General features: G+C 40.0%; 2 protein-coding genes across 18 annotated transcripts; one reads left to right on the forward strand and one right to left on the reverse strand.

Moving 5' to 3' along the window:
• Positions 1-13,844: 13,844 nt before the first annotated feature.
• LOC135308724 (uncharacterized) lies at positions 13,845-90,706 on the reverse strand. 17 transcript variants are annotated; one of them, XR_010369132.1, is made up of 9 exons: positions 90,565-90,699; positions 76,305-77,495; positions 72,000-72,095; positions 71,037-71,173; positions 67,919-68,076; positions 63,257-63,369; positions 44,100-44,211; positions 20,482-20,736; positions 13,845-16,894 (listed from the first exon to the last, which is right to left on the reverse strand). XR_010369132.1 is itself a non-coding variant. In XM_064434070.1 (9 exons), the coding sequence occupies exons 3-9, from the start codon at positions 79,195-79,197 to the stop codon at positions 58,327-58,329; spliced, it is 2,088 nt and encodes a 695-aa protein (XP_064290140.1). In that variant the 5' UTR covers positions 79,198-79,220; positions 84,885-85,033; positions 90,565-90,698; the 3' UTR covers positions 55,345-58,326. The 17 variants fall into 17 exon arrangements, 9 of the variants coding, with proteins under 9 accessions (XP_064290191.1, XP_064290171.1, XP_064290167.1 ...); XR_010369131.1 differs by having other exon boundaries at positions 13,845-16,897; XR_010369130.1 differs by having other exon boundaries at positions 13,845-17,030.
• On the forward strand, positions 38,307-42,782 carry TMEM200C (transmembrane protein 200C). The gene is made up of 2 exons (XM_064434156.1): positions 38,307-38,443; positions 40,410-42,782. Exon 2 carries the CDS (start codon positions 40,452-40,454, stop codon positions 42,090-42,092), a length of 1,641 nt encoding a protein of 546 aa, XP_064290226.1. The 5' UTR covers positions 38,307-38,443; positions 40,410-40,451; the 3' UTR covers positions 42,093-42,782.
• Positions 90,707-107,206: the final 16,500 nt, after the last annotated feature.

A 107,206-nucleotide genomic window follows, 5' to 3' on the forward strand; every position in this document is an offset into this window, starting at 1 on the left:
CAGGTTGATGTTTTTATTCAGACATAAACTAAAAATATTCTAATCTTATTTTATACTATTTCAGTGCCAGTATAGGTCTACAGTGGGTTCACGGTAATTGTATCATAATATGGCAAGTACTATGTTCCAATGTGGCTTGAGCCAAGAGAACTGCAGTGTAGACAACTGAAAAGATGTCTACACTGCAGATACTTGAAATTGTGCAGACATAACCAAGTTGCCTTTAAACTAGCTTGTTTGGGTAGTCAGCTCACCTTAAAATTTCTTAAAAGCATTACCAGCATTGATTCTCTTATCTCATGAAGAGCCCTCTGTGCTGGGCTCTTCAGACATAAAGAGAGAAGAGTAAAGGGGAAGTGTTCTGTGCTCAGCAGTAAAATTGCCTCTCCTGCTGCTAACAAGAGGGTGAAAAATTTGGTACAAGGACCTGTATTTCTGCTGTAATGCCAAAACCCTGAGTAACAGCACCAGGGGCTGCCTGACCTGACAGACATTCCCACCATTAGTTTTTCCATGGATCATGGGGATTTCAATTTACTTACCTTTGCTGCTATGAAGTGTTTTGGCGCCTGAATGTTATTAGGTCGGTGCCTTGTGTCCCAGTGTTATCAGCTCATTGAAGAGTCTGTACCTGCATTAGCACTTGACTAAAAATCTGACACAGACTTTTAGACAGGGAAAATCATCACACTCTGAGAACTGGAGGAAAGTAGACTGAACTCTTTTCCTGCTTTCTCTTGAACTTCTCTTGACCCATCCCTCACAGTGCTACTTTCTTGCTCATTAGATTTTGGAAAAAACAATGTAAGCTGTAAATTCTAGCCTTGGTGATTTACTCTTTAATTCTTCATTCGTTCTGTGAAGGATCAATGAATTCACCTGCTGTGATCTTGTCCTTGATGGCAAATGCATGTTGTGAAGCCCTCCCTTTGCCAAACAATATGCAACATGTTGCAAATATTAAGATTATATTCTGCAAGTCCATGTACAGAAGTGTAAAGAAGATACACTTGAAATGGTACAAATACCACCACTCTTCCCAATATAACTCATGCACATGCACACACCTTATAAAGATATCCTATCAATGCACATTAGGCTTAAGTATTTGGGATAAACCTGACTCAAGTGTGACTATCTACAAAAGCAAATTGAGAGGAGGAATACAAATCACATAAAACTATGTCAGTGAGGGAAGCAAGTGTTGATTTTGGCCTAAGCATGTAATATACCCAGTACTTGCACATGTAAAAAAGGCATGTAGCAAAACCTTTTGCAAGAAACTCATCAGGGAAGCATATGCTGATAATTAAAATCTGTGGCTGATCCAACTCAGAGATTTGCACTGTCACCAGAACAAAGGTATTTAGTACAAATTGTAGTTATCTGAGGAAGCCCATTAAGAATCACTGCCCTCTTCAGATTATATGTTCTGTGACAAATACATCAGGGTTTCTCTTTGATGCATATAGACCTTTACAATGCCAAGTTTTGAATCATCTCAGTTATAACCTGAACATGGTGGTTTGTCAAGGCCTGGGCCAAGGCTGGGATGTTATGCAGGACGTCAAACTCTACCCTCTGCCTCTAGCAAGTGAGATGTTCACCACTTTGCCTTGCAATGAGCCTTCAGTGCACTGACACTTGTTCAGAGTGCCTACATCTGCCACAGGCCTGCTGGTACTGCCGGGGTGCAGGGGCGCCACAGGACATGGCACACATTTGATAGATGAAGGACTGGCATGCCAACTGTTTCTCATTAGCACCTTCTCCTCCAGACCTCACTCCTGCAAAGGCACCAGGAACAACATTGCACACTGCTCCTGCTCCTGTCCCCAGGATCCTTCCACACAAATTGCTTTTCCATATTTGATTCTGCTCCCATCTATCAGTGGCTTATCCTACTACTGCTAAAATGCTTTATCAACCATATCATGAACTAGCCACTTCTAAATCCTAAACATTAAACCAGAATTTGGCCCTAAACAAATGAAATGTTTAAAGTTAAAACAACTTAGAGTGACAATGACTGCCTCTCTCTCAAACTTCAGTTCCGTAACACTTATCTTGAGGTAACACATTTATTCAAACTAGACCTTCCCTCCTACCTAAGTTTTCTATAGGCACAAGGAAAGGTCATCCAGGTGTGACAAATGTAACAGCTTAAAGGGGGCTGAAGGTCCACTGTTGGCTGACAGTAACTGGAATGAAACTTAGGAATACAATCCTGAATTGTTTTTCTATTAATGAATGAACTACACTCACATGCCTATAATAATCTGGTCAGGTTGGCCTTTTAGTATCCTTAATTTTCCCTGGGCAAGGTTTAGATGCAGTGACTGTAATAGCCAAGACAAAATACAGTTGTTTTTAATGACAAATCACCTGACCATGCCTCTGCTTTAGCCATCTGTGCATATTTCACTTAATCCCACTTCCCGAATTAAACTATTTAGAGACACTGTAAGCCATAGGAGAGTGCATCAAAAAGCAATAGAATTCAAAACACATAGAAGGAGAGAGAAGAGGCATCTTTAGCTCTTTGGCAAGTGTTTAGAGTTTGAAAAATACTAATGCAGAATCTTATAGCAGAAAAAAATTCTTCATTCTTCTTGGGCTCCAGGCCAAAACAATCATGTGTGTTTAGTGTGAAAGTACTACATTTACCATTTTAAGTTCTATTCCCACCTTTATTCAAAACCACTTATGAAAAAATAAATTTTATCAGTGAAGATATAAAAACCATAATAACCTACTTAGAAAATAAAATAGGTGTTAGAAGAAACATTCACTATGTACTTTGATAGATTAGCCCCATTGGTTCCCCTCAGCTTTTCCAATTATAAAGATGTTAACACGAAATTTACTCTTGAAGACTCCTGAGGACCTGCACAAGACACTTGTGTGAGTTGAAATGGTGGGGGACTATGCTAATTTACAGCAAATACCAGTATATAGAAGTTCATTCAGTGGTGAAGTGAGGCAAATCGAAGTGAACCATTTGGAAAGTCCTATTAGTCATACAATTATACCAACAAACAGCTAATACAATTTTTGTGGAACTGAAGAATTTCTTAAAAGACCAGTTCTACTAGCCAAATCTGTAGAGATTTTTTTAATCCAGCTTTCACCAAAACATACCTATACACCTGAAAATATACAACCCACTTGTCTGTAAGCTTGACTACCTTTCCCAGCTGTAACAAGTGATGTTCTCTCCCACTCCTCCCTAGAAGTCAATGTGGAATAATATCATCAGATTATTATGGCTGTAGCACTTCTCATCTTGAACCAACTAAACAGTGTTTAAGTATTGCAGTTCAGTGGGAATGCCCATTGATCTAGAGTATGTTTAGTCTGTAAAGAGTGGAGAGACCTCTGAAGACTTCTGCCTGCACTCACCCTTGCTCTGGGAGGTCCCATGAGCACTGTGTAGAAACCTCTGCTTCCCCTGGGTCTCAACAGCATCGAGCTGGGGCTGTATGGCAGCACACACAAGCCACTACACCCTGCACAACCACAGCTCGTTCAGTGTTCTCAGCCCCTTGGGAAACAGAGACGTGTGTGTAGCATGCACTGACTGCTGTGCCACCTCAGCAGGACCCCACAGAGCAGGGTCACTACTACCTTCAGTCAGCTCATGTGCTGTCTACACATGTATTCCACTGTTGTGGTTCGACACTGGCCCAACATCAGGCACACACGAGAGTCGCTTGCTCACACACCTCCCCCCTGGACCTGCTACAACTGGGCACAGCAGGGGAAAAGGGGAAAAAAAAATAACAGAAGCTTCAAGAGTGAGATAAGGACTGGGAGAAATATTTCAAAGGCAAAGCAGGCTCACCTGAAGGCTGCAAAGTGAAATGTATTATTAACAGAATTAGAAGAGGATAATGGGAAGTAAAATAAGTCCTTAAAACACCTTTTCCCCTCCCTTCCCTCCCTCCTTCCCACCAACAGCATAGGGAGACAGGGTATGGGGGTTTGGTCAGTTCATCACAGAGATTTTCTTCTGCTGCTCTGGGAGAGGAGTCCTTCCCCTGTGAGGCTGTGGTGTTCCCCTGTGTCCCGAAGTTCTCTGCGAACTTCTCCAGCGTGGGTCCACTCTCACGAGCAGCAGCCATACCACACCTGCTGCAATGTGAACTCCCCCCACGAGCAGACAGTCCCCCCAAAACTGCTGTGGTGTGGCTCTCTTCCCTCGGGATGCAGTCCTCCAAGGACAGGCTGCTCCAGCCTGGAAGCAGGGGCCTTCTCTCTCCACCGGGTCTTCCATGGATCACAGCCTCCTCCAGGCATCCACCTGCTCCAGCATGGGTACCTCCCCCACGGGCTGTGGGTGGATCTCTGCATCCCCCATGGATCCCATGGGCTGTGGATGGATCTCTGCATCCCCCGTGGATCCCCACAGGCTGTGGGTGGATCTCTGCATCCCCTGTGGATCCCATGGGCTGTGGGTGGATCTCTGCATCCCCTGTGGATCCCATGGGCTGTGAGTGGATCTCTGCATCCCCTGTGGATCCCCACGGGCTGTGTGTGGATCTTTGCATCCCCTGTGGATCCCCATGGGCTGTGGGTGGATCTCTGCATTCCCTGTGGATCCCGATGGCTGCAGGGACACAGCAGCTTTACCATGGTCTCACCATGGCCTGCAGAGGAATATTGGCTCCGGTGCCTGGAGCAGCTCCTGCCCTCCTTCTCCACTGACCTGGGTGTCTCCATGTTGTTTCCCTCACATGTTCTTACTCCCTCCTCTTTTGTGACTAGAAGGGAAAATCTGTGACTGTTTTTATTTTCTTCTTAAATATGTCAACACAGAGGCATCACCAATCTCTCTCATTGGCCCAGTTTTGGCCAGCAGCATGTCCGTCTTCAGAGCTGGCAAAGATTGTGTCTGCTGAATGTGGTGGGAAGCTTCCAGCAGCTTCCCACAGGAGCCATCTTGTAGCCCTCCTCCTACCAAAAACCAGGCTGTGCCAAACCAATACATGCATTTGTAGCTATATGCTAAAACATGATATCACTCTACTACAGGTCAGAGTAGGTATTCATGAAAGAATAAGAATAGACATTCTTATAAGTGAATTTCAGCCTTGATCTTCTACAACCTGCTCCTCAGGCCTCCAATCTATACTTGTTTAGTAGCTTTCCTCGCAATCCAGTACACTGTATTTTTGTGGTGATTTTCCTTTGCAGAAATAAAAAAAAAAACAACCCTCACAGACCATTTTCCATGTGTGAAAAAAAGGTAGGCACAATTTTTCCACTGTTAATATAAACACTATCCTTTTGTAAATTCAGCCTTAGAGTATTTTGATAGGCAGATAAATAAGGACTTTTACTACAGTCTCTGATTCCCAGGTGGGTGGTATTTTCTGTAGTGTTATTACCACCTGTATAAATAGCAGCACTACTGCTGGTGTAATTTGGACTGCTGTGGATGTATGCACTCAAAGCACAATTAGATAGTTCTAGTTGTTCTCCTATAAAATGATAACTGCAGTCACCTGGCATTTGGTAAATATATTCAGCAACCTCAGCGCTCCAGAACATCTCCCTAATTTACCACAAACAAAGAACACTGCATAAAGCCAGGCATCCCTTGTGAAGCATCCTGTAATTGCTAGCAGAAGGGGGAATACAGCACATTCAGACTCCAAGGTACTTCAGCTCCAAATATCCACTAACAATTTTATTACGTAAGCTTTTAGGCTTGAACAAGAGCACTCCTACACCACTGTGTTTCTCTGATGTAATTAGGGAGGAATGTACCCTAGCAAATATACTGATCCAGAATGAAAATATATTTGCAGTGCTGTAGCACTCTATATCCACTGTCTGAATATCCACTAGGAAATGTAAAATTAGGTTTGGCTTGGTTTGGTTGGTGTCCATTGTTACATAATTAAAGGTCTGTGCCCTTTTGTCAATATTTGTAAAGGAATTAATTCAAGAATAACTAAGCTTGTAGTCCATAAACATGAGCACTGAAGACTATTATGGGAAACATGTATTCTTACCCAGAGGTATATTCTTAAAAGACCTCTGTGATGTTCCACAAAGGTCCAGAAAAAAAATAAGGTATGTCCTTAAACCTCTGAAGAAGCAACACTGCATCACTAATAAATTATGATGCATCATCACAGTAGTCTTTAGCTATCTTGTGTCATTAGGAAGGAAATTCTTGATTTTCTATTTTTTCCCTTGCATCCCTTAAAGGGTAGCATAACCTTCCCATCATAAAAGCATTAGGAGCAGCTAGAGCATTTAAAGCAGCTAAATTTCAGTGCTTCGTTTGGAGTACCCAATCCAGTAATGTTATGGGATGTATTTACATTATATATCAACTCTCAACTTCTATTTCTCCCTCCTCTTTCAAGTTTATTGATTTATCACTGCAGAATATGATAATTTCATCTGAGGCTTTGCTTTCCCTGATGGCTCTTTTCTTAACCAACTAAAGTGGAATATGTGGGATGCAATTCCAGTGTGCTGTTGAAAAGAGTAATTTGGTTCTGAGATTCAAATAATATTGCCTCCTTTGAATGAGCAAAATACATTAATTTTTCAGAGTTATATCCAGTAAGAAAATTCCCCCAAAAGCGACATTTTAAGTGATTACAATCCTATAGCCTTGATTCCACAGTGGATATTAATACTTAAAATTAACAATCTTGATTGCCATCTCTTCATCATACTTACAAGTTTACTGAACTAATTAAAAATATATTAAAATTAATGAATCTTTGAAAGTGATTAAAGTGGTTTCTCACCAGGAGAAAGACACTTGAAACATCAATTCTGCCTGTGTGTTTACATCTACCATGATTGAGAGTGTTTATAATTCAGCATTTTCATTAAGGAGCAACAATTCATTTTCTCCTTTTAGAAATGAAACCCTTAAATATACAGTATTTTCTTTTCTCTTCTCATTGTAAGTATAAATTTGGTTTAGATTTGGTTTAGATTTAGATTGAATTTCACTGTAAGACACTAGCAGGTAGGAGTAAAAAAATAAAAGACAAAACAGTATTTTTTTTCTTTTAGCTAGCCCTAGGAAGGTGACATACGAATAGCATTACAATATTTACAATATTCTAAGTACCTACTGTGACTCCTACTTTGACATTGTTTATAAATGTTATAGTTGGCATAGAAATTATTTCATGCATGTAACAAATTTAGTTTGATTCTCTTCTTAAGCAATCTGGAAATAGAATTTATTGAACAGATAATTTAAGTGAGGGAATTCCTTTTCCCCCCACTGTCTAGTTACACTGGTCATTATCTCACATTGTTACTTTCCAATGGAACTGATTTCTAAAGTAATTACTTAGAGAAATATTTGTAATATTGTCAGGGAAAGAAGTTTCCACGAGTAACATGTTTTAGCTGACTTGCCCTAATCTAAATATAGTTTCTTTTTCATAGGTAGCAAACCCTCTCTTTTCATAAGAAACAGGACATTTCTGTATCAATACCAAAATTCTTCAAATGGAATTCTAAACTCATTATTGTATCACCTGCATTTCTATGTATAAATATTTTAGAAGTTTAATTTCTAGGAATTTTCCTCTTCTGCATCTACATGACTGCTGTTGTCATGCTGTATAGAATTACAGAATCATAGAGTGATTTGGGTTGGAAGGGTCCTTAAAGATCATCTCGTTCCAAGCCCATGCCATGGGCAGAGACACCTTTCACTACACCAGGCTGCTCAGACCCCTGCCCAACCAGCCATGTAACAAGGGGGATGTTGATAATGGAATATTGTAGGAAAATGAAATTCAGACCAAAAGAGGAAACCCCCTTTTTACAAAGCCAGAAACACTTTCTTTAAATTCAAAGCAAGAATCAAACACATACATGCAGTAATCCCTGAGTGTATTTGGAGAATCCTTGCTTAATCCAGTGTCAGTGTCAGGCAAGACTTTCAGAAGCAAAGAAGCAATTAGAGAGGAGGGAGTGAGACGCAGGACATGAGAGACTGGCATGCAGTAAAGAACATGGGTTTGTTTCAGTGTGATGCCCTGGGGTGATGCTTGAGAGAATACTTGTTACCTTTTTTGAAATTTCATTTTGACTGGATTTTGTTTACACTCCATTTTGCAAAAATAAATACCTTTGAAATGCCTAAATTCTAAATATGTAAAGCTGCCAATTATTTATGTGAACACAGGCAGGGATTGGGAATTTTTAGAAGAGAATCATAAAGGTATTTATTAGTCTGATCTCCTACAGGAAGACCTAGCTTAAATAAAATAGATATAATTCAAGAAACCCAAGCTAATGAAAGTTTTGGTTTACAGTCTAGTCCATTTTAATAATTCAGTATGGACTAGCCCAACATTATGTAAAATGTAGTTTGAAGCTCTTTTAGCCATGAAAGCCAGCTCTTGCTGCATTGAATTCTCTGTCTGGTTTCTAAAAAGTGTCTTATGCACATCTATTAATTATAATATAGTTTTTGCAACACACTGTATCTACTAAAGGGTTCTTTGCTCTTTTTCTGCCAAGTGTATTGCTACTTGTATACCTTTACACAGAAATTAATGGAAAATTTTCCTTCATTGTAAATCATTAAGATCACCCTATTTTAATATAATTTATCAGTAGGTTAATGGGAAAATATCCTACCTGTTGGCTTAAACATATCATAAAGATATCGATATTAGTATTCATTAAAACTATTTAGTTCATCACAGAGACATTACACCAGGATAAAGAACAAAAATGCACTAAGCAGAAGGGAAATCTCTCCAAGACATATATTACTATCACTAGCACATATTAAAAACTGAGAATGGTGTGTTGACAAATATTCAAGCTGACTCAAGAATCACAGCAGGAGAAAGAGTGCCTTCTTTCACCTTGCAGTTTTTGAATTGGCACAAGCTGGGCAATGAAAAGGATGGCTGAGGGGAATATTGAAAATAGCTTCACAGTTTGCTTGGATAGAAAGCCTCACTGGTAGAACCTGATTATATACTGTGATAACGGAGTCAAGCAAGTATTTACTAAATCACTTTATCTGGGCATTTGGCCACCATCAGTAAACAGATATGAAGAGCATATTGGATGCTCTATTGGCATATGAAGAACCCTATTGGATAATGAAGACAACAAGATCCTAAAAAGGAGAAAGAAAAGCAGCTCGTGCTTAAAAGAGTGTAATAAAACCGATATAAATTTAAATAGGTATCAAACAAGCATATGTGGATTTGATCTCTAGACTACTACAGGAAAGGTGTTTGAAATCACCTAGTACTATATTCAGAAAAATCAAACTTGTCACCATGATATTTTATGAAAAATCCCTTCACCAGGATTTTTTCTCCTGAGAAGCTGAGAAGCCAAAGAAAAGAAATGTAAACAATAATTATCTGATTGCTTGGGAATGTGGTCTGGAGAGCATTTACCAACAGGTGCATCTTTGATTGGTTCCATGTAAATTGTGCTGATTTAATGACCAATAGCAGTCCAGCTGTGTCAGGACTCTGGCCTGTCACTAGTTTTTATTATCATACTTGTCTAGCTTCCTGATGTATCTTTTTCTCTATTCTTTTAGTATAGTTTTAGTATATAATTTCTTTTAATATAATATCATAATAATATAATAAGTCAGCCTTCTGAACATGGAGTCAGATTAATCTCTTCCTGGGACCCTCACAACCACAACACAAACCTAAAGAAGACTTGCCATCACATTTAAAAATCAAGTGAATAAAGGAAATAAAAAGGGTCTGAGTTGACAATCAGGTGTGGAAGATAAAATATCAGAAAATATTAGGAGGAGCATTTAGCCTGAGTCTCTAGTCATCTAAAAATAAGTGCTGACTAAGTTAAGTTAGGTGTCCAAGGTCCAATAGTCAGTGAAATGTATTCAGCTTTAAATCTGAGTCAGCTGCTGAAAGCCCCTGAACTAAGATTATGTATTTTACTAGGTGTGTAGTTGGAGAACTCTGAAATTAGATTGTCTATGTTACAAGATTTGTTGTGGAAGAACAGACATGTAGGTGTATTTGTTGCTTAAATCTCTCATATTAATCTTTCTGAGATCTTTTGGGAAAAGCCTTGTATACACTACAAGGTAGATATGCACTGGGAATAATTATGGTTCAGCACATGGTCCAGTGGAGTGATGAAATAAGATGTGCTCAATTGATCCAGCACTTAAACAAAACCCTAACATAAGTTTTATACACGAGTATCAGGCTTGCAAATATTTGCATGTGTTTGTATATACAGTTTGGCAATCCTCTGAACTTGAGGAATATGTCAAATTTTGTCCTTCAGGTTGGGTCACATACATCAACTAAGCAAAAATTTTGTACTTTTAAGGGGTTCTGATGAATATGAGCTAAAAACAGTATAGGCCCACAAATGCAAATGCTTGTGTTCTTTCATAAACACTTTTAAGCTTTGAAGCATTGTTGTGAAAGCAGTGCTCAACCGGAAAATTATTTCAAATGTTTGTGAGAAAAATCCTCATCTTGATAGTAAAAGTAGTATTCATAAATATGTTTTAAATGTTTTTATCAGCAAAACAGAGCAATACTCAGATGTTTTTTCCATCTGGACTGTGAGGAGTTTTCACTTATATCTGTAAAAGACAGGATAACTCAGCACTTTAAAAATAATCAAAGTGAGAATTGTGTGTGCTTAAAAAAGTGTGAATTTTTTTTTATTTTTATTCCGTATGTAATAAATAAAGCACATTTCCTCATGGTTTCATAATTCCCCTTTTCCTTTATACTTGTTACCATTTTTGCTACACATCAACTACCCAACCTGAAAGTTAGATGGAAACTCTGACACCTTCAAACATGTAACCATGTAGATATTTTTCACTGAAGACTGAGACTCACACAGGAGCATTTGCACAAAGCAGGTGCATTCAGATTACACTGAACAAACTGTTGGCATGTGGAAGCATATGTTCTCTGAATTTTTTAGTATTTTAGTGTAGAATTTTGGAGATACGAGGTAGCTCCCCAAGAACATCAAAGGCTTGTGACTGCAAGCACAAACATAATTTTAAATTACCTCCTTTTTTCTCATTATCCCTTAAAAAACCCCTTCTTATCCAAAAGCATTCATTACATGACAGACCCAAGCACTGTCTTTTGCGCCTTTTAATTTACAGTTGTCTCTGTTAGATTCCTCACATCCCACCCCTATGTCCCTCCAAACAGCTTACTCCTTCAAGCTACTCCTGGGATGTCCTGAGAGAAATCCAACTGAAATAGCTACAACAGGTACAACAACATAATGGAGATCATGATCTACATCCACAGATAGTCCAAATGATTCTTACCTAAGAGATGCCCTTTTGAAGGAGTTTCATGTCACATCCCTACACATCACACCCCCATCCAGAAATACATACCTCATGCAGGTCTCAACAGCTCAAGCATCCCCTGCGCTCCCTTTTAACAACAGACCAAAGGAAGAGGCTGCCCCAAAGGAAGCTTCCCATGTTCACATGGTAGATCTTATTTAGGTTTAGCAGAAGTGTTTGAATATCAGCACCTGTGTACATTTTGTTTGTTTGCTTATTTGGGTTTTTTTTTTCCCTCAGAGTCCTGCTTGTTCTTCTCATGATTTTTTTAAATGACCCATCTGTTTAATCACACAGAGAGATTTCTGTCAGCTCTCAGGAGGGGCCACACCAACACAAGCTTCCATCACAAAGAACAGTGCTTGCTACCATCCACTGTCATAGCAGCAACTCTGAGAAGTGGTAAGCAGTCATGCAGAAGCCTTTCACCAGCATTTCAAAGGAAGCTACACATCAGGATTTGTCAAGAGACACTGTCCAGCAGATGGGCTCTTTTCCTCACAGGTCTTATGTAACCATCCAAGGTTACCAGTAGCTATGGCTCTCTCCTTCTTAAGTAATTCTACCTCTCACTTTTGATCCATGCTCCTCCACTCGTCTATTGGTTCTCAATGAGCACCTTTTGCTTATAGTGTTTGAGTTTTGCCTGTACACATTCTTTCCCTAAGGGCATGTCCAGGCTGTGAGAGAAATCTCAGCTGGTATCATCCAGAAAGATTTAGAAAAAATCTAGGTGGTCCCTCCAAGGAACAGGCAGCCTGTGTGTGAGCTCTCTGGAGTAGGCCTGTGCCTGTGTCCTTGCTCTGGTACATGTACATGAAAATATATGGAGTGTGATTAATATTCAGCATCCACAATAAGGCAGCTTATTTTTCATGAAAATATTTATTCTTGGTTTTCAGTCTTCTAATGACGAAAACAATACCCTAAGGTTAAATCTGGTAGGTATTTGGAAGGCATAGGAGAAACTATACCCTGTGAGTCAGACAAAGGTACAGCTGATTTGTGCTTTTATCTCCACATACCACACCAATGTACCTTCAAATAGAAAGAGGTCTTTCCCGTTTAATGGCAGAGGCCAAACCTAGAAATACCATAGAGCTGCTTGCAGTTTAATGGAGTTAGAACAGTTTCCTGCAGGCTCTGAGGTGTTTTAACTTGATGATGTTTTTCTGTGCTAGTATGAAAACAATCTCACCAGCAGCCCCTATGACTTTCCCTGAAAGGACACTCAGTGTTTACTAAAGAAATTGAGAACTGACAGAAGTCCTCATCAATTTGAGGTACTGAGGCACCATGCTAGTAGTTAACAATTTAAGATGCAGGCAGGTAGGTGCCTTGTCACTGTGGAAGTTGATATTCTGTGGGGCAAACCAGAGGCTGCTGCAACAAGGTGCATGCACGCACACACACACACACACACACACACACAGACAGAGCACTATGGACATTGTGGATGCTTATGAGGGTAAATCAGCTGGACAACACCTCACAGACCTTCACAACAAATGTATTGGTAGATTTGACATGACAGCTCCCCATGAGATTGCTGTGGCCAGCTTCCAAGAGCTGATGCGTGCTCATGCTTGAGCTATTGTTGAGAACAGGAAATGGGAACCTAGCTAAAATAATTGCCTGTCAAAAATGAGTCACTTAGAGAAGCACAGCATCAGCCATGTTAGGGGGGGAAAGGATTCATCAGAGACATGTTATCCACTGATTGTGCCTCACTTGGGAATAGTCAGCATGGCTTCTTTAAGGTGCAAGAGGGTTAAGTAGGTAACTGAAAGTTATCTACTTGATGCAACTGGATTTTTAAGAGGCTTCTTAAAACTCTTTTATCAAAGAAGAAGAAAATAAGCATGTGCAGAAAATAAAACTGCATACAAAAATCAAAAGAGAAAATAGGATTAATTGTCATTTCTCCATGCAATAACTAGTCAAATTCTGCATGGAATTGTGCTGAAACTCACTGTTGGAGATACTCAAATTTTATCACCTTGAGAAGAGGATGAGTGAGAAGATAACAAAATTTGCAGGTAATACACAAATATCCAAGGCACTAAGAACAAGAACATCCATGATGACTTTGACTTTTTCTTTAAGGGGTGAAGCAGCTGCACAATAAATTGATAGATTAAATTCAGTGTAGATAAATGCAAAATTATGTACATAAGGAAAACTCAATCTTCACACAAAAATTATGAGCTCTGAACTGACTATTACCACTTGGGAACAAGACCTTCATGCTACAATATATAGGTCCACAAAAAGCACGTTTTTGTTACTGTTCTATACCTGTTAAAAGAGCAAAACTACAAATGTTTGGAATTATTAAGAAGATAATAGAGAACAAAGCAAAAATCATCATGCTGCAGAATAAATCCATGTTTTGCCCATGCCTTGAATATTGTCTTCAGTTCTGCTCTCCTCGTCTGCAAAAGGACATATATGGTTTTAGAAGACCCAAAAGGATCAATAAAAGAAGGAAAAGCTTGACGAAGAGTCTGGAACTCTTTATTATAGAAAAGAGGAATCTTAGGTGTTTAGAGTAAAGGTCCAAGAAAGCCTTAGCTACACAAAGAAAGTGGGCAGAGACCAGTCACTTCCTGTCACTTCCAATGCCAGAACTAAGGCCAAAAAGCAAGAGCTGAATTCAAAACCAGCAAAAGGAGCTAGTTCTTCACACACATGGATAGTATATGTGGAATTCCTTCCTATTGTGGCTATAAAAAACCACATATGGGTGTAAAAAGAAGCCAGGCAAGTACTGCATGAATAGGTAAATGACAGACAGACCCTATACAACACCACAACAAACTGGAAAGCCTCAAAAAAGAACCTACAATGACCTGAGCAGTTGCACATAGAAGATGAAGTATCCTGTTCATGGTCTGAACAATATAACATTCCTTTTGCTCTTATGCTCTGCCTTTAGCTCTCACAGAAAGCCACCGACAGCTGCCTTTCTAGCTTGAAATAAGTGGTCTGTTGTTGATTATTCTGAGCTATGGGGGAGAAGAAAGTGATACTAGTGATGTCCACATGCCAGAGACTGCTCCCAACTCCATCCAGGGCACTGTGACTCCTGAGTTGATCAGATGCTTAGCAATTCAGCATGAGCAGCTGCATCTCTATTTTTTGGCCTTCTCTGAAAAAAGTTTAATATTAAAGTCCATATTTTCTCACATACAAGTGTATGTTTGTATATTGGTTCATTAGTAGGTTAAATAAAGCACCATGAAAAAGCCAACCACTGCTCATACCAGTTCTGTGAGATAAGGTCATTGTTGCCTACTCTAAGCAAAAGGGGCGGCTGAGGTACTTCAGGAATACCAATATGGTAACATTTCTTTTGCCATGCAGTCAGTATATTTTTTTCTGGTCTCCTTCTTCTGCTCTTTCTTTTAAGCCCTTTGCTAGTGGATAGATCCCTACCGGTGTAGGAATGAGGCATCAACTTCCCTCTGTGATCTTCATGTTCTCTTTATTGTTTTGGACTCCTTACCTCTGCTTTCTGTATGCTAGATTTAATTGGCATTGGATCAGAATCAGACATAGGCTCAGTGTGGCAGATGGCAGGATATGTCTTTGCTAGAATTGGACATCATGCTGCATCCCCAAAAAGGCTTTTCTAAGTATAGATAAGAGCTATATCTTCTCATTTTTAAGACATTAAATATTGGCACTAAGCCCAAAGAAATTCTGGTAGTTTGGGGTATCATCTATACCTACTATCACTCAAGGATGATAAAAGAATGTCTTGGGAGCAGCACAGCAAGTGATTCATTTTTAGATCTATCTAATGCACCAAGTGATACTAGTCCAGAAAGTGTGCCATGCAAGTTCTGGTCTCTGATTACTGACAGGCTAGGTAGGAGAAAACAACCCAGTGAGCAAGCACGTCATATACAATACACATTACTGCTTGTCTAGTATGCAATAATCATTCTCCCCACACCAAAGAGAGGAGCAGGTCCAGACCCATTTCTCAGCCACAAAATCCCAGTGTCCTGTGTGGAGGGCCTCGCATAAGGGGCTGGCATAATTCTGTGCAGTATATGAGCAGTAGCTCATGTATCAGCCTCCAGATGACATACGTTTAGTAGGAGCCTTTAGACTTGGCAAGCTGTGCCTGGAGATTCTGGAGCTTTTAGCTTCAGATTTAGCCCAGCAGATTTGCCACCAAGAATAAGAAACTGTTTTTACCTCCCAAATTCTAGTACAGCAGAGACCAGTATCTAAAGGAGTAGTTATTGCTATCAAAGCTTAGTTGTTTACATCAGAAATACCATTTTATTCTCACCCCATTTCAACTGCTCTTTGGATATAGTTAATGCTTTTAAAAAGGAGCCAAAAGGGAGTCCTTTCTCTACTTGAACAAAAATCACTGCTTTTAGCTTGTGTTTTATTTCTGTTGTGTCTGCATTTCAGAAGAAGTCCAACACTTTAAATAGCAATTTGGAATCAGTGTTTCCTGCTGTATTTCTCTTTCAGTCAGGGCTGATGTATGTACATTCTGAAAGGACAATCCTCTTTTTTCTCTCCAGCTGAACATTAAACACTGCCAGAGCAGCAGAGCAGAGGGCCGCTGGGAGGTGAGCAGAGACTGCCAGCTAGGAAATCTGGAGAAAGTGTGATGCAATCCTCTTCTCAGATACACTGCCCATTTATTGACAACTGGAAAATACTTCCTTACAGAAACTGTTTGTGGCATTCAGCCATATATCATGTATACCCTTCTGGAAAGTAATGGACAAATAATACAGTATAAAGATACTTTTAAAATTATAAAAGTTCATCTCAATCACTAAAAAATATTGCATTTTTCTATTCTGAATCTTTCCACTATTCAGAGCAAATGCTTGACCACAGACCCATATTTTACTCATATATCAAGTATTTCTTTTTTCCCTCATCTATATATACACATACAACATAGAAATACAGGAGAACAGATACATATATACTTAAACCCACAAACATCTTGTAGAGAACACAGCATATTTTGTCCTAGTATGTTTTGGAAAGACATTCCCAAGTTTTATACATACAAAACCCAATGCCAACCAACAGTATCCTTCCAGATATACACAGTAAAGCCAAGGTTGCAGCAACACAGTAATGGGATCCCAGCTCAATCTGCCTGGTTCCAGTACAGGTCCCTCTCCCCAGTGCAAGGCCAGCTCCCCCACCTCTTGAGTGATGAGGTAGCAGGCCTTGATTTTTCTTAATTTCAAATGCCTTATTACTGCTCTGCGCTTCAGCCTCTCCCATTCTCAAAAGCACATTTCTCACTGCCTTCCTTCCCCCACAAATGGTTTATGGGCATCATTGACACTGGAAAGGCTCTGCTCCCTTCCCACACCCCACAGAGCTCTCACCTTTATCCTTGTTGGTCCCACTGGGGTAAAGACTTTTTCATACTCACAGCCAGATGTTTCTCTGCTGAGATCAGGCTCCTCTATTGATGCACGTGGCCTTCCTGCTGCATGTTGAATCAATTCAGGCAAGGTCTTTGAGTGGGAGCTGGTGAATCTGAGGATGCTGCAGCTGCTGTTTGAAGCATCAGCTGGTAAATGTTTTCTCTCTGCAGGCACCAACCTCTGCTGCCAGCCTTATTCCCCCTCATGACTAAGTATCCAGTGCTGCACACACTTGTTACCAGGAGCTTTATGCACCTACTGCTCTGTGGAGGTAGGAGTTAGGAGGCAGGAGGGTGTTAGAAGTGTGGAGCATTTTCTCAGAGATTTGAAGCCCAGACCGACTGCACAAGAGTTTAATGCTATTATTGCCTTTCTTGCAACTGCAGTCTGGCCTTTGGTTTCACAGCAACTAATTTCAGGCATCTGATTCACTCTCTGGCCCTGCCTCCCCTCCCTTCTCTTTACTGAGCTCAGGAAAAGCAGAGAATATGAGGCAAGGAGCCCACCCATGCAGCTGTACCCACAGCAACCACAAGTGTCAACAGCTTCAGAATTGGTACTCCCAGACATTCATCCTCATTTGTCTGTGCCCAAATTGGTGCTATATTTGTTTAAACACAGGGGACCCAAACACTGTGGGGATGCCCTGCCTCTGTGTCCATGAAGGAATGGCAGCCTGTGAGTGCCACATTATGGCCTGAGGACAGCTCCTGCCTGCACTGAGATCTCTCTTCACTCCTGCAATAGAAAGGGCAGAGGACAGCCTCTCTGGAATTTGGCTTCCCTAGGGATGTTTCTCCAGATTTCATCTATTGGTGAGTACTCTGCTAAGACCTGCCATGCAGCTGGCAAAGGCTCCTGGACCCTGGGCACCTCATTCCTCCTCCTTGTGGACTCCTTGTAGAGTGTGTGGACTCCTGACCAGCCTGGATTAAAGGATTATTAAATAAAAGATCCTTAATTAAAGGATCTTTAGTAGTATCATAGAATTATACATTTGTTCTTAATATTTTTCATGATTATTTATGTTACTGTCACTGATATCTACAATTTATCATTCAGAGCTCACATTTTCTCCACACCAAGTTGGGAAAACAGTGGGCTCACTCAGTCATTCCTTCTGCATCCTTCATTTCTCTAGCTAAAATATAGATGTTCCCCTACACTTCAGTTGGTTTTTAGCAGCAACATAAATTAAGTAAAAATATTCCTTTAATTCCCCTTCTCTAAAATCTGTTGAACCTCCACCTCTTCATGCTGTTCAGAATTGATCCCTAAATCAGGAACATCCTTCTTTCCCTCCTGCTCAAACACTTCTGTGTTAATTTTTAACAGACTTTCTTCACACATTCTGATCTTGAAGGAGCTGTATTTTCCACATTTCTGTTTTGCTTCCAACTTCTACCAAATGATGCTATTACAAAACCATTGCTTTCTTATTTTATTTAGACTGACTATCAAATGTTAGAAAGTAAGAGTAAAACACAGGACATCCTCTGAGAAAATAAATGTTGGTAAAGGAGAGGAACTGGAAGAAAGAGCCATATAGAGACGCTTCCCAGGGTATGAGCTAGAGAAAATGACCTTTCTGTTTCTCTTTATTTGTGTAGTATTTTAGATTTCTCTGTGACAGAGATATTTAAAACCCTACAATTGCAGTGTTTCAACTCCAGGCAGTGTTTAACTCATTAAAAAGTTTTCTCCCAAGCATTTTGTGACCTACAGAGGTATCAAACTATGTCTAACTCAGATTCTTTAAACTCAACAAAACTATAGACTGGCACAAATCCAGGGCAGGCTAATCTTACATATACTACACCTTTGGCTCCTTAGTTTCTTCTTGAAGAAATGTGTTCCTTAATGTGTAACTATACACCAAGGAGCTTACTATCCCCCTAGGTCTCTAAAATAAAACTAAGGATTGTTAAAGAAAGAAACACTCATAGAGCTGGGACTTCATATTACCTTACTCTGCCACCCCAGCCACACATTTTCTTCCCTAAGACCTCCAAAAGTATTTTTTTCTCTGATATTATTGTGTGCCATTGTCCACAAGACTCTTTATATACATAAATAGTACTGGTTTTTACTACCCATAGCAAATTACTCTGCTGTACCTCTACCTTGAAGTTCCTAACACACTGACATCAGGTAATACTTAATCCTCTTCTAGATACTGTTGTTGATGAAACAGTGACCTGTCCAGTAAGGTCCCAGCTATGGCAACCCCAGCTAATGATCCACTTCTACTTAGATGAAATGATTTATTGGCCATGCTGCATCCTATTCCACATGCTCCTTAAAAAAAAAAATAAAAAAAATTAAAATTTAACAAGAAATGTTGGCTGTTGCCCAATGCCCTGGCAGACAAGTTTTAAAATTACATCATTAGATCTCTTTATCTTTCTGTAGATAACGAAGGTGTATAGAATACTGTGGGGGAAAAAAAGCCAACTTTCTTTCAGAGGAATTTAGCTGGATGGTTAACTAGATATGCATTGGCAGATTTTAGTGTTTGCAGTAGGTCAGTAATTTGTAATGAACAGCTTGCATTTGGCAAATCCTGGGATCTGCTTTTCTCCACACCATGCCGTTAAAGGGTGCCCTGTGACCCATGACACAGAGGGATGTAACTACTACAGTAGGGTTTCAGCCAGTGTGAAGAAGTGTCTCCCCCAAAGTACAATAAACCTTAACTTTCTACCTACAAAAATACATTAATAAAGAACATTTGGCATGACAGCTCAGAGTTCACTGTGATAGAATTTTTCTGTATTTGTAGAAAAAGCGAGAAGCAAGGCCATGGTTAAACAACTCAGGCAATGCACCTTAATTTCTTATCTTCTAGTCTGCTAGAAGAGTTGTCTCCCACCTTTACTTGCACATAACCTTAAGGAATAGTCCCTGCTGCTTTAGACCATTCCATCTCAGGAGCTCAGAGCAGCTTTTCAAACAAGAACATGTTGTCTGTCACAGAACCTCTGTGGTTCTCAGCAGCCTAGGTATCCCTTGGAATGTAGGCATCAGGCAAACAATATGGCATCCTCAAGGTTGCCCAAGGAGCTCAGAGGGCCTTAGGCACAGCTACTTTTTCTGCTGTTCTCAAGTATCTTAAGAATTAATCCTGACATGACTGATTTTTTAATGAAGAAAAGAATGGGAAATTTTTGAGGAATTAAAAACTAAATTACCACTTTTCATGTTCTTTTCCTGCCCTTTTCAGAGACAAAGGGGAAATATGAAAGAAAGGGATGGAAAAAGGAAAAGTGAGTTGACAGCATTAAAGAAAGCCAGAGGAATCATACATTTTTCACCCAAGCTTTTAAACATGTAATAAATGTTACACTGACATTTTTACTTATTTATTAAGAATTTTTGGCCAGTGTTTGACCAATTCACTTGCTCAACTCAGAAGCATTATCAATAGCACGTGAGTTTAATCTTGTTCCAGGTTCATGTGTTTTTGCAGAAGGAAGCTGAAAGGTTCATGATTATTATGCTGATATTTAAAGCCTTTATTTCATGTTGTATTTATACTGGAAGGTTTAAACTTTTTGTACTTTCTGAACATTTCTTCAATTTTTCTTGTTTTTTTGCAAAAAGCAAATACGTGAGGTTAGTGAAAAACACAACAGCTTGGGAGTGGGGGAAGATAAAAACCAAAAGGTAAAATTCTTGTTGTGGCACATTTTTAAGATGCTTTCTCATACTCACATGATGGGAAGAATATAGGATGTACAGAAGCCAGAGGGAGAACTTCTTCATAATTATTCTGGGGACAGCTTACAAATATTGTTTGCACAACTCTGGTGAAACTCTTTGCATTCCAGCCTCATGAAGAAAACAAATGAAAAAGGTGAGTTGTTTCTCAATTCTGTTCTGTTCTTCTTTCAAAAGAAAAAATGCCAATAAGGTGCTGATGTTGTTTCTTTTGATTCACATGGTGTCCATCACTGAGGTGGCTTGGTCCTGCAGAACAACAAAATGAAGAGTAAAGAGATGCATTTGCTGAAGAGGTGGATGAGGAGACAAAAACTTGCCTGCCTCATTTATTTATTTAGAACTATAAAAACATTCAGAAGCACCTCTCTGCTCTGAATTCCATCTCATGAATTAAAATGCTCAGTAATATGCCATATAGAGAGGACAGCTCATCACAATTCAGCACATTAATTCAATACTTATCATGAGGAAAAAATAAGTTGAAGGCTGTTCATCTCTCAACCCAGTCTTCCCTAAGAGTCTAAAGAAAAGACAAAATTTGAAGGTTAAAAAGGCAAACTAAAAAGGAAAATATCCTGAAAATGGTAGCAACAGTATCGAAGTCAAGGATACCACAGAGTGAAGCTTTCAGAAGGCCTTGCTCAGCATGGCACTTGCACATAGGCTTAGCAGTGAATGAGAGAATGACCATATGGAATATTCAGAGCTATTCATCCATTTTAGTCCCTAAGGTGTTTCTCCTCCATGCATGCCTGGTCACAGTAAGGAACTTGAATTTAAGACATCTGCTCTCCTCTTAGTCAGTGCAATGGAGAAAATAATCGCTAACAAGGACGAAGCATAGATTTATATCCTGTGTGTTCCACAGTGTCTACAATGTCTTTGATAGAGCAGAAAGTGCCTAAAAATGTAACTGCCAATAATTTCCCACTCTGGAAACTACAGTTATCTTTTGATCAAACTCAGCATTAATGAGAAAAAAATAATTTATAATTGTGTTGGTTCTTTTTGCAACCCACTGCAGTGGTAATTGTCACTAAAAAAAAAAGTGGAGTTATTCTAGTTTATCAACATAAATGTAACAGCTGCCAGTTTTGATTAAACATGATGATGATTTTTGTCTAGAAATGCTTGCTTCTGGGGGCCAAACAGGAGTGTTATGCATTGGAAAGCAGTGCTGGATTGGTTGCATGACCTATTGAGGAGCCATCTCTGAGATCATCCATCTTAGATGCTGGCACAGAGGTCATCAGCATGGCTGGTGATTTTTGGGTTTGCCCATGCAGTGCTTGGTTTGAGTGCACACTTGGTTGGCTTCTCACTCAAATGAAGTCCAAGCAATTATTTCATGTTGTTGTTTTGCTAAATATCATGAAATGTCACAGGTCTCTTCTCCATATCAGGCAATTCAAGCAGACCAGGACAAAAGCATGAAGTTAATTTGCATCTACTTTAACAAGACCTGTTACCTTCCATTGCTTTTTTGACAAGTATTACCAAATGAGTGGAGAGGCATTTGCTTCAGAGCTAGCACAAGCTAGAGGAATACCATGCTCTGTGGTATCCTGTCTGACAAAGCTGCAGGAGGAGGTGTTTTCTACTGGTGAAGTCTGAGCAACGTCAATGCTGTCCTCATGGAGGAAAGGCAGTGGTACAACATTCCTTCATGGTTTTTCCTTGAAGATAAGACAGCTTTCTATCAACACCAGAATTTACTGCATCCATGGTTTTAGGCAGAAGCTCCTGAAGGAGTGTAATAAAGCTGAGTTTACAGGGGTTGTGCCTGTACTAAAATGTCAAGTTTTCAAACCCCATCTGATCCTCGCCCAAGCCTCAGTGTTTGAAAGGTCATAGTACCTCTTTACTAATACAAATTTACATGTTCGGTTTCTGTTGTGAGAAAACTACAATAAATTCTATACTACCCCTAGATGGTATAATCCCAATGGTAAATTTGTCCCAGTCTCTTTAAGATTGTGTTCCCTTCATTTAATTTCACTTTCACTCAGATATCTTTAGAATTATTTCATCAATCCACTTTTATCTCTCATGATATTCAAGAAAATAAAGTAGGTCAGTGGCCAGATAAATTTCAGTGAAAAATGAGAAATACGATCTTTTCTTCCCCTCCTTTCCTTTTCAGTCTCATTTTGGAACTGAATATTACCAGACCTTGGAAGGATGCCAAAATTCAATATTGTGCTGATGGGAACATGAATAATGTATAAAGAGACACTTCAAACAGTGTATAAAATCTGAGGCACAAAATGTCTAACAAGTCTGAACCAAAGGCTTTGTAAAAGTTGCAGCAGAACCAATTGTTCAAGTACTCTTTAGACTGTTCCATCCCATTCACCTACAGATGCTGATAAGTGACAGATTTCTTTGCAAGAAACTTGCTAGGTCCTCAGTGAAACAGGGAATGGTGTTAAAAATTCTGAATTTAGACACTAAAAAAAAAAAAAAAAGAAATATTTTGGGTTGGTTCCTGGTTTAGTTTTGTTGGGGTTTGTTTTTGGGTGGTTGTTTCTCAAAAATAAATCCATGTTTTGTTGGGAGTCCCAAAATCTAGGGGATCTGAAAGGATAGGCAGAACTCCTGAGTGAAACTAGTTATTTTCTACAAGGTTTTCCCCCCTGTCCTTTTTTATTTAATACCTTGAGTACCAGATCTACACTCCACACTGTAGAAGCAGAGACTCTTCCTTCTCCATAGCTTCTTACTCCCTTCCACTGACAAACATGGCTAAATGACACTACCCCAGAGTTATGGATGAATAGGTATTTTTTTTATGTGAAGTCTTTCAAAATTATATGTTTGAATCTGTTCTGTTGTACAAAGGAAGAGTGTAGCCATATGAAAATAAATGCAAGTGATATTGTGAATATTGTGGCCCTTCACAAAACATCACTCAGAGAAAACAGACAGAAATAAAACCCAGCACTCTAAAAATGCGAGTTACAGAACATGTTCTGATGATGGAGGATAGCAACAAATTAAGAACCTACGTAGCAATAACTGTGAACAATCCTTGAGTGATTGTCCCGTCATATTCACAGAGCTGTCATTGAGGGTCAGGAGCTGTTTTCTTTATGAACAGTGCCACTCACTATTTCACTATTCAGCTGTTTTCAGTCATTGTAGGCTGAAACTTGGCATTCACATAATCAGCTCAAATGCAAATCTGTCTCTAAAAATGACTTAAATGGGTTAGGCCAAATTTAGTACTGGAGCAGTAAAAATAATAATTGAGGTATGGTTCCATATTGTCTGAACAATAGAAATGTCAGTCCTAACTAAATGAAAATTCAAAAGTTTTAAAATATAGCTGCCAAAAAATGTGTAAAAAGTAGATAAAACTGTTCACATCTCAATGCATGTTAATGATATTTTTTTTTAAAAAAAGGCAAACACAAGTTTTTTCTTTGCCCATGCAGTAAAAATAAATCTACACATTACCTCAGAGTTAGCATCACGCTCTGATGTTTTTCTCCTGGAATGGTATGCCCAAAATCTACAGGACTGTGGTGTAACTGAAGTCATAAGGGGCCTCTGTGGGGGCATCTGGTCCTGCCTCACTTTCAGCAGGGTCCACATTAAGTGCAGGCAAGGATCCCCATTACAGAGTGCATTACTTAAAAATTCAGGTCTTATTCACTGTGACAAAACTGAACCTAGGGCAAGAGAACAAGTGAAGACCAGCCTTTGAGCATTTTTGCTTTGTGACTAAGAGGTCAGCTCAAAAAGAAAATTCTCTAAACTTCTAGAGTTTCAGCATGTGTTTTTTGTAGCAACTTAGTCTGCTGCTGGTTTCCAAAACATCCAAGTTTTGTGTCTAAGCCTTCTCTCATTTACACCAAGGTAAATTTATATTTGACACAGGGCAGTGGTGAGTGCAATTAAATTGTGAGAGATCTAAATCAAATGCAGTTTCCTCTTCCCTTCATCTGAATACCAGGTAAGTCTTTATTCTCTACACTGCAGCTCTCACCAATGTGCTTTTGAAAAGCATTTGAGCAGGATGGCAAAAGAAAGTTATTGTCAAGACTTCATGTAAGCTGCACACCTTTTTTTCAGCCCTGTTTTCAATCCCTTTCTGGCTGAAAATAACAAGCTCCTGAAAATATTTACCAAATTGGGAATAGCATTTGATTGAGTTCTTCCAAAAAAGCTAAATGTTGGAACAATTATTTATAGTAAATCAAACACTTCTTTTAACTGCAAGTGCCCACTTCCATGGTTCTTTCTCACCACATTTTCAAACACTTTGTAACATCACAGAGAGGAAAAAAAAGAGTTGGGTTTGAGATTTTTTTTCATTATTACAGTACCTTCTGAAAGCACAGAGTTCATGACCTGCCTCACCTCATAGCCACTGGAATCCCACTGTGCTTTACTACTTTAAAAAATAAAATAAAGGTCAGCAACATTGTAAAAAAATATAAGTGGAAACAGCTAACATATAAGAGCAAATTCTTGGCATCTCTGAATATGAAAATTTGTTTCTCCAGAGTTACAGAGCCTGTGACAAATGACCACCATGATTAATTACTCATTTTCAGCCAAGCACAAAATTTGAGTTATAATTTGTTAGAAAGGAATAGTCCCATAGAATTCTTATTCAGCTGTGAAAAGGCTCCGTTTGTCATCACTTGAAACAGCCAAACAGAATAAAACAATACAATGAAATGCAATAGATTTTCAGACTGGCATATTGTCCTTTTACCAGTGTCCCCCACATACATCAGTAGGTGACATATCTGATATACTGATAGCAGGGTCATTGTTGTCATATGTTTATTAGTTTCCACAAGTAAGATTGCATCTTAATAAAATGCCATTGTTGTAAAAAGCCTTGCCTTGAGAGATAACCTTTTATTCAAGGTCAGAACTTGAATGTTCATGTCATGCATTATTTTTCAAAAATTAAATTATATTTACATCAGCTCCAGGGTTCTTAATTTTGACTCACCCATACTTTTAAGAAATGTGTCCCACAATCATTTTCAGTAATCTAATGTATTAATTACTCTGTTGTGTTTAGGGCAAATAGCCACAGCAAGACACAAGCTGGAAGCATAATTTCAGAGTTGGGGCAATAATTACCTTTCCATCACCTTCTGAAGATGAATGAGTCTTGCCAGTTCTGTTGAAAGAACCACAGAACCACAGAATATATATTAGGTAAATATCAAGTTCCTAATTCTGAATGGTCCAAATTAAACAATAAAATGTCACACTGTTACAGCATCTTCAGTAGAGTGCCTTGTTAGCCTAAAGGCTCTATGTCATCTCTTTAGTTTTCCTTTCCTCAAAATAGAAAGTCCTCTCCTTTAATAAGCAAACAGGCCCTTCTTTGAGTCTAGCTTCTTTGAGCAATAGCTATTATATAGGAAAGCATGAAACAGGTATTTGAAAGAAGGAAACTAGCACTTTTGCCTTCTTTCCGGGCCATTTTCCAGCTGACATTAATCCTAAGGCTATGTTGTATAGGCTTGCATTCATTTGAGGATCACTCTCAATATTTATCCAGGCTGTGTCCTTTGGCTTTGATTGTTCATTTTTTGCTACTTTGAGGCACATTCTATTTCTTCTGTTTGTCCCACAGAAACAAATATGAACAACACCTACATAAACCCCCATGTTTATCAGCAATGTAAAAGGCTGTCATATTTTTATCAGAAAAGACTAGCCTAGAAGAGATACTTTTCTTGGAGATAAAAATTATGTTTTTAAAAAATGTAAGTATTTGCTCAATATGAGCTTTAGCTGCTTTCCAAACGGATCACTTTAATCCATTTTTAAATCTCAGATTTAAAGAAGAAAAGTATTAGAAAAAAATGGCCATGGTCTCTATTTTTTGAGACAGTGTTTTAAGAACAGTGTTATTTTGACATTTCTCATGAAAGGTTAAACAAATTTTTCCCTTACATCTAATTTTTCCTAGTTTACTAGAACAAATCCCAGCTATGGTTTACTAGACAAATCCCAGAACACATTCACAGCAGCTTTCTATTGGCATTATATCTCTGTTTATCAGTAGATTTTGTAGTTTGTCTTGTCAAGAAACTACTGAAAATTAGGTTGCAATCCCAGTCAGCTTCTGCTTCATGTCTGTAGCTCTTTTCATGTGAAATACATATGAAGTGTTAGATATTTTTCTATGAGTGGGAGGTAACAGCAACACCTCTAGACAAGTGTGAGAGTAGGATTGGAAGTTGCCAGTTCTGTGATATCCTCATTATAGCTATATAAGAAATTCTTCATACTGATGCACTGAAATTATTTGATATTGAAACTCGTCACTTCCCATGTCACAAACTGTCTGCAACTTCACTGACAGCACTTCAACAGAGCAGCACAGCCCATGTTAAAATAAACTTTACCTCCACGCTACAGTGGCAGAAGATTTAGGATGACTGTAGTGTACCAGGACCATGCAACTCTGTGGGTCTCATCACAGCAAGGATCCTCCTGAACTTTCTGCAGGTGGATGTGTCCTGCCAATGTCAAGGGGTGGAAAGGCTTCATGCAGTGCCCAGGAATGGTTAAATGAGAGATGCAAATTCCACCTTTTAGTTTCTTCTAGAAATTCTGCTTCAAAGTTGCCACGCGTTTGGGTAATTATAGCCCACACAGAGGTTCATTTTGTCTATTAGTCATTAATAAGTCAACAATCCACTTAGAATAACCTCAATAACCAACAATTTAGTTCATGTTTACATTTTGTTCATCCCAGGCAGGAGTTTAGTGTGGTTAGAACTACATGTGACATTTTAAGCTGTCCTCCAGGCAAAATAAATTACAAAGGCAGATGCTATAATAAGTAAATTAAGAGCGTACAGGTTTTGAGTTTCACTTGTCTGAAATAAAAAAGTCACTTTCTGTTACATCAATTTCATCATTCATTGAGGCACTTCTGATGATTTACACATGTATGATTAGGAACAAAATCCATTCTCTGATTTTTCACATCAATTAGTGAAAAGTTGATAAAAGAAATCTTATCTATTCCACCGGTTCCCCAGATTACTTTTCCATAAATGCTAAGCATACCATTTATTTTATCACTAACTATAAAATACATGCACAATGCTCTGGAGGATAAAAATTCCTCACAATACATTGTCTCCACAGAGTTTAATGCTCTCTTATGTGTTTTCCTTGCTCAGATAATATTTTTGTATCCCTTTTGTCTCAAACAGCACACAGGAAAGACATTTTTCTTTCATTCCATTGATAAAGAACCCAAACCCACTTAATTTTCTTGCAACGTAGCTCTGTTTAATGAACTAGTACATCCCAATTTCCAGAATCCATCAGAAAGCCTACCCAAATTGGCCTTGCCCCATTACTCTGTATTTCAATTAAATTGATTGAAAAACTAACTGTTTATGAGCTGTTCGGTATGACTCCACCTAGACTTGACATGAGAGCATCGATCCCTTTCATGACCCTTCAGTTTCCTCAGACAACTCCTCTGCATCTTTGCCTTAGTCACTCACAGGCCAGTGTCTGAGACAGGGTAAATATGGGGCCTCATCAGCTTCATGAGCATTTTGAGGATGGGGGATAGTTATTCAGTGAATGCAATAAGCTATCAAAAAACCCCAAACTATTAGCCAACACTTTGTTTTAAAATAAATATTTTTATTGAGCAGGTTTAGACAAGCATGTCCCTTTGACAATTTCAATGATATTTTATTGAAAAGTTAAAGTTCATATAAGTTAATATAACAAAACATTAATCTGTCTTATTTAAGACCTTTTTAATTCACTTGTTTTATTATTGATGATCCTTTAACTTTTTAGTTGTTGGAAGGGTATGGGAACCACACAGCTGAACAGTTTTACTCTTCTGACTTTTATGAGAAAGACAACACTGAGCTCAGAGGTTCAGGTTTCTACTCAATCCCATTTGACATGTCTCATATTCTTAGTAAGACTTTTCCCACCATTAGTAGTGAGGAACTTTTTTAAAAGTGAAAACAGAATTAAAAAACCCAAGACACCAAAACCAGCCACAAACCAAATCCAAAAACTAAGCCTCTCCATTATGAGACATTTGAGACAGAGAAACATCAACCAGAGAGAGAACAGAAAAGGTGTCAGGGATTTATCTTTGTATACAGAGTGACAAACAGCATGTTTTCTTGACATACTGGGACCAAATAATTGTATTTGCTGCTGTCTGTGCTATGGGACACCTCTAGGGAAGATGCAGTCATGGGAGCCTTGGGAACCAGCCTGTCTCTGAGACAGGTAACGGCGCTCAGATGTAGATCCTGTCACAATGAAGTCCCAAGAGATGAGTTCTCCTTTAAGCAAAATAATAGATTCTTTCTTTTTCAAGATGCATTTACTAAAGTTGATATCATCTACCTTCTTGCTGAGAAAAGTCAGGCATAGAGTCATGTAAATAACAAAATTTAAAGATAAAACAGTTAAGGTCTAAGCTCCCATTCACCAGGTTTTGGGTTTAAACCCATTACTTGAAATTTAATCACCAAGAGGTCCTGTTCACTGTGTTATGTTCCCTTTCAGATGAGGAGAATGTTACTCGTCTCATGCTTGATAAATCCTGTAATATGATCTTCAGCTGGTCATGCTGATCTTTTAGGATATTTTGTTTTTACTTTACTCCTCCAATTAGCCAATATACTGTAAGTATTTCATCATCTCTGCATGTATTTGAGTCCCCAACATGTTGCTTATGCCAATGAAGAAAGACCTATACTCTCTGCACCTCTATTGCTAAAACAAACCCTATGCAGAGCCTGTGGCCAATGGTGGAAGGAGGACTCCGAGTGGATGAGTAACCAGGATAATGGGAGGAATGCCAGAACCAGAGTGAATGTCCATAGGCCACACCTAACAATTGGTACTCCTTCTGACTCAATTCAGAATAATCCCTGCTGGAAATTTCACCATTAAAAGCTTCCAGGAACACATCCTTTTAAATAGGGATGTGCTTGATCTTACACATATGCTTATCTACGATCTCCTCCATGGCTTTCCCAGCCTCAGGCATAGTGTCTACTGAGCAACAGTAAATAAGGACAGTAGAGTTTCAGAGGGCAGCCAAACCACTTCTACCTGTAAGCAAAGCACCTTTAATTCTGGTACCTGTTCTAAAAGGCTCATCATACAACTTCAAGGACATGTCTTTCCATTCCCAAATGTTCTCCAACTATTTCTTGTTATTTAAGTCACCTCTTACAATGTGATCCACTCAGGAGTTACTTGCTGTTCTCAAATTGTTGTCCAGTGAAATGAAACCACCTGCCATTCTCCTGAAATGTTTATCTTATCCATTCTTCTCCCTCCATAATTTTTGTCTACACTTCAGCACACCCATCAGTCAAATTTCTCATCAGAACTAAATTAAATTTTTGAATAGAGAGAAAAAAGAGCCAAGCTGAAAGGCAAATGCAGAACTCCCTCAAGGATCCATAAGTAAAATAGAGATACATGAAGTCACTGAGTGGTGTAAAGAGCTAGATATTGGGATGTTGAAAGCATTATGAGATGCAGAATAGAAATCTGTTGAACATGACCCTGAGATCTTCACTGTGCTGAACTTCTATGATGTTATGCAAAAAGGCTCCAGCAAAAGTCAAGTAAACAGCTCACATAAGCAGAGGGAAAAGTCAGAAATGTGAAAATCTGCAACATCAAAACCTAAACTTTAAGTTGCTCTATCATCAGAAGGAAGAAAAAAGTAATTGCAGAAATGTACTCCCCTCAAACTGCCACTCCAACAGAAGACCAGATCTGTCATTACTCTGGGAGTGATGTAGGCATGTCACAGCCTTCCAAAGCTAGGTGAGATAAATTTCACACACTTGAGATGGAATATGTTATATTTGAGACAGGAACTGACACAGTCTTTTGTGGCAAGGACACCTAGAAAAGTCAAAAGTAATGAAGAATGTAAGTGCTCTGACTGTGGTTGAGACACCATCAGAAGCTCTGATAGAGAGTTAATTGTTTTGCCATGTAGTGATTTATACCTGCAGGTGTTATTGGAAATACCTGTGTAATATTTTCTTCCACACTGATCGGTTAGTTAAAAGCTAAATGAACAGCTCTTAATGCATCTGTGATCCTCATTTCCTGGCTGTGCATGAGTAATAAGCATTCATCAAAAAAAAAAGAATGCATAATAAATGGAGGTATGGGGGCTTTTTAACCCACATGCATGACAAGCTTCATTTCACACACAAAATATTCAAACCAGCAAAGAGAAAAGAGAATGTGAAAAGGCCCTTCCCACCCTTCTGTTCAATAGCCAAATGTAATCACAAATAAATTTCAGGAAAACTAAACATTATTTCATGTTCTGTCTTTTTGAGTGCTTTAGGGCAAAATGACCTAATCTGCTCTATCAATATCTATAAACAAAATTCAACCAAATAAATCTCTAAAAATAACTAGATATACAGAAAAGACCGAAAATCAGCTATGTTCTGCATCACAAGATGAGGCATACATTTTGCTTCTGCATGAAATACCTGTTTTTTGCAGGAACACTCAAGATTATGGAAGCTTGCAACGCTCCTCCTACCTTGCTACACAAACAACACAGTTAGTGCTTGACAGCTGGGGCCAAAGCCTTGTTGCTTTACTCACATACATAATTCCTAGTACTTACAGGCCAGATTGTCCTTTCAGTAACTCTGCTGAAATTTTATGACAACTCAATTGTCTTTTCTTCAGATGTATAGATTAACTAGGTCATAACTTATCCCAATGGGAGCATTAAAAAGACCAGCACTAACACCATTATTTTAGCCTGCACAATTGAAAGGTACTCTTGCTTTTTCCTTTTAAATTTAGGGAGAATTGTGTCATAATGAAAGCAAAAGTAACAGCAAGCACACATGGTGTTGCATGTTCTTTTTAATTTTTTTTTTCTCTTTCATGGTAATGTTTCTTATATTAAAGAAAAGAAGATTTCTATAGGATTCCTGCTATGAATATTCCCTGGTTTGGGCAAATGTTTCCTATAGATCTACAACATTCTGTAAATTGAGCATGCTTGTATCAATACCGAAAAGCATTACCAAGTTGTACTTTATTTGAATTTTAAAATTTCAAACCTTTGAAGTTAAAAATCTCTTTGAGAGCAGTTAGTGCCATGCTGGTCATTTGACTAACATAACTGAATGTTGCAAGATTAACATTCAAAATAAAAGTAGAGGTACGATCTGTGTCATGTATACCAAAAGAATAATAATCAAGTAGTCCATGTAAAATGCTATGAATTATATTTAATAAGCAATGGCTTACAATCTGAGTTCCTAAGTGTTGTATAATTATAGAATTCAAGCTCTAGTTCTAAATAGGAGCTTTATTTCCTGTCTAGTTTTAGCACTTAACACCTACTGATCACTGTTAAATCACCATTCTACGACTTTAGGGCAAAGTTCAGTGTTATTTATGAAAATATTCTTTGCTACTTTTGACAATTATGAAAATTCAAAACACAGCATAAGTGTAACCGAAGAGAAAATGTATCAGCATGCTGACCCAGGCCCTTGGGTCCAGAGCACAGAGGAGCTCAAAGAACTCTACAGTTCACTTTTGTTATACATAGATATATAGATTAACTAGGTCATAGCCTGCCCCAGTGGGAGCATTGAAAAGACCAGTGCTAGCAACATTATTTTAGCCTGCACAATTGAAAGGTGCTGCCCTTAGCCTGGGAAGGGCTTAGTTCCTATCACACACAAAAAAACCCCAGGCTGTTCACACCTGTGCTGCTTAGTAATAGTACCTTTCACATTTAAGAAGTGCTCTAAGAAATGCTATTGACTTTGCACCAAAGACCCTTTTCTATAGAGAAGCTGCAGAAGGGCTGGCAGAAACAAGGTGGCTCTTCTTCTGGCAACACAAAGATTCCTACAACAGAGTCCTAAATATGTTTTTTGTGTTCCTTCATGTTCCTGTGTGCCATTAAACCTTTAATTTGACCTTGAGTTTTGAACAGATCTTGTATTACTCTGATACTGATAGCAATGAATCATAAAGAACATTTGCGATTCACCAGGGCAAACTGACCCTAAAAATAGACCCTAAAAACTATTTCTATTGGATAAGTACTCTGTGTTAACTTATTGTCTCTCCACAGTGATGATGTCTAGTGTAGCGTAAAAGACTGCTTGCAGGTCATGGAGGAAGGGAAACGACAAAACAAAAAAAAAACAGGTCAAAAATTTGGGTTAATCTCTCTTGACTGCATACAAAAAAGATACTGTGATAGTTTCAATTTATTAAATGCTAAGTTAATCCCTTAATAATGTAGGGCAAAACACTACCAAACTGCACAAGTATGTAACTATGTGGGGAGTGCTGGTCTAAGAAAACTCTGTTTATGAAAGAAAGGATGCAATCAGGGCTTCATTCTCCTGTCTGATAGATGGTGCTTTCATGCAGATTACTGCAAGTCATTTTAATACTAATTCCAAATGTGATTATGATTGCTTGCTTTGTTCCAGTGTCTCACCAGACCAGTCAGGAATTTCCCCACCTGATACTGGCATTGTGTATTCCGTATAATGAAAAAGCAGCCCTGCTCCCCAGCAGCCTGAGGAAATGCTAGGAAGCAGCAGGTGCATCCCCAAGAAACAGGGGAAAACACTGAGATAATTGAAATTGTAGAATACCTGTAAAATAGTCAGGGTTGTGTGATGGTGGTTGCTTGCAGTTGACTAACCCAGCTCGTGGACTGGATGGACTAACTCTACTTCATGGATGTCCTATTCCCACATGGAGGAGGCAATCTGATCACCTTTTCCCCCTGATTACTTCTTCTTTGAGCTGTTTTCATACTGCCAGGACTCTCTGATTTTGGGACTTGCAATAGGCAATGCAGATAACAGGCAGAAGCATCTCTCTCCTTGATGAAAAAATAAAAAATTGCACAGAGTTACAAAAATGCTGGTATCGAGTTTATTTTTGAACATATGCAATTTTAAATTACCAAGGCTAAAAACCTCTCGAACACTTATCATCCTAGCTGAAAAAAAGACAGGAGAAGCCAGAGGTTATTGCTTCATTCTAATGTTCCCTTCCTACAAACAAGTGTTTTTGCTTGCATGTAGTGTACTTTTAATGTAGTATGTAACAGAATAAATTTTCAAATCCCTGTCCAATATGTTTTTGTATTATTTCTCACAGGCTAGTGCTCTCCCAGTGACTCCAAATACTGCTTTGAAGGCTAGAAGATAATATAAGCTATTTGATGATCCTGCCTTACAAAATACATACTCACATAATTTGCTGTGGATTTTCAATTAAACAAAAAAAGTGTTCAAAAAATAAGAATATTCTAAGTATGAAACAACTGTACACACATGTCTCATCCCAAGCAGCTTTGAGATGGCCTCCATCTGAAAGAGCTTATATCATACAGCAGCATGAGACGTGGAAGGAGAACACCTTGAAAAAATAAATTTAAAAAATATGCTATTTCAATTATCTCTGGGAAATACTGCACTGCTCTTCCCTTCCAGACAAATAGTTTGGGAAATTTTCCTGCTTATCTTCGGTGTTGTTTTGTCCACAAATAACACACACAATTTTTTGCAGTTACTTGCTGTTGTCTTGTATCAGCAAATCAAAAGTGAAGGCAAATAAAATGGCTGAATAGCTCCTATTTCTTTCTAAACCATCTGAGAAGTCAAGCACAGAACATCTAAAAGAAAGTGAGTGACATCTGCCCCTGAGCATGGTTCATAACCTCCGGGCGTGACCATCACAGGCTTCCTGCAATATGTCACAACTGACCCGGGAGCGATTCACATTCTGTCTCCTCTAGTTTCAAGTGTTTCACCAGATGTCAGTTAAAAATACATATATTTATAAAGTGGTTAGTGTAATTAATGCCTCAAAAAAATCTTTTAATTGGGAATGACAGTAAGAACTGGAGTAAGATAAACTGGTAGTGCCTTTCATTTTTTTTTTTATGAAAAAGCTTTTTCATCTGAAAACATTCATTTCTTTTACCTTTCAATCATCAGATTTCATGGCTGTGTATTACTTTACCCAGGTAAATGTTTCCAGCAATGTGTGTGTCTGCTATAATTAATTTTGAAAGAAGAGCAGACATGCAAATTGCCATTCACTCTCAGTGGATTATCTAGACCCAGACTTGCTACACAATGAAAAGCAAACCTGCCTCTGATTGTACCAAATGTCAAATAAGCTGGATGACTCTAATACACAATGTAGATTCACTGTGTTTGATGTAGGTTTGTAAGGAATTAAAATATATATTTCCTCAGTGAAGATAATTTCTCATGTTTCATTCTCAATGCTGCTCTTTTCCTGCACATTTGTTATCAAATTATCATTAACTACATCAGAGCCTCCATCATTAATCATATCAGAATTGGAAACAAGCAAACAAAGTATATGAGGCTAACATTAGGAAAAAAAAACCCACCGCAACTACACACCCCTCTGAAACCATTGGCCAGACTTGGAGTGATGCTTTTACAACTTTTCCAGCTATTAAATAAGATGAAGCTATGAATTCCAATTTAAGCAATAAATACTCAGGAAACCTTGGCATTTAGTATAATATACTCTGAAGCATATGTAGAAAATGCATATCAGCTCTTGTTTTTATTAATGTAATAAAATAGCTAATTAAAAATAGCTAAATAAGCTATTATTTGTAGCTTAAAAATGGACTTTCAGGCTAGAGCTACTGTTTGGACTGGAACTCATTCTGCTAGCAGGCTGTAAGTTAAGATAGCAATGACCATTCTTTACTTCTGTTACTCTGTGCCTGAGAAATTGTGAAGGAAAGTTCCTGGAGAAAACCTGAAACCTATGCAAAATGTCTCTTATATTTTTATATATTTTTATATGTACTGCACTAAGAATACTTTCCATATTTATCCTTTTTATCTGGTATTCAGATTGCACTTATAACAAGCAAGGGCCCTCTCTCTGATTTTGTTCTGTTGGATGTCTACACAGGGAACTGCAGGTCTGTGTTTGGAACCCAGAGATGTTACAGGATTTCAGATAAGTACACCAAGTACTTTAGGTTGTCTTTTGAATTGCTTTTGGACCTTGAGCCTGCTGAGGGCTGAGATATATTAACTTGGCTACACATCTCCTGGATGCCCAGCCAGCCTGGGATGGAACATATTCAAGTGGATAAACTAAAACTGATGGCAGTACTGAAGTACCTTGTCCTGACAAGGACCAGATAAAGGTTATCATCTTATGCACAAACAATCTACCAAACCAAATATATGCTTTAAAATGAGAGGAGAGGAGAGGAGAGGAGAGGAGAGGAGAGGAGAGGAGAGGAGAGGAGAGGAGAGGAGAGGAGAGGAGAGGAGAGGAGAGGAGAGGAGAGGAGAGGAGAGGAGAGGAGAGGAGAGGAGAGGAGAGGAGAGGAGAGGAGAGGAGAGGAGAGGAGAGGAGAGGAGAGGAGAGGAGAGGAGAGGAGAGGAGAGGAGAGGAGAGGAGAGGAGGCAGAGAAAAAGAAAAGGAAAGTAGTGAAGAAGGTGGGAAAGGTAGGAGGAGAATGGGGGAAAGAAAAATGAGAAATGAGTAGAGGGACAGGAGAAAAAAACCATAGCTCAAATACACTCTTTGCAATTCCTAATAATTATTTACTTTCACCACAGTTTAAGGATAATTGCACAACATCATGTAGAAAGTTATACAAGTAAGGTGGGGGCAGAGCCTGCCAGCAGTGCTTAGAAGTCAATGCTAACACAGAGTTAGAAATTCACTTGGGCAGCCAGTAAACCAGACCATTAGGGAAGCTGCCTTTTGCAACCACTCCACTTCTGGGAACATAAAAATCCATATCAACTAAAAATAAAATAAATGCTTCCTTAAAGCTCCAAAAGCTTTTTTTCAGCAAGGAGAATCTGTAGGATAGGAAGGGATAGATAACTTGGCAAATTAGTTTGCTGTGAGGGATTCAGCCTGACATCTGAACGTACAACTGGTTCTTAACACATAGAGCAAATTAAGAGTACATTGATAGCTGCCACGGAACAACACCTCCAGAAGCTTTTCATCCAACAACATATTTCTTGTTTTCCAGGATTTGGCCTTACCTACAACACATTTTGCTAAGAGTTATTTGAAAACTGTGAATGTGATGATAGCCCAATCACTCAAAACTTAAGCAATGAAAATATGGCAAAAAAAGGGCTGTTGTATAAAGAAGATAGCTAAATAGAATGGTTTAGTTTGACAGAAATAGAAAATATGACTCAGATAGGAAAAAGAGTTCTTTGCCCTTTAAAAAATCAGTCCTGTTCTTCCTCTCTTTCTTACACAGGAATCTTTCAGGGAGAGTCTGATGATGCTGCATTATTGATGTGATACAGGTCTCCAGTGGAAACAGATGTGATATGTTTGGTTTCCTCTGATAGCCTGGGCTGAACACAAAGCAAATTACTGAGTGTCAGAAGACTTGGGTTCAAAGCACATATTTAAAAGAAGTTCTTAAATAATAAATCTTAAATTTCAAGCCTGTTGCATAACCAAAAGTTATATATGTACTAAAAAAATGTGTCCCAAATGATTTTGCTGAGACAAACTGCAAATGACATTAAAATGCATATGTGCAGCTTTAGGATTTGTTTGGTCTCAAACCAGGAACTGATGGTTGGAGGGAAAGATGCAAAATAGCATGGTCTGGGTGAATATAGAATTACAGAATTGTTGAGGCTGGAATACATGCAATTTAATTGAATATGCATAGCCTCTCTGACAATTTTCCCAATCTGTGTTGGAACTCTTATTTTTAAAATAGTTTGAAAAATATTTTCATGATTTCCTTTGCTTTCTGCCAGGCTGTTTTATCCACAGTCTTCCACACAAGAGGTCATGTAGAGGTAGAAGAAAACTGGTTTTGCTCAGGCTAGGTAAAACTCCAGCTTCAAGAGAACTCTAAGGCTACTGTACAAAACCCCAGGTTTTCAGTCTATCCACCCCAGCAAATCCTCCCATGTACATTCAGGAGCAACCGCAAGCCACAGGATGAGGTTTTTGTATTTACTGAAAAACCTGCCCAAGATTTGCTTTTCTAGATCATGGTGAACTAGAAAAAAGACTTGACTAAAGCAATCAGCAGCAAACTCCTCCCAGGAGTAAGTGCAGCAGTGTGACGGGACACGTTAGATTGCATCTCGCTAAGGTGATCGCTTCAATTTAATCACTTTTCAGAAAGTAGCTCAAAAGAGAACACTGTTTCCCATTCTCTGCTGAAACAGAAGATTCAGGGTGACACCACTGATGGATCTCAGCTGCCACTTTCTTCTTCAACCTCTTGCTTCATCTTTTCACCTGCTTCTTGACTTTCTCCATAAGCATTCTGGCAAACTTAGCAGGGAAGAAAACGCCAAAGGTGAGGCGGCTGAAGACGAGGCTGCCAGGACGGGAGTGGCGGAAAGGAGCCCGGGGCTTGTCGCGGCCACCGGGGCGGGGTCTGTGCGGGCGGGGCACCGCCGGGGTGCGGGGCGAGGCGGCGGCGGGCGGGCGCAGGTGCGCAGGTGGCGGGGGCGGCGGCCGCCCTGCCGCAATTTCCCTGTGTCACGGCTCCCGTCGCTTGGCAACGGCGCCGGGTCCGGCCGGCAGCCGCGGAGCCGCGCTCCGCCCGCAGCGGCGGCACCGGCAGCGGCACCGGCGGCGGCTCCGCCGGCAGGGCGGGCGCGCTGCTGCGGGGGGCGGCCCCGCGGCGGGGAGGATGCGGCGTGGCCAGCGGGCAGCGCTCCCGCGGAGCTGCCTGACGAGGCGGCCGGCCGCGGCGGGGCCGAGGGAGCGCCCGGCGCTCGGCCCAGCCCCGCCGCCCGTCCGCCCGGGGCCGTGAGCGGCGGCGGCGGGGCGGGGATGCTCGCTCGGGCTGGAAAGTTTCTTCCCCACGGCGGCTCGCCCGCTTCCCGCACGGACTTCTCCCCGGCCCTCCTCGGTAAGTGACCGCGGCACCCCGGTCCTGAGCGGGGGCTCGGCGCGGTGCCCGGCGGCTGCTGCCGGGCGTCCCGGTGAGTCCCGCGTGCGAGCCCGGGGCAGGAGTTAAGCCAGGTCCTGCTACGAGTGTTACAGCGGTGTTTGGGCTTTGCCGGGCAAGGTCGCGGTGCCTGCGGGTCCGGCTGCCGCGGGGGGATGGAGGGTCTCGGTCCGTTCGTGCGGGATGTCGCTGCAGCCCCCGCGGCTCCCGTCCGGGTGGTTTCACGGCACTGCGGCCGCTGCGATGGCCGGCGGCCCGGCCGTGCCCTCGCTCGCCTGCCGAGCGCTGCTCTCGCCCATCGCCGAAAGTAAGTGCCAGGCGATGTCGGACTGGGAGCGTTCCTCGGAGCTGATGACCATCTGTTATCACCGTGGAGAGGAGACGGGCAGCTGGCTAGTGGGGCAGCTGAAAATGACATCAAAGAATCGGCAATTACAGCAAAGCATGCCCCGAAAATTACACTTTTGCATCAACAAAATACGCTCTCTCTTTTTTTTTTTTTTTCTTTTTTTTTTTTTCTTTTTAATAAATAGTTCAACCACACAAAAGAGAAATCCCTGCTCTTTGTTTTGAGTGTGCAGTACCTCGGAGAGTAATTTAACAACGTCCTTGCTGACAACACCCATCTTTTTTTTTTTCTGGAGAAAATACAAACATAGTAAATGGGACACAATATTACTGCATATGTGGCAATTCTGGCATTTGAACAGAAAAGACATGATATTTAAAGGCTGAACAGTCAAAGAGGAGCAAGAGGGGTTTTTTTAGGTGCTTACTTAATCGCCTTTTGGTGCAATTAATTGAACTTTGTGAGTCGTATTATATTCAGTGATGTCATCTTTTGCCCCGTCAAAGAAAAAATAATAGGATGCTCAGAAAGAGAAAAGGGGGAGGGGATCCTGCTTCTCGGTAGCATGAAGAAATAGGTTCCAAAAAGAATTGCATAGTGCAGAAATGCTCCTACACACTGTGTTGTTTAGCTCAGATCACGGGAACAGAGAGATGAGTTCTGATGGTCCAGTAAGACAAAAAGCCACAAATGCTCAGTGTTTAGTCTTCTGTCAGTTTTCCTTCAAGCACTCATTAGGGTTTCCCCAGGTGACTCATGGAGTTTCACTTCCCTAATAGGATTTGACCTTCCATCGCTTACCTGCCAGCCATCTCCCCTTTCTGAGGGCAGCGGGGAGGGGGTTGAATTTGTCAGTGTTACATAACAGTTACCTGGAATATTGCACATGTTCCCAAACTAGGGATGCCTCTGGACCGCAGGCAAGAGATGAATTTCTAATATTGCAGATCAAGTGCAAATGGCTAGGAGAAAACTTTTCACAAGGCACCACTTTCCAGTGTTTAAACGTTTCCTTTGTGCATTTCACAGTAATTCCTTTCCCACTCATTTAAGCAAAATATGCAATATGTTTAACCCTCCCTCCAGTCATGTGTTAGTAGAGTAATGAAACAAATATACTGCCTTCCTGCTTTTATTTCTCCCATCCCCTCAAATCCTGCATGACATCACTAACCACAGTTAGTGTGCACTGTAACCCCAGAACATATCAGCGAGTGGGGCTTGGCATCCTCTGAGCTTTGGTGCTTTGCAAACTCCTTCTGACATGAGTGAGGTTTTTTTTGTTCACTCTTGTGAATACTACTAGGTTTGCCATTTACCTGGAGTATAAAGTAATTAATTAGCTCTCTGACAGGAGTATAGTGGGACACACGGCTGCTTTGATGCTGTTGATCTGCCTGTTTCTTTCTCACACACAGGAGCTGTGTGGGCAAGGGAGATCTGCCTGTTGATGTCAACCTCCATCCCACTTGTTCAGGCTTTTAGTTACCAGGACTTTGAGGAGGAAAAGCAAGCAGAGACAACTCTTGTGCTGCAGGTCTGTCTTTGGTTCTCATCCTCTTCTCCCTTTCGCTGCAGGAGCTGGAGTGGCCGTGGGGGGCAGTGCGCTGGTAGCCAGCCATGATTGCCACTGGAGGCCTCCTGAGGATCTCTGCCAGGAAACAGGACCCCTTGAAACCCCAGAGCCAACTCCCCAAACGCAAACGCAAGGCCAAAAAGAAGCGCAAGAATGACGTGGTGGTGGTGAAAGGCAAGCTCAAGCTGTGCTCCCTCTCGGGCTTCATTGCCCTCTGTGGCATCCTGGTACTGCTGGTGGGCATCGCCTTGGCTGTGGTGGGCTACTGGCCAAAGCCCAGCCAGGTGTACAGAGCAAGCAGCTTTGGCAAGGGCCGGCACCCAGCGCCACAGGGTGGCACCCAGACGAACCGCTCCCAGAGCCAGGGAAGGGTGCAAGCAGGGATCCACCTGGAGTCACCCCCTGCAGCCAACACCTCCACCACTGCTAACCCTGGTGGGTCCGCCCCTACTTCCTCATCCCCCCAGGCCTCGGTGGGTTTCCTTTTCCGTCTTTTCTCGAGCTACTTGCATTCGGACAAGCTGAAGGTGCTGGGCCCTCTGATCATGGGTATCGGCATCTTCCTCTTCATCTGCGCCAATGCGGTGTTGCACGAAAACCGTGACAAGAAGACCAAGATCATCAACCTGCGTGACCTCTACTCCACCGTCATTGATGCCCACAGCCTGCGGGCCAAGGATGGAGGCACCCCGGCCTCAGCCCCTCTCAATGGCTTTGTCAACTACATGCAGGCCCGGGGCCTGGAGATAAAGCCTGGTGGGGAAGGCCTGGGTGCTGCAGCCATGCTGGCCAAGAGCTCCTGGCCACCAGGACTGGGTGTCTCCATTTCCCCACCGGATCTGGTGTCCTCACCGCAGCGTTCCTCCTTCTGCAGCCCTCCGCAGCCACCCAGCCTGGCTGAGGCTGTGTACAGCATCTGCCGGGAGCGCGCTGCCCTTGCTGGCTGTCCTGGCACCAGCCCACCCTGCAGCCCACCGGGGAGCTGTGAGCGCTGCAGCACAGCCAGCTCCATCATCGGCTCTTCACTGAGCACCTTCACCCTCCTGCCCTTGGGGCCAAGCGGCGGAGGGGGAGGCTGGCAGAGACCAGCTGGGGAGCGGGGAGCCCAGGAGATCCCACGGGGGGAGTTTGAACTGAGCCTAACCGACCTCAGCAGCAGCCACATCAAGGCAGGCTGTGGGACAAGGAGCCACAAGCTGGTGCTCAGACGGCAGAGCACCAGCTGCTTGCCAGATGCCAGGCATCCCCCTTCCCCTGAGCCACCTCGGTCACCAGCTGTCAGGAGGGTCCTGGAATCCAGCCTCTTGGTAAAGGCATCTCCTACCTACTCTGAATCTCTGGATCTGGGGGGATCACCCCCTTCAGCTCCTCCTGCCAGCACCAGGACGGACTCCCAGAGCTCCCAGTCTGAGCCTTCCAGCAGCAATAAGGGCTACAGCCACTTGGAGGAGGCAGGCACCTCCTTGGAGTCAGTTGCCAACACCACAGCCAGTAAAATTCAGGACTGTGAGGAGGAACCAGTAGATCAGATGGACCCCCTCAAGGCTACCAGCAGAGAACAAACAGAGGAGCAATCCCAGCAAACTCAAAGACAGTACACAAATAAAGAGAAACTCTTTATGATTTCTAGGTCACATGCTGCATTAGGGCTGGAGGATGGGGAACTGGAGAGTACGGGCATCTAAAAAAAAAAGAGACAGCAAGAGGACCCCTTGTATCCCGCCACATCTTCCCCGCTTCTTCATCTTCTTGTGGACTAGGAAACCAATCAATATCCAAAGAGCTGCACTATGTTACCCTTGAAAATTGAATTCCATAGATCCTGTAGATGACTTCAGGAAGAAAAAAGAGAATCCTTTCTGTCTTATTTGTGATTGTATGTTTCATGCAAGCCAAATTGTATTAAATATCCACAGTCCAGCAAGTTCTTTGGATCAGATTAATACAATTTTGGATGGTATAGCTGTGCACTTTACTGTTTTGATTTTTAAGTGCCCCTTCTTCTCCTCTGATTTCTTTCTTGCTGATTTGCCACTAACTGCTTGAAAGCTGCAGGCACCTTTTTAAGCTCAAAAGCAACGTGGTCTTCAGAAAGAAAGCCGAGCTCTCTCTTTGTTTTGGTTCAATTACTAAAACATTTGCAAGGCCTTAAGGATGACGTACCTTGACAAAGAATGAGTTTGTTTAAATTCTGAAAAAAAATGACAGTTTAGAAGAGACTGGAGCAGAACAGAGCTCTGATGATTTAGTTAAAACCATTACATTCCTGAATCCAAAATACATATTACTACATGATACTTTATCAAAGTATTATTACACATGTATTGACTAATAGCATTAAAAGATGTTTTTTAATAAAATATTTACAAACAAAACCTACAAAAAATTTCATTATTTTGGTAAGTAATTACAGATATCAGAAACTGTTTTGTTTTATACTGTGAAAGATTGTAGAAATGCTGTGAAGCCAAATGCTTGCTTTATACTTTTAAGGAGGTAATTAATAATTTATGTGTAATTTTCAAATAAATACTGATTCAGTCCTTGAGAAATCACACTGTAATTCAACCAGCAGATTCTGTCTCCATTTCTGACAGTGCTCTGTGACAGACAGCCCAAGAAATGTGACATGCTAAGGGAAAAAAAAAAATTAAACGTTTGATCTTCTATTCATATTAGTTTTTTTATGAGATTAATCTTGAACTGCATCATCTTCCTTCTGGATTTTTCAGTTCCCTTATAACTGTTGCATTAAGCCTTTCTGCTGTTGCGGTTCCTATTTGTGAATGCGTGAGCATAAGCTTAATTTTAAAGCATAATGATAACCCTGTCAGTCTCGTAGCAGTTGGCTGTGCTGAAGTCAGCAGCAGTTTCTCACTGAGTTCAGCATGATGAGGATTTCTTCCTGCATGAGAAAAGCATCAGGTTGCCTGAAGCCTGGAGAATACCTTGTCTGTAGGCAGAATTTCGTAAATTGATGAGCTGTTTCATTTTCGTAGCTGCAGCATGGCAGCCACTCCTGTTTTGTCAAAACAGCTTTATGCACTCAGTAGATTTTGTCAATACTTCTGATTTTAAATATGGATGTGGCATTTCTCTACTATGGGAAGAGAAATCTACATTAAACAAACACAATGTGTAGGCACACAAAAATCTTTCTGTTGCAATTAAAATTTTTCTTGTGGTTCCATGTTTTAAAGTGCTTAGCTACATATTTACTTACAGTAGATTGCAACATGGACTATAACTATCACTAAATACAGTTGCATTTAATAAGCCTACAAAATTCTGTAATAAATAAGACTAATTTAAAAGAAAAGAAGAAAAGAAAGAATGATTTGCCACAGATTCTTGAAAATAGAGAAGCACTGTATCACACAGCTGGCAAAAATCCGTTGTAAAACTGCCTGGATTGGCATGGGGTTGGATTAAGCACCACAGAAGTGGTGAGCAGGTGGTGCTGCGATATGCATAGATCTTTCCTGTCAGTTCTCCATGGGCATGTGCTTCTGCTCCTTCTACTGTGACTTCCAGCAAGATTTATGAGATATATGTGAGCAGAGATACCTAAGGTACCTGGTACTGATGCAGATTCTAGTTATTGACAGGGGCTGAAGACATCCTGTTTGATATTTTTCACACTAAAACCTTCCATGGAGGTGAAAGGAAAAGGCAAGTTGTGTGCTACTTACCAGGGCATGGAATCCTCATGAAGACATGACAGCAGTTTGTTTTATTCTGAGAGGGGACAACATGCTTCTTAAAATATTCTCAGTAAATATTTCTTCTGTCATCTGAAGTGTGCTGTGAAAAAAAAAAAAAACCCACAGGAAAAAAGAGCCAGCTTTAGAAAGCCTTTAGTTACTCCTTAGATTGATTTAAATCAAAGCAGGCCAGTAATTATTCTGATGATTAATTTACTGCAAAGTCTTTTGAATGACAAAATTATACCGGTTTGTGTTTAATAAGTAGAATTATAGCTTGTTCCTCTGTTGTCAAAAACGATGTGAAACATGAACTGTCATCATTGGAGCTGGATTTTTTAATAACAGCAGCAAGAAGTGACTTTCTAGCATATAAATTAGTAAGCAGAGAAAGCTGCCTCTCTGTCAGTCATTATTTTTTGCAGATTTATTACTTAAAACTATTTGTTGAGCAAGTTGTGCAGAGATGGAGTTGGAGTCAGAAAACTTTGTTTGAAATTCAAGCTGGGCAAGTTAGTCCAACACGCTGATGTTGGACAAGGATTGAGAGATTCAATCCCTGTGCACCATCTGTGACTGATGTTAGCACAAGCAGCTGGTAAAGAGCTGAGCCTTTCCTGGTGTGACCCACAGGTGGTGGGGGTGATGGGGTTTGTGCTTTGACTGGCTCTTGAATATCTCTGAGCTGGCCCTGACTGCATCTCAGCAGTGCCAGCTGCCTCTTGGCCATCATGTGCACATCCTGTCACAGGATGCTTGTGCATTTTCCTCCAATCCAGTCTCTTCCTTCTAGCCTTCCTCTCTGTCCTGCCACCTAGTGCTTCCTCCACAGTCCTTGACAAGCTCCAGGACCTGCCTCTACTTGCCAGTATACAGCTTCCTACATATTGCAGGAAGAGATAGGCTGTCACATATGTTTATTAAGAAGTATTTAATTAATTCAAATTAGCTAATTTAGAAAAATTGTTAATGTTTATTAAGGAAGAATGATTAGTCCCTGTATTTGAGAAGTGATATCCCTGAAGATATGTTCAGATGGCATACTTAGCTATAAATTTTTGCTATGGAATATTCAGATTTTGGTTTAGAAAGGTGTGCTTTGATTTGATTTGGGTTTTTTAGCATAGAAGTTCTATGATATTTATATAAAATTTCCAGAGGAAAGTTATTTTCTGCCTGAACCTTCAGAATACCCCTATACCTAGGAGGGAGGCTGTGTATGCTCCTTATGAGTGTAGATGCTGTTTGGAATAGTCTGAAGACAGACAAATGCCCTAATTGTACTTCAGTCATGCTGCTGTTTGTTACAAAATCCTCAGGACTCTGGAGAAGCTGCTGACGTGATCATACTGTAACCCAGTTCTGGCTCGGTTTTCACTGGCTAGCAAAGTATTTAGAATCCTTGCATCACCCTGGCTGGCTTGCTTGGCTGGACTGATTTACTGAAGTCCCCAACTGTTGACATATCAGCTGATCTACTGCAAAAGACCAGATTTATTAACCTGTATTTTTTAGTACATTTTTAAGAGCCTTTTCAAAGACTGATGCTGTCCAACAGTGAGCAATAGTGCACTTAGAAACATTGAATTAGGTAACTGTTGACATAATTTTGGGTCTGCAGTCTGAAATACAGATCTTAGGGATTGTTGCAATTTTCATAACAGCCAAAAGAGTTTACACAGAAGTAGCAATATGACTTCAATTAAACAACAGTTTTTATTACAAGTAAAGGAGGTGACAGAATGATAAATCTTATTGGATTTCAGTTGGAAGAACAGCCTTTGGTAATGCTTAACAGTTTTTCTCTGTATACAAAACCCACACAAAATACAACGCTCACTGCTAGCTGACTAGTAAAATCTTAGTAGTGAATAAAAGTATAGATTTAAGGGGGCATTTTTTAATTCTAGGGAACAAAATAAGTTTCTCTATCACCTCTCCAAGACTGTCAGTAGCAGTAATATAATGCTTTAGCCAGGTCACTCACTTATTTGTTTTAAGTTTGGGCTTACAAACAGTGAGGAACATGCACAGCATGAGCAGGCACAGTCTGAGAGGATAAACAGGTTATCACAGCCACAGGAAAAAAGTCTTTCATGGAAGAGTATACCATTCTTGTTTCATTTTAGAAGCCAGAATTTCTGTTTACCATTACTAGAAACTACAAAACAGAAAAGTCTAGAGTGAGCACACTAGAAATTATTTTCTACCATTGAGCTTTCACCCTAAACATGGAGACAGAGGGAAACTCTAAAGATCTGACAAAAGCACACACAATCGGGTAAAATGGCAGTGAAACTTGGAGGGGGAGCTATGCTGCTAGAAAGGATCTGACTGGATTTCAGGATAATTGAGAAAATAGAGGAACATGGCATGAGTTTTTCAGCTAGTTAGTATTTTATCTACATTTTATTTAGATAGAGGTAGTGAAGCCAACATATTACTTTTAAAGGGGTTCTTATCCATTGTTACTCTTTTTAAATTACATTGCAATGAGATAGAAAACTTATTTGGGAAGAGTATGAAAAGAGATGCAAACTAAACAAATGTCAAAAATCACTGTTAATAACTCAGTCTGTGAGGTTTCCTTCACATTTTTCTGCACAAAGTTTCAATCTTTGATTTCTGAGAATTATTTTTTCTTTTTTTTTTCCTTCTTGTCTCCCACAATTTCTCCAGGCTGGGATTACAAAAGCCACTGGTGTTCACTTTATTTATCAGTTTTACAGAAACAGAGTTCTATTATTTTTTATGGTAGCAGAGTTACCTGAGTATATTACAAGTTTGGTTCTACAGAGGACACATAGGTGATACTCTCAGACTGGAAGGTAAAAATGGGTAGAGATGGTTTGGTTTTAAATAAGCAGCTTTTTCCATGCTAAACTTAATAACTGAGGTAAAGAATGGCAAGTAAAAAGGGAACGTTCAGCAATCAAGTTTCACCATCACATCAGATGATTTAATACTGTGTGATGCACAGCCTCAGCCTGCATTTTGTTCATCACTCATAAGATTTGGCATGATCCTGCCTGCCCTGCTTGAGAGCAGGCTGAAACGATACCATACAGCTCCCATTTTGTTGCCAAAAGCTAAATCAGCCTCTTAAGGAGCAGGAATTCAGAACACAACTGTCACTTCTGGCAAGACTTGAAGCTGCTAAAGACTTTGCAGGAAGGTGGTTTGGTACAGGGTGCAGTGCAGCTCCCTTCACACCTTGGAGCAGCACAGAAAGCTGGCAGGGTCTCACACAAAACTGCCTGCAAAGGCACATAAAAGCCGCCAGAGTCAGCTCCATAAGGATAAATCCCTAATGGAATAGTATGATACTTGTGCAACACCATGGACTAGCCTTCCTTCCTCATTCCCGAAGTATACTTAAGGTCTCTCTGAGGAGTACAGCAGGTTTTTAATTAACTGACTTTACCGTCAAAGCTCATTTTAAAGAAAGGCAGTTTGTTCTCAGAGCCTTATAGAAACTACTATTTAAAATGCTTATAGACTCCCCATTAAATTAGTATCAGATGACCTCTTAATGTACTTCTCTCTCTCGTGCCTTGGGTATGGAGCATGACTACTTTCCTCTGTGAAAACAAGACAGAGATACAGCCACAGACAAAGTGTGCAAAGACCAGATTTTTATTTTCTTTAAATGGAGAAGAGCACAGGCACCAGTATGTAATGATGACAGCATGCAAGGATCTGCCTCTGAGTGATGTTTCCAAACCATGCAAGTAGCCTGCTGTGGAACAGAGCCTTGAACACTTGTCCTCCAACAGGAGATCCATCCTTCAACTGAACAGAGCCTCCTTCTGCATGTGAGGCACTGAAGTGCTAATTTAGTTCACTGTCTTTCAGACTCATCACACCCAATATTACACAAAATAACTTAGCAAGACCTCCCTGCAGTATATTTAAGGACAGAAGTGACACTAGGCAGCTGATAACATTCTATTTCAAATGAGAAACTTAAAATGAGAGCAGGCAAAGTCTGGCACTGCTTATTACCTTATTGTGTTAACACAGCATAAGATGATGATAGTAGCAGCTCTTTGGATTTTAGAAACTTAAAACTGTCTGCTGGCACTGCTAACGTAATTCACACTACAGGCTACCTCGAGGCTTGAAAATGCAAGCAGAACAGTTCCTGTCCTTGTGTCTGTCTTTGCAATGTGTACAGCGTCTGGAGCAGTGCTGAAACAAGGACGAGTGCTGAGGCTGCATCTCTCATCATCTCTTACCATGAGCAAGCTGTGGGAGAAGTTTCTTTTAGACCATTAAACCAGAATTGCTGAAGTCACCTTAATGAAGCACTTCACTCTTTACAGTACTGCTTGGGTCCAATATGGAAAGAAAAGGTGAGGATGTCTTCCTAGCAATGTTCTCTGCTGGGATATACTGGCTTCCCTCTGGCACACAGAGAGGAAAACCTGAACTCTAGCATGGTTCTGGGTCAATGAGCTCCTAATGCTGCAGCAGTGTTGTGTCTCAGTAGCCATTTGGCTGGTACATGTGTGTCCCTGACAATCTGGGAAGAGAAAAAAGGGTTACATGATGAGCTATGGAAAGTCAGCAGGTTTTGGGCATCACCTGTTTGTATGTCAGCTGCTAGCACGACACCTAACAAGGCCCAGAGCAAAAAAAGACAACAAAAGTGCAGCTTGCATCATCTCTGATGCCACCAAGAAGGCACTGTTGAAGATTGCAAGCTAAGAAACAAGTCACTGAGTTTCTGTTGTACTTGTCCTTATAGTTTTGGGGTGTCAAATGTGGGCAAAAGAGGAACCACAATATGTTGCAGTTCTACCAGGACTGGTGAGTAGCTCTTGGCTGCTTCCACCTATGGCTGCCTCTGGTTTCACTCATGACACCCTCCACAAGAGCTCTCTGCATTTCACTGGCAAATTGAAATGCAATCCTCTACTCAAATAAACATTTTAGTCTGCCAAATGAGTCACCAAAAGGTTGAATTCTCACATAGGCAACAGATATCTCAACAGAAATGTTTTCTGGCAAAGAGATTAGGTATATATCTGTCACGGTTCGACACCTGCCAGCAACTAAGTACCTCACAAAATGTTCTGCAGAATGTCTTGGCTTATCTTAGACCTCTAGATAAATCTCACTTGCAATTTAGGCAGATATACTCAGGTAACTCTGCCACTATAAAAATAATAGACATATGTGTTTCAGCAAAACTGATAAAGTGAACACAAGTGTTTTGTTTAATCCCAGCCTGAAGAAATGGTGGGAGACACGAATCAGGTTTGGATCGACAGCAGATCCTTTATTTAGAATTGCCATCCTAAAATTCAGTTTCTAGTTAGAAATGAAATTTTCACACCATCAGTTCATACGTTCCAAGATACTTTTGTAAATTCAAGATGTCAAAACATTAGGAAATTAAAGCATAAGTTATTCAAATTATTTTAAAATGAGTTGTGGTTTCCTATGAGGAGTTGGAATGCTTATAGAGTGCAGGAAAAATAAAGATCCTTCCCTAAATATCTTCAGATGTTCACAAGACATTTCTTTTTTTTTAACATAAAAACAGAATACATGTGTCAATCTGGGGGATGGAGAAGTTTTTTGTTAGCAGGAGATTCAAAGTGAGTAATATATTCATTTAAAACACATGCTGATAAACATTCCATACTATGATGCTGGATTGCTTAATCTCTTTTGTTTTCCTTCCAACCACATGCCATGATAGACTATTTGTATAACACATAGTAAATGGAACCAATATCCAGTATGGAGCATTCTTTTGAAAAATCTGTGTTTTATCAGCCTAGGGAGTGTGAGGTTTTCATGACTTGGAAATAGTAAGTAATGCACTGGTTTTATGGTCTTTAAATATACAAGCAATAGCAAGTCTCATTCTATGAAGAGTCCTGAGAATTGTTCTGTTTCTCATCTGTCAAGGGCTACAACTTAATCAGCTTTTGTTTAATTGAATAATTCTGTTATGGTAGAGAGTGTAAGCAATAGTTACACATGCTTGAATCTGCAGCAACGTGATGTAAATAAATCAGCATTGTTGTTCTCATCGAAAAGACATTACTTCTACATAGCCCAAAGAGCAGCCAAATGCTAAAAACTGAAGTTCTGGTGCAACACATGGGGTAACATATGCACTCAGAGTAAAACAGGTGTCATAGATGGGGATAGCAATGAGTAAATAATAGCTGATTTCAGTGCAGCAGGATTTAAAACCACAGACCTGGTAATCAGAGCTGCTTGAAACGGGAGCTTAGATTGAACCTGCTACAAGTTGCCAAAAAAATAAAGTAAAAAGGAGAAAAACAGAAGAAGAAGAAAGCCCAAGTAGTAACTGAAGACATTGCCAAGGAGCTCACCTGCTCATCTCAGCCCATGAAAGGTGCTCAAAAGGAGAGAGGAACTCTTCCCATCATTACCACATCATAAGTCAAACATATGGGAAAGAGCCCAGCTTTAGGCAGGACTTATTCCCAAGGAAGAACATCCTTAGTGCCAACTTGCTGTTTCCAGGCCCCACGCCACTGTGACTGGTGTGTCCCAAGTGGATGTTCTCCCTCCAGGGACTGGTGGAGCATTTTCTACAATTGGAGGCTGCAGCACAGAGACCCTGCCTTAGCGAGTGAGGAGCAGGGACAGAGGTGACAGCAGCAGCCTTAGCATGGCAGCTCACCCTGCAGGGGAGCCCAGCACCCTCAGGAACTGGAGCTTGGAAGAACCATTTATTAAAATAGAATAGTTTGAGTTAAAGGGTTAAATGATGTAAGGAAGGGACTTTCAAGAACATCCAGTTTCAACCCTTTTGCCATGGGGAAGGACACCTTCCACTAGACCAGGCTGCTCAGGGCCCCATCCATCTTGTCATTGGACACTTCCAGGGATGGGGCATGGACAGGTGACAGCTGATATGCTTACCTGTCCAAGGCTGGAGCCAGCCTGACACAGGACAGCCCCTGACACTGAATCCTGCAATTTGCTGCTGCTTCTCTGAGTCATCTGAGTAAATTGGAGACTACAGGGAGAACTTGTGCCCCTTCTGTCTGATCTTAAGCAATCAGCATCTGCGAAGGAAAATGTAAGTGCTGCTCTGTGAGACCCTAATGTACACTTGCTGCTACATTTACTGCAATCCCATTTTGTGCTGGCCTCACTTTCTATTTACAGTAAGCCAGCAGTACATTTCCTCAGTTATTCCAAGTAGGATTACAGCAGCTCAGAGACTTCAGGATGGCTCAGTGCCCCCACTGCAACAGGGGCTCCTGCAAACCAGAACAAAAGGGGCTTACAAGCAGCAGACCAACAGATGCCAAAGCCAGCTAGCCCAGAGCCCTTACCAGCTCAAAGGGGTGGCATTGGGCATCCTGCTCTGCACCAAGAGGCTGAACAAAACGTTCCAGCTGGGAAAGGCAGTCAAGTACAGAAGCATCATGGAAGACTTAGAAGTGTATGGCCCCATGCCTGACTGGATAAATGGATGGGAGGAAGAATAAACTAAGAGTAGCAGAGAAAGTAAATAGCAAAGGGGAAAAGCAATGTTAAAAGGGGGTCTAGTGATGGGGCAGTGAAACAGTTTAGCAAATTCTACAAAGCCATGCTCCTGACAGTGGGAAATGGAAGTGTAAGTTTTGGAGAGGCAGATTTAAATGTATAACTACTTCTCCTGATTATAAATGGGTGAGGGAGACCTGATGTTAAAGATTGTCTTCACATGCTTCACTGCTTGTTTTCCATGCACATAAATACTGATATTTCTAAAGCAGAGGTTCTCCTTTTCTGCTTTAGAAAACCAGAACAGTGTCACTCTAAGTCCTGCAGCTATTAAGATGGGTGATAGCACAGGAGTTGAGGTGGTGCAGTCAAGAGATAAGGTGTACAGATACACCAAGGAATAAATACCTGGCTCTAGCTCTCAGTGGACAGCAAAACATGGAGAAGGAAATTTAAAAAGTAAAACAAATACTGCCACAAGGGAGTCCATCTCTTTTCAGGTTATTTTTTTTTTCTTCTCAAAGCTTAAGCTCCTGAAATGTTACATTTATATCACTTCTTACACATTTAAAGTTTTCTGATGCCAGCAACAGTTTAAATGCCCTGAAACATATCTTAAAATATAACTTGAAGCAAAACTCAAGATTCATTTGGGTTTTGATTGATAATATATTTACATTATAATGTATTTATTTATAACTCATTTTGTAAAGGGTTTCATAACAGTACCTAAATGGTTTCAATTATCCAGGCTGATGTTATAGTGTTTCAATATAATTTTATTTCAATTATGTTTTATTTGTTTCAATATAATTTGATTATTTCTGGATTATAATAATTTCTGGGTGCTTCATAAGTGAAATTAGTAGATAGAATAATTTCAGTATCAGCCTCAGAGGCTACTTAGTGGGTTTAAGTAAAGTAAGCCAAGACCAAAAAGGTCTTTTTTACAAAGTTAAAGGTGAGAGAAAAAACTCTTTGTCAGCAGAGCTGCCAAGTCTCACACAGCCCTTTCAGCCTCCTTCTTGTCTGGCCAAGGTATCTGTTCAGGCTGGATTTCCCACAGGTCACCTAACAGAAAGACATAGCGCTGGGATAAGATTCAAGAATCAGGTCCATAGATTTTATACACATAAGAGAATTAATTCTTCTGTGAAAGCAGCATGTTTACGTCAGTATAGTTTTGGAGGCAAAGCCTTAAAATAGATCTGATTGAGCAGAAGAATCTCTGCTTTTCTCTATTAAATTTATTTCAGCAAACAGAATTCCCAGCAACTCTCAATAAAAGCCTTTATCATGCAGAAAACTGGGGATTTGATTTGGTCTCAGCAGCATTAGGTAAGACCCCGTGTCACTGATGGCACCGCCTCCACTTCAATCTGAGCAGTATTTAGCCTTAAGTCAACTTAATTCTGAAAAACACCAATGAACCACAGAGCATCCTAAGCTTTAGGTAGCCCTCTACCTAAAAGGGATTTATCAAAAGAAAAACCTTTAACAGGTCTTTGATTCCAGTTCACTATTGACAAGCAGATGAGCAGATTCTTTGTCTCAGAAAAAGACAAGTGAAATCTCCCATAAACCTTACAAATGTATTAGAAGCTCAGTGTGATCACCTCTCTCCAACATATTTACTTGTCACAATTTAATGCTTATTCAGTATTACTGTTTTCTTACTCTACAGCATGAAAGCAGAACTAGCAGAACTAGACACCCATCAGCAGATAATAAATGCTGGATTTCTGGCAAAGAGGGATATAAACTACTGTCTCATACAGGTACACATCTCTCTTTTTTACATTAAGAAACAGAAGGTTCAAAGGGTAGAAAACAGCCAGGCAGCAGTTTAAAGTTGTTTTCGTTTTTTTTTTTTTAATTTCAAAGACAGAATTATCTAAGTGATTAAAAACAGGATCTGTATTTCCGTCTCTGATCTAAGCACTGACACTCCACATCTTGCAACTTGGATAAGAAAGAACTTTAAATAAAATTTCTAAAAGATGTTGTTAATTTTTCAGCTGATCTTAAAAAGCACTTTTGTTGTTAGAGAATCAAAAGTTGCAGTGGGTGGGGGGGGAAGCCCTGGGTGGGCATTCAGTACTTTTTTAAAAAAATTATTTTTTAGAAATTAATTTTTCTTTCATGAGTCAGAAAAGTATGCTCTCATTTAACAGTCTCTTTTAGACTCTTTTTACAAGACTCAATTCAGGTTTCTGCTGCAGAGGCCAGTGACCCAAACTCATGGTTGGAAGCCAGCTTCAGAGGTGTTAAGCCTACACAGTGCTTGGATTTAAGCCCATCTGGGAGTGGTTTTGAGAATAAAACTGTAGAACACAACTACACTAACTTGCTTAGGATTTATGGAGCTCCAGATGTGTCCTTCTGCTTCTAACTCTGAATAGCCACTTCCACAAAGTATTTACCAACATTTAAATATTCCCCAGGACATGGCTTTTTCAACAGGACTACTTATTAAACTTATCTTTCATTCCAACAACTACTTTTAGTTCCAAAACAATATGATGAGAAAAGAAAGGAAGATTTCCTAACAGAGAAAAATCCATTGTTTTCTCTGATCTCCAGAGTGCCATAAGCAAGCTTCCCTCCTGGCTAAGCCTGCAGCTTTGCAGCTGGGGGTCATAGTGACATTGCAAGGAGCGTGGTTCTGTGCATTTTGCCATGTGGAGGATTTGTGAAAGGGTTTTTTTGCCTTTTTTTGTTGTTGTTTGTGCTTGTATTCTGCATAAGCATTTATGAGGAACAACAGCAAGCGTTGCTAAATGTTTTAAATTGAGGGATTATTCCTTCTACCTGCATGCAAGGAAACAGTATAGGACTTCTGCCTTGGTAGTACACTACACCATAGAAACCGTGGGTAAAAACAGCAGAAAAAAAATCAAATGGAAATGAAATGTTTCAAGAAGGTCAGTTTACTACTCACTCCCCTACAACTTCCTGCTCCTAGCTGAGGGATCAGGCAGGAGGACTGAAGTGCTCCTGCCTGAAGCTATCACCTTTCCACTGGCTCTCCATGCTGAGGAGGCTGGCATCTTCCTGACACAAAAGGTAGGTAAAGAAGGAGCTGTCTCTGCTTTCTTCTGCATATGTAGAAAGTACAAGACTATGCATTGCCCTGATTTTTAAGATTTTCTAAGCCTTCTGATGTTTAAATTTTTGTAACAAACTTTCTTACACACTTTCTGTAAATAACTTATTGTTTTGCATTCTTTTATGAAGGAGAAGAAATTTGATGGACTGTTGGTTTGTCCAGCGTCATTGGAGAGGTGGCATTTTACCTTCCAATCCACTGTCATTTTTGGAAACCTATAAATGTTGGGGTCAGAAAATAAACTACCCTTTTTTACCTCGAGAACAGCAGCATGTTTGCATTGTGTTTTTTCATGTCCTATAGTAACAACTATGAAAGGGGAAAGCCAGTTGAACTAACCAATACAATTTTTCATTTGTTTTAACACAGACATGTGGCTCTCGTTTAGAGAGCCTGACCTGCAAAATGTGTAACATCCAGGAAAAAACTGGCCCATCTGATGCTTAGTACCTAACAGCCACCATGGTATTCATGTGAGGCATTTACAGAACATTATTTCCATTTGCTTTGGCATATTAGAATAGCTAGTTTAACCAGCATCTAGATAAAGGCAGCTGAGACACAGGGAGCCTTCTCCTAACTTGCTTGGAAGTACTTATCATTGCAGTGCAATTCGTCATTGAGTACTTACGCAAAAAGTCACAGTGGGTAATATTTATTGTAAGTTCTCTCCATCCCAATGTTGTACCATTATTTCAATAACTCAAGTTACATTCAACTAAATTCAATTACAATATAGTAGTAGATTGCATTTCTACATTAACTACTAATGCTTATAAAGAAAATTACTCAAAGGGAAAAAAAAAAAAAAAACAGGCAAGTTAGAGACCATAAAGAGAAAAAAAATCATAGGAAAAGAACAGCAAATGCAGGGATCATAAAGAGTGAATCAAACTGCCTTCTGGATCTGAATTTCACAGTGTAATTTCCCTACAATAGTCAAAAAGAAGGACAATTAATCTTCTTCAGCACTATAAAGTTTTTATTTTCAGAAATTCTCTCCCTCTTGTTTTACATCAAAAGTGTCTAATAATCAAATATATTTCAATTAATTTGAATAAAAAATAACAAGGAGCAAAAACTTTTGGCTAAAGCAGACCAACAAAATTTAATATTTATTACTTTTTATATTCTCCACAACAAAGCTGAAAATGTTATTATTTGAACAGAAGCTTATTTTGGCTTGGGTGTTGTTAGAGACTAAATAGATGAATTTGGTAGATATTTGGTTTTAAGCACTATTCTGAATTGTCAAGATTAATCACAATGATACAACTTCAGTATATTTTTTAACTTAATGTCCCAAAACAAGTTACCGTACTCCCAAGGTAAGTGAAATTAATTACCCTACTATCATTATAATAACCCTAAAACAGAATTACATTTAATTGGAACCTGTACACACTAAATCCCCAAATGTTTACGAGTGCAGGTTCACCATGCATTTGCTACACTCCAGTGCCATCTGTCTATAAAAAGATAATTAGCATTTTCAATAAGAAGAAATACAGCATGTTGTAAAGTGTATTTGGTCCTAGGCCATTGAATCCACTTCAGTTCTTACAGTGAATGATGCTGCTTTTGGAATGATTTCCTTTCCTGAATTAGGAAAAAAAAAACCAGTAAACCAAAAGTAAGGAACACTGTGTCCTCAGTGTATATTTGAAGCAAGATTTCCTGAAAAAAAAGAAAACATCCAGAAGGCCTTGATATGGAGATGCTCCCTGATGTGTCAACTCTTAAGTACTCTCCCAAAATAACCTTGTAGGCTTCCTCTAACAATTTAGCTGCCTTTTGAAGACCCCAGAGAAGCTGGGAATAGCTACTCTGGAATTTGCATTTAGAAGACCATTTGGGGACAGCCTTTTCAAAGTCCACAACCTTCAGTGGAGGAACATAAAAATAAATGCTCTGCCAAGCTCTGCAACACAAGGGATCTGACAGACCCCAGTGTGAGTACAAAGCAGGTTCATTAAATGCAGAGCCTTTCCTTTCCTGCCGCACTGTGGCTGGCTGGGGAGGGTTGTTTCCCTCCACTCCCTGTGAAAATTGTACAAACACAGCTCTTTGTTTTTTCAAAAGTTTGGTAACAAGTTTTAAACCAGCCTGATGTTAATTCAACAGAGTGCATCCTGGCCATTCTGCCTAAACGTGTATTCCCACACACCTTGTAGGGAAGCAAAATATGCTTGATGCTGCTACACTTTTTGTATGTGTGTGTGTGTGGAGGAGGAGGAGGAGCTACTTCTTGGCCACACGCTTTTTTTTTTTTAATTTTTTTTCCTAACTGCACAGAAAAAAACCAAAAAACAAAACAAAACAAAAAAAACCTACAAAAAAAACCACTACAAAAAAAAAAAAGCTGTTAAAATACAAAGTACCCCTTTTCAATTGGAGCGGATAAGGGAAGGAAGGCGTTTTCCACGACCCGCTCCCTTTCCCCGGGCTCGGCGGACGCGCGGGGCTGGCGGCGGCGCTCCCTTCCCGGCGCATCCGGCTCTCCAGCGGTGCCATCTGCTGGTGCCGCTGCCGCGGGCTCCACCGGGAGCATCACCCCGTGCCGGAAGGGCAGCGGGCACACAGCTCTGCTCGGGCCTCGGCCAGCGAAGGGCAAAGCCAGGAAACGTCAGCCCCAGCCAAAACTTCGCTTTAGAAAAGCGCTCTTGTCCCTTGGATCCTCCTCTCAGGGCATTTTATAAAGACAATTCGTTAGATAAAGAAAAGGAGAGGAAGAGGAAAGCAAAGGAAAGTATTTAGTGGTATACCTTGTTCTCTTCCAAAAATGCCATTTCCATAAGTCAGGCAAAATAATTTTCTCATTAAGTATCTACTAGGTCAAAGGAAAGCGTGTACTTCACAATAGTGGGTTAACAACTAACACCATCTACCTGTTACAGACATGCAATGAATGATTGCATTGCAATCATGGCTTGGGAGTCACAAATGAGAGCAGCTGTAGGGATTAAGCAAGAAGAGGTGTTTTTAGGCAGTAATCAGAGAGGAGAAGGCAGGCAGGCAAAGGAGAAAAGCTGAAGGCGCAGGCCCAGGGCAGGGGGCGAAGCAGGGCAGAAGGAAACTCAACCAGTGTGCATTTGGGCACCAGAGGTGTCTGGCAACAGCATTTGTATCAATGGGTGACTGCTGAAGGGTCTGATTCTCTAGACCACAGCTCACTTATCTTTGCAGTACATATGCTCACACACACTGATGCTATAGGTTTTGAGCTAGGCATTTCACCATTACAATATTCAGCGATATTCCCCTCAAATTTTGTTCTGCTTTTTTAAATCAGATTCTAATAAGTTTGTTTCCTACAAAAAATGAATTTACCACACCCACCCCTCTGACCTCAGCCCCACTGTACCTGTTTGCCTTCTCCACCCTCGCCAAGTTCACCAAGGACTGCAAAAACTTTATCCCAAACTTGTCTGACCAGGTTCAGCATGTTCTGTTGCTTCAGTTTTTTGCAAACTACCATCTGTTATCTTTGCTTTTTCTCATTCCATTTCCAAGCTTTTCAACACATCTGAACTTACTGGCAGCAGACCAAGTGCTGACTTTGAGCAGATATCTCCAGCTGTAGGAAAAGTCCCATCTGCAGCTTCAGGCTGTCCCTTTGCCTCACTGATTTTTTTCTTTAGCTGCAATTGAGGCCTCAGCAGCATTTTCAGATGGTTTATCATCATCTACTGCTGTTGAGGCGAGCTTACAGATTGCAGTAGTTGCTCCTATTTCAGCCTTTGCTACATGGTTTGGGAGGTCTTCACTGCTTTTTTCTCCCACATCTTCTGTCTGTATTTCTTGCTCTTTACTCTCTTCCCTACTACTGGAGCCCACATTGATTGAACACTCACAGTAATAGTAAGCAGATTCCTGTTTCTTCTTATGCATGGCACAGAGATCAATTCGACTGAAGACCTCTGTGCCAAAGTGGCTGTCTTCATATTCCTTGTACAGATCCGTACAAATTTTCCTGAAGCCCTATTTATTGAAAGAGCAATATGACATTATATGTATAATATATGTGCACAAATAAACATGCACTTCAGGAAGGTGTGTCAAGTATTATCTTAACAAAACCCAGCAAAGAAAACACCATCCCCCCCACCCCCCCCCCACCCCTGATTAGGATAACAGCATCAACTTCATGTGGTAGTGTTTGAGTTGATACTGAGAAAAGCCAACCATTACAAATTAAGGTTATGGGAAGCTTGACTTTTGCCCAATCCTCTATCTACTCCACCCTCATCAAGAATAAAAAACATGCCAGATATATAAAATCAGATCAATTTAACCTACTATTATTTAAATGCATCCACCTAATTTTAGATACTTCAGACAAGTTCACAGCCACCATATATAATTATTCTCTATTGCCTTTAGGAGGGATTGCTTGATTTCAGCTAGAGTTTACCTTACTCAGTTTCATCTTAAAGCTGTCTCAACAGACTGAAAAGTTAACCCTTCTCCTTGGTGCTCACTCTCCACAACAGTAGTTAAATTGTGTGCTAAAGACAGGTTAGAAATAGAGTTCATGCACCTTCATCCCTGTGAGCAAAGTAATACGCAAAAGAAATTTAACTCAGTGACTAACTGGGAAAAGAAGGTTTTTCCAGCAAGCCAGAAAACAAAAGCTCAGCAGCTCTTAGATAGCTACCAAGCACTGTCAGTATCTCAATGGCCAAATGCTACAACAGTCATGACCCACAACTGAAAGGGTACACACCTAGAGATTTGTTTTTAAACACTGACGCATTCTTTTCAGACTAGGAAGTTACTTCTATTGCCATAACCAAGTCACATGCTTAGAAATCATTGCAATATATGACTGTCAAAACCAAAAATCAGCAGCTTCTCAGAGGGATTTCTTTGCTCTTCTCCCTCTCAAGTTTGGGCACAGCAGCACTAGCTGCCCTGTACAGGTGTCACCAGGGATGGGTGAGAAACCCAACAATTCCATGGTTCCCAGGCCTTCAATTCAGACAGCAACAGGCTACCAATTTATACAAGGGGCTCCCACAAAGCATTTAACCTATAGCAAACCACATATTCTAGGGGCATACATGGAGATGTAATGAAGGACAGATGAATCATTAAACAACAGAGAATAGTTTCCACCTCTCCTAACCTAATGAGTATGTGAGCTAACAAGGCTCCAAGGAGCTCCTTGCAGCACATTGCCTCCAAGATTTCTCAGACAGTTTGTTCAGACCTGCTCTCGAACACCAGGGGAAGAAAAAAAGAGAGCCCTTTTTACAAGATTTCTTCCTCATGATGACAGACTTATTAGCAGGTGAATATGTACAGTTCACAGCATGGAGATTATATGGGAGGACAGCCAGAACAGCCAGTGTCACCTGGGTAGAAGCAGATATAAATACCTTCACAACCAAATAGATCAAACCATTAGGCATTGCTGCCTGAGGTGACTAAAACAATTGAAAATTTAAATAAACCAACAGCACACTTTTTCTGCCCCAGAGATACCCATGTGTCAGTCAGAGGCAGGCTGTTCAGGAGCCAGGAGCTACGTGTCACCTAAATGCCATGAGGTTCAAGTTCTGCTGAAATGCAGAGACACACTGCGCATGGGCTGGTTTCTGTGTAATCCAGGAAGATAATGGAAACTTGAGTAAGGTCACATCATTGAAGATAACTTATCAAGCAGCCAGAAGAGGGCAGGATTAGGACTGCCCTTCCATTAAAAAGCACCAAATATTTTAATACAAGTATGTGACTTGTTAATACTTGTTAAATAACACGTATGCTCCCTCACAACCCAGGGCAGACCACAGCTGGTTCCACACCTGCACCAAGTGAATCTATTTAAAACAACATAAAAGGGAACAAAAACATTTTCCACTTTAGCACAGAAGCACTTGATCCACTGCTTTTCTCTGGCAGAGGTGAGATCAGGCAGTGCCCAGCACTAAAGGCTAACAGCCCACACTGTTGCCTGTGTGCTGAAGAAGGCTCTTACTACAAGTAATGAAGTGGATTCTCTTAAGAATCCACTTCCCTTTTGGCTCATTGGAAAGGTAGAGATCAAAACACCTGAAGAACCCATGTTTTTTATTTATGCCAGGGTCACACTGCCCATTTTGAACCTGATCTTCAAACACCACATACTGCTCCTTTGGTAGCTATTCAGAATAAAAACCACAATCCAAGATCTCTCCAGCCTCTTGACATATTTAGACATACAACTAAAGCCAAAGATGCACAACTTCTTAATGTGAAAGTTTACAGTTGTATCAGTTTTAAAGAGAACCAGCTCCTCTTTCCCCACAAATGAAAACAAAGTCTGTAGCTACACCACCAGTATCATCGCATACCTCATTAACAAAGTATGCTTGAGATATAAAATATAAACTGCCTTAGCAATTACCTTTAAGTGTCATATAAGAAGCACTTCAACTGTGTGAAATACTTAAACAGCACCCTTTCTATGAAGAAACAGTTATTTATGGCATAAAGAAAGTAATTACAGCCAGTAGATGGCATCATAATAACTTAAGTGATATTTTGTCTTATTCATACTTTGGAATCTTTTAATGTTTAGGAAGGCTGATTTCTCCTGTGCACTATTTAGGAATGAGGTACTATAAAAGTCATAAATTTCCTCCTTTTTATTTGTACAAGATTTTGAAAGAAATGCAGTAACTGGTCTTACATCTAGGGTTGAGCCTCAGGGAGATTTGTACATGGACTTAGAGTTCACATGCCCCTAATAATCAGCTCAATATATGGTCCTATTCCAGTTTCACAGTCCTGGTCTGTAAAATAATATTTTTGGAGCAATAGTTTTATTGTGAAAACAAATTTGCACAGAAACAAGTAATGCTTTGTAAGCAAGGGAAGAGCAGTCTAGCTGAAGTCCAGGAAATTTTTTGACATTGTTTCCTGTGAGAACTCCATAGAGAAGATTGATGAATTATTAGCTGGCCGAACAGTGAGGTGGATTGAAAATTGGCTGAACAGCCAGTTCCCTATGGCAGTGATTGGTGGCACAAAGTCTACTTGGAGGCTGGTAACTAGAGATGTATGCAAGGGGCCAATACTGGGTTCAGAACTGTTTAGCATCTTCATTAATCATCTAGATATTGGGGCAGAGTGCACCCTCAGCAACACCACTAATAACAAACTGTGAGAAGTGCCTGATTCACTAGAGGGCACTGCCAACCAGAGGTATCCCAATGGGCTGGAGAAATGGAAATAGCAACTTCATGAGGCTGAACAAGAAGCACAAAAGTCAGCCACAGGGGAAGAATGAACCAGCTATCAGTACAGGCTGACAGCTGACTGTGAAGAAGTTTTGTAGAAAAAGGACCTGGAGGTCCTGGTGGACACCAGGCTGACCATGAGCCAGTAGTGTACCCTTGCAACAAAGACAGCCAGTGGTATCCTGGGCTGCATTAGGAGGAGTGCTGCCAGGACATTGACAGAGATAATTCCCCTCTGCTCAGCACTGGTGAGGCCACACCAAGAATACTGCATCCACTTCTGAGCATACCACGTGATATTCTAACATTCAGAGACCTATACACTTGCATATTTATATATATATATGTACTCAATGAGATGGCATACATAAATCATGTTATGCGAGATTAAGCTATATTTAGTGCTAGAGATCAAAAGAGGAGAGCATGCAGGAAATTACAATTCTATTTTTTAATTTTAAATTTCATAGTAAGAGGAAGTGTGAAGATACTCCAGACAAGAGTCAACAGTAATTCCTACGTGCCTACTGTAGTTTCTTTTGCATTAGACATTGCAGATGCCTCTGCTCATGAAAATCCCTATAGGCAGTACAAAAGAAAGAGCCTCCAGCACAGAACTATCAGTCCTAGCCAACTTTGATTTTATCATGTATACAAAAGGCTAATATCAAGTCAATACAAAGTACTTGAACAAGGTCATTTTCTTCAGCTATATAGCTTTTTCTGTTTTCTTTTCTGCATGCTCCTCTAGTGTTTCAGGTTTGCAATATATTGACCTCATAAATACAAGTATTATTCCTGGAAACAAGCAGGACAGTATTCCACTGGGAAATGAGCAATCTAATCAGAGTTGTTTTTTACTTTAATTGTTTGTGATAAATCCCATACAGTGCTGCAGGAAAGGTTAGAAAAGCACATCACACATTTCTAGTATAAATCAAGGCACCAGCCTGACTTCTAACATGACATTAATCTTGTTCTGAGGTAAATATTAGTCAGAAGACAAATATTGCTCAGAAGCCGTCCTGCCCTATGGAAACAGCTTGACATTGTTTTTGTGCAGATTTGACCAGCCATAATGGAAGGGAAGCAATCTGTACTTTACAAGAGCACCATACAGAGTGTTAACAACAGACCTCATTTGTTCCAGTCAGATATGGACAAACACAACTGGGTTGACCAGCCTACCTACAAGCCTTGTTAAATAAGAGAAGTTATGTTGTTTTCTGGTTGCAATGATTATTGTTTAGGTCCCAAGGACCTCTTTGAAGGAAAAGTAATCACTAGAACTGATCCCAGGAAAAATATTCCTTCACCCAGTTACTTACCCTTCTTCTCAACCTTGATGCTCTAGAGAGCTTCAGGAAAGTCAGATGTGGTTTGAAGCCCTTACTTCCTGAAATGTCAAGATTCATTTCAATAAAGCATTCTTCCACAGCTTCTGGAAAAAGATAATATAAGAAAGAAATAAGTAACAGTAGTGAGGTAAGGAAAAATATTTACAAGGAGGTTAGGAAAAAAGCCACTATCCCTGTCTTGCTCAAGACGCTTAAAGCACACCCCAGGTAACCAGTTGCTGCACTATCACAGGCAACAGAAAAATTTGAGAAAAGTACTCAAAACCAAAGTTCTGCATAACATACAGACATAAGCTATAAACCTGAGACTGGATTCAAATTTCTGTGTTTGCAGCACAATTTCTTCTGAATTCACAAATCCCCTATCAAGTGGTGAGCTGAAGAAAGCACCTGTCTACAGCAGCCCTGCCAGGAACAAGATGCAGCCACCACCCGTGGCCACAGCTAAAGTCTGTGGCAGAGCAGATTCTTCCCAGTTACTGCAAACAGCAAGGGGAGAAGCAAAGTGCTTCCAGAAAAAAAAAAAAAATTGTGGCTAGATTCCCAAAACTACTACAGCTCCACATCACTTAAAGCAATTCAGGAGGGAACATCACACAAACATAATACTCCTTCCCCAGATACAAATGTGATACAAAGTGTTTATGTTGTTATTGGCTCAAAAACTTCAGTCACATATTTATAAATCCATAAGGTTTTGTCCTTCATAGCAAAAAAGTGTCTGTAACTCCAGGATTTATATTCTTCAAGGCCTTTCATCTAAGTATTTTAATAACAAGTCAAACCAAGCTGAACTTTTCTTGGTTTTCATGGACTTCAGGGATGCAGAGTCTCAAGTATAACAAGGTTGCATAAGGCAGATCCCTACACATCTGGGAAAACCAGAAGATGTTTTGTTCAACAGTTGTGCTTAAACAATGAGAAGTCATTCCAAAATTATGCTTAAAGCTTTGGTTAAGGCTGGAGTACTCTCCAGAATGTTCTTACTGACAGAGATCTCTATACCTTAAAAAAAAAAAAAAAATCAGCACTTTAAAATGGAAACCTGCAGCATTTGTAGCTCTTCCAGTCAGATCCCCCTCAATCTTGACACCCATTTTTGTTACTGCTTAATTGCTTAGGCACCAAAAGAAGGTGGTTCAATGTTGAAACTGTGTAAAAATTAGCATATTACATACCAGATAAGTGCCTTTTTTGAAATCCCCCTGCTTCCATTTTGTTTATCCACCTATCAGGAAGTTTAACTACATGTGTGTTCACTAGCTTGTCATATGCATTTGTATCAAGGCCAATTCGCTGGCTTGGAGTTTAGCTAATTAAAAGTTTAAAATGTTTCTTCTCAGAGTATTTATGAAGTTACAGCAGCTGTGGCTGTCTGATCACTTTGCCAAGGCAACTGTTTTTTATATTTTCCATCTGGAAAACAAAGAATAGGATCCAGTTGTCCAAACAAGCATCTAATGTCCTTTTAGGTGCCCTACAGGATGCCCACCTGGCCTCCAGCTGCTGCTGCAGAAGGTACAGCCTGGCTGTAGGTCTGCTGTGAGTGCTGCAAATACTTTAGGACATCTGAAAACAGTCCTAGGTGATTATGGTTAGGTATCAAACATCCCCTAAAGTGCCCCTGGTACTTTGTCAAATAGAACACATTAACATGAAAAATTTCTGCATATTAAGTCTTTTTGTTCCCACGTCAGTTGGTCAAAGCACAGCAAGCCCCAGAGAAAACCACAGCAGAAGAATGTATAAGCTCCTTCTAGAAAAATAAGCCCTTCCCCATTCATTATCCAGCATGCAACCTCCCCTAGCTGTGTAATGAGAAACCAGGTAGATATTAACCTAAGAAAGAAAATCTGAAAATAACATCTTCTCTTGGTTACCACTCAGCCTCCAGAACAGCAGGAAGGGGTTCTTACTAGAAGGTGAATGTCTTAGTGCCATGAGCAGACTTTCATAAGAAAAGCAGATGATGGAATAAAGGTCAAGGCAGGCCATCACCTTTGAGAATCAGTGTAGGAACAAGGCTCCTGGATGGTGTGCCCTGTCCATGCCAGGTTTGCACTCCATTTTCCAGACACTGTCTTCTCTAGCTCACATGAAAAATGTGCTACAAAAGTTCCAAGACCTCTTAAGCAGTATCTTTTCTCCAAAGTGGATGAGGTCACTAGCAGCAAGATAAAGCCAGGAGCACTCAGAATTTACCACTTAACTGTAGCTAATTGATCTAAAGATAGGTTAACTCTCCACTTTGAAATGGAAGTCCGTGATACAGTAACAAAAGCAGATGGAGGGCCAGCCACCTGGCCAATGTCAGGAATACTTCAGAGGCTAAAAAACTTTATTAGAGTGGGCAGAACTCAAACTTGCTGACAAACCATCAATAAGACCATGGTGAGGCAGAGACAGCTGACAGGAGTGTCTTGAACTTTGCCAGCCAAATCATTGGCCCATCAGGCTGCTCAAAAAAACAGCATTTAAAATTCACACCTAGCTCATGACAACCAAAAATATTGACTAAAATGTAAGGGGGAAAAAAACCCTATTTATTGAATAACAATTAATTCGATTGCTTTGCTGAGAGAAGGGGACACAAAAACCCATCTCTTTAGAGATGTCATTGAAAGGATAGACTTTGATGCATATTTGCATAATTCCCAGACTCATTAAGTTCTAGAAATGGTCAGAAGTTATGCAGAATAGAACAAGACTGGAAGATACAACTCTCTGAATAGCAAAATCATTGTTAACAGAGTTAACAGCTTGAAAACTGGCAGCTTGTCTCCCAGTCAAGGAATTATTTCAGGCAATCAGTGAACAATCATATCACATTAAAACCACAAGAACTGGCAGAATATTCCCAGGGCTTGCAATCAAAATTTTTCTTCTCTATCTAATTAAGGGGTTCAGATCAGAAGCTAAATATTAGGTTTCCTAAACCCTGAAGATACAGGCTATCCAGGCAGAGAACATGAAGGATCTGCCACCCACTATTGCAACGGCTTTTAGAGCTAACGCAGGTCCAAGACGATATTTAAAGAGCATCATAGCACACATTCTGCAGAACCAAAATTAAACACTTCTGATGGTGATAAAATAGCATGATAAAGATTGACCTTGTATGGTATGACTCATTGGGAACAAAATTCTCAGTTAAGCAAGACAATGAGACCAGGGAAAACCAGTCACTGCCAGATGAGGAGTGAGGTACTCGTTTCTGTAACTTTCAGGAATGAGCAAAGAGCCAAGGCAGTGCTGTCAAAACAGTCAAATCAGGCATCAAAAGACTCAATCAGCCCCTTATTTCAATGGCATAGAATTGTATATATATTGTAGACAGGCGTGTACTAAATACGATCCTACAGGAAATTGCATCATATGTCTTCTACTTTGTTAACTTCCAGACTATTTCCAGTTAAAGCCTTGAGAAGAAGCAGTTTGTACATGAGCAAGTTGGTTGAGGTTGTAATCCTAATAATTAGGGACAACATCAGAAAAGCACAGCTGTTTTGAGTCAAAATTAGCTTTGGGATGGATGGAACAAGAAGAGAAGGCCAGAGTCAAGCAAGAAGTAATGGATAGTCAAGTGGCTAATTTTACACAGCTGAGGCAAAGAAGCTGCTCATAAAAGGCATCCCCTGTCTAATTACAACACTGACTACTTAAGAGGTAAAATAAACAGGGAGATAAGAGAGCAGAACTATAATATTAAATCTGAGAACTGGAGGAGGTCAGAAACAGCATCAACAAAAAGAAAAACAGACTGCTCTGAGAATCATAGTCTTTGAAGTGTACACAGTGTATTACATGACTCTGAGAAGCATTAGTTGAACTACACTTCCTTTTTGCTTAGTATGGAAATAGCAAGGAAAAATAATGTATATTGATTATTTCTGTTCTGTTGGAAGGGAAGCCCAGGACAAAGATTAGGTTCCGCATTGCAAGCTAAAGCAGGTCCTAAAAGCAGGACTAGGTAGGGAGAACGAAGAGAGCATCAAGCCCTTCTGAAACTTTACTCAGATGCAGGTAAGCAGACCAAAAATCTGGAACATGTCATAAACCCTTCAGTACTTTGGGAAATTATAGCAGAGGACAAGCTATTCTTACACTTCTGTTTTCATCTTCTACAGTGGAAGCAAAAGACTGATTTTTCTGGTGCTATATACACACATGCAGACAAATACTGATTTTTGTCACCTCCCACCTCAGAGGCACTTATGATTTCATGCATACTCCAGTTTAAAGGGAGTTTTTTTATACTCAGCTGGGGCCAACACTTAATAGGCTTTCAGATTATTAGAATGAGCAGAGCCTCAGCTAGAGGTGTCACTTTGAACACTGCACACCTCAGGCCTGTGAGATTCCAGCTGCAGAGCAGGTTAAGTTAGGTGTGTAATCTTCACCTGAATGTCTGTGCATCTCACCTGCTCCATTTTAGCACAACCTATTTTAGGCCTAATGCTCTGCAGGAAGCCAACTGTTGCCTTCATATTTGACAAGTAAGAAAGAGAGGAGATGAGAGGAATGGCAGCATACCACAGCCATGCACAACAGCTTGGGCCAGTGCTTACAGGAGCTGGTGGACTCTACAAACTGGTTTATCACAAGCGCTAGAGAATGAGGTTTTGTACTTACCTGTAATTCTGTTAAGCATTTTCTGGTCTTCCTCCAACATTTTCACATATAGCACTTGGTTATTAAACTCTCCAATGCCATGGAATGTCAAATTAAGGTCTTTACCCTGCAAGATGTCTTCCACTTTAGTCTTGCTTTGCTTCAGTGCCAGAACAGCCCTTAAAAGTAATCAATACATAAATGCTCAAAGTTATTGTTTTTTACATATGGAAAGATTGTTTTATTTTTATTGCCAGCCAATATACCCGATTTTGACCACTCTGCAGCACTATGCAGAGTATCACAGGCACACTACTTCATTGCTAATTATTTTGTAAAAGTTAGAAGATTAAATAAACTACATCTTTCACTTCAATCTTAGCTTATGCATTAGAAGTGAGTTTTGTCAGCAAAGTGGACATTCAAAATATTAACATTCCAGAAAAGCTATGAATATATGCTGCTGAAGAGTCAAAACAGAACTTATATTTGTGTCCTGTAGTTTAAAACTTTATCACTGTCATTTCCAACTGGTTGACTAATTTTATTCTTAAAACTAAAACAAATTCATTCTCCCACCTGAAGCACAATTGGAATTGTTCTCCATTATATCCTCCTATTCCAGGCTAATTAAAAAGTATCAAATTGATCTCAGCTCTGCATCCCATGTTAATAAAGTTTAGATATGCACCTTGCTGTACACAGAAATCTCAAAAAAGTGAATTATCCAAAGACATTAATACTTCAAATTAAAATATTTTTTCTTAAAGACACAGAAAAAGTATAACAGTTAAATTTCTAAATCTAGACACCAAGCATTCCAACAACTTAACACCTGCTGAAGTTTTACAAGTGCCCTTCTTTGCCCTGGTGTTGAGGAAGGGGAATTCTGTCAGTTTTCAAACTGAGTTTGACCAGAAGCCTTCTACTAAGGCTTCACTCTTCTAACAAACTTCATCATGGCTTAGGACTGCAGGATACCATCCCATAGGTTTCTGGGCCTCCTGCAGCCCCATTTACTTTATCATTACATCTAGAACAAGTTTTGACTGCATTCATTCCACTCTTCAAAAGTCTTGGGCCTGTGTAACATACAAATAGAAACCAGGCAGTAAAACCCACACAGCACAAACTAATGCCCTTTGGAAAGTGTTTAATGCATATGGAAGCCACTTCAGACAACATTATGAGCAGTCCTCACCACTACATTGGAGTTATTTCAGCTATAATGGTGTAAGAGCAGCTTCTTTCCAAGAGTCATGAGGACTCAGCGATAAAGATGTAGCAAGGACAGGACTGAAGTTGGAAAGAGTGAATTCTTTGCAGAGGGTTTTGAATTTTCCACCTTAACAAGCATGGCTAATCTAGCCCTTCATTTAAGTTCATAATGTCCAAGCAAAAATTAAATACTACTAAGACAACTTCTCCCATCAAACGGTTTCTGTTGCAAGGGATCTTAAATATCATCTAGTTCCAACCTTCATGCCTTGGGTAGGGACATCTTCCAGCAGATCAGGTTATTCAAAGCCCCATCCAGACTGCTTGAATATTCCACAAATTCTTTCTGTTCAAGGCCTCACTATAGTAAAGAATTTCTTATTAGTATCTAATCTAAACCTGCATTTTTTCAGCTTGAAGCCATTCCCCCTTGTCCTATGGCAATGTAAAAAGTTCTGCTCCAGCTCCTGCCCTTAGATTTGAAGATGCCTCCCTCCCACTGCGAGGGGCTGGGCCAGCTGTATCAGCAGGACTGCTGGTTTAAAAAGTGAGAAAGAGTTAAGCTCAAGGCAGTCTTTCACATGCTGCACAGAGCAGGAGCCACTTGAACTACAGCCTCATTTAGAGGAGCTATGGAGGCAGGTAAAAGATACAGGATAAAAAACATTTGGCAAGGCAGATCTGCTTTTCATTAGGTATGTCCATTATTTTTACATTACAGACACACATCCACTCTTAAGTTCATTAACACTACTTAGCTCCACTCACCTCCCTAACCAATTGATTCCCATTTTGATTGCTGCTCTCATCTAGCTTGCTATCCTCTTGGACATCAGCCTGCCCAGTCAGCAGCACTGGCAGAGAGTTTTATTACTGAATTACTCTGCACTGTCTTCTGCATGTCTCCTTAGCCCATATAACTCTCCTATTTTTTTTCCCTTCAGACCCTAAAAGTCTCTGGAGTGAAAATATAAAACAGGTAATTTTAAAATAAGACACATACAAGCCTGTGATATGCATCTTAATCATGCTTAACTGATGCTGCCTGTATGGGCAGAAGAGGTTTTTTTCTAGTCATATTGGGTTTTTTGACACCTTTCCAGCTAGGCATTCTGCTTTACACCCAAGCAGAGCCTGTGTGACACTCATATGGTGTTGAGGCCTGTTTTTCATTCCTGTGCTAACACGTGCCAGGGCCCCTGGAGAAAAGGCTGTTCTCACCAGGTTCACACCTTTGCCACATGATGCCTTTCCTTTCTGCCTCCTTATATCAAGGAGTTCCAGGTTTCCCAGTGTTGTACAGTAAGATAAGGCTTAGAGAAAAAACTGTAGCAGACTGGCATTATTTTCTGGACATTTCTATCAATTCTACCCTTCCTGACCACAGGGCAGGTTTCCTCAGTCATCTGTCAATAGCTCCATCTTAATTCACAGGGCCCCAGTGACAGCACACAGCTTGAATTCAACAGGAGAGCAGCTTGGGAAGGAACTAGGCAGAATTTTTTGTTGTTTTCTTCTTAATGCAATGTATCTTAACAGTGAACATTTTCCAGCTGATAAAAGCATGGCTGATCTGAAAAGCTACAGTTTCTCAAAAGACAGCAGCTCAGGGAAGCTTACATCTGTTGAGCTAATTTGTGGTAGTAACACAGTAAGAAAGCAGTGATACTATTTACAGCCACACTGCTTTTTCTCTTCACCCCATGGCAGATAAGAAAATTTCAATCTCTGATGCATCACAGCTAGCTTTTGTAAAGATCTTTCCCCACAGGTACTGAAAGCAAGCCAGAAACTGATAAAAAAAAAGTTTAAGAGGAATTGTGTGTAGGCTCTAATAAAACATAATGATTCACAATAGCAGCAGTAAGGCTACCACATTTACAGAAAAATTAGCTGCTCTTGAATTCGGCAGGATTCTTACTTTTTCACTTCTTCTTCTGTTCCCAGATGAGCTACTATTATAGTAAGGTGCATAGTTTGAACAGGAAGAAGAGCTCTTGACAGGTCAGGCTCTTTAGAGAGTATGAGTTCTTGAACATCTTCAATTCTGTCCAAAATCTGTAGTGAAGTAAACAGGAGAAAGAAATAAATTCTCATTTTGAAATGCCTACGCATTACTGGAAAAATGCAGAATGCCAAAGCTTTACACAGCCAAAACGCAACTCAGTGTTTAAGCCAGGAACCCACACAGCTACCTTCCTCTCCTCCCCAATCCAGATTTATCATGAGGCAACTTTCAGTTTCATACTTGATTTTTCAGGAATTGATTTACCTATTTTCCCTTTTTAAAGCCTCCAGGCTAAATTCATAGCTCTCCTGTGAATTGGAAGCCCTAGATCTTAAAGTAGGTGCGAATCTGCCCCTAAGAATGTTCGATTAAAGCTCACAGCCCAGCACTGTGTAAATATTAATGGGATCTTCATGCAGTTGTCAGTTGTTAATAGACTGTGGAAATTAAATGGCATTTCCATAATTAATCTTATGCCATTTTCTGATTACAAGTTTGATCACAGATTAAACCAGTATCTCTTCCCAAAAGGAAAATGTAACAGCAAACAAAGTAGGTTGACTGGGTAAACGTACTGCTTTCTGAGCTAGTGTTTCTCAGAACTGTGTGGCCAGTTTCTGGCTCTTGTGGATCTATCTGTCCCTTTACACAATTGACTCCAAAGATTTTTCTTTTATCAATATGTGCTGTTAAGTTTTATAAGCCAGTCATGGGAACAGCAGGAGAGAAAAGAATTAATTCACACAGGTACTAAGTATCTGGTGGAATCCCAAGTTACAAAGAAATCATTTCGAGATTTTCAGGTTATTTCAGTGAGAAAACTCTGCCTTACATGCCTAGGTGGTCACACATGTTAGAGCTCCCCTTTATTCTTACATAGATCGAAACAGCTGGGTCAATATCCTTTTGTTTTGCAATCTTTCTCCATAAAACCCAGCAGTCATTGTGCAGCCCAGTAAACAGTCGCACAACCTGCACATCAGAAGAGATTAGCATAAAAAGTTCCCAATAAACATGAGGATAAAAGCCACATGCAATTAAAATAACCATTTGAAGATACAAGCTCCCTGAATTCACCAAACCTTATGGTACATTTCTCACTGTGAAAAACACATCAGTGACTCTACATTAAGTTAATTCCTACTGCAACTGAAGCACAAGTTATTGCAGCCTGCTATTTACAGCATATATTTAGATTGTGAAAACTAAGCAGGAATCAAGCCATCAAGCTCTCTGACCACACAAACTACAATCTTTGCTTCAACAGACTAGGCTAAGTATTAACAGTAATTCTACAAAAGAGCCTCCTGTTGTTCTCCCTTACCCAATCTTTCCAAGAACATCCTTCAAATAAGAAAGAGGTTTCTTTTGCATTTCAGTTTAAGGCTTAGACATCTGGGAAGATGAGTTTGAGTGAAATTCTCTCACATAGATATTTTACTATTACAGAGCAGTGTTAATGTCTTTTCTTATCTCTTCTACTTATCTTCACATATGATTCTTCACAACTTCCTGCTCCTACTCCCATGGGAACAGGCTACCCTATCACTACATTTTTTTTTTTTTTTGTGCATCAGTCTTCAGCACTTTTCTATAAATGTTATGTAACTGATGGGATAGCTGGGGGGTTCTTGGGAAGTGAGGAGCAGGAAGGAAGCACTTAAAATGGAGTACTGAAAGCCTGAGACAATAACATTCTTAGATTCAATCCAGTACAAGCCTGGTGTCCAGCCTCCTGGAGCCCTGCTTAGACACAAAGAAAAAAGAGCTGGGCACCCACCAGGACTGGAACAGGGGATTTTCCTTTCTCCTCTTGAGAAGAAAAAAAATGCTGACAGCCCTAACCCCTGCCACCTGGAGAGCCCTCTTAAATAATCAAGGCAAAATAATTACTACCAAACACTAACAGCATCTTTAAAACCCTTCTGTAATAGACAAGGTCTACAGAGCAGCAGATAACCAAATTGTATGGTCAGGGAGGTCAGGAACCCCTGCTTTAGAGGTAAAAACATTTAAAATTGTCAAAAGACTATTATATGTGCATGTGCATATAAGTATATGCACACACATTTGGCCAGGAGGTCAAGGGAGGTGATTCCACCCCTCCACTCCACTCGGTGAGACCCTACCTGCAGTGCTGCATCGAACTCTGGGGCCACCAGCACAGCAAAGACATGGACCTGCTGGAATGAGTCCAGAGGAGATACACCAAGATTACTAGAGGGAGGGAGCACCTCTCCTGCGAGGAAAGGCCAAGACAATTCTGTTTGTTCAGCCTGGAAAAAGAAGTGCTTCAGAGTAACCTAACTGCTGCCTTTCAGGAGCTGAAGCAAGACTACAAGAAAGATAGAGAGGGACTACTTAAAAGACCATGGTAAATAAAATTCAAACTGGAAAGTAAATGAAAAGTAAATTCAAACTAGAAGAGAATAGGTTTAAATGAGATATTAGAAAAGAATTATTGATTGTGAGAGCAGTAAGGTACTGGAACAGGTTGCCCAGAGGTTGTGGATGCCCCATTCCTGCAAGTATTCACAGCCAGGTTGAATGGAGCTCTGAGCAACTTGGTCAAGTGAAAGCTGTCTTTGCCTAGGGCAAGGAGGTTGAAACTAGATGACCTTTAACTTCCAACTCAAACCATTCCAGGATTTCTTTTCTCACACTCTTTATGTACATATGCCAGCCTTACAGTACTGCACTCTCCAGTGCTTCTTTCAAGGCCTCGCACAGAACAATATCAGGTCACTGACACGCTTAAGGGTAGCACTTAAGAGGAACACAAACTCAGAATATCTTGGGCAGAGCCTCCAACCTGGGATGCCAGAGCTGCCAGATTACCAGAGCTGTTGTGAATGCAGGGAAACCTGTAAGAGCAGAATTGAGAGAGAAAAGTAAAGCAAAAAGAGGTGAAAGACATTCATTGGACTGCAGAGGATGTGGTCCCAGGCCATATATTAAGACACTCAAATCTCATTAAAATAGCAGAATAAGTTAAGCATTCATGACCCTTCAAGCTGTTCCATGATCTCATTCCTCAGATGGCAGGAAACTTTCCAGTTTCTAGCTTAGATTTATTCTTTGCCCAATTCATACCCATTTGTTCATCTGCCAACATTGTCTTCAGCTTACACAGTTATTTTCCCTTCCTGGCATTTATCTTCCTGATGTGCTCTGCACTTTTGTTCACCTCTCAAAAGCCAGTCATACGTAGGAATCACGAAAGTTATATGAGGCCATCCTCCAGATAACCTTCAAAGATCATTCTCTGCCCAAGACAAAGCCAGAGCAAATAATGGCCTACCAAGAGGAAGGCACCTTTGACGTCTCCCTCTAACACATGCATAAGTGTTTTTACACTTATGTAAAAACAAAAACTCAGAAGCCTGCCAAAGCAAGCTACTGTACTGCAACTACTTGTCACTCTGGAGAAAAAAAAAAGGAAAAATTCTGTACAACAGATACAGCATTCTTACTTAATTACTGCCTTTCAGCAGCATAAATAGTCATGTCAGATACTGCATGAAAGGTTAAGCTAGGGAAAAAAAGGAATTGAGTTATATATTGCAACAAACAATATCATTGGAAGATACACCATAAACTACTAGCAGAAGCTGATAGTAGAATGTTGTATTTTCTCTCTGTTCATACAAGTTAATCTTCAGGTTTTGTCTTTTGCATTTTTATAGGAAAATATACTAAAATACATATATATAATAAAATATTATTTTTAACAGAACTTACATACTGTTTCTCCATTCTGCCCATGCTAGCTGGACTCAGCTTCTGATTCAAATTAAGATTTTTCCCTGCCTGTCTCCCTCAGGTGGAATAGTCTGCTCATTGTCTTAGCATTTCCAGGCTTTTCTTTCTCTTCATAATATATTTAAGGGCACAGTAATCTGCTGCCCCTACACAAAGGCCATGGGCTATGTCCCACCTCACAATGCTGCTGTTCCACAATGCTGGAACAGAATCCCAACCAAGCTCCCATGGGATAACAGCAGACACCAAGACAAAGTGAGAACTCTGTCTGCTTTTGCTTATCTTGAGCAGCTGCAAAAAAACCCATGACCATCAGCAGGTAACAGCTGTCTGTGAAAGGCTAAAGGTTAGAAAAATCTGTCCATAAAGGCATGGCAGTGCTGCTTTGGAAATGAGACATTCCATAGCTTTCTTTCAGAAACATTCGGATGAGCTTCAAAATTCCTAGCAGCAGAATGGAAATAAGTAGTTCAAGGTGAGCCAGTATCTTCCACTTTCTTTACAAGTACAAAGAGTTGTACAGAAGTTATGTAAAGACTCATTTAAGTCCCTAACTGGTAAATAAAGTGTGAAATCTGTCTCTCTAGCTATGGGAATTTACTTCCATGGATCATAAGGCAGGGCCTGTAGCAGCCAAGCCCAGCAAGACTATACAATTTATTTCAGAAGCAGCATTTTCTGTGGTAGCTGGAACACTTTAGTCACCCACAAAACCTCTAGAAGAGAATATGTCTATTTGTATTTCCACTGTTTGCTGCACTTGGGTTTAACATTATGGAGGTGATCTGTTGCTCTTTCCAACAGTGCTTAAACATGGGAGTCACAGAACACAGCACACCTTGAAGTACGAGCATAGAGACTGCACACAGATTGTTGAAATTAACCATCTATCTAGGACCTCAGGGCAAGTTTATTGGCTAAAAGATGGAGAAGAAAAAACAGATCAATTCTCTATAGTCTTCTGCAGAAGAGAAGGAAATGCTCATTCTCCATTGTGAACTTCAGTGGAAAAGGAGATGAACAAACAAATCAATACCCTGGCACTAAACACAGCCTTAAGAAAATTTAGGATGGGACAACATAAGATGATGAAAGCCAGGTCTTTTATTTGAAAAAAGATTACAGAATAGAAAACACTAGTGATGAGAGACACCACCTCAGACCCTATAGAAAGGACAGTGGCAATCATGGAAGTGATTTTTTTTTCTTTCCTAGCAGTAGCTGAAACATGGACGTGTATAAACACAGCTCTACCTAAGGGCTGCTATGAGGAAGTTTACTTCATCCCAGACCTAACAAACCACTTGGGGTAAGCAGGTAGAATTTGATCACTCCTGGCTTGTTAAGCACCCTTGTAATTAAGACAGGAAATTAAGCCTAAGTTTAAAGCTTTTTAATAAAACAGCTACTTCAAAGTACCTGATCATCTGTTATTGGAATAGCAACAAAATAATTTGGAGATTCTCTTGGACGCTTCTTAGACTGTTTGTGTGCTAGGTCTTCCTTGTGGTCTTCTACAATCTCCCTGGGCCCTTCTTGGATATTACCATGCTTCTGTCTCATCGTTGTACTTCTTTGGTCTTCCTTTTGCAGAAGCAGGTCTGCTTTTAGCTGTTCCTGCTCTTGCCTCTGGCCCTGCAGCTGTTCCTCTGTCACCATCCCATTCAAGTCTGCTTTGTCTCCAGCCTGCATGTCATGCAGCTCCACCACTTCTGCTCTTCCCTCTTGGGTCTCATCTTGCTGGGCTTTTTCCACTTCTCCTCCTTGATCCTGTTTTTGGCTCAGAAACCCCTGTGGCACCAGCTCCACCACAGCAAGCTCTCTCTCACCTTCAGATGTTGTCATCATCTCTCTCTGATTTTTTTGGGGGGTCCACTCTTCTCCATTATCTAACACTTCCTCACCTTGGTTCTGGAGGCAGTTTACCTCTTCTGGGTCACAGCCCAGCTGCAGCTGCACAGTGACCTTGATGCCAGCAGTGTCTTGTCCCCCCTCCTGGGGCTGTAGCTGTACAGTTACTTGTGGGAGAGACGGCCCTGAGCCCTGCTGCTGTAACTGCACCGTCACTGATGGGGCTTCCCATCTTGGGCTTGGCCTCTGAGGCTGCACCTGCACTGTCACCTCTGGGGAGTCCCACCCCTGGCTCATGTTCTGGGGCTGCACCTTGACAGTCACTTTTGGGAACTCCCACCTTGACGCTGGTTGTGGTCCCATGTTTGGGGCCATGTCTTCTTGCACTGGCTGACTCTGTGGGTGCACATGGATATCATTACCTCCCTGTGGCTCTTGAGCAGAGGGTGGTAGCTGTGCTGCTGAGGGATGATCTCCTTGCTCCAGCTGTACTGGTGAGCAGATTTGCTGAGCTCCTTCTGGGCTTTCATCTTCCTGAATGTGTTCCTGGACCACCTCTTGAGGCTGAGCTCCCTCTGGACTTCCATCTACCTGAACCACCTCTTGATGCCAACTCCTGCACAGCTCCCGTTTTATTACCTTCATCCTATAACACCAAAGCTTTCTTCTTCTAGGCTGGGGGTTTTCCAAGATCCTCCTCTTTCTGTGGGACTTGAAGTACTTTTTTAAAGGAACTGAGGGAAAAGAAAAGAAAAAAGCCTAACAGTTATTTTTAAAAAAGTATTTCTTGCAATAGTTCAATCTGGGTTCAGTTCTGCAATTGGACTCGCTATGGGGGAGCTTCAACCCGGTCAAACAGCCCAGTCTAAAAACCTCTGGAGAGCCTGACTGAAGATTGAACTACTGCTTCTAGTCACTGTTCTGTGGTCTTGACTTCTGCACTTGCCCTGATTAGGTTTCCCATGCTTTAAAGCATGAGTACACCATTTCACAGCACGCAGCACCACAGAGACAGAGGCCTTATCAAAGGACTGCAGGTGTGTTGCCCAGAGGTGGTTACTCAGAGAGACTGAGAATAGCCTAAGCCCAACTCAAAAGCTGAATTCATACAGAAACAAGATTGCCTGTGAAGATTTGGTCTCTAACTGCAGCATGTTGCCATCTAATCAGACCTGCACACATGACTTTTTTCTTTCCTGTGGATACATTACAGTTTTTTCTACAGCAAACTGCTGCCACATCCTCATTTGTCTTAATGCCTCCCATCCACCCTGTCTCATTCCCTTTTCGTCTTCTGTGAGGTTGCAGAGGGAGATGCTTTTCTCACCCATACTGTTTAGATACAAGTAGTGAAGGCACTAAAGGAGTAAATACGTGATTTTTTTCTCCTCAACTCGGAGATTAATTCCACAGAAACCCAAAAAACCAAGAATATTTCTTAATTGGTCAATGCAGCTCAATTGCACTCAACAGAGACAGCACTTTTTAAAGAAGGTGTCTAAGCAAATAAATGCTACAGACCAAACAAGATTTATGTGCATGAGAAAAATATTTCACACCACAGGTTATGACTGGCCTTGACAAAGTCCTTCCAAGTCATGGCAACACTGAGGGTTTTCCCCCCTGAAGCTACAAGAGGTAGGCAGATATTTTTTATAAATTTGCTCTCCAAGACAACCAAAATGTTTGTTCAAATTTTGCAGGAAAACTAGATCCCTTCCCACCCCCACAAAACCCACAACCATTAAAAAAGTCAAAACTAAATAGAAAAACTGTAAAAAAAATTGACACACAACCTACATGCTTTAAAGTTGCGCAATACAAGACCAAGGTAATACAGTTAACACCCCCACCCCCCCAGCCCAAAAAAAAAAACAACCTTATTTTTGTAGTGGGCTAAAGAAGAAAAGCTTAGGAAACTCATATTGTGTTCTATATGAAGGCTATTATATGTTCTTTCCAGAATTCAGATGTTGGCACTTCATTTCATAGAATGGACTAGTTTTAAAAGGATATTTGAATGCTTACATATATTTTGCATGTAATTTCACTCATCAGATACCTACATTACTTATATTCTATTATGTTTTAAGAATTTTTTTGATTGTATGCCAAATCTAAAGACTTAAAGAAACTACTCAAGGCTTTTAAGCTGTGAGAGGCCAAGTGCTTATGGAAGTCAACCAATCTTATCTCTCTGGAGGCAAAGAACTGTGGACATAAACTAGCTATAAAATCAGCTACTACCCATGATATTTGGGGCTGGACTCCAAAAGATTTTGCCCTCTGGAAAAATGTTTAATCATGGATATGAAGAATCCCTGATCAGCTCAATGATCCTTAATAAAAACACAACCTAAGAATCTAACACAGTACTTCATCCTGAAACAGCACAAAACTTACTTTCAAACATCTCACTGACATCAGTTTTGACAAAAACAAACTCTGCTCTTGTTTTCATGTCTTCAATGTCCAAGTGAGAAACTAGAAGAAAAGAACAATATTGAAGTCTCCCAGAGAAGCCCTTTCAACCTTGTAACGGCTGTAAAACACTTGTTCATTTTTAAAGTACTTATAATGGCACAGCAGCTCCTGAGACACCATTACACTCCTCTGCCTTCCTCACAGTCATGGTACTTGAGAAAGCGAGCCTTTTTTCTCTTTTAGAAGCCATCATGTAAATTAAGCCTCAAACCAGTGCAAGCTTGGTAAGTACCTGTAACAATAGTTCAGCCAGCTTCAGAGAATGCAGCATCTAAATTCTCTGTAAACAAGTATTTAGACACATATAGGTGAGTCAAAGTTTACTGCACCTACAGTGACAGGATTCATGCCACTAAAACATAATAAACCCCACTGAAATCTTTGTTCTACTAGCAGTATGCAGCTGAGGAAAAACAGAAGTTAAAACCAAACCAAAACAAACAAACAACTCTCTTGCACTCAGCCTAAGCTGCTCTCTGAAAAAAACATCAAAACAGGTAACAACTTGTAACAAGCTGCCCTGGTGGCAGACATTTTTTGTTGGCTTTATTAGGCTTCATCCCCTTCAGTAACATTTAAAACCTTATTGTCTCTCTCACATTTGTGCCTGCACAGCAACCTTCCCTGTGAAGGGATTTCACAGACTGTCATCAACCTAGCAAAGACAATGCATCAGCCCAGGCTGAATACAGAAGAATCACATAGAAAGAAGCATCAGAGTTCTTTACAAGATAATGCACTACTTTTATGGTTTTCGATATGTAGCATCAAGGCAGTCTCACCAATATTATACAGTCCTTTCCCTACACTATTATTTTGCTCTTAAGCCTGTATTGCTTCATATGTGCATGTCTCCCACAAAACTTTCATTAGATAATGCCACCACCTAAAAAGAGCTAGAGATGCAGCTGTTACCCAGCCATCCCTACACTTTTGCAAGTCCTTACAACCTTTTTGTGGCTGTGAGCAAGTTGAGAATTAAGGGCTCAAGTTTTTTTATGCTTTGACTTACTACAATCTAAACTCAGAGGTTAATGAGATGGCAAAATCTTGGTCCTCCAAACACCTTCACACCTGTCTAAAATAAAGTTTTTGGAGATCCTGAGTGGTAAAAGCATCCCAGATAGCCCCAGGCTTCTGCCAAGGCCCCCTTCTAACTCTTATTCTGAGCCCTGCCAAGCCATTTAGCCCAGGTAACAACACCAAATACTTGTCCACCCTCAGCAAGGTCCAATGCAAGTTAGGCAGCCAAGAGCTGAAATCTGCAGTCTATACAAATAGGAAAGGTTCCTGCCCCTGTAGCAGTGAAATATGCCCTTAGGAGGTCTTGAAAAAGGCAGGAAGACTATCCAAAACACTTAAACCATGAAGAAAGTGCTTTCTTCAGATAAATAGTTTGTTCCATTTTCAGCCTTTTGACAGGCAGAGGTCATGCAGACCCTTGTATCCCAGCCAGCAGCTCTGAAACAAACACACAAGCTCCAAAGGCAAGCTTCCCCCAACCCTCAGTCCCATGCCAAAGGCTGGGAACAGATAACTGTGCCTAACCCTTGGTCAAAAGAATCCAGGAATACCCAAAGGAAAGCTGACCTGTCCCATGAAGTTGCAGGCAGCATTTGCCCAAAGACCTGTCTTTGCAGCTTCAGACCTCAGTCTGATACTTCCCACCTCCTCAGTCTCAGACCAATCAAATGCCCAGTGTGGGTGACAATAGAAAATTCATCACTGCGGCTCTGAATTTTAATTGTAGTGCAAAGCAATTCTGTAGCAAAGGATATGGAATGTCTCATTTCCAAAGCAATATGCCAGTATTAGGCGTCCATACCATAGAGACACTCTGGAAGCCAGGCAATATTCACTTCTACACAGATATAGATTTTGTGCTCCATAGAAGTGCTGGAAAACTGCTGACTGGCTAACACTACCTCGGTGTCTCTGAGGGATGATGTTGAAGTCTGCTTACAGCCACTCTAATGCATGCAAAAAAACCTCTCTGCACAGAAAATAAGCCATGAGAACAGCTTTTATACAGTTCTCCTTCACCAGATAGGTCAGAAACTCCTCAGCTGTGACAGTGGCATGCGAGTTTGCTGGCACTGATCTGGGAAGCTCAAAAAAGTCTGTTTATATGCCTTGCTTTCTGCAAAAGTCTCTCCCTTGTTACTCAGTTGCAGGGGAAGCAGGATGCAGGTGCAGTTCAGTAGCTGAGGAGCAGACTAGAATCTCAGGTCCTGAGAGAATATTTAAAATGCTGGAGATGAAGGGAAGATTTACCAGGTCCCAGTCAAACATAGACACACACCTACTAATAATTCACTTCGTGTGTTTTGCCCAAAATCTGAGTGGCTCCCTGGGCTTTCTGTTCTCCCCCTGCTCCTCTTCCTGATAAAGCTAACAATTTGCTGAAGTAATCTGATGTACACGAAGAAAAAGGCATTTGAAGCTAACAACCTTTCCTGCAGCACCCAGGCATTTTCTCTAAGCAATACTGCCCTCTGGCAAGCCATGCCTAAAACATCCACCTCCTCCTGCCATGCTAGAAGGCTGTAATTATACCAGTTCTTCTCCTCAGTCTTATATTTATATGGTCACCAGGCCTTATTTCTCTGTCTCTTATCCCCCCCCAAAAAAATTAATTGCATGCTTTGCAGACTGGACAACTCAGATACCTGTTTTTCCTGCTAAGATGCCTTTTCAACATTCAGCTGTCACAATGGTTAGAGGAGAGGAAGAAACAGGTAGCAGAAGAACCTGCCACAAATACTCTTAGAAACAACATTTCTATATGAAGTTGCAGCCTTTAAATCATCACAATTATGCCACAATCTCTGTTTATTTTATTCCCTATCAATCAAAACCAAATTAAGTTAGATCAAGAGAAAGGACATAGAAATTATTGGGCCCAAGTTTCTCCCTCTTACCAGTTTATTGCGCCTTCATAAATTGAAATTTTGTTGCAGTTGATGAGAAATGGTAGCAAGAAGAGAGGAAACAAGTTTAAGTACAATTAGATACCATCTGTAAAATATAGTTTCAGCTAGAGAATGTAGCGACTGAAATGTATTTGGCCCTGTCTCATTGTACCTTTTCTAGAGATTTAATACAGGGCTAGGAGGAAGGGTGAAGGTGGGAGGGCATGCAGAGCCACAGTTAATTAACCCATAATAGCAAGTGAGTGGCAAAAACCATCAGTGTTCCATGGTCTGTACCTACATGTTTCTGCAGTCTCGACCAAACCCTTTAGACTGAAGTAAACCCTTCTGTTGCCTTATTTGTGTTTAACATTAACTGTTAATCAAGAGGCACAGAAGTTCCAGAGTTTCTTGAATATTCATTTATTAGCTCCATTTTCCCAGTATAAAAGTGATAAAATCAAGCAACTCACATCTCTCAAAAATGATGCCATATTTGGTGTTGTCTATTTTTCTCTGATTAGTCACCAAAGTAATCAATGAGCATTCCAAGGGCAGTATTCCAAGCTGCTATTTAGCAGTAGGCCACTAATTCCTGACCAATGACAAATTTAAAGGGTTTGTTCACCTACAGAGAGGAAGCCAACAAAAGTGGGTGGAGGATGAAAATAGGTGAAATGGGAGCTCTGAAATGAACAATATCTATGATTGGTGGAAGGACATTCGAGGCAGAAACAGCACCACAGGAGCATAGGGGCAACACACACTTGACAAAGCTGCTTTTTCCTTAGTAACTCATTAGGATTCCACACTTCGTCAGACCACACTGAATGAGTTGCTCCCAGAGTACAGATGAAAGATAAAAAAGGCTTGACTTCTACTTTGATCCACCATTACTACTATTATCTGTATTTGGATGGAGCTTCAGCATTTAGCATGCAGTATGCATGTAATAGTGACTGTGGTGTCCCAGAGACCACCACTACATGGTGGAGAAGGAAAGCTGACACCACCATTCCTCTGAACAGAAATGTAGTTATTAGCTTTCCAATGAAAGTGTGCAGCTTGCTTTATTAGCCATTGTTTAAAGCACTATAATTAGAAAAAGTGTTAGATATGCAAGATAAACCATCCTCCCTCAAATACTACATGCTCCCCTGTGAGTTATAATCATTACACATCGTGTTAAAGAGGTTTTGTGGAAGTTTCTTTACATTGACTAGAACCATACAATCATTGTGTTACTTTCACATTGCAGCTAAAAAACCAATACATCCATAAAATGTGTCCCAGTCATTGCTTTTCTTTATGAGGATCTCTGAGCAGCTATTAAACAGTAATTATCTTGGATGCTGTACTAATCTTTTAGGTGTAACAGAGGCAGATATTCTGTACAATGTCAGCTGGTTCAATTGTAATCCCTGCTGCCCCTCTTCCCCTTAGCCCCAAGTGAAGCAGAACTCAGTTTAGGTATAATTCATCTGGCCAAGTTAGTCTGCATTTCAAAGTGTATCTTTATACTCCCTAAAATGAAACAAGTGTGTTACCCAAGATAAACTTAAAATTATTTGCATAAGATAATCAGCACACACTTGAGATTACTTTGATTTTTGGTAGGCATATCATTTATGCAAGAAAGTATTCTTTAAAAAGGTGAGATTCATCACTTCTGATACATGAGGAACTAAAATACTGAGACTGAAGTTATAATTAAAAAGGATGATGTTGCAAACAATTAGCTGCTCTAGCATACATGGCAGGGGTGTCCTGACTTCATTACTCCTTCACAAAGGCAGCACCAGAGCCCCTATTAAACTGACAGGTGGGAGGGCTAAACTCAAGACTGATTTGATAAAAAAACCTGTTCTGGTAACCTCTCTCTCAGGCAGACTCTTCAGGTCAAGTCCTCCACCCCTGGACATCCTGAGCTGCCACCAGTTCAGCCAAACCTGGCATTCCCATCACCCTTTGGCACCAGCACTTCTGAGGCACCCATGGACCAAGTGAACACCACACAGGGTGGGACATCTCTTGCACGAATACTTCTGTCTCTAGTGGAAAGCACTTTTTGCGTGCAAAGGGGGGTTTTAACACTATCAGATTTACAAAGCCTATAGCTGTGACTTTGTGACAGCACAGTCCAGGTATCACTGCCTTCCTTACTCTATCACAATTTCTTATTGCACTTATACAGATTCCATTTCCTCAGCTATATTTAACAAGTCAGAATAGTTTAAGTGTCTCCTTTCCAGCTATCAATTCAGAAGATAATCTTTAATCCAAAATACAGTGCATTACATCACCTCAGCTTCTGCTTATGATGGTCTCCTGCAGTATCCAGCCAGAGTGACTGTCTGCAGTCTGAAGGATTTTCTCAGTAAATTAATGGCTCTTCTTAAGTATCTCATATCCACTTAGAAAAGCAAATATGGATTATTTGTTCCTTTTAAAAATTTATTCTAAAAGCACACAAGAAGTCTCCATCTTAAGTGACTGAGTATCCAGCCTTGGAGAGTGAGAATACTGTATCTGAAGAGCTAAGCCCTCACAACTTTTAACTTCTAGGCATATTTCCAAACCCTGCCTGAGCATCCAAGCCACTCACTGTCAGATCCTTGGTTCACACCTGCCTGAAGCCTTGTTAATCAGACAATTACACAAACACTGTTCAGAAAAAAAGAGTGAAAGAACTCAAAGACAGACATTCTTTAAGACCAAAGGACACGGACAGAAAACACTGCAGTTTGGGTACCTGTCAGCTGTGCAGAAAGTGCTGCAGGAGAGCACCTGCCCAGCACAGAGCATCCAGTCCTCCTTCACCCACAGCAGCCTGGGCTGCAAGCAGGGCTAGAGGCAACAGAGCTGCCAAAGTTCAACATGTTCCTCTCCAGAGGAGCATACCTGAAGGACCAGAGAAAACATCTCTCAAGACCATTAAAAACCAAAACACCTCAATTTTTTTCCTTTTACTTTGGAGACTGGAGGTCATTTTATGGAAACAAAACTACAAATATCCTTTTTAAAATGTCTGCTCTTTAAATAAAGAATAAGGAATTATTTTAATCTTGAACTCAGTTGCTAAACCTAAAACTACCCAAAGAAGCTTGTAAATCACTGGTTTTGACACAATATGTATACTATAAATAGGTTTGTACCTATTGTATAAGCAGAAACATATCAGCTGGAAATTTTTTTTTTTTTTTAATTACGCAGAATACATATTATTGTGAAAGTCACACTTTTGGTATTTAAGCAAGAGTTCTAAGTTAGTAGCTTACACAGTTAATTTGTAAAAAAAAATCACTTCTTTATTGAAGTGTTTCAAACTGTGTTTTCCACTCTTCTGTTCAAGAAACATAATATGTATCTAACTGCAAACCTGAATATTTTTCATTAAGATCCTGTATTACACACACCCCTCCCTAGGAAATTTTTAATTCTGTTAAATATAAATGATCTTGTTTATTGGTGTATGTAAACAAAATGAACCATTGAGTCACAACTGGGATAATTTTTTCTGCCATGTAAGCACATTTCTGCAGAGTCATGCTCCTCTTGCAGTTCACCCTGCACTGAGGGACTGCAGATCTAGCCAGACCTGAAAAGGTAATGTGTTTTGGGTTTTTCTTTTTCCAGCCTCCTTACCTGTACCCTCAAAGAAAATCAGAATATATATGCATGGTCCAAGAAACTGCTTCTATTTCAATAAGTAGCTCACATTATGCATGCCTTCTGTCAGATGAACACAGATCCCTCTTCCAAAAATGATATAAAAGCATCTGAGCAGGGGGATGGAAACTGTGACGTAAGAGGCAGCCAGTGAAAAGACATATGGAGGCAGAGAAATCAGAACGATATCAGCAGTTGGCAAATCTCCTCTTACATTTCACATTCATATGCTCACCACATTTAGACATAAAGACAGTATCTAATACTCCAGCACCAGAAGAGAGGCTGTTTCCAGCATTCTCCAAAGTAGCATGTTCTATTATAGACATTGCCCTGTGCAGCACAATAATCCTACATTGCTCATCTGGATTTTGTGTTTAAGCCAGACAGTGACAACACACTGGACTGTAGTGAAATCACACTACACATTACTATTGCACCATCATGCAAGTATGAATTGTCAACTTCTATTTACACATGGCCTTTGTGTCCTGGGAAACGAGCAGAGCAAAAAGTTTTAGTGAGTTTTAGCGAAACTTGACTGTCATCAAGAAATTTTCTTCTCAGATTGAAAAATAATTGTTGAGAAGAAAACTTATCCCTGAAGCATCTTGCTGTATTCACTCTAATCAGGTTATACTAAAGTTCTCAAAGTTTTTCCTGTTTTTCAGTCTTGGTTTAGGGTTTGTTTTAGCAGTTTGGGGGGGGGTTTGGTTGTTTGGGGGTTTGTTTCAATATTTTTGTGGTTTGGTTTTTTGTGGTTTGTTTTTGGGGTTTTTTTGAGAGGGATTGAGGAGTCTCCTTTTTGTTTGTTTAGATTTTTTTGGTGGGGTGGGAAAGGTGTCAGCAGGGTCATGTAACAGGAGCTTTTCACCTGCATCACTGCAATATGCCCAATGAAGAGAGCCAAGAACTACTGCTTCTATGCCACAAAACACATACTGTAACATGCTCCTACCAAACCCTCCTTGTGGTGCTTATGCCCTTTTGCCCAGAGGACAAATAAAAGTAACTTCCTTCAATGGCAACAAAAGTGCTGAGAGCAACATACTCCCAGTTTTCACTGTGAATGCTGTACTTAGACTGGCAATCTACAAAAAAACCCAAAAAAACGTATTAGGCTGGAATGATCCCTCCCAGGAAGTGACTACCCATAGCAGCTGCACCAGTAGTTTTGGGATGAGTTAGAGAGTTTGCATCAGGAGAGGGCAGAATGTTACCCCTGACTGCCCCCCAACAAGCTGCCACAAGGAAATGAAAGTTTGGTGCACAAATTTAATCTGGTACTAACAAAGGTTTTTCAAGCTACACAATCTGCCCAGACTTACAAGTTATAGGATCAAATATTATTTTGTACAGAGCTTGAGTCAGTACTTAATTATCCCACCTAATGTGATCTGCTGCTGCTGAAGGTTAGTAAATGCAGAGCTTTTCTCCTCTCCATCCCTCAAGATTTTTTTTTTTGAAGGAACATATTGGGATGTCCCAGATAACATCTTTGCCAATGAGTTCCCAAATGTGGCAGCAAAAAGCCAACCTCATTGCAGCCTATTAACCCTATTAAGTAAACTCATGGGTAATTATCGGCCATAAAGTGTTGAGCTCTGTTTGTTGGACACAGAATTTCTTAAGCATCCATTCAGAGGCTATTAAGACACATGCAGGCACTTGAGTACAGCAGGAACAAATTAATTGCTTTGATATATTTTGTGATTGTTGTTGAGTCTTCAAAGAAACTGCAGTCCTGAAAGATAACTTTTCCATCTTAATTTGTTAGAATCCTCTTGGGGAGGAACAACAGCTCTAGGTATGTATTATGCAAACATTACTTACATGCTGTGGCTTGTGCAGCATGTCAAAATTATTGTAAGCAGTTGCTACCCTCACATTCAAACAAAATTAACATGGCACAAACATCTTACAGCTATTGTAATTTTCTATGGCTGAAGTGCTCTTGTGCCATTTCAGGCAGGTCAGAGATCCTCAAAGAAGAGGCAGCTTTTTTGCAGGTCAGTTATCTGCACTTCAGATGTGATGCCAACACACAAGAGAATAGCAGGAGCAGAAAAGGAAATGCAGAGCACTTGCCAGATGAGATACTCCAGGGAATAAATAAATGGGGATTTTTGAAATGTCAAGCTTTTTTCGGTAGAAGTTCTAACAAGGCTACAACTCAGAAGCAGTCACAGGAAAAGAAAATATTACCTAATGCTAAAAAATAAGTAATTGTAATATATTTGTGGAATACACCTTCAGCATATATATGGGCTCGCATCTTCTTTAGAAACTGCTTTGACTTTTGTTCAGTCACTGAAAAGAGAAACCATGCTTTACTTAATTAACTGCTCAAACAATCTATAAAGAAGGTATTTTCAGGAGTTATTTTGTCTTTATTATGGATTTTTGGGAAGCAGTAATTCACTTTTCTATATCAAGAAGGAGGCAGAAGAGAGAGTACATAAAGCTATAAATACTATTAATTGCAGAGTGAGGCACAATATTGTTAAGAGTTATGGAAACTGTCCCATCTCCTTTATTCCTTTTGCATCTGACTATCAAGTTTAAGAGAAAGAGTAATTGAACCATTCCATCAAAACCCTGGTGTGGATTAAACCCTTGCCAAGAATGTGCTAGCATTGATTACTTATAAGAGCTAGCAGTTTTAGAGCTGGTTTAGAGGAATAGAATAAGCCCAGAACCTCAGAAGCTAGGTCTTGAATGAGCAGACAGCTGTGCCACCAGCATGAAGGAGACAAAAGCATATGATCAGTAGCTTCAGAAGCAATTCAAATAGATCAAGAAGAGACATCAACTGTAGTTGATCTATTTAAATTCATGAGATCATATTTGGAAACATGGAAGAGAGCTGCAGGAATAATACATCTCTTTGAATTAAGTCTTGCAGAAAATTTATCTTTTGATAGTCTGTCTTAACATCTCAAGGCAGACTGACACCATTAGATGCAACACCAATAAAAGGAATAAAGAACACAAAATCTAATGATTAATAAAAGACCTCTGAAAAAAGCACTCTGGGTTGGAAGAGGGCTTTTTTTTTTTTAGAATTAAACTCTATGGCAACAAGAATCTTTAGTTACAGCTTGTATACATATATATATATATATATATACTGTATGTATGTATATATACATACATTTTTGTAACCTAAACATGCATCTTACTTATACAGGCTGCTGATATGTGTCATCATAAGAGTAAAAATCAGATCACTCCCTCTTTAACTGTGAATACCCTTTACACTGCATACCCATAAATTCCTTTCAGCACTAAAAGGATCCCAAAAGCAAGGACAGATTATCTAACATAGAACAGCAAGGATTTATCCCTGTTAGCAGTCTGCAGAGGACCCACAAATCCATTCTGCAGATCAGAGCAAGCAACTTAAGGAAGCAATTTCCCCCTCACAATATCGCCCTTTTGGCTTCCCAGATTAAGATATCTCCCAAGGCCATGCTCTATTAAAGCACTTAGAAAGCCTGAAGAAAGTCACAGCAGACTCGCTGCATAGCTAAGTAGAAGAGAGGCAAATTGGATTTAAGTCAGTTACTCCATGGGAGAAAAGGAACACCAGCCACAGACGGGCACTGGGACAGCAAGACAGAACAGGCAGCCAGTGGTCAGCAGGGAACAAGGGCAAAGTGATCAGCCCTTTTCATAGCATCTTACCCAGGCAGAGCTCCCCAGTCCCTGAGCAATGTTGTGTAGAGCCACAGGACATCCCTCCCGAGGTGATAGAATACTCTCAGCTCAGGCTACCATCCCTCAGGCACACTACTAAGTACTCCAAGGGCAAGGTAGACCTGCATTACCAGGGTTCATCTGCACTTCTTGGACAAACAAAACAGAAGATTTACACTTCAAAGCTACTGACCTGGCATTGTTCCAATAAACACCAGGACCCTATCCAAGCTGTTATCAAAATCACATGCCAGACCCAAAGGACAACCTTAAAGCTGAGAGAAACTTTACCGTCCTGTTTCTCTGAAGAGCATCATGAGAGCAAATGCTAAAACATAAACAGAAATGATATGCACAAGTTGCAAAGAAGTGGGACACTTTTGTCATTAACTATTCCCAGTGGTGGCAGCTGATTAGGCCTATAGACACTTGGTAACTACCTTAGATTTAGGTTATTATTCAAGCTGCATGTCTTTGAAGGCCTATTAAGGGCAATACCAGAATCACTCAGAATTTGCTCCTCTTTAGTTTTCCAATCACTTTAGCATCACAAATAGACACAGCCAAAAAAAATATCTGAGAACAGAGATTTAAAATAGGATCTGTATAAACAATTCATAACTCAAATTCATAGCAGACTGCTACCTCCCGCTACATAAGTCAGCACTAATGGACAGCACTACAATCATTTTATACCTCAAGGAGCACATTTCAAAGGGAGATCCCCTTAGAAGTAAAAACAGGGTCAAAAGGTACAGTACAGAACCATAATAAAAAGCCACAAAGCAAACATACTGAGCAATTAGATTTTTCTGCCTACAATTACTGCATTTTTACCCTCGCTAATATCAAATTAGCTCAGACCACACCATCCCCTCTCCTCTCTTCCAACCCACAAAGTCCTATTACACTTAGCTATTTTCAAGCACATCAACAGAAGCCATAACTTGCCATTTCTCTGCACACAGCACATTTGCTTAACCAAATACACCTCTTCAAACTGCAACACTATAACCATGAAAACAGTTGCAAAGTAAAATTTAACCATCCATTAATTTACCTACCTGCTCAAGACAATACAAACAGCTTACATGGAAGGCTTTTAAAGGGCTTTGTTCAGCAACAACTATGACACTAGACATAAATATTTTAACTAAAAATTTCACTACTTATAGACAGAAGGGAGACAGCACTGGGATGGGGTTTTATACCAAATCCAATTCACATGACTGAGGCTTTCTCATGAGTGTGACTCATCTGCACCTGTGATGAGTAAAGTGCTTTAAGCTGAAGCTGAAGTACTTGCTGCAAGTTACTGCTTATCAGATAGAACTGGGAAGGCAGTAGAGCAAACATTGATGCAGCAGAAATACCAAATATTTCCTCAATAGATTTACTGCTTTAGCTGTTTTCTTACACAAAATACCTGACGATCTTGGATGCTCTCAGGTAATTGTTAATGAATAAATGACTGGGGCTGGTTGTGACCTAATTGTAAAAAGCTTCTCTTTTACTGTGTTTTCTTCCTTCTTTATCGTGCTTCCTTCTTTGTTGTGCTTTGAAATTGGCTGAGAATATACTCTTGGTGGTATTTAGAGATGAAGTTAAGGTGTGTGTGGTAAAGCTTTGTAGGCAATGTGGCTACTTTAGCGTGTCGCTTTTAAAGGAAAGAATCCAACTGATTTGAGCTGAGGCATTTCCAGCATTTTTAAATTAATAAATTGACTGCTATTCAATATGTGCCCCTAAGCAAGCAATATAATTAGGTGAGCAGTGAGTGTTTAAATAAAAAATTCTTAGAAGAATAGTCTGACCTTTGGGAAGGCAAGAAAGCTAAAGCAGCTATTGCACAACTTGCTGCTACTACCAAACATACTTTTCTCAAATCATGCTTCAAAGGGAGAATGCAGATTACATTGCAGACTCTACTGAGTCCTGTACTAAAATCTCTATTGATAACTCTCTCCCAAGTATTTAGAGTCTCTGCATTGCTTTAATAATAAAAAATTTTGTTGCATGTCATTGGATCACAATAACAGATGTTTTTACACGGTGCTGACAAGTATTTTATGAAAAATATGTCCTTCAAGATTTGCTATGGGTCAGCTGGATTGACCAGTAAAACAGGAAGATCCTGAAATCTTCTTACACAATATCCAGAAAATGAAGCTACTTTCTTTTCCTAAGGAAGTCCAGATACTGACAGAATTTATCTGTATTTGTGGGCCCAGGTGATTTATGCAGGCCACAGCTGGGTTGTTTCCTTGTCATCCTGATCCCTTCACTGGCTTTCCCTCTGGTTGTGGAGGAGTCTGCTGCATCCCTGAGCACCCTACTCCTTGCCAGAGACAGGGGATAAAGACTGGAATACTCATGTAATGTTCAGCACAGGGACTGGTGGTATAAACCCTACATGGTGGAGTAAATCTTGTGGGAGTAGTTCCTCATGCAAGGGAACACTGGACCCTCACTGCTTGACCTGAGATGGAGCTCCTGCTATTTGGAGTGTGGCTGGCATGACCTTATCCCTACCACTGTCCTAAGCCAGAGCATCCTCCCCTGGTTTCCTTTTGGAACAGGATGTGGGACCTTCACCAACCTGGGGCCATATATGAACTGTAGCTGTAATGGTTTATTGTGCAAGTGAGAAGCATCACTTCTTGTGAGTGCTATCAAGGGTTATTCAGATAGGTATTTTCTTTAGTGTTGTTCCTTTGTGAAGTTTGACTATTATTTTTTTTATTGACTTTATAGAAAAATGAGTATTTGAAGCAAGCAAAAGTTCATCTCTGCCTCTCATCACAGCCCTGCTAATTGGTCTCCTGTAGGAGCACACTAGTGAAATTTGGTGCCTGCTGTATGGGCAGAAGGCACTCACTGTCTCAAGGGGCAAAAAAGGGACAGCCTGGTGGGCAGGGAGAGGCAGTGATGTCCTGTAACAAGTTTCTGTATCAGAAATAGCCAACAATTTTCAAAAGTTCCCAAGAAAGAAAAAAACATATTCCAAAGGCTTGTATTAATTGTTCTTTTTATTTTATTCTTCTTTTGTCCTATGACAAACACATTCTTCATTTTGGACTAAATCTGCAATAAAATATTTTTATGGTTATCTAAATGGGTTGCTTCAGATTTTAATCACTCACTGCAGACTCAGCCTTTCCCTGTTGTGAATGCTGCCACTTGAACAGCTGACTCAATTTCATTTTCAGAAAGGTAGTTTTAAAAAAAGGAACAGTGTTGTAATAAAGTGCTTCTATTTCTCTGTGGTTTAGTTTAAATTAACTATGCAGGGTGTTCTCCAGAAAGCTATAATGATTTGATGTTTTGTTGTGCTGTCTTGAAAATATCAGAACAATCCTTGCCCGGAGAGACTGTTCCAATAGGAATCACTTGCTTTTGTGTGGAGATTGCATGACCTTTAAAGATTTGATACCCTTCTCTACCATTTACAGATGCTGTGGTGTACATTTAATCTTAGGAATGTTAACCTTACTAAATTTTGAAGTGTAAAAATCTTCTGTTTCTCCTCAAAGGAAATCTTAAGGTTTATGCTCATCTGGTGCCCAAGCTGGCATTTTTCTGTCCAAATCAGCCTCTGATGGTTTCTGGCTAGGATGATGTCAGCACTTTTACTAAGGTGATCCCCAACTACTCATCTCAGTCCTGACACTGGGCCTGCAGAAACAGCTAATGGCAGATGGGCAGTTTGCTGTGACTCACCAGTCACAGTACTGCTCTTTACTGGGGATAGCTTTGATTGCTTCTCCACCAGCAGACACAGGGCAGGACATGCTTGGTGGGCTAAGCTTAGGGATTTTTGTGTGTAGAACATAAGTTTTTGGGCACAAACTTGCACTTTGAGCTGCACCAGATGCACAGCACAAACCAGCCATTGCAGTGTGCCCTATGGAGCATGTTGCAGGGATGGGGATGTTGATGCTGAATCTCCTACGTATTTTCCCACCAAGCACTTGTGCAGGATGTGTAAAAGTGTAATCAAATTAGATGTCTCCTACCTATAGCTGGTCTTGATTTAAGCATCTGTGCAAGTAAGAACACAATTTTTTAATATTTTCTAGCTTCTGGAAGTGATAAAGGCCTACACAATGAAATACACTGGGGATGTATACAAAGGTAATGTAATTGCTAAGAAACAAGGAAAAATTAGGAAAAAATTTCCTAGCCCTCATTCCTTCACTCAAAAGCATATTAATTTCTTAATTACACTTTTGTGACATTATGCTTTAAGAAGCAGCTAGATTGAAACTGCCAGCCAGTAATACCTGGTATCTTTTCCTTTCTACTGTAAGTCCATGCTTACAGTACTCCTAACAGCATATTTTCTTGGAGCATCTTTGCTTTTGCTAACTGGAGGGGAACCTTCATATATACATATGAAAAATAGAAGATCCTTGAAGTCTGCCATCTGGGTAGAAAGAGCCAAAAATCACATAGGAGATCTAATAGTTAATTTTTCTTTAATGGTCTGTGTCTAGGAATATCATTCTCTGATTTTCTCCAGTTCCTAAAGAATAATTTGGCTCCCTGTGCAAGCTCAATTTGAGTGTGATTCCACAGCTGCAGAAACCCATTGATGTGTGGTAGTGAGCAAATCACTGCATTTTTTTCAGGGCTCAGCTGTTTAAAATATACTGAATGCAAAATCACTGGTAAGTTACAATGTGTTTTAATTACTCTAATTAAAGCTTCTGTAGTATGGCACAGTCCATGATATTTCATTGCAAATTATAGCTCATGTACCTACCATGGCAAGCAGGCATTTTCCTGCATCTCTTTATTCAAAAACTAGGAAGAATGGGAAGAAACAAACTTTTCAAGCTAAATTGCAGACTAACTAGTTGAAGTCTTTTGACATATTTTTTAGCACCTCTACAATGAGAAAAACATTTAAATTATGGGTCTGAAGAGCTTCATCTGATGGTAAAAGAATAAGAAATCCTTCCTTAGGCTTTGGTCTGGTTCTATTTTTATCAGATTGACTACACCATACAAAAGGGTGCACTTAATATTGCTCATCACACTGTGTACCATAACGTGCAGATTGCAAGTCTCTTTCTGCTGCAGACAGGAACTCATCACACTCCCTAATGGCAAGTAGATGTCGAACTAGTTTGGGAAATATTTATTTGGGTATTTTGCATCAAGATGAAGATGGAGAATCTTAGAAAATGTTTTTCTGGCTTTACTGGATATATGTTATGGATTTCCTGGAGTGCCCCTTCCATGTTTCCTGCTACAGCTTGAATGGCTTTTCCTGTCTCAGCATGGCCAAAGACAGGCCTTTATAACTTAATAATAACTTAACCCCATCCTGTTTCTTACAACTTAAGTATGATTCTAAGGTTACAGAATACAAAAAGTTAGTTTGCTTTTGTTAAATTAACATCACAACATAAGCATTTATGTAGTTAGGAATCAACTGTATGAGCTAGGTCAGCTTCTGTAGTGGTGGTATTTGGTTGCATGTTTCATACTCTGGGGTTTTTTTCATTTCCTCTCTTGATCCCCTGCAGTTTAATGCATTGAAATAAATTTTACAAATTTCAGACAGTTATGTCTTGTTCTTAAAGGTGTAGAGTTTGAGGTACCCTTTTCAGAGTGCCCCAAATTGTCATTTGTTCCTTCTCTGAGATGGAATTTATTAACAGAAATATTGGATTGTGGCACTGTATTACCCACCACACCAAATTTGTAGCTAACATCGTGTTCAGTTGCAATAACAGACCTCTTCAGCACTGAGGGTAAATAACCAACACCAAAAAAGCCCCAGCATTTCTTGACACTTTTAACTTGTTCTTCCTTAGTCTTAAAGTCAAGCTTTCTGGTTTGTTCCACAAATTTATTTTTCAGAGATGCATTCTGAACTTTTCCTGTTCTCAGACCTTCTTTGTCCTCAATGAATATTCAAAGAGAATTGTTCCAAGATTACTTTGGTTTATTTCCCTAGACTCCTTCCTAGAATTTCAACTATCCTGACAATTAAAATACTTTCAACTCTTTATGAGTATTAAATATGTTCTTCCAGATTATGGCCTGTGTCTTTGCTTAAAATTGCATTAAATGTCTGGCCACAAATAACCCTAATGCAGGTGAGATACAGATCCAAAGTACACGCTCACTTTCACTAACCCTTAAAAAATCCCAACATAAAAGCCACTGCTTTTGCAGGTAACTGTTTTTTATGTAAACACTTATAATTGACTTGGTTCTCCTGGATCCTTCTTCTTACCTTTTTCTCCATGCAATCTATATAAAGTGTGTAACTCTGTTTCTTTTTACTGATCTTTACTTTTTCTGTTTGGTCTCAGAAATACCCTTCACATTGGTCAGAGTTTAATCTCCACATTGATATTAATTTCAAACTGGACACTTCCCCACTGTTCCAGTATTGTCATTTAGTAAAGTCTTTTCCAGAAAATAATCTGACATAATGGGTGTTTCACAAGCTTCATGTGGGCTGACTTTACTGAAGCTGTGCTATATGTTGTTAAGATAGAAATTATGTACTTGTTTTCAAAACAAAAGCTTGCTCTTAGTAGTGACCTTAATCTTTCAGGACAGAGATTTGGTCTAAATATTCATAACTGAGCTGGTTCTGCAAGAACAGTGACAAAAAAAAAATCAAGTGCATCCTAAAGACTGAAATTACATTTTTTAAAAATCAAACATTTTGATTTGATAGTAAATATGTAAAGGCTATAAACAGGTATTGTTTAGGAATGTATTACTAAAATGCAAATGTTCAGATGCTAGGATTTATATTACACTTCTTTCTATCCCCTGAACAGGTAGTACATAACAGCTAAAGACAAGAAACTGGTAGAAAGGAAGTCATCTGTCATTCATGGCTAGCCTAATATGAAGCAGAAGGAAATGGAGAAATAATCTTCATAGTCCTTATTGATCCCTTTATGTTATTACAAGCTAGAAAGTCAAGCTATTTATTGACTGAACTTTGGATAGCCACCTCTGATTAGCTCAGCTTTATGAGCAAACCTTACTGTTCAGTGAAAATTCTGTGTGCTGTCAGAAAGTGTAGGAAGATGTGAGGTTACAAAACAGATGTCATTTTTCTTCTTCACCAAATAAATTCAAAAATATTCAAGGTTAACCTTATCACAGTTGATGACAAAACAGAAGGTGTTGACACGCTTCTGAACTTACACTTTTCTCATTTTTATTGAAAAATGAGTTATGATAGTTGTCGAAGATTGATGAAATATAGACTCAAAAAAGGGAAATATTCAAACTATAAGAATTTTTCCAGATGAAGTCATACTTGCTTTCTGAATTCTCAGACCAATGCAATGATGCCGCTATATTCATGCTGCCTTTGGCAAACATACTTGCAGAGTAATATCACTTAAGTTCCAGCCTGACATCCTCTGGTCACAGAGGTTTCTCCCTGGAAAACTTGGAATTTGCAAGACCAGCAAGCCTGGATTCTTCACTGGCAAATAAAAAAGAGCTGAGGGACTTGCCCTGGGGCACTGTCCTGTGCCATCTTTAGTACAGTCTTTAGGTTCAGACAGAGAGGACAATGCAGCCCTTGACATCTCACATTCTGTAACTTCTCAGCAGTCTATACCAAACTCAGCAAAAACCCCTGCAAATACAGCTATGAGACCAAGAAAATCTAGGGTCATGTGTGTTTCCAGACCTGTTCCATGAAAGAAAACTTACTGTGTGAAGATCTTTGGTCAGAAATTATTCTGTGCTTCACATTCTATAAAAACATATCTCTAACACCCCTTTGGTGGTGGGTTTGGAGAAGGTGGAAATTTTCTTCAGACTCCAGACCTAGAGGTAGGTGTAACCATGAACTTTTGAGCAAGATGCATTAGCTAGGTGCCTGGTAACTTGGATTTTACCAGAAATAAAGACATGCTGTCATTTTCAAGCTTCTTTCTAGAATAGGAAGGCTTCAAAATATTAGAGCTCAATTCAACAGGAATGAGAATAGAGGAAAATTAAACTTACAAATAAGTGGAGTAAAGTAAGAAAAAAAAGTGGCATTAAGACTAAACAAAGTATTCTCAGAAGACAAGGATCAAGTCATATTTTAATATCCCATAATCAGACACTCATAATCTGGCATACCCAACTTTAGCTGCACAGAAGAGACCTTAGTGATAAAAGTTAAAGTCAGCTAATCCCTACTAGTTCTCCTCATTATGATTTCCACGGATGATCTGAAATACCAAGCTGTAAATGTATTCTTTGGGTAAGAAAAAATGACAATTGAGTCTAAAATCTAACCTTAATGACCATCCATATTGAGCCAATTGGATAAAAAATTAAGGCTTAGGGATTTTCTTCCTCCAGAGGATGCAGAGTAACCAGTTCCCTCCCCTGGTATGACCAGCCATGAGGGAACTACACAACTGAATCACTTTTTTCCCTCTTCCTTTGGACCTGCAGTGAGAGAGTACTATTTCCAATGCAAGCCCTCTCATCTGAAAGAAATTAATTTTCAATTTATATTGCATCAGTTGCAACGCTAGAAAGCACTGGTGGACTTTTGCTGGCATTTTCCTAAGCTTCTTAAATTCATCATGTCTTAAATCCAGAAGATAAATATTCACAGGATTTTTGATTTAAAACTAGTCCTTTTGGGGTGCTTTTTATGAGCAAACTTATAAAAGTTCTGCCTGAAATGAAATGTGAAGTAACAGCATCTTGGATTAACAAACAGCCATTTTTAAAATAGCTGCTTTTAATTACTGAGCTCTAAATCAAAAAGTCAGTGCAACATCAAGGGATGCTTTTCTCTATTGAATGTGAACACCATTTAAAAGTGAGATGTCTTCTAACCCTTTAATTTACACCTTCTAGGGATGGTTCTGAGTCACAGTTTTAATTTCTTCCTATTTTTTTCCTCCATGGGTTGCAAAACACATTTCAAAGTCTCAAATAAGTGAAAAGACCTGATCCAAAATTCCTTGGCAAATCTCCCTCCTATTGTGAGGAATATTGGCTGCCAAGGGTCCAAGACTGAACTTTGTAAGGACAGAGTTTTTCCAGCACTCCTGGGTCACTTCAAATATCTTTTGAAAATCTGATCTTTGCATATCAGGTGGTGGAAATGTTGCTATCTGTATTTTCCTACAGTAACATTCCTTTATCCCAAACATTGGGATAAATGTTGACATTTATTTTTGGCATTTCAGACAAATTTTGGCATTTCAGAAAATTAGAAGAATGCTTGGCTCTTGTACCCAAAACAGAACCTCCATATGCCCCAAACTCATAGAGAAGGAAAGGAGTGCATTAAATGTTGCCACCACTGAGCTCTGGTACTCCTCCCAAAAACATAGTGGAAGACTATCATAATTATGTAAAACTTTTTAGAAGGCTTATAGTGTTACTACCACAACCCTGCTTCTGACATGAATGAGATGAGTTTCATTCACAAGAGAGACAAATTTCATTCAGGTATTTGTTACATCCTGCTGACGGCTTGTAGCTTCTAGTATGTGAGTTTTTATCTTAGCTAATGGAAGAAACATTTCTTGACTGTGATATTTTCTAAAGCCAATTTACTCAAGAGGTGCAGAAGGCAAGCGGTGTGGTGGGTCATTACTAATGTTCTGACAGTGCATGGTTTGGTATGGGGGAACATTTATTAAACAAACAACATTAACTTGACCTAAGACTGAAGTTTGATCTCTAACAGGAAGACCTATCTAATGATTAAACCGTGGAATTAGACTGTTAGGACTATAGCTAATAAAAGCCTGGGGTGCTTATAACTGGGATGCTGCAATTCTTCATTCCAGACACATGCTGACCACAATGAAATCCAAGGACCAAGGGAGATGATTTAAAGCCACTCACTGAGAAAAGAGCTGCTTCCAGCCAGCCCAAGGAAAGGATTAATACAGGAGGGAAGGCTGGACTCTGACCTCTTTCGAGGCTAGGTGCCTGAGGGAAGCATAGGAGGTGATTCACAGCAGGGCAAGATTCATTGAACCAGAAGGGAGGTCTTAAGGAAGCTGACTCCACTTTTCTTAGCTCTGTGGTATGTAGCTGAGAACAGGCAAGGTTTGCCTCAGGCAAAACAGGCGGTTTTGCCCTAGGCAAACACAGAAGAGTTGGAATGACCCTGAGACCAGATAAGTGGGGATCCCCACCCAACATGGCCATGACTTAGAAAACGAGGTACTGCCCAGGAGAGTGGACTATGTTGGGAGAAGAAGGAAAAAGGAGGGTCACTTATTACCCCTTGCTACAGCAGATTGCTTTGGCTGAATGGATGGGAGTACATAATGCTGCCACTCTTTCTCTCCCCTACCTATAACACCAGCCTTTAAGCCTTAGAGAAGATGTTCTCCTGCATTGACCTGATAAGATTCCCAAAAACAGTTAGCCCAAGAGAAAGGATGCAGTGTTAAAGGACAGGGTTCAAATTGTTCTAATAATTCTTTAATTTTTTTTTTTTTCTGTAGCTAAACATACAGCTTTTAACATTATTTACAATTATTACAGTAAAGCCAAGGAGAGAGTTCTGGAGTTTAACAAAACCAGTCTTAAGATATGCAAATTTGGTGAGTTTTTTTGCAGTGGCTTTAGAAACAGCTGCCACAATGTCCTTACATTTTGTGGTTTGGTGATAATGAATTTGGTGCCACTGCCAAATTTTAGATATTGAGGCCTAGATAAATATTTGAGGAAATTTAAGTACTCAGTCCTATGAATTTAGAGGAAGCTTGAGATGAGAGTCAGCTGCCTAAGCTCAGATGGACAGAGTCCTTTCAGGTGCCTGACAGTGCCCAAATCATCTGCATCAGGCAAGCAGACATGAGGTGGTCCTGACATTCTGGAATCCCATACTCTGCTGGAAAGGCCTCAGGGGGACACCCCAGGGGAAATCCAGTGAACTCTGAACATCCAGGACAAGGCACTTGAACAACTTCCTCAGTTCTTGGGGCAGTGTTTGCTGCAGGCCCAGAGGTGCCCATGTGGACTCAGCCCTTGCTGGGGAGTTCCACACCCCACTGCATTTTGTGGGGGAAAAACATTACAGTGGGTAGTATCCATGTCCAAATTCATCATTTTTTAAGAGAAAAATATTTTTTTATTCTGATCTGTGAAACCTAAGTGAAAATTGAATCCTAAAACTGTATTTTATTATGTGTTGATAAAGCACTGCAAAGATTTTCAATGCTTTATTAAAGGTTTTTAATATGCTTGATTGCATATATCCCAGCCAAAATCTTCTCCATCCTACATAGGTATTTATCTCAGCCAGCAGATTTTGTTTGCTCAGATCCAAATTAGAAAGTATTTAAAGCAGATAGCACATCTCTAAAAATACACTGAATTTACAATGAAGCTTTAACATTCTCTTGCTAAATTTCACACATGTGATTTGATTTCTGAAAAGAAAAGGTAAACACAGAATTTTTCTTCACTAGTTGTCATGCACTACTTGCAACAATAAAAGAGGAATATTTCCTATATTACTCCTATATATTTTAAATAGAGAAGAAATGCCCATTCCCTTTACAGGCAAGGAAGTCAAGTTTCCAACTGCAGTTAATGCCATGTTTTGTTCTATTTATTGGTAATGTAAGCTCCTATGCAAATTGAATGGCTGGTGCTCAGACCCAGATGAATACAACAGGGGAGGATGGAACTAAATTACTTCTGTCTGTCTTAACAGGACTTTTTAATAAAATCTCTTTACGCAGCCACCAATCTTGCCAGGTTAAATTCTCACTTTAGCCGTGTTCACATTCTTGTTAATTTATTTTAACTGCAGCACAGAAGGTTAGGGTAATGGGAAGAGCTGAAAGTGGAATGGTTACAGTGAAACCTGCTGCCTGTACTTAGATAATTTTCCTTCCAAGTGACAGTCCATTAAACAGCTAAATTGTTTTATTTGCTACTAAAAAAAAGTCTTTCTTAGTCTTTGAGTTCCAGGAACTAATGAAAGAAGCCTTAGAAGAAAATCAACAGATTTTGTAAAAGTAGAACTGATATGATATGCAGAGCTTTTACAATACTATAACTTTTGACTTTGTAGAAAATGAGATAGTGTATCACAAAAGATACTTTTTACAGAGGTTACAAATGTTTATTTTTCCCTTAACTTTAAAAAATAATAGTTTCAAAATTCAGGTTTAACAACTTATTCTAGTCACTACTTTAAAAAATCAATTTCTGTATTAAATATATGTGGTAGCTTAGATAAATTCCATTATTTTTTTTGCTATTGAACAACACAATATAAAAAGGGTTTCTGTTTTAGTGTCATACAGGTCTCCCTTGATTTTTATCACAGAATTCAATATAAATAACGCTTTGAAATATTCAGTTATCCAAAACTTTTAAGAAATTCTGTAGATCAGTTTGTATGATACCTTCTCTTTTCTACCCCTTTCTTCTCTTTACCTGAAAGGGCCTGCTAGCTCTTACTTCTCCTCCATCTTCTTGGTTGGTCCAACTACTGCAAATGCTAGTTTGTTATCTCACAAACTAGTTGTGAAGATAACAGGAATCACTGCAACAATATGATACATATCTCCCAAATTATGTGCTTATAAGCAAATGTTTTCATTGTGCTTTTAAGTTTGAGTACATTATACTCTCATATTTGTCTGCATTTTTCTGTATATTTTTGGTAATATCCCACTTGTTAAGAAATGAAACTTTTCTTACTCCTGTGAACATTTATGTTTGGTGAGAGAGCCCAAGCTGTCCAAGCGTGTTGAGGTTTTCACATTTCACAGGCAGGTCTAGCTTTTAAAAACTGCTGAGAACATACTCCTGGGCAAAAATGGACCCTGAGCTATCCAAAAGAAATATAAACCAATGAAGGAAGAAAAAATGACTGTGGCCTTATGTCTGTACTTGGGAGTGTAAGAGATTTCAGACAAGGAAAACAAAGGATGACAATGTGACAAAAGAAAATAATTGCAGTAGATTTAAAATGTAATTCTTAATTTGTTGCAGGAAGAAACAGTATTTAAAATACCTGTTCCAGGTTGCAGAAGAAACTTGAAGCCGTTACATTAAAAAAAACAAAACCAAAAACCAAACAAACAATAACAAATAAAAGAAAAAAAAAAAACCAAAAAAAACAAAACCAAAAACCTCCTTCCTTTTTATGACAAAATGGGAAAGTTTTAGCTTTATTTACAGTTCCAGAAATATCTTAAATTTATAGGATAGTTTTAGCTATAACAATTCTTTTTAAGAGAGTCTCACCCTAAAAATGTAAAAAGACAGTAAAGTAGTTGTTAGAAAATACGATTATCTTCATATTTAACACAGGATTCAGTTTGATGCATGCACTGCTCATAGAACTCTGTCTTTTTCCTCGAACATGTGGTGTTTTCTGCTATCCATCCAGTACTGCCTTAGCTAGACATTGGCAAGGAATTTTTTAAGTAAAATACAAATATAACATTGTTAAATATACATTTTATTGAATCTTCAGTCATGACACATGAAGCTATGGAGGCTAATGAAACACCACAAATCAACAGAGTACATAAAGAATTGGCTTTTGACTTTTTTTTTCTTTCTTTCTTTTTAAATAATATGAGTTAATTAAAGTAATAATGACTGAAAGACAAAAAAATTCCCTGTTTTTACACCCAAACTGAATGCTGGTCAGGGGTATGATTCTTACAACTGGTACTTCAGTAGTCACTGACTGAAATTTAATACAAAATTTTACCAACATGTAAAAATTTGCACAGGACCAAAAAACAAGACTAGTCTAGAAATTTGGGGTATGACCTCTGGAAGTCTTCTGATCTGACCTTCCTGATCAAGCAAGGATGCTAAGAGCCAGTTGCCCAGCGCTATGTCCCTATGGCCTTTGAAACTCCACAAATGGTTGGAAAACTCACAACCCACCTGGACAGCCTGGGTCAGTGCTTCATCACCCCCAGAGTAGAAAAGTGTTTTGTGCTGTTCAGAGGGAACCTCCCGCATTCCATATTGTGTCCATTGCCTCTGGTCCTGTCACTGGGCATCACTGCAAAGAGCCCAGCTCCATCTTCCTGGCACCATCCCCTCAGGTGTTTATAGACATTGATGAGATTCCTCTGAGTTGAGGAGGAATTCTTCTCCAGGTTGAGGAACCCCAGCCCTCTCAGCCTTTCCTCAAAGGAGGGATGCTCCAGGCCCTTCAACTTTGTGGCACTTTTCTGGAATCTCCAGTATGTTTATTTCTCTCGTATACTGGGGAGTCCAGAACTGGATCCAACACTCCTGCTGTGGCCTCACCAGTGCTGATCACTGTGGCACAGGTTCTTTAGCAGAAACCTTTTATAGACAGGTGCTTTGGGACAGTCTTTCTTCTTATCAAAAAGATCACTTGCTGCTGTCAGTTTGAGGATTAGTAATGCCCGAATGCTTGGCCCAAAGGGTAGGAAAAAAAAAAAAACAAAGGGCCTGCAGATTTCACCATTGATAGCACTGTTTTGTCAAAAACAAAATCCTTATTGCTTCAGTTGTACTTGGAATTTTTTTTTAATATAGACTGAAGTTGTTATACTGGTCAATGTGACCAGTCAGGTCTTCAAGAGCTTGAATTCCTTGTAGGCTTAGCACAGAGCTGTCTGAATTGCTGAGGGTTTTCTTTTTTCCTTTTAAGTATGAAGCAACTACTAGCTAATGCTGTGTGCCATTTTCCTAATCTGTATAGACTGTATAATTTGTACAAGATCCTTAATATTTTGCTATGTGAACCAATTTCATGAACCCTGAAACCCAAGAGTCTGCAGATAGTCAAATCCTCAGAGCAAAGCTGTGTCACTCAAATACGTGTTCAAATACATTACTCAATTTGGAAGGAGCATTTGAGGCATGTTGTCCCCAAGTTAACCCCACACCAGAAAAATACAGGGTGGAATTAAGACAAGTTTCTACCAGCAGGGTGACCATGCCCCACACTTACGATTTTTATTTTTTTTTCTGAGTTTGGAGTGTTTAATAGGAGCATCCTGATCAAAAGTGGTGCCCCAGTACTCTTTCATGGTCTCCTGTGAAAGGAGGACTTCTCTCACTACTCTGGTTTTGCACAAAAGTGGCCACTGAGGTTGTATTGGATGGACATCCTGTTCCCCTGAGACGACACAGCCTTGGGGGAACCATCTCATGAGACCTGTAGCTGCTGAAAACAGAGACTGCTGTGCACCTGGTCCCCAGCCTGCTCCACCAGCCAGGTCATTCAGCTGGGCATGCTGTTCACAATGATAATGATGTCTCATCAACTTCTGCAGTTAGGTCCACAGACATGTTCAGGAACGTTGGGACCTTTTATTTCCCCCTAGGCACAATATGGAAAATTGGTTCTGTAAATCATATGGCAAAATGACCTGACCAAATTGCTGCCTACACTTTCCTTTTATGTGGTACCAGACTGGACACTATATATTTTAGTGCGCCAGTGAGCAGCCAGCCCTGTTAGGTGCTCTGCCCTCTGCTTTCACACACCATGAGAAGTGAAGTGGGCAACGCTTCATATTTGGGTAAAGAATATTATGCTGAGAATGAAATCATCCTTTCAGAGTTTTATTTTAATAGCAATGTTTTTTTCCCCCATAGGAAAAGATAATCAGACCATATAAGCTTACTATTCGCAATGCAAGAAGTGTGGAGCTTTTCCTGCATGAAAGCTGTGCCATGGTCTCTACACATATCTTGGAATTAAAAAACCCAACAAACTAGTAGCAGCCCAGTAAACAGGACTGTATTTACCTCAGCAATAACAGCTCCTTTGTGACACATCTTTCCCCTTGCAACTTCATAAGCTTTGGAAAACATGTTTTTGAAATACCTCTGTGTGTGAAGCTTATTAAATTAGTCTGTTCCATTCAGTATTAAAAAAAGTAGATTAAAACTCAAGTCATTTCATGGTCTGAAAAGAGTGTCAATAAAAGTGAAATAATGTTTGTACAGTTTAGTAAGGTGGGTTAACCTTTCAAAGAACATAGCAAATGCTTTGTGGAAAAAGAAATTACATTCTTATGTCCTCGTGGCTTCGCAGAGGTAGTTTTCTAATGCATCACGAAAGAGCTGCAAACACGTGTATTGAATAGATAGTTGCCCTGTGGCAGGTTTAGGAAATGCGACAGCCAGAGTACACAGCAGAATGGTTGCTGTGTCAGTTTTGACATCTGTTTTGGAAGAATTTTGTCTGTCTCTAAAGCAGTGTGAACCTCAGTGTACAGTCACTTTGGAAGTGTTAGCTAGTCCACGTTGTGCTGTGCACATTGATGCTTTGAAGTGTCAAAAGCTGCTCAAGATATTTTAGCAATACATAAGCCCATTTCCTTTGACAGAAGATTCAAGACAAGGCTGTGGGAGAGTGAAATTTCTTCTGGAAGATTACACCCATTTCTATATTAAGTGGCAGAAAATCTTCCAGTCACTCTAGCCTTTGAAAATTATGATCTAAATTCTGAGTCTGCTTATATCCTTCCCCTGACTGGGTGGCTGAAGCTCTGGAATCGTTTCCACTGAAACAAACTGACTGTGGATGTAGATGAGGAAAGCTGAGGGCTTGAAAGAGCTTAGAAGAGTAACCAAAATGGGAAAGGCAGGGAAATGTGGTACATCATGGAGAACTCTGTGCAGTTTAATCATTTTCCTGCACACGTTTGTTCTGTTCTCTGTAATAGCTTATTGTAATCTAAAATTCAGTTCATTATGAATGGTTTTTTTTCATTCTGTTAATTTGAGAGACTTTTACAATTAGAATTCTTAAACCAAACTCATTTAATGTTCAAAAAGACAGAATTGTCGCTAATTAAAGATAACAGCAAATCAACCACATAAAACAATCCCATGCTGTACTGAGTATGATTACAACAGCCAATACATTGAGCACTGTGAGATATATCTTCTGTTGCTGATGGGGAAATATGCTGTGTCTTCTCTGATACTGCAATTTCCCCCCTTTCACTCAGGTAGCATTTATCCATTTTTAAAAATGCTGTCATCCTGCAGATTAGTTGCAGGCAACAAGGCTTTTCATAGTCTGGCTCTAATTCCCCATTATGAGACAGCACTATGCCTTAGGCATTGCGCTGCAAGCAGTAGCAAAGATTTACTTTTTACCAGTCAATGCTGCACAGGCACCAGAGCCAATCCTTCTATCGACACTGCCTGCTTAAACAGCTATGGATGGTTCATCAACCCCCCCTGTGCTAACAGAGAACTGCACACAGCTCTCATCATTACTTTTCTTCACATTTTTCTTTATCCTTCAGTTTTGTTCTTCTTGCTGAAGATTTTAGCAGGCCACAATGGAGCATAGCTGGTTAATAGGCAAGGCATAAAAGAAGTTTGGAAACATGTTAATCAAGTTGAGAGGAATTTTTAGGTACTGAAATAACTGATTAACATCCAAACTTGTGCATAGGCGGAGACACACATTACCAGCATCAAATTAGATGTCAATTTAAACCTGCTAGCTGAACTCAAGCTCCCCTTCAAGAAAATCTTAGGATGTAGAGACAGATAAAATAAAAAGACTTGAATTCTGTTGTTATAATAGGGATGACACAGAGAGTGTCTGGACTAAAATTATTCCACTCAAGATTCCGCCATTAACCTTAAAGCCTGAGCTTAATTTCACTTTATATAAATTAAATGAAAATCTGGAGAGTCAGATAGAAGTAGTCAAGAGGGTCTACTTTTGTCTCAAGAGTGACCCTCATTTAT

This window comes from Passer domesticus, chromosome 1 (genome assembly GCF_036417665.1).
Source record: "Passer domesticus isolate bPasDom1 chromosome 1, bPasDom1.hap1, whole genome shotgun sequence".
NCBI classification, from domain to species: domain Eukaryota; kingdom Metazoa; phylum Chordata; class Aves; order Passeriformes; family Passeridae; genus Passer; species Passer domesticus.

Excerpts from the sequence above, each read along its gene's own strand:
- TMEM200C (XM_064434156.1), top strand. The coding sequence starts at position 40,452 with ATGATTGCCACTGGAGGCCTCCTGAGGATCTCTGCCAGGAAACAGGAC.
- LOC135308724 (XM_064434050.1), bottom strand. The coding sequence starts at position 90,642 with ATGTCTAGTGTCATAGTTGTTGCTGAACAAAGCCCTTTAAAAGCCTTC. Across the intron at positions 77,496-90,564 it reads GTTTGTATTGTCTTGAGCAG|GCTTTTTTCTTTTCTTTTCC; the intron begins GTAGGTAAATTA and ends AATAACTGTTAG. Across the intron at positions 71,174-71,999 it reads ACCCAGCTGTTTCGATCTAT|ATTTTGGACAGAATTGAAGA; the intron begins GTAAGAATAAAG and ends ACTTCACTACAG.